Source organism: Perca flavescens, chromosome 16 (genome assembly GCF_004354835.1).
Source record: "Perca flavescens isolate YP-PL-M2 chromosome 16, PFLA_1.0, whole genome shotgun sequence".
In the NCBI taxonomy this organism is placed as follows: domain Eukaryota; kingdom Metazoa; phylum Chordata; class Actinopteri; order Perciformes; family Percidae; genus Perca; species Perca flavescens.
In genome coordinates, this window is record NC_041346.1 from 3,440,674 (window position 1) to 3,584,852 (window position 144,179).

At 41.2% G+C, this 144,179-nt stretch overlaps 4 protein-coding genes across 6 annotated transcripts in view; 1 reads left to right on the forward strand and 3 right to left on the reverse strand.

The window, feature by feature from the left end:
- LOC114571590 (leukemia inhibitory factor receptor) overlaps nt 1-10,846 on the reverse strand; it is a 23,572-nt gene extending 12,726 nt beyond the window's left edge. Inside the window, exons 1-6 of the mRNA XM_028602635.1 lie at nt 10,693-10,846; nt 10,371-10,574; nt 4,387-4,538; nt 4,126-4,276; nt 3,727-3,999; nt 3,495-3,618 (exon numbers count right to left, since the gene is read on the reverse strand). Coding sequence (XP_028458436.1) covers nt 3,495-3,618; nt 3,727-3,999; nt 4,126-4,276; nt 4,387-4,538; nt 10,371-10,464 — 794 coding nt within the window. The 5' untranslated portion in view covers nt 10,465-10,574; nt 10,693-10,846. The remainder of the gene's footprint in view (nt 1-3,494; nt 3,619-3,726; nt 4,000-4,125; nt 4,277-4,386; nt 4,539-10,370; nt 10,575-10,692) is intronic.
- Nucleotides 10,847-21,664: 10,818 nt separating this feature from the next.
- Nucleotides 21,665-41,814, reverse strand: crata (carnitine O-acetyltransferase a). 2 transcript variants are annotated; one of them, XM_028601120.1, is made up of 14 exons: nt 41,536-41,814; nt 37,958-38,248; nt 37,633-37,751; nt 35,523-35,576; nt 34,034-34,190; nt 32,027-32,201; nt 29,597-29,775; nt 29,298-29,398; nt 27,479-27,598; nt 27,243-27,365; nt 26,757-26,892; nt 26,084-26,146; nt 24,454-24,591; nt 21,665-22,583 (listed from the first exon to the last, which is right to left on the reverse strand). In XM_028601120.1, the coding sequence occupies exons 1-14, from the start codon at nt 41,560-41,562 to the stop codon at nt 22,368-22,370; spliced, it is 1,899 nt and encodes a 632-aa protein (XP_028456921.1). In that variant the 5' UTR covers nt 41,563-41,814; the 3' UTR covers nt 21,665-22,367. The 2 variants fall into 2 exon arrangements, with proteins under 2 accessions (XP_028456921.1, XP_028456922.1); XM_028601121.1 differs by lacking the exon at nt 41,536-41,814 and adding an exon at nt 41,482-41,533.
- Nucleotides 41,815-41,855: 41 nt separating this feature from the next.
- On the forward strand, nt 41,856-77,527 carry ptpa (protein phosphatase 2 phosphatase activator). 2 transcript variants are annotated; one of them, XM_028601122.1, is made up of 10 exons: nt 41,856-42,181; nt 43,058-43,167; nt 45,913-45,999; nt 50,794-50,919; nt 51,926-52,043; nt 55,952-56,051; nt 56,603-56,727; nt 57,546-57,646; nt 68,389-68,496; nt 76,379-77,527. In XM_028601122.1, exons 1-10 carry the CDS (start codon nt 42,157-42,159, stop codon nt 76,451-76,453), a joined length of 975 nt encoding a protein of 324 aa, XP_028456923.1. In that variant the 5' UTR covers nt 41,856-42,156; the 3' UTR covers nt 76,454-77,527. The 2 variants fall into 2 exon arrangements, with proteins under 2 accessions (XP_028456923.1, XP_028456924.1); XM_028601123.1 differs by lacking the exon at nt 41,856-42,181 and adding an exon at nt 42,197-42,275.
- Nucleotides 77,528-91,390: 13,863 nt separating this feature from the next.
- On the reverse strand, nt 91,391-93,568 carry ier5l (immediate early response 5-like). Its single transcript, XM_028601852.1, has one exon. The coding sequence runs from the start codon at nt 93,399-93,401 to the stop codon at nt 92,505-92,507; it is 897 nt and encodes a 298-aa protein (XP_028457653.1). The 5' UTR covers nt 93,402-93,568; the 3' UTR covers nt 91,391-92,504.
- Between the last annotated feature and the right edge of the window lie 50,611 nt (nt 93,569-144,179).

Genomic DNA, 144,179 nt, shown 5'->3' on the forward strand with positions numbered 1-144,179 from the left:
GTGTGTACTCCAAGTTAGATAGTAAATGCTGGAAACATATTCTTTGTACATTTTTACCATCATCCACCAAAGCAAACGAAAGAAAGTCTCCTTGCATTTACATTTTCGTCAAAACTCGCCATTTTCAGCGTGTAACAGTAGCTTGCTAGCTTTGAAGTTGTTGTTTTTGTGAAGGGGCAAAGTGGGACATCCCGGGCTTTGCCATTGTCAGGCTTATCCTAGCAATGTTCTTCCCTTGATCCAGACTTACATGACAGTGATGTGTTGGAGGCAAGGAAGAATTATATGCTATTTCGGCTTGGATTTCGCCTCTGAGCTGCTGAGAGCAAACACCAACTGGTGGCAACTTTGCTTACATTGCTAACCGTAACACTCCAATGCCAACAGAAACGGAATCATTCTGCAGCAATGAATGTCAATGTGGGCAATTTCTGTTGGATGCTGTCTCCAATGCCAAGCGAGCTTGTGTGTGCATTGCATGAAAGTTTTACTCCTCACTTAGACAGAGGTGGGCTGGAGACCTTCAGGATCATGGGTTAGGATTATCCCGAAGATAAAAAGGAAAAGACCACCAAGACCAGCAGGTCCGAGAGTGCAGATGAGTGAGTATTTTTGTCACCTGATGCATTTTGTAAGCTATTTTGTTAAGTTGCGTCTTAGCGAAATGCTGAGTGAATTTAAGTTGGGCTTTTATTGTGAAAGGTATAAACAGTAGTACTGAAGCTGTAATGCGCTGAAATATGGAGGTGCCATTGTCAGTGTAGAAAATAATATAAAGTTGCCGCCTTGGTTTAAAACTTGTTTGGATTTCTGAGCCTCTGTGTTTTTATTTGATTACCTGCATTAATTATAGGCGCAATTTATAACCCTTGACTACACAGTGTTTTATCTGGGCATAAGTAGCTAGCGCGCAATGCATCAGGCACATGTAGCCACTGCTGGCACAGCTCTGCGAGCAGGAGAACTCAGCTTTCTCATTCAATATAGCATGCACTGAGGAATTATTGCTTACATTGACTACTCTTACCATCAACACTGATTGGACATCTATATAAAAGGTGGCACTTTTGTTTCCAACAACATAAACAGGCAACCAGGACTACACTTCCAATATGGAAGTAAAGAAAGGCTATACATTTTAAATGTGTAAGCAAATAAGATCTTATTCCATCCATTAGATTGGATTTAGTCTCACTTTGCCAGACCTTCCTCCATCCACAAAGCATTCTGGGATTGGAGAAAAACGTTCTCTCGTTTATTGGCATTTCTTTGCACCAATCACAATCGTCATGGACGTTGCTAAGTGCTGCACGGAGCCCCGGTGCTGCTGGAAAATAGCCTCGGGAAGGAACTTGTTTTGGTGGAACATGCCTATGTTCAAAAGTTGTTTTAGTCGAGCAACAGAAAACTCAGATTGGACAGATAGTCTACCTAGCTGTCCGGATTTACCCTGCAGAGATTGGACGAACAGTTAACCATAGTCAGTAAATCCACCGGAATTTTGAAGTCCAACACAAAAAGAAGCGTTAGATAATGGAAATCCGGTCAAAAAAGGACATATGGCGGAATTCCCAGCGGCACCGGGGAATTCCCGGAAGTGGAAAGTCGTGGATATAGACTAGATTAGACCCTGATGACATTGGGCAACATTACAGAGGGTAAATTCAAGCTGTACAATTTGAAATTATTCCTTGTAGCTTACTAACTAAATTTTGAGTTTCCAAGGTTTTTCTCATCAGAACTTCTCTTTCTTGGATCACGTGACTGACAAACTGAAAATTGTGATTGGACAGTATAACATTAGTAGCAACAGCAATAACACCTGAATCTCCAATTAAACCGTGCACTATGAGTCTGACAATGTTTTCAGAGTGCAACAATAAATCGGAGTAGTACTCTTTGAAGTATTTAAGTAAGGGTTAATGCCCGACGAGGTGTCCATTGTCAGCTATTAATGAATGCCTCGCCATCGTCCAGTAATACCTTACAATGGACACCTCGAAGGGCATAAACCCGCTTATACCATGGTCACTTGCCAAATATATATTTTTCTTAAACATTAATTCATATTTTAATTTTAAAGTTTTTCCAAACGATTCTCCGTTTCCCTGGTTACGCCTGGTAGGGTCTGAATATACTTGGAAAAATCATTCCCATCCCATAAGGTTCTTATGCAATGCAAACATTATTCCCTGTTCCAGGAAATAGAACGGACCTTAGATACGACTTGCAACGGGAGATATTTATATAGTACGTTCAGCTTGTAGAACCCTTTGTCGGTACACGATCCGTTCTGCCTGCACGATTCATTCTGCCTGCACGATCCGTTCTGCACATGCGTGATCCGTTCTGCACATGCGCAAAATGTTCGCAGATGCGCTGTTGTACGAAGATTTACGACACTGCACGATCTGTTCCACGATTCCGGTCGAGAGCCAAGCTAACGCTAGTTTAGCTAACAGCTAATTCGGCTAACCGCTAGCTGAGACAGTATGTAATAACTTTAAAAGACCCTCAAAATAAAACTCGAAAATAAACGTTAACATATATAACAGCTGTTACGTCAGTTCTACTTTACTTGTGCTCATTTAAAATACAATCACTCAATATTTGTCTTTATTGTTATTACTGTAAAGTCTTAATTTAGCTGTAGCCTGCTTTTCCCATTAAGTTTGACTTAACGTTATTTTAGACTGAATCTAGCTGTCAGCTAGCGGTTAGCCAAATTAGCTGTTAGCTAAACTAACGTTAGCTTCCCGGTGGAGACTAGCCATAGGCTAGCGTGGAACAGATCGTACAGGTCATATCCTCGGTAAAACAGGATTATCTTGCGCATGCACAGAATGGATCGTGCAGGCAGAACGGATCGTCTACCGACACCCTTCAGCTCAGCTACGAGCCAGAAAGCTAACGCTATGCTAGCAAGATTCAAAGTCAATAACATTGTGTATACAGTTGGCAATCAGTAACAAAATTTGACAGTATGTTTAACATCAAGACAAGCTGTCATTGTCCCCAAAACAATATAACAACTTTTATGAACAATTTCATCCGCGATGTGTAACGTTAGCCTACTGTCTGCTGCAGCCTGAAGCAGCGACCTGAACAGTGAACGGGATGTGAAATAATGTTATTCGCTGTGAAACAATGTCAGTTCAGAGGGGCACTGTAACTTACTTCTCACAGCGTGCGTTAGCGCCATCTTGTGGTGTTAAGAGGACGAGGCACTGAAGGAGCACAGTGTTGGAAATAACAGATTCACATTTCCTATTTGTTTTAATGTAGCGCATTCATTTATGACACTAAACAGTCAGTTTCACTGGAACTCCTTTAGTAGGTGTCCTATAACACTTTTTCATGGACACCCTGCAGCCAATCAGAATTGAGTATTCACCCAGACGATGGTATAATAGTTAATAAGATTCAAATCCCTTACAGCCTTGTTTGCTTCCGTCCTCCAACCTGTGACTACATCCTGTTTAGTTTTATTATACCTTCCAAGTAGATGATACTCTGTTATATTCTTAGAGGGTAGGCTTGAGTCTTTATCCGTCCAGTAGCAATCGACTGATTGCAGATCTCGGGTTTCACATTGAAGGTCCATGACATTAGGTGGGTCTGAGTGACGGCAGGTATTAAAAAAAAAAAAGAACAGCCAGCAATTATTAACAAGACGTAGGCCAATTTAAGACTCCAAAATTGAGCACAATACTAAGTCATACTTACAGCCAATATAAGCACAAGCCCCATATACAACATCAGGAATCAGTTCACATTTTACATCAGTGCAACTGTATTTTGATGCCTGGTTCAGGTGGACGGTCAAGGCATAAGTCTGATTGCTGATCCTGGTAGTGTTCATATCAGCACTACTATACTCAGGCAGAGACATTTTGCCAAAAACTTCCCCCGCAGGCAGAACGCAGCAGAAGGTGGCTGTACTGCCAACCTGGAAGAGCTTGTCCTTTGGATAAACCTGTGCTTTTGATGTTTCATGCCCTGCAAAAGCATAATAACAGGACATTATAAGCATCTGATGCAGCGCCATGACTTTCAAACGTGTAATAATGACAGCTTGAATGTTTTGATTATCAAAACATGGAGGTAAGTTAAATGAATATTAACCAGGACGAGTCTCTTGTTTCCATTGGCTTGTGTGGTTTTTGTATCGGGACCTGAGCCTCACTGAATGGGAAGCACACTCCAATGCCAAATATGACGTCCAGTTCCAGGAGTGAGTAGATCCTATCTGGTCAGGTGCCACAGCAACTTCATCCTAAAACATTTCCATAACCAAATCAGAGGTGTGTTTGTTTGGCTCCTCCAGAAGCTGAGGTTATTGTCATGGAAATCAGCAATGTTGATGTAATGCAAATGAACACTTACATAATGTTCTTTCTTGTCCGCTATGAGAACTTCCAGCTCATAGATCAGCACATCCTGTACTGCAGAGCATGAAGGCGTGTCTTCCCATGTTAACAGGATCATCTGATCGGAGCCGGTTAGTTTCAGATTCTGAGCTCCACAATGCAGGACACCTGAGGAAAATAATCATAGTGCATTTTACAGCACCGTCCTTATCACATCGCTACAAAAAGTAATGCACTGTAATTTGTATGTATTCCATGTATTTGATGCTGTATACACCACATTGACTGCTTATTTATAAGAGTCAATTCATGTCCACGAGTCCATGTCCTCACGAAAACACATGACTTTCACCCACCAAACGGGGGAACAAGGGTGTTTGTGTCCAGGGAGTACAACTGGAGACAGTTGTTTTAACCCAAACCACAATCGTTTTTCTAATCTTAGCTAGTCGTTTTGGTGCCTAAACTTAACTGTCATCGCCGCATGAAGGTAACTTTTTGTCAAGTAAACTTAAAGGTGTGGGCACACGGCCCGTGGATCGTTGCCATGCCAGGCATATGTCTTGTGTTTGGCAACACAAGCCCATGGCTCAGCAGCCTGCCTGTAACGAGACACGGCTGGCAGCCACTGATTACCGCCTCCAGCTGCCTCTCGTTTGCCCTCGTCAGGCCAGCACAAAAGGAGCCACACAAACAACAGCAGGTCAGTCTGTGTTTGCCACTGAAGCTAACCACTGCTTTGCGTCTCTACACCCAGGAATCCCATAACCCAAGCAAAGGACGACTGGAGCTGGATGAATCTCCGCTGGAGTCCAAGGTCTCCTGTCCTCTCCTTGCTGAACTTCACCAGTGAGCTCCCTGCTGCACCTTACCTACCCAGCAGAATTCCCCCAAGGCCTACCCTAACCCTGCTCACTAGCCACGCCACAAGGGAGCTACACTGCTGCACTCATTCTTTTGTCGTATTAAGAACAAATAAAGCGCCCCCAGTGGGCTTTTCACTGCAATCGATTCTGGTCCATTCTTGTCCCGCCACCAAGGGTACTATTAGTCAGCATTTTTTTGTGTATATGTGAACACTAAAAAGGGACTTAGACCCCTCTGAAGCGAACCATACTCAGAACACCTACTCGGGAAGCCTTTGAGGTATAGTTCCCAGGGGCACCACATTGTCTTAATACGGGCCTGGGGTGATCCCTATGTTTTATGACCAATTACCTGCAAAACTAATTATATTTCCATTATACCCTTTTCAGACAACAGATGTCCAACTGCCTCTAACTGTTAGCATTGACAACAGTCTGCAGTTTACTTCCATACACTTCACTGATAAACCTGAACATTAATTTGCAAATGTTAGCATGCTAACATTGAGATGAGGACAAATCTACTATTATCTAGCTTATATTCTGGAGGAAAAACACATGCATCTTGCGGTGTTTTCTGGGTTTGTGGTGTTCAGGCACTGGCGACTGGGGACGCAGAAAGGGAACAAGCAACCACAGTTATGGGGATTTACGTGATCCGAAGAGATGGGGATCAGGAGCCTGAGGACATTGGTGTTGTGATTGAAGGCATCAAAGTCCTGAGCAACTTGGGCAGTGTCATCATGGGCTTTGTCATGCTTTTCGGGCTCATTTATGCCCATGATCTGAGTTTTCCAGACAACCTCAAAAATATCTTCGTTTTTTCAGAAGATCATAATGAATTTGGATGGGCACAAGCTGAATGCAAAGATACAACAGCTGAAAAATCAAGTTGTTTGCGTAAGAGAACAAAACCATATGACAATCTACCTTGATGGAGGGTTTAAGAGTTTAAAGTTTGCCCATTTCACCTCTCCATCATCATATATTGACTCTATCTCCTTGGTGCAATTCATCTTTACTTATTTGATTTCATGACTCTCTAGATGGATTGAAATTGATCTAACAGCAGCTCAACATGCTGAATTTTACTTTGATTGTGAGTGGCCAGAACTCGTTTTTTGTTTTGTTTGCTGTTGCAAGTGACATTTACGTGAAGTTATATTTAAATGACTTCCTTGCTGGTTATAATCACTCAGAATATTTTGTGATTCTTTTTTTCTTTTGTTAGTCTTAACAGTGGTCCACAACACTTGTTTCTGTTACCACCTATGATAACACACCAACCACCAAGGTAGGGAATTTTGTATTTGCCATAGCCTATTGATGCCAATTGCAGAAAATGTTGCCTTTATGTAATGGTAGTTCACGGCAAGCAACTACAATACTCTTATCCAAATACAGAGTTTTTGCAGTGCATTCTATCCAGCTATAGTGTCTTTGTTGTTGAGATTTGGGATAGCTGGGCATTCATTATGTACCAGTATACTGTTAATTCAAGTTACTTAAAAAAGGTAATATCTTGATATTTTTATTTAAAGATGCCCTCCAGACATTATTGGTGTTAAGACGCATACAAATCTGCTTGGAACAATAATTTCTGTCTTGTTATTTTTTTGTACGCAGAAAAAGTATACTTTTCACATGTAAATCCTTAAAAGGGGAATTTACTCCTACCTCATTAGAATTTCCAGAATCTATGAATATGCACATTTCTAAAGTTTTACTGCTGGACGCAAAATGTCCAGTGGTGCAGTAACATGCACGTGCCTATGGTCCCCCAGTGGTTAGAAATGGCGATAGGTATAAACTGAGCCCTGGGTATCCTGCTCAGCCTTTGAGAAAATGTAAGCTCAGATGGGCAGATCTGGAATCTGCCCCTTATGACTTCATAAGGGGCAAGGTTACCTCCCCTTTTCTCTGTGTGACAGGGTGGGGTTTTCCCCTCCCCCTTACCGGTACACGGGAGTGCGCATCAGCATACCTGGGGTTCAATCCACTTGATTGAGAGAGGTGGGGACATTACTTAAGCCTGCGCATAGACTTGTTCTGTTTCTCTGTCTTCTCCCGTGGGTCTGTGGAGTCGTGTCTTGACTGGCGTGCAACACGTTGTTGTTAGGGCGCTCTTTCATCTATATAAAGGGAGTGTGAGATATTGCCTGAGAAAAGGTCTTCTCTGATCGGAGGGGACAGAGACAACAATGCAGTGTTTTGCAAGCGCGACATATGTGGCACAAAGTATGGAAATGGCCTTGGCTCTCACAACTCCTTAAGTCGGCAGAAGATTGGGAACAACATATTCAAATCCAACAATAGCAGCTTGTCTCTTTTGACCTGAGAATGGGAGAAGCCGAGGTAACATTTTCATACAGTGTGTTACATATCGTTAGGAGCCGGCTGGAGCCAGAAGATCTGGACTGGATCCAAACTGATGACAGCATCGCCAGAAGATGGGACAGAAATGGATAAATAGAGAGTATCTTAACTTAGTCGGCATCAGATGCTGGGGGAATCTTTGTCTGTTTGCTAGGTGAAAGATAGACCTGTATTGAAGTATCTGATCCGTGTACACGTAATTGTAGATTGCAATATCATTCTTCACTAAACGAATCCTGAGTCTTATTCCTCTGATCTACCAGTAAACAAACACTATTCAGGGTGTAGTGACCATAGAATTGGAGTCAGATCAAGTCTGGCCTTTTTAGGGCCAGACCGGTCATCGGTATAAAATCCTTCAACGGCCTGTCCAGGACCGATAAGGTCTCTTCTGGATTAAATACTGCTTCCTCGCTACGGTTGGTTATGAACTATACACATCAGGCTACCCTGGGTGGCTGTTTTAGGTAACTAACCTAAGCTTTTGAAAATCCAGATAACTAGTAGGCTACTGACCTTTGGGTACAGCCTAAGGTTGACATTACAAATATTGTTTTATGTAAATACTGTATATTAATTGTTGTACATATTGCTGGTGTTAAGTTTGGTTGATTTTGCTTGCTTTAACTATGCATGGTGGTTTATTGATTTGAATTGTGTTTTGTTTTCCAATATCCATGACATACTTTTTAATAGAAAAGAGGTTGCTATTTTAAAAATATATAAAAATAATATTTCTATAATTAGGGCCCGAGCGCTGACGGCGGCGAAGGCCCTATTGAAACTGAAGGAATTATTATTTTCTGCAAATGAATTGCCTTTTTGAGAGGCTTAACATATTCAAAAACTCTCCAAAATTGGCGGTCGCATCAAGTCTGGTGAACATTTACGTATTTTAAGGGTTTCGGGAAGAGGCGCACAAAAATGGCTCGCTAGTGCCCACTACAAAGTTAAAGAAATTGAGCCCCTGCAGTGCGTTTAACGTAGACTCACGAAACCTAGTACACATATGTAACATGTCCAGATGTACAAAAACCGTCATTGGAGCCATACCCTAAACCCAACAGGAAGTCCTCCATTTTGATTTCAAAGTTCGAAATTAGTGCGATTTTGGCCATTTCCACGTGTCGTACTTAACAAACTCCTCCTAGAGATTTCATCCGATCAACTTCAAACTCGGTCTGTACCATCTTAAGAAGTTAAAGATGAAAAGTTGTTAAAAGACAAACTTTTCGTCATAGGGCGTGGCCTTGGCGGGACGTCCATTTTGTGCGTTTCGCCATCAAAACAGGAAGTGGGTGTAACTCGAGAGTACATTGTCCAACTGGCTCAAAACTTTTCAGGATTCATAAGAGTCCAACTCTGAGGACAAATAAAGGCCGATATTTACTTAAAGTCATAGCGCCCCCTAGTGGCAACAAGAAGTGGGCCTAAAAGTCAAGGTGCTATACTTTAACGAACTCCTCCTAGAGATTTCATCCGATGGACTTCAAACTTGGTCTATACCATCCCAACACCTTAAGGATGAAAAGTTATAAAAAGAAAAACTTTTCGTCAGACGGTGTGGGCGTGGCGTGGTGGCCATTTTGCGCATTTAGCGATGTGCGAATGAAATTGTTGTAACTTGAGTGTACGTTGTCGTATCTGCCCGAAATTTCTCATAATTGACAAGGGTCCATGCCTGAGGACACCTACAGGCCAAAATTGACTTTTGGTCATAGCATAGCTGGCAACAGGAAATCTGCCTTATATGACAAACATCATCCGATTTACATGAAACTTCAGATACAGTATTAGGGGACCACTAAGGTCTATATAAAAGAGACTTCAGATACAGTATTAGGGGACCACTAAGGTCTATATAAAAGAGACTTCAGATACAGTATTAGGGGACCACTAAGGTCTATATAAAAGAGACTTCAGATACAGTATTAGGGGACCACTAAGGTCTATATAAACGAGACTTCAGATACAGTATTAGGGGACCACTAAGGTCTATATAAAAGAGACTTCACATACAGTATTAGGGGACCACTAAGGTCTATATAAAAGAGACTTCAGATACAATATTAGGGGACCACTAAGGTCTATATAAAAGAGACTTCAGATACAGTATTAGGGGACCACTAAGGTCTATATAAAAGACTTCAGATACAGTATTAGGGGACCACTAAGGTCTATATAAAAGAGACTTCAGATACAGTATTAGGGGACCACTAAGGTCTATATAAAAGCATCAAAAGAGCACCATGTCATAGGACCTTTAAATATACCGCAGGCTATCTATTCATATTGCCAATAGCATGCCAGTACATGTTATGAAAACATTTTGAAAAATTACTATTAGAACCAAAATTTGGGTTTAAACAATTCTAATATAATCACAGTAAATAGGCTGCATAATACATCCATGATCTACAGTAAATGTAAAGTATAGAGACCATTGTCTTCTTTAAAATACAATGTAATTTGCATTTTAAATTTGCATGGAAATATGGCATATTCTTATACTATTCATACAGTATAGTCTCAGCTGTAAAGCATATCTAATGCCGTTATTCCTAGCAGTGGATATGACAAATGCCTTTGGTGTGGGAGACCGGGGTTCGATTCCCACTGCAATACATCAACCAATGTGTCCCTGAGCAAGACACTTAACCCCTAGTTGCTCCAGAGGTGTGTTACCTCTGACATATATAGCAATTGTAAGTCGCTTTGGATAAGTGTCAGCTAAATGACATGTAAAAGACGCACTCACCACTTTCTTGGCCATTTCCATCTTGTGTGCTCTTGCCGAACAGTGAGACCAGTAATAACCATGGGATCATCATAATCCCCTTTACAAGGACCATTTGGGATCAGCTGTTATTCCTTTAATGTAAACTTGTCAGCAAGCCCTCATTGATTTAGTGCTGTCATCATAGACAAGACATCAGAAACATCCACTTACTACACTTGATACCTGTTAAAAAAAGGATTAGCAAAAAGAATTATCAGTTCATTCAGTGCCAAAATAATAAAGAAAGGGACTATTCTTGACTCCTGAGGCATTTTTATAAGGATTCATTTAAAATACTTACATGAGGATGTCTGACTGGTTGTCATGGATCTTGCATACGGAATGAATTTAATGTGAAGGCAATAAGGGGTAAGAGTAAAACTGAAAGAGTTACAGTGTCAAGTTACACCCTGCAAGAAACACTCCCTTTAAAAGTAGCCAATGGTACAGCCTTGGAAATCCATTTGCTGTTTGAGCTCATAGTTATTGTGAAATCCATGTGGGCTTCAATGCAGGAAGTGGAGAGGCTGCCTTTTGGTAATCGTGACTCACGGTGGCCAGATCAGACATGCCTTACATGCACTCAGAATATTTGGATTCTTAAGAAATTACTTTACTAAACAATTGTTTCAGTATCTGAGTGTGGCAGGCCTTTATCAAGACAAGTAAGAAAAGTCCTCTTTATTTGTTAGGATTTTTTCTCATAGGTCACAGTTTCAGCTGTACTCTGGAGAGAAAATCAGGAACTGTACAACTTTGTTTTGCTTGGACGGTGATCCAGACTAAGCAAAACACATGTCCACGCTGAGAACTGAAGCTCTTTTTTGAAAATACCAAAGTCAGAACCTTTTCTTTCAAGTGCACTTAAACATGTTCCTTAATATATATAGTCACTCTGGTAAGCTGTACAAGAGGAAAGAAAGTAAGAATAGAAGAGGAAGCTGAGGTCACTGAATTACAAAAGAGCAACAAGATGTTTACATTTCAAGGAAAAGTTATCAGAATTAGTATAACCACATTTCACAATAGACAGTATATTCATTATTCATCTTTTGTAACGGGCTCTACCAAACTTCATTAAAATCCACAGTTTTGTAATTTAAAATCAAACAGGCACTTGAACTATTATCCTAGTTACTGTATATCACCATCTGAACTAACATTAGAAATAGACAGATTAGGTTTCTGTCTAGAGCTATGAAAGAGATAACGAGGAACTAGTTAAAACCAAACAACCTTCATTTAACAACTGGAAAACAGCTTTATTTAAATAGAAATAATGACCTATAGAATCAGAGATCAGGAAGAATTTACATTAAACTCCTGCACTCCTGCAGAGAAGTATCATTTTTTGCATTCATCACGTCTTTGCTTTAAATTGATGCAAAAGTAAGCAAAAATATAACACACATTGCACCAAAAATGGAATCGAGCATATTGCATAGTCATAACAACAATCCTCTATATCCTCTAATTAATAATCATGTAAATAAAACTTGGACAAAATGTGTAGGAAAACATTAGGGCTGTAAAGAAATGCGTTACTAAACCGAAATCGCGACACTCAGATCCACAAACCTGTATCACGATGTGAGAAGGCAGAATCGCGACATACTGTTAGGTTTAAAAAAGTTAAAACATTGGTGATGTCTGATAAAAATGTACTTTTAGTTGAACGAACACTGTAGCTGGAGGAAGCACTGAATCAACCGATTGCATCACACCAAGGAAAGCATGAGATCAGTCCGCTGTCAGCTGCAGTGTAACAATTGTGTTTTGACTGTCGTTTTCATGTTGTTTTATTAAACCTTTTGGTTAACTTTCAATTCGACCCCAGCCTCTCCTCCTTCCTCCAGAAATCAGAACAAACACGTCTTTTAGAGATTTCTTAACAATACCCCTTCCAACTCCCAGAGTTATCCTTCCAGATCCAGATCCAATGCTACCACATCTTTAAATTACTATTAGTATGAGTCGTTTTGGTGCCTTATCCCCCTTTTGTTGGGTAAATTTAGCAAACTGTAAAGGGGGGAATTCGGCAGGGAGGAGATTTTCAGCACGAACACTGTAACGGAGGTGTAACGTTACGAATAGCCGCTGTTAGCATCCTTAGCACCGGAGTTAAGTGCTGACCGGGTTTGGTTATCATTTGCCGTAATGATAGTGGCTGGCTGCTAGCTGGCTGGGGGCTAGTCAGTGGATGTTGTCAGCTCTCATCCTCACTGAAGCCTTGCAGCGCCGGGAGAGTGATGCAGACAGAGAGGGGTGTGCTAGCTGGCTAAATTACCATTACGTAGATTAGTCGTCTATCTATACAGTTAACGTTACTGATGAATTTGTGGGTTAGCCCAGAATTGTTTACCATGGTCAAAACAATCATACTAAAAATAACTGAGTGCGCTGAACGATGTCGTAATCTTATGTTACCCACCAAGAATTGGCTAACGTTATAGACCAAGCATGAGCATTAGCTACTTGTCAAACAGCACCTTTTTATAGTAGGCACCAAAGCACTTTTCCTCTTCTGTCCCCCTACAGGTTGGAAGCGGAATTGTCTGATTGCCAGCTCTATCTCCACAGCTCTGTGGAGTAAGGTCTGTTTGCATTTCTTTAAACCAATCAAAATCGTCTTGGGCGGCGCTAAGCTCCGGACACAGCGACAGTGGCTCTGCAAAATAGTCTCTGGAAGGAACTTGTTTTGGAGGAACATTTGCACCCTGCAAAAGAAAACGCCACATACAATAAATGAAGTTAACGGTTGACAAAATACAGTAACATGAGCTATTTTAATTAGCTGGATACATGGTTAAACGTTATTAGCTCTTACAGGTGTATGTACTGTGTCCACAGCACTCCCGCCAATCAGTCCCAAAACGTCCCAGTTCGATAGTAAATGCCGTAAACATATTCTTTGTAGATCTTTACAATCATTCCCCAAAAAAAAACAAGCAGGCCTGCCTTGTTGCACAATCCAAATTTTCTTCAAATCTTGCCATTTTGTGTATTGGATTATTGCACAATTTACTTATATTTCCTATTTTGTCTTTATTCATATTGATTTATGTCATTTTGAACATGTTGGGTGTCTATACATTTCTATGGCTGATGCTTTTAAAAAGGAATACAAACTCAAACAGGAGTCCCTCCAGTTAAAGGCCAAACTATGCATTTATGCGTTTCATAAAGTATAACAACAAGGTTTACTTTGGAGTTGATTACCATCCATTTGAATTCATCCATTTCCTCTGGAGTTTAAGAGAAGTAGGCGTATTGTTTTAGTCTAAAAATGGTTTCTGCACTAAGCCAAGAACCTGTTGTTGTGGACGCCTTGGTTAGGTGCCAGACAGTCATCAGTCACATGGATTCCTGTGTAATACCTTGGAAGAGGAGAGCAAGATGTTGGGGGGAGGGGACTGTAACACAAGGTTGAGTTCAGGGTGAGTCATAGTGGCATTTGAATGTGCCAGAGGCCCCCAAATGTGGGCTATTACAGCAAATAACATCTTGGGGGGGGAGGCATGCCCCCAGACTCCCCTACACTACCACCAAATTCCACCAAAAAAGGTGTTTCCATCAATCAAAAGTGAAATGTAGGCTACTTGGAATCCATGATTTGGTGAGATAAGTGGTAGAGGATCTTTTCAATAAAAATCAATCTGTCACCCTTATGGCTACGCCCCTGGGACACAGAAAGAACAGACAGCAAGAAAACAACTGGACAGCATTAAAGCAGTAATAAACAATACAATCTCAGCAACATAAGACAATAAGGTAAAAGGTTTAGTTTGTGAAGGACACAGAGAGGATAGTGTGGACACGATGGTCTCTGCCTCTTCATACACCTGAAAACACACAGGATATTGGTCTACATTTACAGTAGTGTACTTCTTTCAAAATACACTGGATTAGTTCCAGTAAAAGCAACAGTGACTAGTTTGTTTAACTAAAAATGTTGCGTCAACTGCTGAGGAAACTCAAAGCATTATTCGCCTTGCTTTTCCAATACTTTCTGATAAATAATGTAATATTTGCATCTTTAATACAGAGATATGCTTTATTTCATTTTAACACGTTTTCAAGATAATATTAACTGGAAGTAAAACTATTACCTGTAAAAGATAAATATAAATAAGAAGGTGTTGACCCCAGGAAGCATATTTGCGTTTCCCAGGATGGCGAAAGCAAAGTCTATATCGGAGACGTTCCACGAATTTCCGGGGGCACGCCCCGGAAATTCCGCTGGATGACCGTCACCTTCTGATTTCCTTGTATTGATTGGCACTTTAAACTCTGGTGGATTCATGAGGACTAAGGTTAACTGCTCCTCAGATCTCTGCAGGGTAAATCCAGACAGCTAGCTAGACTATCTGTCCAATCTGAGGACATGTTTAGACAGAAACGATCTGAAGAGAAAACGCAAAAGTGGCGTTGCGTTCTCACTTTTTATTCCACGTTTAGACAGTTTTTTGGGCGGGGGGGATCTGCATGCATATGGTGACGCAAAAGTGTGTGAAATTCGATGTAGTATGCACGCCAGGTGGCTAGGTGGCACTGCCACACAACACCACCAAGTCCGCGCGCCTACGTAGAACCTTTCTTCTACTTCTCTCCTTAGTAGCGCGAAACCACTCCGTGCAGCTCTTAGCGCCGCCCAAGACGATTGTGATTGGATTAAAGAAATACCAATAAAACCAGAGCACGTTTTTCTCCCATTCCCGGAAGACTGTGTGGACTAGCCAGACCCTCCTTTGCAGTGCTGTGGAGGAAGGTCTGGCAATGCGAGGCTAGCAGAGGCATGACCAGCACTACTCTGCTTCTGATTGGCTAGAACTCGTTGCTTTTGTTGGATCAGTTAGGTGTATGGATGAGGAGTGAAATTGGCTAGGGTTAGGGTAAGAATAACAGTGTAAGCCAATCAAACGCAGAGTAGGGCGGGACATTCTTTCGACATCCTAGGAAACGCTAATTCATCTCCCGCATGACTAATTGCTTTCCTGGTAGTGGCTAATGGGGATCCAAATAAATAAATAAAAATGTAGCGCAGCTTGAATGCAGCCTAAGAGTCTAAAAGAAAAATCCAAAGGAAACACTCACTGCTGCTCATTAGGCTAATTGTTTTGAGTGCATAGCGATAACTGAAGGCTACTGATGCAATCATCGAGGTTATCTTGGCTTGGGCTTGGGCTTGAAGACTACAAATGTGTAACAGATAGCCTTTATGGCCATCCTTTTCTAAATTTGTTTCTTTCTTCCAACTTCCAACTGCCCAAAGTTGGATGACAGGTTCTATCCAGCTAAGTGGAGGATTAAAATGTTAACAATTATCACCAGTGTTTTAAAGGTTTCCCTTCACAAGGCAGTACAGTACTGCTACAGTAGCAGATGGCATGCATGTCCTAGTTGTTGTACTAAGGGACCTTGATTCAGAGTGGTCTGGTTGAACTACTAACCTTAAGTTTTATTTGACGGTTTCAGCTGTGAGAGGAATAGGTACTGTAGAAATTATTAAAACCCTAGTCTATATCGACCACGGTTAATTTACGGGGTAGTTCTGGTGCCGCCGGAAGTTCCACTGGATGTTCCTCATTTTCAGTCGGATGTCCCTCACCTTCTACTTCCTTTGTGTTGGGATTCTAAACTCAGGTGGATGTATGAGGACTATGGTTAACTGCTTCAATCCAAACAGCTAGCTAGAATATTCTCTTGCACGACTAAAACAACTTTGAAACGTACACGTTCCACCAAAACAAGTTCCTTACCGAGGCTATTTTGCAGAGGCACCGTTGCGTCTGGATTGGTTTAAAGAAAGGCCAATAAACCAGAGCACGTTTTTGTTGTATCTTGGAATGTTGTGTGGACTAGCCAGACCTCACTCGGCAGCGCTGTGGAGGAAGGTCTGGCAATGCAAGACTATGAAAACCCACATCTACAAAATCCACCAAATATATGAACTTGTCATGAAATGTTGATATACCTGACAAAAGGAAGAATCTCACTTTCTGGAGCATTGGCCTGGTGATGGGAAATGATGTAGCTGGTAAAAGGGTTGTTGCAGATGAGGCAGAACTGAGACCAGTAGTGGAGTGAAGTCCAAGACCTAGATAGAACATGAACTCATGCACAGGCTAAGAAAGCAGTCCAAGAACAGGAGAGGTAGTATATTTTCTGAGTTGGTAGAGCCAGAGCTTACAGCAGAGAGCCAGGAGACTATTTCACAGCTGGCACTAAAGACCACAGTAAGAGACTAGTGAGGCTAGTGTTGCAGAGTATAACAACTCCAGTGTTCAAAGTGCTGACTCTGAGGAATACACAACCACCATTAAAAGGACTAGGAACATGTCAGTGCTTGCCTTGCAGGGAGGGTCTGACAGTGCGTTCATGGACATCGGAAAAACATTTTTCCCAGTGAAAAGGTCACCATTCAGGTCACTTCCTGTGGGAATCAGAGGTGGGAAACTCGGGCTGGATTTTGCTAACAGAGTTTCCCAGTTGGTGACGCGTTGTTGATAACTGACGTTTGATGGAGGAGACTTTGGTTCGCTGAAAATATTTCAATGACAATAAACTGTTTATTGTGGACAAACGGTCAGTCATACTAGGGACTGAGGCCCCATTTACACCTGGTACTAATGTGATATGTATGTGAATCTGTTGGAACGAATTCCGAGAGTCAAATTTATTTTGAATAGTAAAAACAAATTATACTTATCGAACGCTGAAATTACTATTCACATCTTTATTTTTTAGAAATGTGTTGGCCAACGTTAGCGATCCTCACCCCTCTCTCTTTGGCCTTCCCACATGTGAAAACAAAATGCTTTTGTAATGTCGGGTGAGCAACCCTCAGGGCATGGAGGTACTGTAGAGACGGAGTAGTAAACGGGACTGTCAGGGAATCAAAAGGATGGGATATACTGTTTTAACATGAAATCAAAATTGACATCCAACGTATCAAATGCTTAGGTTATCATTAATCAGCTTATTTTTGTTTCCTTACTGCCAGAGACAGCTAACGTTAACGGTAACGCCAGCTGCCTTTTAGCTGTCAGAGTCCGCTTCGAGTTTATATATTATTTTCTAATAGATGAATTCTTATTAACGTGACAATCTGCAAGAAACAGGTTGCTAATCACCTGCCAAAAAAACAGCAAAATTTGGAATAGTTACTCCGTTCATGACGTTGCTGCTGTGCTTTCTAACATGCTGTCAGTGTGCTAACTGAGCACCATTAGCCTTTACAACAGATTCAATGTAAACAAAGTGGCGTGCCAAAAATGCAATGGGTGTGCCCCTTCGAGTTCTGTTTGAAGTCCCTCTAGTGGACAGAACGTATAAAAACAACCACATGCTGTTGGTGGCATTAGCAAAGCAAAAGCCTGAGTAGTGTAGTAAATATTAATAATTAGTTTAAATATAGCATTCAAATATAAATCTAGCATTCAAATATAATTTGCATATATAAAATAAAATAAAAATCTGAATGGTATTATAGACCTCTCCGGGAACCATCACCTTATTGTGGTGGAGAGGTTTGTGTGTCTCTGTGAACCTGAAGGCTGTGTTGTCTGGAGCTTTGTGCTCCTGGTAGGGTCTCCCAAGGCAAAGTGGTCTCAGGTGAGGGGCCAGACAAAGACTGGTTCAAAAACCCCAATGAATAAACGAGGTAGATATGGAGTGACCCTGCCCGGAGGAAGCCTGGGGCCCCCGTCTGGAGCCAGGCCCAGATGGCGGGCTCGTCGGTGAGCGCCTGGTGGCCGGGTTTGCCAGGGAGCCCGGCCGGGCACAGCCCGAAAAAGCTACGTGGCTCCCATATCTCCAGCCCATGGGCCCACCACCTGTGGGAGGAACCGCTGGGGTCGGGTGCGTTGTCACACGGGTGGCAGTGAAGGTCAGGGGCCTCGACGGACCAGACCCGGGCAGCAGACGCTGGCTCTGGGGACGTGGAACGTCACCTCTCTGTGGTGGAAGGAGCCGGAACTGGTGCGGGAGGTGGAGCGCTACCAGTTAGATCTTGTGGGGCTTACCTCTACGCACAGTCTCGGTTCTGGAACCATACTCCTGGATAGGGGTTGGACTCTTTTCTTCTCTGGAGTTAACCAGGGTGTGAGGCGCCGGGCGGGTGTGGGGATACTCACAAGCCCCCGGCTGAGCGCTGCTACGTTGGAGTTTATCCCGGTGGACGAGAGGGTCGCCTCCATACGCCTGCGGGTTGTGGGGGGGAAAACTCTGACTGTTGTTTGTGCATATGCACCAAACAAGGGTTCAGAGTATTCGGCCTTCTTGGAGACCTTGAGTGGAGTCCTGCATGGGGCGCCAGTGGGGGACTCCATAGTTCTGCTGGGGGACTTGAATGATGGAGACACATGGAGAGGCGTGATTGGGAGGAACGGCCTCCCTGATCTAAACCAGAGTGGTTGTTTGTGCTAGTCATGGATTGTCTATAACAAACACCATGTTCGAACATAGGGATGCTCATAAGTGTACCTGGTACCAGAGCACCCTAGGCCGAAGGTCAATGATCGATTTTATAATCGTTTCATCTGATCTGAGGCCGTATGTTTTGGACACTCGGGTGAAGAGAGGGGCGGAGCTGTCAACCGATCACCATCTGGTGGTGAGTTGGGTCAGAGGGTGGGGGAAGACTCTGGACAGACCTGGTAAGCCCAAACGGGTAGTGCGGGTAAATTGGGAACGTCTGGAGGAGGCCCCTGTCCGACAGACTTTCAACTCACACCTCCGGCGGAGCTTTTCGTGCATCCCTGTGGAGGCTGGGGGCATTGAACCCGAGTGGACAATGTTCAAAGTTTCCATTGCTGAAGCTGCGGCGAGGAGCTGTAGTCTTAGGGTCTTAGGTGCCTCAAGGGGCGGTAACCCACGAACACCGTGGTGGACAACGGTGGTCAGGGAAGCCACCGTTGTCCACCACGGTGTTCACACACACATACACACACGATGTGTAACAATAAGTCACCGGTTTAATAAAGACCAACTAGTTTCTGCTGGCATCAAACATGTCAATAGTGCATTGAGAAGCAAATGGTGCTACACTAAAACTTAGGACAAATACGACTTTAAGGACAAAACCAGCAATACGACACAGCAAGTGTTTTGAAAAACATGCATTTAATTTAGGAAGAAATTAATTTGAACAAAACATCACTGACCTCCCCTCCATCTGTGTAATTATGCAATTTTCCTGCTTGACTACACTCCCAAAATCATTAGCTTAATTTCTGCTTTCACAATAATTACACTTCTTCCTGACTGGACAAAAGCCAATCGAGTGGAGGCTCTTCCAGAGATAGAGATATCAAATCTGACGTCTATCTGAGGAGGACTCACTGATTTTGCAGTTTACAAATGTTTTTTAAAACACATTTTAAATTCAGAAAGAAATATGTGACTTGGCACGTCACAAGGCAAGGCAATATTACCCAATTTCAACCATGGCAATAAAATAAAAAAAAAAAATACTTGGGTCTCTCGGTCGTTCGAAGAAAGAAGAAAAAAAAAAAAAAAAAAAACACGCCGTGAAAGACAGCAGTGCAGAATGCAATGCTGCCACCCACTGGCTGTCATATGGTAGAACATTTTAATACAGTGGCGCTCATAAGTTTATGAACCCATGCTAAAGTTGAATAAAAAGAGGAATAAAAAAAAAAATCTTTTGGAAATTGATTGATTGAAATTGCCTTAATTTAAAAAAAAAAAAAGGAAAAATTCAACCTTTAAGGACACCAATTTTCTTTGTGAATGTTACCTGTATTATTCAACCATGTGACCTCTGGCGGGCGCTGTACAATACAGAAATGAAACAATTAACAAATGCCATTGCAAAGGAATAACCCACGGTGCAGTGGAGCAAAATGCCACCTGATGCAGCAGTGTGGCTCTTGGGTTTGGTCTAAGGCACAGGGGCATGAACCAGTTTGTGGCTACACAATTCTCATTATTGGATTCAATTTGTTAGGTGTGGTCTCATCTGGTGACTTGTTGATAATAAAAATCATGAAATATCCACCCATATCCATCAACAAGATCTTTTCTGTTAATGATTTCTTCATGTTTCACTTTGAAACAGAAACCTCTGTAAAACTGTGTGTCATTATATGAGACATTCAGAACCAAATCACTGTGATGTTGCACCAACACAAAAATCACTTCCGGGTAGAGAACTGGCGGTTGATTTGAATTGCGGAGAAATGGAAAGTTGGCAAACTTGTTTATTTCCAATGTCATTTTAAAAGTGTGACTGCGACGTTTAAAAAGATATCTAGTTAGACACGGCGGTGTACGGGTTTGCTTTGCTAGCGTCTTTGATAAACCAAATCTAGGGTTAGGAACAGCAACATCTCACCGCCGATCGGACTGCTAGTTTGGGTGGTGTCATTTTCTTTTGTCTGTGGTCCAACAGCTAAATCAGGTCTCCAACCTAATGTTGGGGAAAGTGATGACATATGAAAGCATCAAAAATGCATTTTAGATGAATAAGATGAGTATTTCCAGTTGTTCCTTGCCCCTATTTGCTCAGCGCCGTTAAATTGTATGTAAGAGAGGCCGAAGTTTTCTACCTGGAAGTCATTGTAACATGTAACGAACATTGTGATTGGGTCTATAGCAGCAAACAACATTTTAAGTAAAGATAAAGTGGAGTAATGGCGTCCTGAGTGGGGCTGTGCACCGAACGTCGATACTTTTATGGCAAATACTCAGATCCTACGAGTATCAAAAAATTCTCTCTCGTGCCAAATTTTTGTTCCAAAAGTGTCTGACCTCGTAAGCACAAGCTTATCTGTCCTCTCTGCATATTGACAGAGAGCGGAGCGCCGACACACACAAGCACGCACCAACTCGAGCAAACTACGTGGGCTCTGTAGTTTTGTTGAAGTCCCAGTGAGTCACGGCGATGCCGATAAAGTGGTTTCAAGTGTGGTTACAGTTTTTCATAACTTCATGCAGACACCGTTCGCTGCGATATGATATTAATTGCGAGCAGACAGCGGTCGCGTGCTGTTGACGTTACATTTCCTCTTAGACAAGCAGGCACAACAGTGTTCTCTATGCTCTGGTGACTGACTGACAGGCTGAGGTTGTAAGGCAAGGCAACTTTATTTCTACAGCACCTTTCAGCAACAAGGCAATTCAATTACATTCCTTTGCACTTAAGTTAGTTCTCCATTAGTTCAATGTTTTTTTTTTAACTTTATTTATTATTTATTATCCAGGTAAGTCGATTGAGAACAACCTCTCATTTGCAACAACGACCTGTCACATTCACACAGGTTCCACATTCATACCTGGAAGCTGCCCAGTACAACCACAGTCTGATCTGCTGGCCACTGAGCAGCCATTACACAGCAGCTATCACGGCAACATTTAAAGTGCATGATTAATGATGATCAATAACATGGTGAGAACGCTGGTTCAGACTACCAACTATAGCTTGCACCAGGTGTGGGGTTCAGTGTGGAGGTTAAAACAATGCTGATATTTTGATGTATTCAGAAAGTTCTTTGTCACACGGCAGGAAGAAACCTTTTGTCTATCCGTCTTGGAGCCAACCCCTGTGACCGGAAGTAAACTCAAAACACATGGATTTGGAAATAACGCCTTCTTTTGGGTGACGACGGACCGATGGAAAAACTTTTCATCCAAGGAACCGCCCACAACTTCAAGAGAATATATTTGTGAAAGTGAGAAATGTTTGGGACTGAATAGATGTGGACCCGTTAGGAGAGACAGCTTTATCAGCCCGCTGCAGCGTAAAATCCTGTTCGTTCATGTAATTTCATTATTAAATCTCTTTTTGTTAAATCTTCATTGGATTGAGCCTTTCCTTTCTCAAAAACTCAAACACGCAACATCAGTCACCCAAATGTTACTCAATCACAGTAAGAGCGGTCTTCCTATCAAGCCTATCCTAGCCCTGTCGCGTCTACTTCTGTTACGAAGAGGTCAGTGAAGTCTGGAGGCCCTTCACAGTTTGGCTTTTGGAGTTTGTTCCAGCAGTGTCCTCATGTCCAACAGGGCGCCCTCCACGGCCTGGGCCAGATGTGCTGCGTTGGTTTCTTTACAGGTGTTGAAAGACGACACTGCAAAGTTGATGTGATCGTTCATAGGATTGTAGCACACGCCGTATCCGTCGGATGCCACCGGGCCGAAACACATGACGCAGTCAGTCTTGGACGGCACCTTGTGAAGAAATGAGAATGTGGTGGTTAGTTAGCCAGGGTCAAATACTTGAGGAATAGTTTCCATCTTAGTTCAGTTTAGTCACTTTATTATCCCAGATGGGAAACTTGATCTTTAGTCAGGAGTCAGTGCAAGATAAAAAAACTAAACAAATACAAATTAAAGTATAACACCTAGTAGACAAGGAGCAGGTTCGCATGAAAATGCAAGAAAAAAAAAAAATAGTATTCAAAATATTCTGAGAATTTGTGAACTTGGTTAAAGCAACACTAGATAACTTTTCCTGCTTCGGTCCCCCTACAGGTTGGAAGCGGAATTGTGGGAAAGTTCTCTGGTGTTGCTTTAAGACAACAGAGAACAAAAAAATTTAAATTCACTTTTTGATTATAAATAAACTTCTGAGATTTTGCACACCAAACGTGATCTTTGAATGTTGTGACTTTATCCCATGAACTTCAAAGATTTTGTTTGGAGGACATGGCAGTATTTGTTTACACTACTGTATGCAGTAAAACGTAATGCACTGTGGGCTTAGTTTTTGATAAATTTAAAATTTGAATGGTAAATTTGTGGAGGACAGTCACAGAGATTTTGTGTCAATTGGAACAAAAATGTTATGAAGGCCTCATCACACCATAGTAAGAATTCATCTACCACTGGCCAATGCTCAGATTCATCTTTAAGGAGCAGGCTGCAGGATGTGCCTGTCCCAATGCTGGCTTCTACAGTCATTGGTAGAGGTGCGACGTGACCTTCTCCCGTGAGATCTCGCAAAATTAGAATGTGATGAGATTTCTCGTCGAGGTAAAAAGTGTCTTGTGATATCAGTACACAAGCGCAGAGCAGCAGCCTCAGTATTGGCATAGAAGATCCCCCGCCCGTTGTCCAAAGTTGACTCAGAGTTAACTTTTGCAGAGCAATAGCGAAAGAAAAAAAGCTCCCTGTAAAACCCATTGTTAGAATGTTGAGAGTAAGTCCACTCTCACTCTCTATCCCTCTCTCTCTCTCTCGGCCGAGACACACACTCGTCTGCAGCGTGTAGTTGACTGTGGCGCTGTCTCGAGCAGACAACTCTCTCTTTCTCTGTTAAAATGAGTCGAGAAGTGGAGAGCAAAAGCTATCTTTACTTTTAATGATATTAAACAAAGAGAACTGTTCTCCCTACATCCTATAATGGTCATAAATCGATACTAGAGTAGCCTACTTGTTTACTGCTGCAATTAATAAAATGCAGGAGGAAAAATCATCTGTTGAGTGGTTGGTCATTTATTTGTGCTTTAGAACGTAATCAATGTGGTTCTTTGAGTGAAGAGACTCTCTCTCTCCACCGTTCATATGGAATCATTAACTGTGTAGCTACTACTTATGAAGGAGAGAAGCCAGTCATTTGAATTTGTGGCAAAACCTTTCAGTGCTCCATTTTGTGACTTTCGACTGAATAAAGGACTATTTTTGTTTGGTTTGTTTTTGTGTAAGTTCTCTGTAAAATAGTCCGTGGGTTTCATGAAATGCACTAAATGAATCTAACCCTAACCCTATTTTACGTTGGTTGCTACAACAATCTCTTACTGTTCTGACTCGGGACATCGAAAGTAGACTAAGTTACCGTATGCTACACTGGAAATGGAACAATGCATCTGTAACTCCTAGATCTTTACAACAGCAGGTGTGGTAAAAACACTACCGCTTTTGTCCAAAGGGGCCGCTAGAATCAACACAAACTGAAATTTACATATAGAAATAAACATAAATAAATAAACATAAAACTGACAACTACCATCAACAGTCATACCCCTTAGGACCTAAGCTAATGTTAATGAATTGCTGCAAAACAAGACAAGACAAGACATGTTTGCCGTTATGCTCATACCTGGCTTGTAGATAGCTTGTAGTGTAAGGCTTTGGCGTAGGCAGTGTCTGTGTAGATATCAGGTATGGAGAGTTTTTCTTCAACAGCCACCATCTTAAGGCCTAGGAGGTGTCTGTCTATGGCCTGGCCAGTGATTGCCTGTGGGGATGGAGAGAATTCATTTATTCGTAATGTTCGTCGCCAGATGTTCACTTCTAAAAGATAAGGCTCGCATTATTCAGCATTTTTCTTATTGCAAACAATTAGCAGCAAACACTAAGTACAGTTTTTCTTAAAATGGTTGGCTATTGTACTATAGTTTTATTAAACGTAAACTCAAACAGTAGAAAATAGTGCATTAGTTCTGCATCTGTTGGGGACTGCTTTATGTTCTGGTGAGCAGGAAGCAAATTTACGAATCCCACTATGGCCACGCCAAGACCCGCCCTACGAAGCAGCTCGATGGGTTGGGGAAAGAGGTTTGTTGTAACGTTACGCAACCCTGCTGAGAGACTTAGCTACTTCGCTGCTGGGGCTGGCGAGTATCTCCGGTGCCCCAGAGATACCGGCAGAGGCTACGCCTCCATCAATAGGATGGCTGCAGGGTGTTGCTTTCGGACTCTTCCCACCTTCACCTTTTGTCCACAGGACAGTCACCATTTGTGGGTCAAACGTAACTGTAAAGAACACCGCTAAACGCTAAAGGGGGTAGAATTTCAGCACCACACCGTGGCCAGCCAGACTCAGACGCCTGGGGTGATATGGTCCATTTCCCCGATTGAACATGAAACTTGTTTACTGCCGTTAGCATCGTTATCGCCCGCCGCTGGAGTTTGTACCGGCTGGGTTCGGATTGCTGTAAGTTAACGATAGCGGCTAGCTGCTGGCTAACGGAGGATGTGTCGTGTCCCCGGGGCTGTTGTCCGCTTTCATCCCGACTGAAGTCCCTTAGCGGCGGGTACTGAGACAGAAAAAACAGGGTGGGATAGCTGGCTAAATTAGCATTCGATTTGTCTTCTATCTATACAGCTAACTAACGTTAGCTGGCAAACGTTATTGTGGGTTAGCCCAGTGCTGTTTAATGTTAACTTTACCTTGATCAAAACAATTATACTTATATCTATGTTGTAACCTTATAACGTTAACGTTCCCTACTGAGCATTAGCATGAGCTAACGCCAACGTTACTAGTCAACGTAGCACGTTAACCTGGATCAATCAATATTTAAATAAGTATCAATAGATAAGATCTCTGCTGTATTACTGTGTAAGTGGCATGTAATCAATGACAAAATGATGCTGTGTGGCAGAAAGCACGCTGTATTACGGTTACTGAGTATCGTTTCTGTGACATTGTATGATTTACGATAACTCTTGAACATATTATCTGGGTGCCGTGTTTTGACGGAAGTTAAGGGTAACTTGAGGGGTCAAAGATTTCATGACGCCACTGACAGGTGACTAAATGGAACGTTCCGTGTCATTAAAATAAAATAACAGATTTCTCTGGGTTTGAACTTTGTTGGAAACATTTAGGATAGTGTAAGTACACAACTCAACACATATATAACATAGGTATAGTTGTTTTTTGGCATTTAAATGCAGATATGTTACATATTGTACCTTTAACTCCCATTGCTATGAATACTCACCATATTAGTATATGACCTGTGTGCATTTACAGCTTTCTCCATTAGATCAACCTTCTCTGTGTTCTGTGATAAAACAGGAAGAAGATAGGAACGTTACAGCACATCTTATAGTAGGTTATTGTTTTGCAGTGTTCAAATATATTTGAAAACCTTTGTGTAACACTGGAATCCCTCAACATTAGAAGAATAAATACTGAAGAACACCATCACTTAGTCTCCTAATCTAGCATCATCTTTTTCTAGTGATGTTTCTAGTAGGGATGTGCATCTCCGGTCTGAGGCCGATGCATCTCCATCACCGTGCATTGCCAACAATCCGATACACAGATTTAGATGCAGCAAGTACAGGTGTGATCAGATTCATCCCTATTACAATGCATTGCCAGTCAACGCAATGTAGTTCTTCCTCCCATGCACACTTTTTTGGTCTGTGCACCGCTGCATAACTAGTTTCCAGTGATGTTTCCATTGTATGGATAAAGGCTCAGTGAGTCATGTGCTGCTCCATGATACATCTATGAGTGCACACACACACACACACACACACTTAATGTTTAGGCTGATTGATAAGCCCAACATTACCATGTCAGATAGTTTTGGCAGTAAACTAACTCATAACACAACCCAAACGGTTGCTGTAAATACGAATACATCCCATTCATTCTCATCCGACCTGTTTGCTGGGGTCATCAAAGGCTCTGACAAAGGCAGCGGAGGCACTCGAGGCGGATCGGATTGTATCTGTGCGGCCCAGTCTGAACATACGCAGGGAGGCACTTTCATATGTGGCACAGCAGCGCTGGTACATCCTGTCGAGACAATGAGGACAGACAGTGTGATGTCTGGGCTGTCCTATCAAATAAAAAGGCCCAAAATGGCAACAACATAATACACAGAATGACATCACACACACACACACACACACACACACACACACACACACACACAATGTATAAGATGATGATTGCAGATACATCACACATCCCTAAATTATAAGTACCTGAAAACTCCATTTCATCTCAGTGAATGGATCCAAGAATCTCTGTAGCAGCCTACTGTAACTCTGTGATAAAGGTTTGTTACATGCAGCGCTCTAGTTAGCCTTGGTTTAGAATGTAAAGAGTAAAAGCACTGCATACAAAGCTTTTCAATATCTCACCTGTAGTAAGCCAGTTGTAGTGCCATCTGTATGAAAGCATCCGGGCTCATCTTGTGGGCCTTTGGCACATTTTTCCCAAAGTGGCCAAATACCGTGACCATCATATCCAAGTCTTGGGCCAGTCTGTGGTGGGAGAAATGTAAGAACAATCTCTATGCCTAATGACATGATGTAAAAATGTATACATAGCCTACACACTACTGGTAACTGAGTGTCGTTATAAAATCCTTCCTCACATGTTCATGGCGTGCTCGGCCTCCTCAATGTCCTTCTTGATCTCGGGCGTGATGTTAAAGTGCAGTTTCTGGGGCATAGGCAAAGGCACCATGGGAGTCTGCGCCATCTCTGGCTTCCTCCTGTTCCCACAAACAACAACGAAAAGAAACAACACATGAGATGGAAGGAAAACACATAGTTAACTTTTTCAACCTGGACCCTATTTTCCTATGTTTTGGTATGTGAGGGACTGACTGATAGGAACTTTGACATTGGTCCAGTATGAAGCGTGAACTCTGTAACTGGCAGCCACTGACCGGGCTGCAATGTAACCCTATGGGGAAAAGGTTCAGCGTCAATTTGCTTTATTTTGCCACCATAGAAATAAAATGGATAGAAAGGCCATTTCCATTCAAATCAACGTAGCAGAATGGTCAGAGCAGCAGCCGAGCAGCGGAGCTGGGGCTTTACAATAACTGACGGGCAAACGAGCAGCGGTGTAATAACGTTACGAGGCAGAGAGCCAGCTGCTAAATGAGTCAACTTAACTTCATGCTTCATCCACACAAACAACATTGCTATAGCCACAAGTGACAGCTTTATTCGGCTCGTTTTCTGTGAACGATGTGGCGACATTCAGGCAGAGTTAGCAAGCTAACGTTAGCCAACTAACATCGGCTGGCTGGCTTGCTGGTTCCGCCGTGCTTTCATGATGCGTCGGTTACAGAGAATGAGCTGAACAGCGGGCCATTGACCCACTGCCGCTGGATCCAACTGTCCCTCCTCCTCACTCCCTGCCACTCCGAGTTGGAGAGAGAGACTCCCGAGCTGCGTCGGGTGGCTCTCCTCCCAGCGAGCTGCGACAGTTTACGGCCCCACGGACGCGTATTGTCACTATGACAACTACTGCAATCAATATTTTGTTGTGTACCAATCAAATGACCACGGGAAACAGTTAAATGGCCTTTCTATCCATTTTATTTCTACGTTTGCCACTGACAGGCTCAGATTAAAATTCTAAGTGTCTGACAACATTATGGAAAGGATCCCTTCAGAAATAGACCTTTAAAACCTCTTTGAGACCTTTCTGTTTAACCAGAAACAACTCTGAAGTTGCTAGCGCTAAACCCACCAGACTCCATTTAAAAAAGCAATACTTTTAGCATGTATAGAGCAAATATATTTTCACATGTAAATCAGTAATCTTTGTGTGTATTTCAACACAAACTAGAGTTGTGATGGTTGGAAAAGTGGAAAGATGACCAAAACAGCTTTTTATAGTTTTATTTTGTTTCTGTCAACTTTGAATGAAGTGTATTTTACGATGCTAAAATTACTGTTTATTTACATGGAGTCTGGTGGGTTAAGTGATGTTTTTAGGTTTAATAAAAAAAAAAGGATCTTTCTCTTTAAGAGAAAGGTCAACCTCCTTAAAAATCCTTAGAATAATAATCTGAGCCTGTCAGCCGCAAAACGAGCACTTTAGTGAAGGTAAATACAAGCTGGACAATTGCCCAATTAATTTACATTGTAGCTTGTTTGGCTGCTGCCGACTGCAGCGATCTTGCTTAATTCTGACCAATGTCACGGATTGTTGTTTCCATCAGTCACTTAGACACAAAACATAGGGAAATAGGGTTGAAAAAAAAACGATAGTTACCCTTTAATGAAACCGTGGATTTCTAAATGTGATTTTCTGTCTGTGATTAAACCTGTCCATGCCAGTGGCAGAAAGTCTCTATGTACTCTCTGTCTTGTTGCTGAACTTTCAAAGATGTTATAACAACTAGACAGCCAAATAGACACCTACAGAGTCCAAATGATCTTTCACCTACTTACGTGTATTCTACAGCATGGTCGATCAAGGCCACTATGGGGGGGCCCTCAGCTGGGGCATGCTCGTAGTTCGCACCACATACCCCGTCTTCTCCAATAATAAACTGAAAGAGAGATCAGAAACTTTCTTAAAGCATAAAACAAGAATTTGCAGGATATCCAGCCTGAGAAATTTGTAGACAAGGTCAAATTATTACATAAATAATTTTACATTGGTATTTGCATTTAAATACCAGAGCCATTTTAAAGCTATAGTGCGTAGTTTTTTAGGATCACTTAGAAATCCCACTTCGGTGGGTCACCTGCAGTGTTTTGTCAAACCAGCGGTTGCCACTGTTCCACTGGCTGCCTCCTCCATGCAGCATCTGGACGGCAGCACAGCTGCGGAGCATCTCATCTGACACCTGAGGCATCGCTCCATCCAAACACAAAGTGAAGATGCTCCTTTGGATAGCCGACACGGACTCTCTGTTGGTCTTATCTGACACATCAAGTACACACACAAAGCAAACATGATGTTCTTATGTAATCAGAATGTAACAGTTGAACTAATCTAGTTATCCATATTGCTACATGCTGTATTTATTTATAACTTTCATATTGAGGTTGCATTCCTGTTATTACTTAGCCTGGGTAAACCCTGACAAACTTCCGGCAAATTTGAGATTTGCTCTTACAGCTGAGAAGGGTCTGGTGTCAACCAGGCTAGTTACTACTTCATTTACTGTACCTGACAGAGAAAAGTTACTGGTTACGTTGCAGATTCTACTCACAAAATATCAATATTAAAATACAATGCATTATTATTCATGAAACTATCCAGCATTATATCAGAGCTGAAAGCTCCACCTTGAACAGAGGTTAAGTATGTATAAGTACATTGTGCTGACAATGCCTCTCTAACTATTTGGTGTCTGAAAAGGTCATTAGCGTAGTGAGAGTTTTCTCTTGGCAAAATGCTCTGAGCAAATTTAAGTTGGGCTTTTATTGTGAAGGGTAGACACGGAAGAAGTGAAGCTAGCGTTGGGTGCAGCTTTTGTCAATCATAGATACATAAACTGTACGTATATTTATCTAAGGTTGTCAATAAAGGCGTTAATAGATGTGTGTTGGCCATCTTGGTTGGAGAGATCCCAAGATCAAGATATTTTTTACCAAATACCTCAATATCGATATTGCGGCAATATTGTTGGGTTGACTATTGGTGCTTTTACAAAATATTCACACATAACAACTATAATCAGTTGACTTGTGGCGCAGGTTGAAAGAGACTGTTTGTGCTGAGATAGGCCTACACATTAATAGTAATGATAAATGATCACGTTTGCGCATGACTGACTGGTTTCATTTTTACCCCCAAAACGGAAGAAAGTGTTAAGTGGGGTCGTGCCAGTTTGTTGTACATCAGTTAGTTTTCGGTATGTGAGGCAAAGATGAACCTACTTTACCGTTTCGAGGATTGCATTTGCCCATGTTAAATTGTGATATCACCAGTTATCAAGGGCGTATATTTCTCTCATATGTTAACCTGTGTTAATTTAGACTAAAAGTCCAATATATGGATAGAAATCACAAAACCATTTCAGCGGTGTGTAGTGTAGTCGTATAGATGATGTGGAAGTTAGTCGGTTAATTGTTTTGTCCATGACATCCAAGGTTCGAATCCCAGCTAGATCCCAGCGTTTTTTTGTTGCATTTTTTTCCGTTCATACAGTATGTGTCGTATTTGTGTGGATAATGCTTAAACGGACATGTATTGTATTACACATCAACTGGTGATGTTTTCAGTGATATCCATTATTTTATCTCACTTGCAAACACTTTGTGAAAAGGTGAACCTCTGGCACTCGAGGGGCAGAGGCAGAGCAGAACGCAGGGCAGGGGCTTGTTGAATATTCACCGATTTCATGCAAATATGCACCAGCTAAACTGGCACACCGGGACTAATGATGCATGGTACTAATAGTTACATAAGAAATTAATTGCTCCAAATATAGGCAGTTTAAAACATAGCAACCGTATTGTCAATTTTGGCAACCAAAAGCTGATGCCTAGTTGCCAAGCCGGCAACCACTTTAAAAAGTTAGTGTTGAGCCCGGTCATATATCAATATCAATATATTGCCCCGCCCTAGCTCATGCTGCTTCAGAATATGGAGCCTCCTATTTCTAGTTTTATTACCCTCCTCGGCAACAGTAGTTAGCATGCATTAGCGCAGAGAGCTAACTTGGCTTGTTTTACTTTTGTGAACATCTGTTTTCTCCCTGAAAGCCACAACGACTAATAGTACACAGTGGCCTACATGTTTACTTCTGTACACCAGCATGATGTGTTTTGTTCTTTGCAGCTCTCTTTCTCTTGTCCAGAGGGGTGGGGGGGGGGGGGGTGGCGAACACCAACCTCATTAATCTGAGGGGTCGCCACTCTAAAAGGTTGAGTAGCACTGAATTAAAGGACAAACTGTTACATCTCCGAGGGTTGGGACGAGGAAGCTCAGAGATCCATTTGCAAATAATTGACTGAGTACTGCATTACACTCTTGGAAGATATCTCTCTTTGTGAAATCCATCTCTGTTACAGAGCATGTTAACGACACTCCATAATGAAGTGCTTTGAATCCCTCGGTCTACACTGAAGATCACTCTCAGCGGTGCCCCATTACACACTGCTTTTCAGCTATCTGACAAGACGCCAGCGTCCTTTAGACCAACGTCAGTGGTCTTCTGGCTCACCCTTGCTGAGGTTGACGTAGGCCTTGCCCCAGGAATCGCGATGCTGGGTGGTGAGGATGCCGACAGGCTCCACGTTGGTCTGCAGCGAGGCGCTGCAGATCCTTTCCAGCTGAATACAGAGCTGATCGGCTGTCAGTGGAGTCCCATCACTGTTGTACACCTCCAACGCAAAGAACTGATTCCAAGTGGAGGAAAGAAGAAAAGAAGGCTCAGTCAGGCATCTCGCTTTTTTAAAAAGGCAAATAATAGATCAGTTACAACAGTCTGGTGAGTTCAGAAAATGACATCACTTTACTGTAATGCAGCCTTTAAAACCAGGAAAAGACAACACTTATTACGATATCACCATATTACGATATCCAAAATCTCAGACAATATCTAGTCTCATAACACGATATCAATATAATATCGATATATTGCCCAGCTGTAATGTTGATCATAATGTAGGCTATGTAGGTTTTGCTCTTGGCTTTACTGCGATTATATTTACTACACTTATTCCAAATTAGTTTGTTCTTCATGAGACTAAGCACCCAATTCAATTCAGTTTATTTAAAAAGGGGACAGTGCAAATTTATAAAACGATGATTTTACATGGGTTAAAAATGACAAAATTAGTCAAAACTAGGGTTACACGATATTGACAAAATGTGATATTGCAATGTCGATTATGAATATTGCAATATCAATATTAATTTCGATATTCTTAAACATATGTTAAATTACAAAAGTTACGGGAAAACGCATCAAAATACATTAATAACAAATTAAACAAGTTTTCTTACAACAAAAGGTTTATTTCAACTGAGTCATATTGGACTGGTCCAACATGAATGAATGAATGAATGAATGAATAAATAAATAAATAAATAACAACCATGTCTACAGAACAGGACATGTTTTACTTGGTTGGACAGTATAAAATATATAAAGAGAACAGGACACAACTCTTCTTTTGCTTCTCTGATTCGTTCCGTTTCAACAACACAAGCAAAGCAGAACTTAGCACAAAACACAGCACAGAAGCAAAATAATAAGTCATGATTATACTACTCAATATAGAATCTAGACTACTGAACTACTGAAATCTGAGTCAACGGTGCTTGTTGATACCAGTTGTCACGTAGCACTACTGCCAGGCCCAGTGAAGCCAAGTAAGCCAAAGTTGAACTTGTTTTGTGATACAGGCCACTGGTCCCAGAAGAGCTCAGACTAGGGATGGGCATGATTACTCGACGATCGATAATTGATTATTAAGAATTTTGTCGATCACGTTAATTTGTTATCGATTAAACTAATGCTGGTTGCGTTGCGTAGTGCGAGTCTGGAAGCAATGAAATGAATTTCACAGTGTGGCAGCAATTAAACATTTTACCACTTGGGGGCAATATTTGCGGAGGTAGGCGACCTGTGCATCCCGGCAACGCAGGGGTTTTGGGCGGCTGGACTGACGGTCACCAGGTAGCGGTCGCGTCTGACCCCAGATCACGTCAACATGCTTATCCTTCTCAACAAAAACCTGTAGACTGGTGCAGAAGTTGTATGTGAGTTAGCCTACTGGTTATTTTGTTATTAGGCTTTGTCCGTGCCTTGGATAGTTTTGAGTTACATTTTGACAAAACCTGTCAGATCTAAGTGTTATTGTGTTTTTGGTTAAGTTATTATTTAACAGGATTCTTTTTTTATTTATTATTTTGGAACAAACGAGGTTCTCCGTTTAAGAATGCCGGCTCGCGGCTGCAGGTTCTGCTGCTTCAGAGCACCGCACCGCATATATCTATAATCTATATCTATATTCTATAACCTCCAGTTTAACTTCCACAAGTTGTATTTTCATTGCATTTTTAATTTATAAAAAGTTAATTAAATAATGAATTTTAATATAAAAATATTAATGATTAATCGATAGTCAATCGTTAATTCTCCCGACGATCGACTAAGAAACTTTAATTGAATGCCCATCCCTAGCTCAGACACACATATGGGACTTTTCCCAGCGCTCCTCACCTGAAAGTTGTGTACCACAGTAATGTGTTTGGAGGTCTTGGCGTGGTTCACCACCGAGTCTCTCTTCAGACCAGGGATACGGCAGGAGGACAGCACTTCGTAGTACTGGTTCATACACAGGGGCTTCCCTCCCAGATATTCAACTGGTAGTGTCTCACTGCAAGACAGTGCAGTTTTTTTTTTATCATTACTTTATTAGCCTAATTGGGTGGAAGAAAGCTATGCCTCTCCAGCTTTTCCTGTAGCTCTGGGTAGATATCCTGCACTGACTTGAGTGTGAGGTAAACTGTGATAAATCGTGTCTCCCCCATCTGTAGCTAATAATAATTAATTTGATAATTGCGCAACCAGGCCAGATGTTTCAGATATCTCACGAGTCCTTTAGCGGCAGATATGGTCTCTCCTATACCCGGCGTGTTGTCAGCATGCAGACTGTGGCGAAGGACAGTATTAATTAGGTGATCGAGACAAGAAAGTCTCCTATGTGGTTCCAGGGCTTTGATTATGTTGCTGCCTTGATCGGTTACCCACACTATTCGGCTGAGGGAGCTAGGGTCAAGTTTTTTTTTTTTAACGTTTCTTCATTCCGATCCATTCCAGTCTGAATAAACAAACAGCGCAGTTTACATGCTTCGTCCTTGTTGCATTATTCATTAAGATAATTCTAAACAGATTTCTGTAGTTCAAACAACTCAGAATTGTAGTTGAGAATGTCAGTTATAGCGGCCCACGTATTAAAAAATTGTTGGTTTAAATTGGGCTCGGGCTCATAATTCCAGTTAATGTGTCGGGCCGGGCCGGGCTCGGACACAACGTGCACGGGCTCGGGTAAGGTCGGGCTTGATTCTTTGGGCCCGATCAAAGCTTTACCCTGAAGTGGCTATCTGCACTGTGTATTGCATGATTTCATTGAGTGATGTAGTGCTGCTTCCATCGTTGGCACACAGGGAAGACTCAGCTGGTTAGTTACACTATTAAACACAGTCCAATATTTAAAAGACATGGGTTTATTACAGCTTATTATTCCAAATGATATTATCAATAAAATATATAGTATATTACACAGTTGAGTAAAACGACCCGTTTTAATTCAGGTTGATACATTTTGATTTTAGAACCTCAAAGTGAAAATCAGCTGATTTAGTGATTGAATGCAAAAAAATGTTAAAACCCTTTATGACCTGCATCATCCTACGGATACGTTCGTGATATTGTAGCAGTCCCACCCATCCCATTGTCACACGTTCACATTCTCGTACGGCTTAGGGAAGGTAGAAGGTCTAAACAAATACATATGTACACACACGCACGCATCTTTACGAAATGTAAAAGGAGGTTGTCTGAACCAATCAGGACTGCAACATTTTGCTTGTATTTACTATAGACATTAATAGCCACCAGTAGCTGAAAGAGAAAACTATAAATAGGAGAAAGAAAAGAATTAATGATCTGCATAAGTCAATAAGGAGAATATTAGCGCAGTACTCACTTGTCAATCATAGTCTTAAAGTCCAAGACACCTGCGGTCAGTTTGGCAGCAAACCTAAACAGAGAAAGCAGGATCTGTTAACTTCTATTCTGATGTTGGTAAAATGATGGAAATACAGTTAATGTCTAAAACTTTTACCAGTGAACTTTCTGAATACATCACAGTTAAAAACAGAATGAATCAAAGCACAGTGGAGCAGCATGACTTGGAAAATACAGTATGTGGTGGTAATATGTAGCAAAACGATAGTGAGATGTGCTGTATTAGAGTAGAGTTGTTTTATGTAGAGAAGTGATAATTGAATTGGAGGGGCCAAACCATTAATGTATATGCATCTACTTCAAAATTAGCCTGGTCCTACCAGACTCTGGTCCATTTCATTTGTCCAGAGAGTCTGGCCACTCTCCATTGACAAGTGTTAACTTCCTTGAAGGCGGGTACTCTGTTGAAGTTTTTATACTATTGGATCTGCCCAGAGCCGCTCTGGATCTGCCATAACCAATCGCTAACGTTTGGTCGTGACGCCAGCTTAGCATCGCTAGCGTTCGCCTTAGGCAACTCTTTCACCATTAACGGAGCGAGCTGGAAAATCAAACTGTTCCCGAACCCCGTGGGGAGGGGGGCCACAACATCATGGCCACCAACACAACTCAGCAAAGATTGTTCTTGCTCGGGCTTTAACTTCTGGATATTCGGCAGCGTTGCCACAACGGACCGAATGGCCGGCGAAAACCCGTGAATATACCGCAAACCCAGATGGAGTGCTGAAGGAAAATGAAAATTGAGCGTGTCAATGTGACATGACTGTGTCATGGGTTCATGACAGTGTCATGTCACTCTTATGTAGATACCTTCAAGTAAAGTGTTACCCGAAAATCTTTTAAACTCACCGATGTCGATTTAAAATGAAGACATATATAAACATAGACATAAAATATTTTCAGAAACACATTTCGGTTAACTATTTTCGTAAAAAATGAGAAAGTTTCCAATCGAGCCGCTTTGTTGGTCTGTTTTGAAATGCGGGAGCAGACAGCCCATGAGTCAAGCGTTCGTCCAGTCAGGTGCAGCCATCGCGGTTGTAGGAGTGCGTGGCCTGTTTTCCTTGCTCGTCGGTGGTCATTGAAGAGAAAATAGGCTCCTTTGAGATGAGCCAGGTCTGCGCAGAAACGGTCAGTGGCGAACGCCGCCCAATGCACGCTGGTTAGATTTGTATCCGACTTGGCGCTCTAACGTCATGCACACGTGGGCAACAATAACCTCGTGAGACAAGGTGGCCACAGTTTTTAAGAGGCAGGCGCCGCAGTTGCTTTTCTCGGACTGCAAGACCCAGGCGGACCCAGGGCATGCTGGGAAAACGCCTGCCTCTCATCTGATCTAACAGCGGATTGGTTCAGAATCGACTATACATGATGACGTTTTGTATAAACTCTTTATTGTTTTTGAATTGGAGGGATTTTAAGTGCTATTTGTCTGATTTAAAGGCTTATTCTGTACAGAACACGTGTTGTGTGGCTGATAGTTAGGTTTAGAAGTCAGAGAGACTAAATCTGTTCAGATTACAGATCATCTACAGTCTGTTTAATAACATCAGCAACAGATCGCATGTGGAACATTTTGACAGCTACTCTGTCATAATAAAAACAACTGGAGGCTGTGTACAAGCTGATATATGGGTCCAATAACATTTTATTAAATTGTAACCGGACCTAATAGGATGGGACTGTTTCTGTGACTTCCTGTTGAGCCTGAAGGCTGCTGGAAACAGCTGGAAACTGTCCAAGCTGACTTTTTATCACCGGCCACTGCTGCCGCCGCCTGCTCTTGTCCAATTTACAGGCGAGGCCTAGTTCATCTCGAGTGAGCCTTTTGATTACTGCTAGTGGCAAGCCCACAAAGTGTCCAATGCTGGGAAGTAAAGTGGAGTCAAGTTTGACACCTAGTTGTAAAATCCGGGATCCAAAGTCCGCCGTTATATGTTAATATCAAAGCGGTTTTTACACCATCCAGAGCTTAGTAAAAACCTAGCTGACTGGACTGTGGCTGATATTCCTGACATCTTAAAAGTTGTCATAACATGCTCTGTTTGTTTGTGTGTATGTGTGATCACCTTATTTGTCCCTGCTTATCACTGAAGTTCATGCGGGGCAAGACCAACCCAGGACTTGAATGAACCACCACAGGCAACCGGTAATCGAGGTAAGCAACCAGCACCCACCACTCTGACAACTACAGAGTCACCGAGACAAACAGATACAGACACAAGTCAATAACAGATCAGAATAGGAGCAGAATAATACCGTTTATCCAAAAGGGAACAAGTCAAATGTTAGTGGGTTTGCAATGAAATTGTGTAGAGAACAAAAGCAAACAAGTTGTGTCAGGGAAGTAAGTTATAAGTTTCCCTAATCACAATACTTGTGTCAGAGTCTCACCCAGTTCTCCGTGTTCTGTGCTCTCTTTTCCAGGCTCCTCTGAAGTCTCTCTCCAACGCCTCCTGTTTTCTGAAACTCGTCCACCAGCTCTCGAGTTTGCCTCAGCTCATCCACCTCCAAAATGGGCTCCAGGGAACGGACGTAGCGCTCGCAGGTCTGCTGCAGAGGGGGGACAGGCAGACTGGGCAGTCCCTTCTGGTGGGTCAGGTATCTGCCAGAGACCCGAGCCGCTGATACGGGCTTCACCAAGTGACAGGGCTTCATTAAGCCACAGGGTTTCGCCATCCCCACCTTTACATGACAGACAAGAGAAGTGTACGTTAAATACATGTTTGTGGGGTCACTTGAAGTTGTTAAGTTGACTTGCTCCAGTGACTGAATAAGTGTATTGAAAAAAAAAACGATGATGAAAAAAGGGACAAAACTGAGACAATTATATTTGGTGCCAAAAATTAATCACATGTTAGTGCTCATCTTGAAGCCCTAATGGTTAGGAGCTCAAACCATGTCTGGAATCTTAGTGTAGTTCTGGACTTAAATTTCAAAACCCACATCAACAGAATTACAAAATTTGCCTACTACCGTGTAAAAAACATAGCAAGACTTAAAGGACTCATTTCTAGACAGGATTTAGAGAAATGTGTTCATGCATTTGTTTTAAGAAGACTTGATTACTGTTAACAGTGTCTTTACAGGTCTCTGTAAAAAAAAAAAAAAAAAAAAAAAATCAGGCAACTGCAGCGCCGTAAAGGCCTGGCAGAAATAGAACAGACGCCTATTTTTCCAGACAAAGTGTGTTTCCAGGCAAAATAGTATAGGAAAAGATGTTTCTATGTCATTTAGACACAAATACATATTCATAAATGACATGTTGTTTGAAAGTCTGTAATTTTTTATATAAATGCAGATATAAATGTAATTTGAAGAAAAAAAAATCAATTTTCTGTCAATACAGAACGGAATATTCTGTTGCCTATTTTGCCGTCAATACTGCCGACGTTGCGTTTGCCGTAATCAAATCAGTATATATTTATGTTTAACATGGTATTTCATTGTATCAATGGGAGACATACATGTGTCCAGACAAGGCTAGCAGCAGCGCTGCGTCAGACACGTTTCTGGTGTGTAAAGACGTAGAAAAATCCACTCAGCTGACACGCAACAGAAACGCCACGCTCACGCCACACAGGCAGCGTGTAACTGGCCTGAGATCATCTGGGAAATCTCAGCGTCCCCAGGCTCAGGACGAAACACGCAGAAGCAGCTTTTAGTTTTTTACGCGCCGCGAGTTATGGAATAAACTTCCTGAACACTTACGATCTGCCCCAAATCTGTGTCCTTTTAAATCCAGATTTTTCTGTTTTAAGTCACGTTGCTTTTCCTGAGGTCATTTAGAGACGGTTATTCCTACATTTTTATGTAGGCCTGTGACAATTATTACATCATTGTTCAACTGTTAAGTTATTTTTACATAATCGCTGTTTCTTTGTTTAACGGCAATTAATTGCTAACATTAGCTAAGGTCTTATGGGCGTACGGCTGGTAATTGTTGATTTTGTATAGATATGCCAAATTGTAATTATAAAAAGTGATTATTGGTTGGACTAAATATTATTATTATTTCAAGTTAGTTGTTGGCACTAGACCCTGTACACCTTTTTTTTAATAAAAAGGCATGGTTTACGTCATAGGCTGTTTCCTTGTGATATTACATTAGCTAGGTCACATGACAGGGGTATAACCAAAAGATGTATCCTGGGATTCATTTAAAACTTCGATTTTTTTTTTAAGTAATAAATAAATAAATAACTAGTTCTGACTATTTTGACCGAAAGAGACAATTATTGTTAATTGTTAACTGCAATTATTTCTGAGAACAATGAATTGTACAGCAACATTTGGAATTGTTACAGCTCTACTTCTATGCTTTTTAAGTCTTTAAAATGTACGGTTTGTTTTTATGATTGTTGAATTTGATGTATTTCCTCTGTTTGTGTCTGCTTATGTAAAGCACTTTAAATTGCCTTTGTGTATGAACTGTGCTATATAAATAAATTGGCTTGCCATTTCCCCAGTCAACTGTGAAAAATAACACTAACTGACTTTCTGGGAGAGGCTGCTCTTTGATACCACTATTTTTCCATATTATCAAAAGTTATTTTGTTGTCAAAGAGGGAAGCTGTTGTCAAATATTTTATAACCTGCACCTAAAATGACTCCTTCTGTTAGTCAAAAGTAAAAACATAATTATTAAGTAGTCTAGGCTTGGGCCAGTGTACATTTCCAAACCGATATGATATTAAGCCAAACACCGGACCAGACTGCTACAGCATACCACATTTTCCCACTAGTTTACCACTCACACACTTGACTCAGCAACTCCGAGTTACACAGAGTGTAGGGAATCCAGTCCACTTGGTGGCTGTAATGCACCTGTCGGCCATGACTTATGAGATCTAATCTTATCTAAGCAAACTAATCAATGAGTCAAAAGGTCTTTAGTTGCACATTTGAGAACAGGAATCCATCCTCTGGCCCTACAGGTTGGCAGATTTAAAAACGTGTGAATTAGGACAGGTGTAGAATGAATCACATTTCCTTCTGTATTGTCCTCATTATGATGAGTTAAGAATATATATATTAAAATGAAATGTCTGTTCAAAATCCAGAAACTTTTTGGTTAATTTTATTGCAGTTTCTTAAACTTGGAGAAAAAAAAAAGCCAGGATGGGTTATTTGGAAGTTGTGATGCTACTCTGGTTTCTTGTCTATTCTTTCTAAATAATGGTGTTGTGAGCCTGTTTTGGGCTGGACATATTATGTATGCATGACACAATAATGACAAAACTAATCAAATCATATAGGAACCGAACTGCTTCTGGAATGTGTTGGTTTTACACCAAACTCGGTGGCAGACCTTTGTCCACTGCGCAATCACTTCTCAGAATATGTGACGAAATGTCGCCGGTAGAGCGCACTCATTTTCATTTACGGAAAAATATGTCAACAAAAGTACCAAGAAGTGAATGGCATAGATAAAACTAACAAAACATGTTCAAAGGCTAAGCTGAAAGGTTCCCATATGTTCCCATGTAAATGTTAAGTGTTCAATTTTAAAGAATCTGACGATCAGGTGTAACAAAAAAGCAAAATTTTAAGCAAGTCTCCTGCAGCATATGTTTCCGTTATCTTATAAAGTAGCGAAGCTGAAGAATACATATTAACTTTAGTAAAACTGAGTCTCAGTCAAGCTTGCCCTTTAGGGTCTTATCTATATTGAATCTTAGCTAACGCCAAAATAAACCTTTGACCCAGTTAGCTTAGCTAACTGTTCACTAACGTTACCGCTACTTCAGCTCATTACGAGCTAAGCTAGCAAACTTTGCTAACAGCTAGCAAACACTCCTTTACCACCGAGCGTTAGTTAGTTTTGCTAAGCGTTAACTGCTAAGTCACCACAATCATATATTACGTTGATAAAATAGTTATCAAGTCAATTGTATAAATACGTGTCAATAACTTACGCTCTAGTTGACTTTTGGCCAGTGTAAACAAGCATAGTCAGGTGCGTTACTTACCATAGTTCTGCTGCAAATGCCCCACATTCTGCATTCAAAGAAACGCCCACAGACCACAGACTCAGGTCAGATCAGTGCTCAAAGTCCAGCCTAAAAGCAGTAGCTTTTGGCTAACGCTAGGTTTTTTATTGGCGTTACACGGCAGACCCGTCGTCGGACCCACTGGAGACAAGCTGTAAGCACACTGACCTCACAACCGCACAGGTCGTCAGCTGCTAAACACAATAAGGTCAGGGTGAGATTCTCTCCCTGACGGGGTAGAGTTGTAAATATACGGAAGAGGATTAGGGCCACTTGGGAAAAATGCATTTGAGTTCCGACTTCATTTAAACTACTACTACTAAACAAGACTAAATGGGGTTCATTCTGCATTTGACTACTTATATATCTGATAATTCCAGTACATTTTTGCTGATAATACTTTTGTGCTTAAGTAAGTAAGTAAAATATAGAATGCACGGCATTCATTCATGTATTTATTTTTATTAGGCTACACAACCGTAACACAACCAACAGAGCCTGGGTTGCCATTTATTTTTCGAACAGTTGAGGGCAGTAATGAGCCATGGCTGTTTTTATTCTGCTTGAAACCCGCGAAGGAGACTGAATGTTGGCCTCACCATGGCGGAAACCCAACAACAGTCAGGTAACGTTAAAGCACAGCTCAATGCTGTTGCACAGCATTAGCAAGTTCTGTGTCGCTTTTGCTATCTTTTGGTAAACGCTAACCATGTTAGCAGGTACACCACTAGCTACATTGCCACATGTGGCATTTAACTAATTCACTTTACGTGCGCTAGATAAGCCCAGGAGGCATAACAGTTATCACTGCTGTCCTCAGGCAAAGCCACCCCTATAACGTTAACGTCACATTTTGAAGTTTCTATTTGGGCTTGCGGGTTGCCTCTGTTGTTATGTACTTGTACAACTTGAAGTCGTGCTCTGTAATGCTTTGTGACAATCGTTGTCAAACTCTCAAAATACCTCAGTGGCTTGCTTCACTGTGGAAGGTGTTAGCTAGCACGTAGAGTGAATCGCAGGAGACAATTTGCAATGTGACGTAGGCACCACAGCCGTTTACTCCTTTATTAATAAGTACAACATCAGGACAAACATGTTTTTAAAAGTTGTAGAACTGAATTATTCTACGCTTTACAAACGCAAACGTACCGTGCATAAAGACTGATACGACGAGAGGAGCCAAGTCTACTCCAGCAGTCACATGAAACAATTAAAATATGAATTGTCAAGAAATGACGCAGCATAGCCAAATATGTCGTGTCAACTTCAGAAAACACTGGATTCTAAATTTCTTATAGTGCAACTCAATAGCATCCATTTATAATACTTGTTCTGCCTGGTAAACATTCAAGTTTACTCCAGTTTTGTAACTCTTGTGAAAAATGAGAAATCCCAGAATACTGAATTTACTTATCAAGAGAAAAGTTGCTAAAAACAAAATATCTGCTGCATAACTGAACTGGAATTATCTCTGAAGTCCGTCTCTTCCTAAACTATTTAGGATCCACCCCTGAGGATGAAGCACCTCAAGTCCCAGAAGGCGTCACCTACATGGTACCCAAGAAAGAGATCAGCATGGTGCCTGATATGGGCAAGTGGAAGAGATCTCAAGTAGGTTGCTGCCTGTGGCTGTGTGAAGATGTTTCAAAACTCTTTGTTTTTGTCTGACTTTCCAAGTACCAAACCAGACGGAGAACAGGGTTTAGACATACCATGTAGGCCTGAATCTAATTCCGATTCTTCCTTTCGATTAGGGTTCTTATCCATTCTCGATTCCGATTCTTTGAGTTGAAACGGGTCACATGCTTATTTCACAGATAAGAGGAACATTGTTTTTTCAACATAAAAAAACCACCACACTTTAGAGCGCCGCTTCATGTGCTCCGTGGCTGCAACACAACAAGCGCCTGAAAGTACTGTGTTCGCTACGGAAACCAAATCTTGGGCATGTTAAATTCGGAGCCGATGATGGGATTCAAAACCAAATTTTCCCAAACAATTCCAATAATTTTGTAAACGAGTTCAAGTTGGAACCGGTTCTCGATGCCCAATCCTACTTAGTATAACACTGAGACATGTTTCCCAAATCAGCCTCCATACCCACTGCTTTCTTACAGATTAAAAGTAAATTTGGCATTAAATTATTGTCTTTACAACAAAAATGGTTATCATCCGTGGTTATTGGCTTTGTTCACACTTGTAGTTTAGTTTCTGTTGTTGTATGAAGGGGTTGTTATGATTTATGATTTTCTTTTTTAAATACCAAGAGTGGTGGAAGAAGTATTCATATCCTTTACTTAAAAGGACAGCATGTAAGTTTTTAATGTTTCTGAAGCTCTGTCATTTTTCATACAATGATCTTAAATAACCTGTAAAAGCATACGAGACTAACAGTGAAAAGTATGGCGTTTTTATGTAGTTTTTAGTAAGGCCTCACAGAATGATTTGCGGCAGGTAGATGGCGCCACAGTAACACATTCTGATGGGTCACAGATTTCTTTCTAACATGAAAGAAATCTGAACAACTAAAAAGGGAAAGCGAAAGACAAAAGGCGCTAACGTGAGTCGATCGGGCTGTCAACAGATGAAGACAATTATGGGATTGTAAATATTTCAAAACCGACCCTGAATGGGCCCTCAGGTATGTAATATGTCTATTTCATGCATAAAATAACTTAAAAATGCGCGATGTGGGAGGATGCCAGTAGCCTACATTAAATTATGTCCTCCTTCTATTTAGCGTGGACCCTTTTAGTACATGTTTGTGTTAGCCTACTATTTTCGGGAACACTTTACTTGAAGGTATCAACATAATCGTGACATGACACTGTCATAACTATGACATGACACTGTCATGAACGTGTCATAAACGTTATAAACAAGTCATAAACGTTTATGACTTCTGTCATTAAGTGTCATTCGTTCTTTGTCATGACAAGTGGACATTGTTTGGGTGGTCTTGATTATGACAAGTTGACATTAATCAAAGTGACATTACCAGAAGTTGTCTTTGTCATGACAAGTTGACATTACATTTCTTTGGAGTGTCCTTATTAAGACAACTTGACATTAAACAGGATGACATTATGTCAAGTTGTCATGACAAAGACATCCTTTGGTAATGTCATCCTGGTTAATGTCAACTTGTCATGACCAAGACAATTTCTGTGTCATCTTCATTCTGTTGTCATAATCGAGACAACCCAAACAATGTCAACTTGTCATGACAAAAACCGAATGTCATGTCACGATTATGTCGATACCTTCAAGTAAAGTGTTACCCTATTTTCTTTCCCCTTGTCCCCCTGTACTTGTGTAAAGCATCCGTGGGTTTCATGAAATGCGCTATATTAATCTAAGTTATTACAGTGGTTGCTACAACAATCTCTTTATGCTTTGGCTCGTGTGACAGTGATATCCAGTTTAGCTCACGTGACAACAAAGTAGACTAAGTTACCGTATGCTACACTGGAAATGCAACGATGCCTCTGTAACTTATTCGTTTATTGTTAATGAATGATTTTCTGTCCAAGCAAAACATTCATCACAACTACATGACCTCCCGGTAACGCTAAAAAACGCTACCTCTTTAGTCCAAAGCGGCCGCTAGAATCAACACAAACTGAAAGTTACATATAGACACTTTATGTAAAGTACTAATACCACATTGTAAAAAATACTGAAAATGATGCTTAAGTAAAAGTATATAAGTATCATCAGGAAAATTAACTTATAGTATTAAAAGTAAAAGTACTCAATGCAGAAAAATCCTCACACATTTTAGAAACTGGAATTGATCCAAATAGTTCTGTCAGTCAACTAAGTGTTTAATCAGCTAATCATTTCAGCTGGACTTGTAGGCCGTTATATTGTTGAGTAGTTTATTTTCAATAAAGCGTGTTTTGTGTGCAAAAATCTTAACTTATAAAGTTACTAGTAACTTAAGCTGCCAGATGGCGTAAAAAGTACAATATTTCTCTCTGAAATGTAGCGGAGTAGAAGTAGAAAGTGGCATGAAAAGAAAAGACTCAAGTAAAGTACAAGTACCTCAAATTTGTACCTAAGTACAGTACTTGAGTAAATGTACTTAGTTCCACCACTGAATGCCAAGTAGATTAGTATTAAAACCTTGGAAAGTGATTGAAGTTATAAAGTTTCCGAAGTGCACGTGTGAAGAGTTTTTGTCCGATGTTGCCCATCACTTTTGAACAATTGCCTCAACGTGATCAATATAAATTATGTCAAAATATTCCTATAAATTAATGTATCACCATATTGATTTTAGTTTTTGTAGCAGTTCATCCGACTACACAACTTAATACATTCCAGTTTTCAACACCTCTCTCCCTCTTCCAGGCGTATGCTGACTACATGGGATTCGTTCTGACTCTGAATGAAGGTGTGAAGGGAAAGAAGTTCACATCTGAGTATAAGGTGTCAGAGGTATGTTGTCTTTTATAACTGTGGCTTCTAAAGTGTTAGTTATGGTTCTGCGGAGGCTCCACGCAGAGCTTTCGCCGTAGCCTGTGTAAGTGGCCTGAAGTTTATACTTGTGCGCTGGTGTGTTTGTCAATCCCTTAAAGGGATACGCCACCGTTTGTTGAAATAGGGTTTATCATGGTCTCCACTAGCTGTAGATAGGTGGGCCAACGCATTTTTTGTGCACGCATTGTTTTAGTCCGGTGCAACACTGGCAGTGCCGCCGCTAGCTAGCTTAGCGTAGTGAATGGAATCCTATGTTGCCGGTTAGCATGTTGTGAGTAAAAGTGAGCCAACAAAAGACAAAAAAAAACAACCGAATTACTTGCACGGAGACAAAAAATGCATTGGCCCACCTATCTACAGCCAGAGTAGACCGTGATAAGCCCTATTTCAACAAACGGTGGCGTATTCCTTTAAGAGAATAGCAGGGCCGGCGTGTGTGTGTGTGGTAGCCCGAGTGACAGAGTGGCGGCGATTATCTTCGGAGCGCGTGCCAGGAAATGAGTAGGGAGAAATGCAACGCTGCTAAGGCCGGTTACACGCGTCGCTCGAGCGTGTCAGCCGCGTGGCGTGTCCGTTTATATTTCGGCTCCCATGTTAACAGGTTCGAGCTTACACACTGCCGGCGTGAGACGCGCGGCTCGAGACGCGCCTGAGACGCGTGACTGCTAGAAATAGAACCGACGCCTATTTTTCACGCGAGATGCGAGCGCGTTGGAAGCGTTTCCAGGCAAAATAGAATAGGAAAATATGTTTATATGTCATTTAGACACGAATGCATATTAATAAATGACATCTTGATGTTTGAAAGTCTAGGTTTTGACATTAATGTAGATATAAATGTAATACAAAATTTCAGAGAAAATATTTTCAAATGTTGCACTGGTCATACAACAAAATATTCTGTAACATATTTTGCAGTCAATACTGCCGATGTTGTCTTGCTTTAATCAAATCAGTAGGCTATACATAAAGGGTAGTAGGATAGGCTACGATAACAACGTGAGTGATGGTCCAACATCAGATAGGCTGTACAGCTACACAGACAGCCCACTTACCCATTTTTCAGAGTTTGAATCTGTCAGCACTATGCCCCGAGATCAGCCCTCCCTGTATCTAGCAGCAGGAGCAGCGCCACGTCAGACACGCTTCTGGTGTGTAGGACACAGAAAAATCCACGCAGCTGAGACGCAACAGAAACGCCACGCTCGCGAGACGCGTGCAGTGTGTAACCGGCCTAAGCCATGGCCAAGCAACGTGCGTCGCCGCGACGTGTAGTTACATTTTTCGAGAGATGCAGGTCAGGCTACGTCGTAGGGTCAGTGTGTCCACGTAACTACATACGTAGCCACAGCATAGATTTAACGCAGAAGCGTAAATCACGCTTAAGGGTGCTTTCACCTCACCCACCTCCTTTCGTCTGGACTTTCTGACTTTTCAGTTTGATTTGTTTCTAGCCTGGCTCCACCCTCCTACGTACTTCCGCTCAATTTTCATTTTCCTTAAGTCGGCCATCCGGGTTTGCGGTATATTCTGGGGTTTTCTCCTAACACATTTCTTCTAACACATCAGTAGTTAGTGCGTACGTTAGGGCTGCACAATATATCGTTTTCTTATGGTCTTCGCAACATCAACTGCCGCAATATGTTTAGATGTTTAGACTTTTTTATTTGTCCCCGTAGGGCAATTTGTTCTGCAGCAAGACATAAACACAAGACAGTCACAAATGCAAAACCAAACTACATAAAAATACTTAATGTTACAATATACAGTACATATCACGAAAGGCTGCGACATATCATGATAGACACTTTGAGATTTCTTTTGTTAGTTGAAAGAAAACAAAAGTAAAAACTGCACTTTAAAACGCAACTGTCATTCTTTTCTTTTTTTTTTAAAGGTTCCTTTATATTTAATTCAATGTTCAATCTGTTCAATAAAAATGTAAGAGATGATTTCTTTTTGTGTGTGTTTAAATTCAACAAGCAATTTGTTGAGTACACAGCTGAGTACATATAAATATCTGTTTATTTATCGCAAGTAATCGCTTATATTATTCAACAACATTGTCCCATATCGCACATTTTCCTCATATCGTGCAGCCCTAGTGTACGTAACCTGTGATTGAAAAAGAGAGAGAGAGTGACACTGGAAATGCGCTTGTAGCAGACAGCAGTCGGCTGTGGAAGCAGAGAAGAAATTAGCAGTTAAAGGGATAATGTTGTATGAGGTACACTACCGGTCAAAGAGTTTGGGGTCACTTAGAACTTTCCATTCCACTCCATTCCAGACAGAATACCAGCTGAGATCAGTTGCATTGTTTTTTTTAACCAGGGCAGCAGTTTTCAGATTACATTATGTGCTTACATAACTGCAAAAGGGTTCTCCATTGTTTTCTCAGTTAGCCTTTAAAATGATATCAGATTAGTAAACAGAATGTGCCTTTAGAACATTGGATGAATGGTTGCTGATAATGGGCAATGTAGATATTGCATTAAAGATCAGCCACCCACTCAGATCAGCTGGCATTCTGTCTATAATGGAGCGGAATGGAAATTTCTAGGTGACCCCAAACTTTTGACCGGTAGTCAGCATATTAGTTACAGTAGATGGGGGTCGGCACACCCCCAGTTTGGAAAAGCAGGCACGAGTACCAACACAAAAGCTAAGCATTGTCCTGCTTACTGCTGTTACTGTATATCCATCTCTGCTCTCTTCAGAGTCACCAGACTCCTTTTGAAGAGTAGTAATTTTACCTCGCAAAACACAGGTGTTATTTTTATTTTATTTTTAAAGGTCCGAAGGGCGCCTGGTTAGCTCACTTGGTAGAGCGCGCGCCCATATACTGAGGTTTACTCCTCAGCGCAGTGGTCGCGGGTTTGACTCCAACCTCTTACCCTTTGTTGCATGTCATTCCCCCTCTCCCCCCCCTTTTATGTCTTCAGCTGTCTTATGAATAAAGGCCTAAAATGCCCCAAAAAATCATCTTTAAAAAAAGGCCTGCATCGGGACGGTCACAGACTGATAGCAGCATTAAAGTGATGGTTCGTAGTAATTTCACCCTAGGGTCCTTTGCACCATGACCTCGAGCCAAACACCCCCCCCAGAAGCTTTTTTTAGCTAGGTCTAACATTGGGAGAGTTAGCGTAGAGTAGCGTTATCAGCTGAATAGCTTAGCGCAGGGGCTAATGGACGCACGTTTGTATCTCGTAAATGACCCCATTAATAATGCCCAAAATGATACCAAACTTCTACAGTAGTACAAATAGTTTATGCACTCATAAAACGATGGATTGGAAAGTTTGTAAGTACACCAGAAGTTTATGAAAACTTGTCTGCTCTCTTCTGCTCTCTGTTGCTTCTGCTGCTGCTGCTGCTACCTGCAGTTAGACGAGTGCTTAGGGCTGTCTACAAATTACTACACCGAAAAGAGACAAAAATATTTATTAATTTAATGATTAAATAAGGTAATGTGTCCAAACTTACCTCAATTATTACTTGTCTCCTGCAAGTTATACTACAGCACTTACTTAAAAAAAAAAAAAAAAAAAAAATTAAAAAAAATATTTTTGTTGCATCTCTTTTCGGTGTTGTAATTTGTAGATGTCCCTAAGCACTCGTCTTACAGCAGCAACAACAAACAACAGAGAGCAGAAGCCAAAAGGCAAGTGTTATTTACATAAACCTCTGGTGTACTTACAAACTTTACAATCCATAATTTTATGAGTGCATAACCTATATGTACTACTGTAGAAGTTTGGTATCATTTCGGGCATTATTAGTGGGGTCATTTACCAGATACAAACGTGTGTTTGGGGAGTGGGTGATGGAGCGAGGGAGAAAGTGAGAGAGTGACGGCGATTAGCTTCAGACTGAGTAGTGACTCTAGAGTCCTAGTGAGAGAACCAAAGTGTCTCCCCTTTCTTTCGGACCACGGTGGGAAATCTGGAGCAGGAAAAGTTAACCCTCTCCTTGATTTCATGTTGTTCATGGAGAAGGAGAACCAGGAAATCCAACGCTACCAAGCCACGGCCGAGCGACATGAAGTTACACTTTTCGAGAGGTGCACATCACCGCCCCACTGCAACTGTAGTTCAAAAAACATTATTAAAAACAATTATTCCCAGAGACTTAGGCCCGGTGGGAGGCAACTTAGGCCCGTTGGGCCACCAGGCTTGCAATACACTGGGGGAATCCCTGTTGGTGAATTCAAATGAACCCTTTAACAATAAAGTCACATAATAACACAAACAAACTAACCGAAAGAGGCAGCTGTAGACCAGCAACTCCTGTGTTCTGTGAGGTAAAATTGTGTGATCACGGAAGGCTTGTGTCATGTGGACGTGCCGACAGTTTTGTTGTCATTACTTAGAATTCCTAATGGGGGCGACAGAAACTACGCACTATAACTTTAATACTTTTATCTGGAATTTCCATTTATCTTCGAGCTGCAATCATGAGCCTCAAATTAATCACATTTTCATACTTTTCATTTGTCTAAGAACAGAAACCTATGTCGATGATAACCACTCAGTTGAAATTCTGCTACATTGAAACACAAGTGATCACAGAAGGTTAGCCAACTAAGGCTCAGCAGAGTGAACCAGGCTGCGTCTGTCTGATTGCACCAACCACCCCTGACCTAAATATTCTTGTTTACCGTTTGCTCTTTATTCCTTTTTATACTCTTTAAACCCTTTGTGTGATAATGATAAGTATTAGTGTTGCCTCAGTTACTGTTGTCTTGTGCGACAGACAGTGGAGAAGTTACTAGATCTTTTGGGGACTCTGGATCGGTGGATAGACGAGACCCCTCCTGTTGACCAGCCATCACGCTTTGGGAATAAGGCTTTCAGAACCTGGTATGCCAAATTAGACCAGGTTAGTACACGCACGCGCACACAAACACACACTCTCCTCTGTCGTGTTTAATAACTTCAGTTCCTAAAACTGGAACTAGGGGGTTGTATTTGTTTGGTAGTTGTAGTTCAAATATCCACAATCTTTGCACAGCATCGCTTACTGCACCTTTTAAGTGAACAGAGCAGAACCTGATTATTAATTAGGTCGTTATCTGCACCAATGCATCCCTAAATGAGACTGTAACTATTCTCATTTTGAGAAAAGTCAAGTTGTGAATTTTTTTTATGGGAATTAAAAGGAATTTATAGGCATTAACAGTAAAAAACAGAAATTAAATAGAAATATACGTGTTATTCGCTCAGGCTGCAGTTACTATGTCATATGCAGATAGAAACAAACATTTTACTAAATCATAAGCAGACAATCCATTTATTTGCCAAATACATACAATGTCAAATGTGTTTTGTGGTGAGTTAGCTAGCTGGTAAGTTAACAAACATGGAAAGGTTCTTTGAAAATTTGAGCCATCAATGTGGGCTGTATGTAAACTCAGGGTTCAAAGTGAACAACTCATTTTAGAAAAGAATGAATTGAAATAGATTAATTTAACCTCTTCAATATGGTCAACAGCTAGATAGCAAAGAGTAGCAGAAGGTGTTTACAAGTTATATATTGTGTACTTTGCTTAAGGCTACTATCTGTTGGTTAACTGAAATATCATTAAAAATATATTTACTTTAATGTCGTCCTTTGGCTCAGACAGTGAAGTAGTGTGCTGCACGTGAGATTGGAGAATGCACTGTGTATTCAGTGCAGGTTACAATTCATTTAACCAGAACATGCCACATGACCTAGTATTGCTTTTGTGTATGTATCTTCCACCCAAATTAGTGCACTGTTAACAAAGTACAATTCTTATATTCAAATTGTTCAACATTTCCAAAATGCCAAAGCTAAACTCTCCTTGGAAAATTTCCTGGAAGTTCACGAACCCTTTGTAACCCAAATATTTCTCTGTGTGTAGGAAGCAGAGGCCTTGGTTTCAACAGTGCTCCCTGCTGACAAAATTGCTGCAGCTCCAGAGATAGCTGTCTATCTGAAAGAGTCTGTGGGGAATGCCACCAGGATAGACTATGGAACAGGTAATAGTGCTGTGCTAAATGTGGCCCATGACGCGTATATGTACACACTGCTATAAGAATGTGGTCATGTGTTGGCCAGACCACCTCCGAATGTGGTCTGAGTGATCGGATCTCAGTGCGTCCTGGGTGCATTCACACCTGTACTAAGAGCTAGGGTTGGATATTGTTTGGGTTCTTTCCTGATACCGATGCTAAAACAATACTTTTAAAACAGTGCTGGTGCCTAAACGGTGCCAGAATCGATACTTTTTAAAAGATAAAAAAAAAGTACAAAAAACAGTCGGCAACATTAAACACTTGTTTATTGCAAAGGCCATATGGTCAAAATGATTTATTAAAAATGTAATAACTATAACTTATTCCACCAGTAAATTGCTGCTAAACAATAAAAAAAAGATGAGAAAAGTTTTGTAAAATTTTATAATAACCTAGAATGCACTCCGAGGTTTACCAGTAAACGCACCATTTGTGTTGTTTATCTGACAACAGCAGTGACCATAGTGCAGCTAGTTTGTGTCTTTAGCTGCAGACTGTTATACATCCTGCTGTTGGAATCCTTTCCAGAGAAATACCAACGTGACATCATGACTTCGCGAAAACATACACACCCACTTTCTTAAGCCAAGTGGCATGTTGTATGTACGCATTTTGAGCTATCCCATGTATGACTACACTGTATACAGCGGACATAAACATACATGCCTCTTGGCTTGTTATCGCCACTTGCCGTTTTATCGCGAGAAGAAAGTGACGGTTGAGTTAAGGAAACGTCACGCGGGTTTAGGAAAAGAAGTACCAGTTGGGTTTAGGAAAAGAACAACGGGGTTGGATTTAGGAAAAGAAGAAAGCAACAGTTGAGTTTAGGAAACGTGACACGCGGGTTGGGTTTAGGAAAGAAGAAAGCGACTGTTGAGTTTGGGAAACGGGACACGCGGGACACGAAGGAAACGTGACACAGGGGACACAATCCCCGGTCTCCTGGGTGAAAGTCCCGTATTTTACCCGTCCACCACCCGACCTTTTATACTACTCGCTACGTCGTAAATTCACACGCCATCGCAAGGTAACGTAAGTCAATGGAGGCCAATCGGCGTTGATAAACACGCTAAAAAGTGGGTATGCCTCTTAATAACACGCCCATAATGGCATACGAATTGGCGTGTCATACATACGCCATTTCATGAGATCAGTCTGGAAATACAGACACACGTTTAGCCACCGTTGCCATATTAGCACCAGGTTTTGGTACCCAACCCTACTGAGAGCCGTCCACTCGTGATCGGATCGCTCATATCGGATTTTAATACCATGTGGAAATGGGGTATTAAACCCACACCAAACCTTTGAATATACAGACGTGCTCAAATTTGTTGGTACCCCGCCACAAAAAATGAAGAATGCACAATTTTCTCTGAAATAACTTGAAACTGACAAAAGTAATTGGCATCCACCATTGTTTATTACATGTTTAATAGAAATCAGACTTTGCTTTTGATTTTTTATTCAACATAATATTGTAAATAAGAAAACAAATGAAAATGGCATGGACAAAAATCATGGGACCGCTAATCTAATATTTAGTTGCACAACCTTTAGAGGCAATCACTGCAATCAAACGTGTACTGTAGCTCTCAATGAGACTTCTGCACCTGCTAACAGGTAGTTTGGCCCGCTCTTCCTGAGCAAACTGCTCCAGCGGTCTCAGGTTTGATGGGTGCCTTCTCCAGACTGCAAGTTTCAGCTCTTTCCATAGATGTTCGATAGGATTCAGATCAGGACTCAGAGAAGGCCACTTCAGAATAGTCCAGTGTTTTGTTCTTATCCATTCTTGGGTGCTTTTAGCTGTGTGTTTTGGGTCATTATCCTGTTGGAGGACCCATGACCTGCGACTGAGACCGAGCTTTCTGACACTGGGCAGGACCTTTCGCTCCAGAATGCCTTGATAGTCTTGAGATTTCATTGTGCCCTGCACGGATTCAAGGCACCCTGTGCCAGGCGCAGCAAAGCAGCCCCAAATCATAACCGAGACTCCTCCATGTTTCACTGTAGGTATGGTGTTCTTTTCTTTGAAAACTTTGAAAACAAAAATTTTTTTTGTCTGTGAACATAGAGCTGATGTGACTTGCCAAAAAGCTTTGACTCATCTGTCCAAAGGACATTCTCCCAGAAAGATTGTGGCTTGTCAATATGCATTTTAGCAAATTCCAGTCTGGTTTTTTAATGTTTTAAAACCTTCACCTTGGAGTTCAGCTTGCATCTCTTTGGCAGTTATCCTTGGTTCTTTTTCTACCATTCCCACTATCCTTCTGTTCAATCTGGGGTTGATTTTCCTGTTGCGGCCGCGCCCAGGGAGGTTGGCTACAGTTCCATGGACCTTAAACTTCTTAATAATATTTGCAACTGTTGTCACAGGAACATCAAGCTGCTTAGAGATGGTCTTGTAGCCTTTACCTTTACCATGCTTGTCTATTATTTTCTTTCTGATCTCCTCAGACAACTCTCTCCTTTGATTTCTCTGGTCCATGTTCAGTGTGGTGCACACAATGATACCAAACAGCACAGTGACTACTTTTCTCCATTTAAATAGGCTGAATGACTGATTACAAGATTGGAGACATGTGTGATACTAATTAAAGAAACTAATTAGTTTGAAATATCACTATAATCCAGTTATTTATTATCTTTTCTAAGGGGTACCAACAAATGTGTCCAGGCCATTTTAGAATATCTTTGTAGAATAAGCAATAATTCATCTCTTTTCACAGCTTCTTTGCTTTATTCTATGACATACCAAAGGCATGCAAGTATACATGATAAAATAGCTTTCAATTTCATCACTTTTCAGGAGGAATGAAGCATTATTTCAATGAGCTGTAAGGGTACCAACAAATTTGAGCACGTCTGTATATTTGTTCAGGTTTTGAAATAACTTTCTCTGAGATTTCTGGTTCCTCCCCAATAAGAAGAGGTGAATGGAATTGACTTTGTGATGCTGTGTTCTGTGGATTATCTGCAGTATCAGGGACACGTTCTGGAGAGACATTGCTGTTGGATCTTTTAAAATATATTTTAACCCTGTGAACTCAAGAAAGTCAAATCTGCAAGGCCAGATTATCTCTCAGATAATGGAGAAAATGTTTTGTAATTTTGGCAAACTCAAACCTTAAAACCCACTCGATCATTTATGTGTACATGTAACCATTTTTGATCGATTGCCCAATCCCAACCAGCCGGTTGCCAGCTGTCATGTCATGTTGAGAGGTTATTACGTAGCTGCTGTGTTGTTTGTTACATTTCAAAAGTGTGGCGGTTTCTGCAGATGATACCAAGTGTATCAGACTATTTACAGTACACAACACAGATACTGTAATATGTGTTTGGCCACCAGGCGGTGCAATGATGCACTCCAAGATTTATAAAGGCAGCAGACATTAGGCTGTAAGAAACACAGGGAAACAGATTTTGAGTTAAGCTTAAAAGACTACGTGTCTTTTAAATGTTAAAAGTTCTTCTTTTGCGATATGTGTAAATTTCCTTTACTGTAAATGTCCTTTCCTGTAAATCCATTGCAAACTAGGTTGTAACCATGTTTAAAGCAGGAGTGCCATTTAAAGAGTCATGGAAAAATGGATTCCTTGGAGCTTTAGCAAAGAGAACGCTTGGACAAAAAAGTGGTGGTGGTATCATTAGAAGTATAATACAAACTTAAAGCAAACCAAAACATATTTCATAGTATCAGTAGTAATATGTAAAGTAATGGCTAAAAGCAAGATGTGGTAGCATTTGTTCGTCGCTGTCAAATCAAAAAAGTTGAACTTGGTGGTGAATTCAAAGGAAGCAAAAATGGACTGCACACAGATCCTGTTCATGTTTGAAGAGCTTGAATGTGTGTGTATTTATCTTCTCAGGTCATGAAGCTGCGTTTGCTGCGTTCCTCTGCTGCCTCTGCAAGGTCGGAGCTCTCAGGGTAGATGATCAGCTGGCTATCGTTTTTCAGGTTTTTAACAAGTGAGCTGGTACCGCTGTGGTCTGCTTCAAACCTCTTGGTTTTTAAGTGTGCTGTTGATGAACGCTGTTCACACACAAAAAAAAGACTACTTCCTGTCTCTGGGTCTATCTGAAAGTAAACATAGAATGTTTGGTAATATTGTATTATTAATTTGGGGTGGCAGTAGCTCAGTCTGTAGGGAGGGTCACTGGTTCAGGTCCCCATACCGACCAACTTATGGTGGTGGACTGGTAGCTAGAGAGGTGCCAGTTCACCTCCTTTGAGCAAGGCACCGAACCCCCAACTGCAAGGGCCACCTGTTCATCGACAGCTGCAACCCCCCTCACTCTGACATTAGTGCATTAGCTTGTCTGCTTATTTTATCTATAAACACTCAATAGAATTTCTAGATAATATACATTTAGTATATCATCATTGCAAAACAAGATAGTGTAGATTACTTCCACATCATCACTTACCTCTGTGTAGCTAGCGCAATGTTAGCTCAACTGTTAATATTGATCACTTTTTATTCTGACATGCTGTGTGTGTTTACTGTGTGTTTTTGCAGGTATCTGGCAGTGATGCGTAAGCTGCAGAAGACCTACAGAATGGAGCCAGCTGGGAGCCAAGGTGTGTGGGGACTGGATGACTTTCAGTTTCTGCCCTTCATTTGGGGAAGCTCCCAGTTTGTAGGTAAGAGCCTCACTACAGCATTAAGTCAAAATGATTTGAAAACAAGCGAGTCTGTATCAGCTCAGTCTCACATTGCCAGACCTTCCTCCACAGCGCTGCGGAGGAAGGTCTGGCTAGTCCACACAGCATTCCAGGATTGGGAAAAAAAATGTGCTCTGGTTCATTGGCATTTCTTTAAACCACTTACGCTCCCAGTGTGTTTTCACTGTAATGCTTAGTGAAATTTTTTTTTATTCTAAATATCATTCGCAATATTATTATTATCATTATTATTATTATTATTACGCCGTGTCGCTTTTTAAAAATTTGAATACAGTCATTTACTTTGCAAGTATTTTGTGACTCTGCATTTTGCTGTACTTTTATGTTGTGACACAGGTCTTAAATTTCATTTATAAATGTCTTTTAAAAAGGTCTTAAAAAGTCTTAAATTTGACATGTTGAAACCTGCAGAAACAAAAAAGAGGGGAATAAGTTTTAAAAAATCCCAAGTCAAAAGCAAAAAGGCTGGCGAACAAAAATCAACATTTAGGAGCTGCATGAAAGGGAATTAATTAGGATATTAATCAAAAACAATAATCTCCTAGATATGTCACTACACATTTTTCTGGTTTATCTGATGTTTTCAGTGAGGGGAAAAAAAACAATTTAAAATAATTTATAAACCAAACAAAGGTAGGCTTACAACATCTCCACTTACTGCAATGAATGTAATCATGTACACATCTGTGCATCTCCACAGTGACCGCAGTTAATGGGAAGGTAAATGGGGACACCTGGTGGTGAACATGTGCACTTACAGCTCCTTCTCCCTTCAGATCACCCGACGCTGGAGCCTCGGCACTTCCTCGATGAGAGGGTGGTGAACGAGCATCAGCACGAGTACATGTTTCTGGACTGCATCAAGTTCATAAATGAGGTGGGAAATGAAACTTATTTACGCAAACTTTCACGTTTTAAACAAATGGAAATCACACCTGATGTGTGTATGTGTGTTACAAAATGATCTTTACCATAGTAGATTACTTACCTGTGGGATATATGTCTGATCACATGAAATAATATGTATTCAATATGTATAATACAGTAGTACTACAGATACGTTTTTTGTGATTTACATTTTTTATTCATTATTTTAGAAACATACAATTCGCAACCCCCCCCAACCCACTCGTCATCACCACCCACCCAGCCAGACAAAAAAGAAGAAAAGGATGACAAAATAGCCACAATATACAAGACAATACAACAAAATAATAACTAAATAGACAATTAAACCTATGTGTAATGACATCAGCATAAGCCCCATCATACACGTCTCGCCCCAGCACAAAGCTTCTCCAGAAAGCTCAGGTACTTTCCCTATTTCCTACTGTAGACCTCCAATCTAGAAAAAAAACGCCACCACACTAAGTCAAGAAAAACACAGCATGCGGAAGCGCCGCAAATAGCCGTAAAGCGTAGATTCGTGCCTGATCGCGCGCCTGGCTGTTCAAACCAGACACGCAGTTCTCCACACCGGTCACAGAGCAATCCTTCTCCTCTCCACTCTACAAAACGTGTGTGTGTGTGTGTGTGTGTGTGTGTGTGTGTGTGTGTGTGTGTGTGTGTGTGTGTGTGTGTGTGTGTGTGTGTGTGTGTGTGTGTGTGTGTGTGTGTGTGTGTGTGTGTGTGTGTGTGTGTGTGTGTGTGTGTCTCTGTCTGTCCGTCGGTCTCTCTCTGTGTGCCTGATCACGTGGCTTGCTGAGAAGTCAAGACAGCTAAAATCACCGTAGACCTGGGTGTTTTATTTTGAAATTGGTTTATTTTGTAAAGTATCCAGCTGCACTGTGGCCTTCCTGTATGTGATTACTTTCCTGGCTTGACACATACGCTCGCAGAAGAAATAGAGGACAGATTAAATAAAATGGGCGACAAAATGAAAATTTGACGGCACCCCTTCATTCCTCCATCCTCTTAAAATAATCTTTCTGGCTATCAACAAACTAGTCTGGACCCAGCTTCTTATGTGCTTATCTATCCCGTTTAGGATTGACCCATCTCCCAGAAGAAATAACCTTGGGCAGAATGGAACCTGGGTCCCTACAATCCAACATAGGTTATCATGTATCCTAGGTTATCATGTATCCTGGCCCAAAATTTCATTTTCTGACATTTTAGAGACCAAACACTTATTGATTAATCGAGAAAAAAAATCAACAGATTAATTGACTATGAAAATAATAAAATAATCGTAAGTTGCAGTCCTAGTTATGAAATATATTTTCCTAATATCATGCAGCCCTACTACTATGCGTACTTTAAGTAGACATTGGACTTATTTAGTTCTGATTTAGCTATTGGAAATGAATGAGCCCACCTGAGCTTTGTCCAGGGAAAGGGCTTCGGGGGAAAGGCAGACGGATGGCGTAGTTCGAGTGCCAGAGCAGGAACCATGCGCTTTGTTTTTGGATTCGAAAGGAAAAGGAGTGGAGGAAAGTAGAAGAGGGCGTTGTTGGAGCAGCTACATCCTTTTCCTCCTTCCCACTCTGGGGCACTCCCTCCTTCCCACTTTTTCCTCCTCCTCTTCCTGCTGTTTGACCTCTCCCTCCTTCTCGCGGTCACTAAAAAATACGGCTGTCGTGTCGAGAAGGGAAGAAGTGCCTCCTTGGTTCTCCTCCTCAGTTACTCACAGTTTTTCAAAATGAGATCATGCATGAGGTCTCTTGGTCATGATATGCCTGATCAACTTTGGGCCAGCATTGAAGAAGTGAAAAGTCTCCAGTCTTGTGTCAAATTGTAAACAATCAAGTCAAGCTAACTCACTTATCCACTTATAAAGAACAGGGCCTAGGTGGAAATGGGTTCCGATGGATAGAACCTTGTCAAACAATAACAGGCAGTGCTGTGTTGCTGTGTCAAAGGTTCAGCTGGTCACCTGAGTATGCTTTGGTCTTTGAGCCAAATGGCTCATTTTGTTATAAGAGAAGAGTTGAAAAGCAGAAAATGGTCAAAATGAATGTTTGGTTCTAAACACCCCCATGTTAAAATGCCCAACTTTACAGTAAAACTGAAGATGTTTACAGCCTGGTACAAAAAACACAGTTTTGGTCTCTGTAGCTAGGTTCCCCTTCATGACAACTGGGAGGGGGGCCATGATTTTAGTTTTATAACTCATCAGATTAAGTTATATTCAGGCTTAAAGTCCTGCATAATTAAGGGTGTGCCACTTTAAGTGACAGGTTGGTGCCGTCACTGGAGGCGAGCAGAGACTGTAGGCTTCATTTGGCCCGCCTCAGCTCCACCACGCTCCACCTATTTGCCCATCTTTTGATTAGCCAACATTGGGCACTGCAAAGATGCGACAGCTGAAGCCACTGGGAGCCGCCCACTTTAAGTTTAATTTTCGCTCTTCAGAAACCCATGGGTGACGTCACGGAGTCTACGTCTATATTTGATACAGTCTGTGGTTGTGCCTATACTCGCGGGGCAAATTCATGAACTGCTGTGGCCGGCCGCTTTCTAGTGCTAGTCAATCACAATAGGTTCTCTGAGATTACCTCAATTTTCTCTCTAGTCTTCCGTTTACTCCCCCCCTTCGTATTTTGTTCACCATTGCTAATGCTGGGTTTGTAAACTCATTAGCTTAATAGCTTGGGTCGCTAACGGTACAATAAGTTCACAGAGTTTATTCAAAAGACGTATTTGTACCTCTGTCTTATAACCATTTCTATTTTGTGGAGCAGTTAATACTCCAACGGAGAGTAAAAAAAAAAGTGGATGGTGCTTCAGTTAATTTGGAGTCTCTGGCTCCAATTAATTCCAATGGAATCGCCACGCTGTTCATAAATGCGCCGTGACCAGGCCATAACACCTGTGCACTGACTCTAATACCACATTGGGCATTGTTTTAGGCCTTTTATTGACAGGACAGCTGAAGACAGGAAAGGGGTGAGAGAGAGAGGGGGAGTGACATTCAGCAAAGGTCCGTGGGTTGGAATCAAACCCATGGTCGCTGCAGCAAGGACTGAGCTTTTGTACAATTCTTTTAAATGGATGTTTTGCAATCCTTTTTTTGTCTGCAATGTAACTATAATGCATGTTTTTATATATAGGAGTGGTACGGTTCACAAAACCCACGGTTCGGTTCGTATCATGGTTTTAGGGTCACAGTTTTCGGTTCTGTACGGTTCTTGTTGTTATTTTTTCTTTAAGCTTTAACACTCCAGAAATATACTTCAGCATATGATATATCGCTTAATTATCCACAATGTAGGACACAGTATTAAAACATAGTTCTATCTTGTAATCATGCACAAACGGAATTTGACTTTAAGCACATTATTGGGACCATCTCTGAGGAAAGCGAGGTGAGATTTTGATACAGCAAGAGGGAAGACAATGATGATTTCAACAAGCTTTTCATTTATTTGGCAAAAAAAATGTATTGCCATTTACACGAACATATGTGCCTTTTTTAGCACATGAAGATTGAAATATTACAGAATAACAATTGAAATAACTAAACTAACAACTTCAGTGTAGCTCATCAAAAATACAGGTGACGTGACCTGCAGCACTCCACACACCACAGCTGAGGAGCGGTCGGCTCGCCGCCTCTCAAAATCTGATGAAAATCTTTTAAACTGACCTTTGTCGATCTGAAATGAAAACTGTATGGCCTATTTCTCGCTTAAAATGTTTTCAGAAACACGTTTCGGTGAACTATTTTCGTAAAATATCAGATCGTATTCACAACGAGACGCCATTAGAGTCTGTTTTGAAATTCGAGAGCAGCCAGCCCCACGTGACGCGTTCGTCCAATCATCTGACGTGTTGCGTTTGTCACGCTCATCCCGCTCGTCATTTCTGGTAAGTGTTTTAACATAGGTGGTGAAAGAGGGCACAACGGCAGTAAGTGGTTTGTGCACATTAGAAGTGTATTGACGAACCGCGCTACGCACACACGTTCCGAACCGAGACAAGCGAACCGTACGGTTCGGATGTTTTTTCATGAACCGTACCACCCCTATTTTTATAGCATGCACAAGGGACAATACCATCTTCTGATTGGCTAGTAGGTGTTAAACATGGAGACACCTTAAATGTGCTTCCAGTCAAACGCTACCCATAACCTTTATTCCAACTCAAAGTGCAAGGTTTATTAAACCGTGGGAAACCATAGCAACAATACTGAGGCTTAATAGTTAAGTTAAGGGTGATTTATTATATAGCATTTTCAGGTTCCAAAAACACTTTATTTTTCTCATACTGCCCATGGCTGCTGCACCTGTATTCACCCTCTGTCTCTTTAAGCCCCCCTCCCGAAAATGGCCAGTCTGCTCTAATTGATCAGATTCCGTATCAGAACAGCACTTTCTACCGTGAAAAACACCAATTAAGGGTTATAAACCAAATATGACACAACCGGACACGTTTCATCAGCAGTGTGACCCAGCAGTGTGAACTGGGGAGAAATTAACAACATTGGCAGCCAAGATTACAGGTTTACCTGCCGTTAGCATGCAGCTACTATAGTTAGCAGTGCACAGTAATAGAATATAGCAGCACTTTCTATCGTTAAAAAAAAAAATCCCAGATAAAGGCTTCTGAACCAAATACTACCCAACCGGACATGTTTCAACAGTAATGTGACCCGAAACTGGGGAGAAAGGCGTTAGCATGCAGCTACTATAACTTGGTTAGCAGTGCACAAGAATAGAATATAGCAGCACTTTGTACTGTCAAAAATTGCAGATAAAGGCTTCTGAACCAAATACTACATAGACGGACATATTTTAACAGTAATGTGACCCGAAATTAGGGAAGATTTAACAAAATTGCATGCCAAGATTACATCTTTTACTGCCGTTAGCATGTAGCTAATGTAGAAACAAATCCAAAAACAATAAACAATCCAATAATAAAATAATAAATAATAAATAATAAACAAACAAATAATAAATGATAAACAATCCAGTCCTGCCTACCTGGAGCAGATGACCAATCATAGAAGGCAGAGTCGGTGTTACGTGAAACCAGAGCGTTCAGAACAGTGGGAAATCTGAACGTTTTAGTTCACAGGGATTTTTCTGAAATACGTTTACCTCATTATTTGAAGCTCTGGCCACATTTAACATGTAAATCTGACATAACATTATAGATATACAGAAAATACGGAAAAGATAGTTCACCTTTAATTCGACATGAGGTTTAAACAGATTACAAAAACATGTTAAATGTGTTTTTTTTAGTTTGGTAAGTGAAACCGAATAAACATGATTACACACTCTGGGCGTTCTTTCCTCTTGGATCTATTACTGGCCTTCTACAGTCTTGACTGCAGTTGTTTACTGCTGCTCAGCCAGGCCTTTAAGCATGCAACACTCCATATGTACACCCAAGTATTGTCCTCCTATTCACACACACACACGTGGATACTTCAACCTTGTGTTCTTTTTTTGATTCACACACAAGGCTCGTGTGTGTGTGTGTGTGTGTGTGTGTGTGTGTGTGTGTGTGTGTGTGTGTGTGTGTGTGTGTGTGTGTGTGTGTGTGTGTGTGTGTGTGTGTGTGTGTGTGTGTGTGTGTGTGCTGTCCTGAACATGAGTCACTTCCTTCCCCACATGCTGCTGTGAATCAGTCCTTCCTCCAGGGAATATGGGCTGTCTCCACCCCCCCCCCTTTCCTCCCTCTTCCATGCCCTTCCCCCATGTGTTCTCATGCGAGGCCCTGGAAAGTGTCTAGAGCAGTTTGAGAGGGTGGGGGCTGAGGGGGGGTGGATGGGGGATGGAAAAAAGAGGGGGATGTTAGATTGATGCCCCAGGGTCTAGGTTTGGGTTCCCCTGCCTCTTGGGAAAAATGGTGGGAAAACAGTTTCATACATTTATGAATTAATACATTTGTTTTTTTTTCAGTGTCACTGTGACTGTCTGGCTATTGTTCTTTTGTATATTCTTACTATTTGTTGTCTGTCTGTAAGTTAACACACTCTGATTCCAGAATCTTTTTATTGTTATTTAGGTGATTGCTGGAGCAACAATCAGCCTTTTGTTCTGCATGTTCAGAAAGCAGAGTAATCAATGCAGTAAGAAATCAGTGTAATCAGTAGCTTTATTTTAGCATTTTTTCAAGTTGTAAGGATGATTGAGGAAAACGGTCAGCCTGTTGTTTTTCATGTAGTTCTCAGTCACACAATACAATTTTGGTGGGAAAAGGATGTATGTGCATTACTCTTTTACAGCCATATTTAAAGCTGCTCCAGTCAATTAACAATGGGTCAAATGACCTTGTGTCTGCTACTCTACAGAGTGCTTTACCATCTTTCAGCTCATTGTTTTGGTTTTAAGGTCTGCAACCTCACCCACAATGTTACAGCTTTTTTCTGCTGCCTCCTTGTGACCAAATTATAATTTATATTTAAGTTGCTGTTGCAAACATCTAAGGAAACTGATTAATCAATCAATCAAACTTTATTATAGCTCCTCATACAGGCTAGCATAGTTCAAAGTGCTGCACAGACTTCTAACAAGTTGGGATGCACCAAAAATTTGGCCAAATATAATGGGTTAGGGTTTTTTGTTTGGCCATCTTTGAGCCTATTAGACCTTAACATACTCTGTATGCCTACTGTCAACAAACAACAAAAAATGCATTGAAAAGAGGGCAAAAAAGTGTATGCACACACAACAAAAGAATAATTGTCTTAGACATACGCCTACTTTTTCTATAGGAAAAGTAGCAGGTTCTTCATGAAAAGTAGCTTCTCTGCTTTCTCACACGAAAGTCGTGTAAGTAAAGTGTAAAGTAACTAGTAACTAAAGCTGTAACAGATGAATGTAGTGGAGTAACTAAAGTAAGTAGTAACTAAAGCTGTAACTGATGAATGTAGTGGAGTAACTAACGTAACTAGTAACTAAAGCTGTACCAGATCAATGTAGTGGAGTAAAAAGTACAATATTTCTCTCTGAAATGTAGCGGAGTAGAAGTAGAAAGTGGCATGAAAAGAAAAGACTCAAGTACCTCAACATTTGGACTCAAGTACAGTACTAGAGTACATGTACTTGGTTACATTCCACCACTGATCATTACTGAGACACAAACCATTGTGCAATACACTAAACTCATGCAGGATCTGAGCTATAGGTAGCAGCAGGGACGGACAGGGACCAAAAATTGGCCCTGGCATTTTGGCCCAGACCGGCACACCACAGAAGATCACAAATACCCCCCGTCCTTGCTCTCCCCTGAATGTGTATAGCAACTCCTACTCCTTAAAACTATTAACGCCATGTAAGGGGTAAGCAAGAATCATTGAGAGTTGACACATTAAATACAAAAAAGTGCCATTTATTAATATAATAAAACGGTATACTCCTCATGAATCATAAAACTATATATATATATATATATATATATATATATATATATATATATATATATATATATGTATATATATGTGTGTGTATGTATGTGTGTGTGTGTGTGTGTGTGTGTATGTATATATTATCATTTCATGACTGAAGAGGCCCTGTGCTTTAATTTCAAGAGGTCTAGCATGAGTTTTTGTCTGCCAATGCAGATAGAAAAGCTACAATTCTCATTAAGAAAGCTTGCATGATGTGCAACGTTTATCTAGGCTACTTTAAGTAGATTAAGTAGTAGACACAAATGCACAAGCACAAGCTTAAGGTTTGATGAACCTTAAGGTGGTGTTTTGCTTATTATTAAGATGTGGGCTACTTTGTTGAATGAAAGCCAGTCTAATATATCCTATTAATAATAAAACGGTGAGAAAATGATCAGTCAAGACTCAGATATAGCAAACTAATGCAATGATACTATTTATTTCTTTTATTGTTGTAGTGTTATCATCAACAGTTTGTCCACCACTCAGTTTTATCAAGGGGTTAAGTGTTTTAAGGGGAGTTGTGTTTACCGCAGCCGGTTGTAGCTCACTCCCTCATCTCTGTCCCTCTCCTCCTGAGTCTCCTCCTCACTGTGCATGTCACTGTAGCCGACACCAGCACCACTATCATCAGCCACGGGCGCTGATGGAGGTCCTGCTACTGGCCAAAACATCTCTTTCTATTTGACACATTTGGCAGCTTTTTTTTTCTCACGCAGCTTCTCAGCACCTCCTTTGCATTTCTTCTCCATGATATCTATTACTGTTCTAGCCTGGCAGATGCACACCCGAAACTGCATGCAGGCAGAAATCCCAAAGAGGGTGCCGTTTAAAGATATGTTGTCTTCTTCATTGTCTTGGTTAACGTTATCCTCACCTAGCGCCACTTCACAGCTAGCTGCTGCTGTAGCGGCATATTCATTGCTTTGGACTGTTGTTCTTCATGTCTGTATCCCCAACAGTAGTCGTAAAAAAGGTTTGTCATCTTTGGCAGCGTTGCCAAATACTTATCGGCGTCTTTTTTTCTTTTTTTAGACTCATCTTGCTTGGTCTCTGTTTGTGTACTCCCAGTTCTCCTGTCACTGTGTTTATCTTTCGCACCACGCACCGTTATGGACTAGTCCATTTCAATTTGAAAGTAGGGGGTGTATGGAAAAAAATAGTCTATGTGATATTTTTGACTAAAGTGTTTTTTGGCCAGCCCAGAGTCAATTGAAAAAACAATGGGCCAATTAAAAAATAAATGTTTCTTATGGGCCAATTAGGGTCTTTTTTTCAGTAAATTCAAAATAATAACTAATTGTCTGGCTAATCCGGGGCCCCTGCACACGTGGGGCCCCTAGGCTGCAGCCTCAAAAGCCTGTGCATTAATCCGCGCCTGTGCGTAGCGTAAAGCGTGATTTATGGTTCTGCGGAGGCTCCTCGCAGAGGTTTCGCCATAGCCTACATAAGTTTATACTTGTGCATTGGTGGGTGCGTCAATCTCTTTAAGACAATAGCATTGCCGGCGTGTGTGTGTGTGTGTGCTTGGGGAGTGTGTGGTAGAGCGAGTGAGAGAGTAATGGCGATTATCTTCGGCGCGAGTGCTGACTTTTTTGACCACGATGGGAAATCTGGAGCAGGAGAAGTTAACCCTCTCCTTGATTTCATGTCGTTTATGGAGAAGGAGAACCAGGAAATGAGTCGGGGGGGTGGGAATGCAACGCTACCAAGCCACAGCCGACATATGTGTAGTTACATTTTTCGAAAGGTGCACGTCAGGCTACGGCGTAGGGTCCGTGTTTCTATGTACCTATGTACGTAGCCACGGTGTAGATTTAATGCTTAAGCATAAATCACGCTCAAGTTAAAAGTCTAAACAAAGTTGCGGGCCAGAAAACCAAAAACAATGAGCTGAACGATGCTGTAAAGCTCTGTAGAGCTGCAGAGTTGGTGACAATTCTCTGTGGGTTTGTCACGAGTGACCACAGATGTCATCTATTAATATAAAAATATTGATTATAGCCTCAAGTCTTAGACCACAAATCAAAATGAATCTTTAATCATTTGCATAGAACTTTGAAACTTGTTCTAGTCACACACGCTGGAATGTTGGATTAATCCCACAGCAGGAGTTATCTTTGGATTGCTTACTGCTTTAGGCTCAAGATCTTCCTTTATAGACGGTACGATCTGTTCCTTTACAGGACATATTAACTTTAGTCCTTTATTATCAGTAGCGCTGCGTTGCTCACATTCCCTAGCTGAACCAGTCGTTCCTTTTGAAAAACTACAAAATCTACTGCAGAAATCGGACTTGGATATACAAAGTTTGCCATTTGTTTGTTGATTGAGAAAAGCAGCATCAGTCAGCTTGAATTGAGTTATTTACAATGGCTTCACTGGTGACTTATTTTCTTTTGTGTAAAAACAAAAAAAGTGAATTGGTCCATAGAAATGTCTCAAACCACGCCTGCAACATAAGCTACTTTTCTTCTGTCCATCAATAAGCTCACTACGTCCCAAAATATGTCTTTTTCTGCCATATAAATGGGTCATCATTGGGAACCATTATAAATGAGTCAACTCGAAAGTGATACACAAAACCTTTGAAAGCCACTTTTCCAGCCTACAGAGGGAGTGTTTGATACTCTGAAAACTGAATTTGGACGTATCCCTCTAATGATGGTTTTAAGAGCACTAAAAGGAAGCTTTAAAAGCTATCCTTCAAATTACCTAAAGAGATGAACTATGATTTATATACTATTATTGATTTTAATCAAAGGTTGGAAGTTAGATAGTTATTAAGCATCATTTTGTGACCAAGCCTGCACACAAACCGTACACTATGCCCGCTTTTATGCATTAATAAGCATGCGTCCTTTCCTTGTCAGTCTCCACCACCTCTCTATAAATCGGGATATCTCGTACAGCAGCGGGTGCGGGGAGTTACTGTGCAGGGCTCATTGATTGCAGTTCACCGGCTACAGGTGTCTTGCCAAAACGCACATTTCCCCGGACCGTTCTGTGCGCCCGCTCAGCCGCGTTCCACATCGCCTAAAACTACCACAATGTGTGACTGCTACATGACAAAGCTGCAAGCAGCAGTGCAGGAGGCTAAGCAATCGGCACATTCCAAATAGGCATGTTTTGAACGGCCACTGCACTAGTAATCAACAATGTGTGAAATACCATTATCAGTTTGAGTTTTCCTTTGCACTGTACTTTCTGTAGCTGAGTTACCCCAGACATGTCTCACTTCACCCCATTTATGTCACTCTTCTTCTGTTCTTTAGATGAAGACGGGTCCGTTTGCGGAACACTCCAACCAGCTGTGGAACATCAGCGCTGTTCCTTCCTGGTCCAAAGTCAACCAGGGCCTGGTCAGAATGTACAAGGCGGAGGTACGCTTGTTTTGTTCTCTCTCTCATTGTCAACTGATGAGTCCAGTTCTTCAGTGATTTATCAGTCGGATAAACAATTTGGTGGAGAAAGAGTCCACGCAGGTTTTAAAGCATTAATTATCCCTAACCCTAGTATCACTACGTGTCATCTAGGCCAGTTTCTCAAATGGGGGTACGTGTACCCCTAGGGGTACTTTGGAGGACTGCAGGGGGTACGTACGATTTTTTGCAAAATGTTTTTCAGTTACAAGGCTGTAGTTACTTCTACTGTCTTTTTTTTTTTCTTTCAAGTTTGTCGGTTTTCTTCTGCCAAAACTTATTCGCTGTGGTCAGGGGGTACATGGCTTAAAAAACTGTTCAAAGGGGGTACATTATTGAAAAAAGTTTGAGAACCACTGATCTAGGCTGACCCCAAACTAAAACACTAAGTGAAAAAAACATAAATTACAACTTTTGATTGCATAAATACAAATGATATGGAAGATATCTTTCTCAGTTTGTGCTCTCCTTTGCTAGTGAGACAGTACCTTACCACAGTCAATGGAGGAGATTAGAGCTCTCAGTCTTCCTCTATAATACCATTTTAGTTTTTTTTTTTTTATATATTTGAATATTAGAACTCTGTAATGAAACATTATCTAACAAGTGTATTGAATTGTATTGACACTGTTGTAAAGGCTAACTGTGCTCGGTTAGCACAATGGCATAATGTTAGAAAGGATGTGTCATAAACTAAGTAACAATATTGTTAGCCACGATGCTAACGACATTGATAACTAAGCCAAACAGTGCTGCCACTACTATATATGATTTATAATCGGTGGATTATAATCGGTGGATGTCGATTTTAAAGTCATGTTAAAACTATTTCCCGTCCTTCTTCCGATTTCCAGCTGCAGCCTGTCACCCCCTCGTACTAACGTTACTCTACGTCATGCGGTTCATTAGCTGTGAAAGGGGGCGTGGCCAAAGCATAGGGGGCGGGTCAAACCATCACCAATAAAAAAGGAAGTCTCTGCTGAGTTCAATGATACCTCACACAAGACTCTACCTTAGATGGGTCAGCATTTATGAACGGGGCGTGGCTTAAGCACAGGGGGCGGGCCAAACCATCACCAATGAAGAAGGAAGTCTCTGCTGAGTTCAGTGATACCTCACACAAGGGTTTACATCAATCGGGTCATTAGTTATAAAAGGGGGCGTGGCTTAAGCACAGGGGGCGGGCCAAACCATCACCAATTAAAAAGGAACTCTCTGCTGAGTTCAATGATACCTCGCACAAGGGTATACCTTAAAGGGTTCAAATTTTATGAAAGGGGTCGGGGCTTAAGCACAGGGGGCGGGCCAAACCATCACCAATTAAAAAGGAACTCTGCTGAGTTCAATGATACCTCACACAAGGGTATACCTTAAACGGTTCAAATGTTATGAAAGGGTGTGTGGCTTGAGTACGTGGACGTTGTCATATTATAGGGGGCGGCTCAGTATCACACGTAGACCACACATTCTGAGTTTCATGTAAATCGGATGATGTTTGTCATATAAGGCGCATTTCATGTTGCCAGCAGGGGGCGCTATGACCAAAATTGAATTTTAGCCTGTAGGTGTCCTCAGGCATGGACCCTTGTTAATCGTGAGAAATTTCGGTGAGATACGACAAAGTACACTCAAGTTACAACAACTTCTTTGTTCATCGCTAAACACTCAAAATGGCCGCCACGCCCACACCGTCTGACGAAAAGTTTTTCTTTTAATAACTTTTCATCGTTAAGGTGTTGGGATGGTACAGACCAAGTTTGAGGTCCATCGGTTGAAATCTCTAGGAGGAGTTCGTTAAAGTATAGCACCTTGACTTTTAGGCCTACTTCCTGTTGCCACCAGGGGGCGCTATGACTTTAAGTAAATATCGGCCTTTATTTGTCCTCAGGGTTGGACTCTTATGAATCCTGAAAAATTTCGAGCCAGTTGGACAACGTACATTCGAGTTACACCCACTTCCTGTTTCGGCGGCGAAACGCACAAAATGGCCGCCCCGCCACGGCCACGCCCTATGACGAAAAGTTTTTCTTTTAACAACTTTTCATCTTTAACTTCTTAAGATGCCACAGACCGAGTTTGAAGTTGATCGGATGAAATCTCTAGGAGGAGTTCGTTAAAGTACGACATGTGGAAATGTCCAAAATCGCACTAATTTCGAACATTTAATTCAAAATGGCGGACTTCCTGTTGGGTTTAGGGTATGCTCTAATGAAGTTCTTTGTACATCTTGATATGTTACATATGTGTACCAAGTTTCGTGAGTCTACGTTAAACGCACTGCAGGGGCTCAATTTTCGTAACTTTCTAGGGGGCGCTAGCGAGCCATTTTTGTGCGCCTATTCCCGAAACCCTTAGAATACGTACATTTTCACCAGACTTGATGCAGGGCTCGACATTAAGGCTTGTCCGCTCGCCGGGACAAGTGGATTTTTTGTAGGACAAGTGGAAGAGAAATTTACTTGCCCCACTGGACAAGTTAAAACTTAAACAAAACGCTACTCATTTTGTCAATGTTACAGAATTGAAACAAATACATATTTTACCCCACAATCCCGGGCAGCGGGTCGGCGGACCGCTAACGTTAGACCCAGCCCGCTGTTCAGCGCATTCTCCGAAAGCGAAGCAGCATGAAAGCACGGCGAGCTAGCCGGTGTTAGCTTGCTAACTCCACCTTAACATTACCTCCTCGCCACATCGTTCACAGAAAACAAGCTGAAAACAGAAGTCACTCGTGGCGATAGCAATGTGCTTTGTGTGGATGAAGCATTATATACGTTATTATATGCCACTCATTCCGTTTATGTTACAGATTTTACTTTACCGATTTGAAACAAATACATTAACTAACGTTAGACCCAGCAGCAGCGGGAGAGCGGACCGCTGACGTTAGACCCAGCCCCACTGTTCAGCTCCTTCTCTGTAAGCGATACAGCATGAAAGCACCGCGGAACCAGCAAGCCAGGCAGCCGGTGTTAGTTAGCTAACGTTAGCATGCTAACGTTAGCATGCTAACGTTAGCATGCTAACTACGCTTTAACGTTACCCCGTCCCCACATCGTTCACAGAAAACGAGCCGAATAAAGCTGTCACTCGTGGCGATAGAAGTGTGCTTTGTGCGGATGAAGCATGAAGTTAATTTGACTCTTGACGGCTGGCTCTCTGCTTCGTAATGTTACTAGCTGCTCCGCTACTCGTTTGTAGCGGATTAAATATCAGGTAATAAACTGTAAAGTAGCTACACCTTTTTAAAGGATCCCTTGGTAAGTGAAATTGTAGAAAGAAAAAAAAAAACACGCTGACACCAACATTTAGTGGCAAAATCCATTGTTATGTCTACAAAATTATTTTAGATATAGTATAAGTTCAAGTCACCACTACCTCTGGTCAAAATATTGAATTAGTATCTCAATATATTGACTCAGTATCTCAGAATATAAACAAAGAATATCAAAGTAATGAGAAACTATAAAAATATTGACTTAATCTCAATATATTGGCTTAGTATCGTAATATATTGACTTAGTAACTCAACATATTGGTTCAGTATCTCAATATATTGACTTAGTAACTCAGAATATCTCAATATATTGACATAGTAACTTATTGACTAGGAATCTGAAAGTAATGAGAAACTTTAAAATATTCACTTAGAATCTCAATATATTAACTTCTGCACACCGGCATGCAAAGTATAACTTTGTATTATGAGTCTGGAGATCCTTTTTTCTCGTTGAAGGGGAAATCTATTCTTGGGGCACGTTTGTTTCTACTGTTTAAACTGAATTGTATTAATGTTGATAGTGTTTGGATGCTTTCAATGGTTTCTTCAAATTCTGCATTAGCAAAACACAAAAACAATTATAAAATGATGAATCTTTACCCGGACAAGTGACTTTTGTTCATGGACAAGTGAAACGTAAATGTACTTGTCCGAAGGACAAGTGACTCAAAAAGTTAATGTCAAGCCCTGCTTGATGCGACCGCCAAATTTGGTGAGTTTTTGAATATGTTAAGCCCCTCAAAAAGCCAATTCATTTGACGGGAAAATAATAATAATTCCTTCAGTTTCAATAGGGCCTTCGCCGCTGTCGGCGCTCTTTGCTGGGCTTTGAGCTACATGCTTATGTCAGCATACTAACATGTTAATAATGAAAATGCTAGCATGCTGATGGTTGGAGGATGTTTGCATGTTAACAGTAAACCAAAGGATTGACCGAAGTCCTTAGGATTCATCCTCTTGGAACCATAAATTATTGTACAAAAAATTGTATTCAAGCTATGCTAGCAGTGTTGCTCTTTATTTTTCAGGTAAGATATCATTCCCACATTTGGATGGATTGCCATCAAATTATGTACAGACATTCATTGTCCTCAGAAGATGAATATGAATATTGGCTGATTATAGGTTGTAAGTGTTTTTACATTTCTTTTAGCCCCATTACAAGGTGAAACATTTCCAATACTTGGTTTATGAGGTAATTAAGCGCTCCCGTTGTCTCCAAACGATGGAGACAACAGGAGCGCCCCAACTCTAGCAAGACTCTCGGGGTTTCATTACGATTTTGGAAAATAGTCTGCGACTGTGGAATCACCTGAAACGTCGTTAAGGTCGGCATTAGTTGTAGCTTTTGGACCAATTGGACTTGAGACTTTCAGTTCCAGTTTTATTGTCATTATTTAGGATACAAAAAGGCATGAGTACAGTACATGTAATAGTCTTTTCTTTCCTTTCCATGCACTGCCGTTACAGGGAAAAGCTTTGAGGCGTTGCACATATTCAAACAAAAACCAACCCGGTTAATCAATACATGGTCCAGAAACTAGAAACAGAAATATAGCAATGTACACTGGATATGTCTCTTAATCCTTCACCCTGATTACAGAAACTGTTTTCTTATTTACATGATATTTAAGAAATCAAATCACTGCTGAAAGTCCCCCTGTCACCAGGATCCTTATGAGCAAAACACCCGAACAGACCTGCTTGGTAGTAGAGGAGAGAGGCAGGAAAGGGTTAAGAGAGGAATGGAGAGAATGGGTGTGTGTGTGTGTGTGTGTGTGTGTGTGTGTGTGTGTGGGCGGGGGTGGGGGGGATGTCTAAGCCCGTTCTCCCCGCCTGCATGCCCACATCCTGTGTTTTCCAGAGCAGCCTGTGAGTCTTCCCAAAGAGCTGAGGGGCCAAGCTGTCTGCCTCTCCCTCCCCCTCCTCCTCCTTCCCTTCATTAAATCCTCCCCTCCCTCTGTCCCGACCTTCCTCCAAGCCTGGAGCAACCATCAGCAGACTTGCATTCCTCTCTCCCTTTCCCTGGCCCCACACAGGGTTTTCGGCAGAGAGTTGTACTAGTAGACCCAGAAAGAGCAGAATCCACCATTTTCGGTCAGAGAGAGGAGGCAATTCTGGGGGCCTTGTCACTGTTTTGGAACATAAACTCGATTGTGTGAAATGACACATGCTCAGGGAAACAATAGCGGTCAGACTGTTATAAAATGTTCTGTCCATGCATGAAAAGAACATCGGCCACCCAGCTCTACATTTTAAAAAACATTTAGCTCATTTACTACCAATCATGTATAAGTGTTTTTTTTTATTCTCCTTCTCCAGGCAGCTACTGGGTTTAGTAAATACAAAATACTATACAAAATCTACTAGCACAGACTTGCTAGAGATAGATGAGAACATCATGTCTGATTTATTGTTGTAAGTCACAACAAGTTAATTTAGATACTGGAGAGAAATGAAGGAAATCCAGACACTTACCTTCCTTCAAAAACATTCTTATTATTCTATATTTTTCTCATTTTTGAACATCTTGAAAAGACCAAAAGAAGGATGTCACCCAGTGTCACAGTGGGACTCCTTGATGTTTTTGGACCACAATGGAGCTCTATGGCACAGAGGAATTATATTAGTCGATACATTCAGTTTTGGTTTGGGTCTGTTCATGGGATTTGTAAACGATAACAAAAATCTCATCAGATTTAGCCTTTCAACACTGGTGTACTGTCAGCAGTATGTGGGATTTGTTGGTAACAAGGACTAGAGTGTATAATACACTGGTGAAGCCATTTTGCATCCAGAGCAACAACGTGGATACATAATGTGGATCAAGTTAGGAGGCCTGGCATCAATAGGATTGCCATAACTTTTTGATGTTGACTTTTTGATGTTGATTCGAATGTTGATTTCATCTTTATTACATCTGAATAGGCTTGTCTTATCTGTTAACTGGCAGTATAGTATGGCATTTGAATGTCGAGTTTATCTGTGATCAATGATCTTTTGATGATTTTTCAAATTTCCATTGATTAAATATGCGTTTGGACCAAAGTTCTCCGAGGCATGCATTTCCACCCCAGTTCTGCCCAGATGATTGTGACTGATAGTGTCACTGCACAGGCAGACCGAGCACAAGAGTTCAATTCCACTGCGCTCCCCCAGCACAGCCTCCCAACCCCCAATGCAGACACCCACCACCCCCACCGCCGCTGCTCCCCGAAACTGGGTCCATGTCAGCACGCACTAAGGGCTTTCCTCTGGGCTGATCCACAGCCATTTTGAACATGTTCAAAGTGAAAGGCCAGTGGGGAGAGTTATCAGCAACACTGTAGGTCAAGGTTAACTTTTTGGGTTTGGGCTGAATGTTTGCTTTATAGAAAAGGACGTGTCCTGTCACTAAACCTCAAGCAGTGGACAGTCCAGTACATAATCCGATGCTGACCTATTGTTTTTGTAAAGATTATTTTTCTGCTGCGCAATTGCATTTTCGAGGGGCTTGGGATGCTCGAAAACTCACGATAATTGGCACACGTGTCGGGCGTGGCCAGCAAGCTCCAAAGCACCCCCCCCCCAAACACAGACCAGGGTTAGGATAAAGTTCCTTGGATGTTCCTAGATATTTTGGTGGAAGTACTGGTCAACTTTTGCACCCATGTTCAAACTAGTAATTATTTAAATTTGATATTCCATTTAGGCTTGGGCAATGCACATCGGCTCTATAGCGCCCCCTAATTACTTTTATCCTTCGTACGCATTTTTGATGCCCTTGATATACTTGAAAACAAACTGAAGTTGGCGCACGAACTTGTGAACATTTCTGCACCACATATCTGGTACCAACCTCCTGGAAAACTGCAGGTCCGCTGCAACGCTGTTCTTTTAAATCACGGCTCAAGACTTTTCTTTTTGATGCTGCCTTTTAAAAAAAATAATTGTTCATTCCTTATACTGCACCATAACTTTTTATTCTCGTATTTCATATGTCTTATGCTATTATAGCTGTTTTTACATTTGTAACTGTTTTTAACTGCTCTTTTAATGTTTTATGTAAAACACTTTGTATTGCATTCTTGCTGAAATGTGCTATAGAAATAAAGCTGCCTTGCCTTGTCTACAGTGATTTAGTTTTAAATTAAGAAATCTCACTAAATTGGGTTACTGGAAAGACAAATTCTGACTGACTGAATTTCAATGAAGGGCAACTCAAAATCAAGCATTGCTACTGTATTAATTTGGAAAGTATAGCCCCACATAACTCCCACATTTGTACCTTGAAATAGCTAAAATTTTAAATAACACAAGATGCTGTAAACATTGGTAAGTTCAGCTATATTCCAAGCTAACGCCAACAAACTTCAGACACAGTTTTTTTTCTTCTTTTTTTTTTTTCAAGCTACATAAAGACTTGTGATCCTTGTGTGTCATATACATCACACATTTATTTCCTATACAGTTAAAGTTTCTGTGACGCTGTTGGCAAAAGTTAGTCTGGAGCCCTGGAGTACTGTACTTAGTTTAAAACATATTTCTTTCTAATGTTGGTAACAGCCCTTCTCTTTCCCCCAGTGTTTGGAGAAGTTCCCTGTGATCCAGCACTTCAAATTTGGTAGCCTGCTGTCCATCCAGTCCGGGAAGCCTTAACGCTCAGGCCACGCACACAATGGAAAGACCAAAATCCCAACAGTTGGAACCAACAGTTTTCCCTTTCCTTCACGTGCAAACACAACAGTAGCAAAAATCAACCACATGTAGTTTGACACACACGCATTCCCACATGTGAACTCGTGTGGTCATGAAAGCTTGCAGCGATTCCATAACTTTAATGCACAGCATGTTGTGGATGACTTAAGTGATTTTGGAGCATCTTTATATTTTGGTCATTTTATTTATATTATGGATAGAGTTTAAATCAGGAATTTCTTTCCTTTTTCTTTTCTTTTTAGAAGTGTGCTCATTGATGCTTGAATTTACCTCAAAGTGTGGCTCCTCGTGAGCAGTAGGCTCATTCACAGAGTGAGGTGATGCAATTAAGAGTTTGTGTGACTTCTTCTAAATCTTCAAGTTTATTTTTCTTTTTCTTGGTTTTGCTTTTAAGATCGGATGTTTCCATTTTGTTACAAATGTACCAATATTTTAATTGCCCAGTTCATCCCAACATGTAAGTCACATTATAATTTGCTAAGAAATAACTTTGTGTGAGTGTTTTTTTCTTGTTAAACAAGATGTCTATCGCGCAAAGGGAAAAAGTAAAGAACTCGATTATTAAAGCTTCCATAACAGCTCATCCAAAATGGAATGTACATCACTGTTTTTCATTTTTTCATTTTCATTTTCATTCACCATAATTTCATGAAAAGTCAATTTAGGTCTTATATCTTGCATATTTCCCCCTCGCAGTCTGTCCCTTACCAGTCCCTGTACATAATCTAGGGTCCATCTCACCCCAGTGGTTCAGTTATGGTAAACATTGTAAATTGACAAACCATACTTGAACACATTCTTGTGGTTGTGCTGTGCAGCTTTTTCCTCAAAGTTCTCAAACCACGTACAATAAGTTTTTTACACCAGGTTGTGATTTTTAAATCCTGCATGTGTTTCAATTGGCACGTTTTAAAGACCATGGCATGCATTTTTAATTTAATAAAAGAAAAGCTATTTTTGTGTGTTTCCATTGACTTGTTGAACCTGATTTAATAAATTCTGTCACCCCCACCACGAATGTTGTTCTCAGTATCCATGTTAAAGTCACTACAACAGTGTTATAACGGCAACGCTCGCTGCTAATTTGAAAAGCGCTATAATCGATTCTGCACATAGTGGCTTTAATTCGGAAATGGGTTTTGTCTTTTCATCCTAATTCAGCTGCATCACCTGTAACAGGCCTAATTTTAGGGTGAACAACCTTTTTATTTGAATCCTGAAAATCTTTAAAAACTCAATTGCCAACATGCAAGAACATTTTTGTATCATAATACTAAAATACTTTTTTCCACCGTCTGTGCTGCGTTCTGGAGGCGCTGTGTCCACGGCGTCATTTCCCTGCCCTGACAAAAATCTTTTAAAGTGGACCTTTGTCGATCTGAAACGAAGACAGATTCAGCAACTGCACGGCCTATTTCTCGCTTAAAAGATAAAGCAGATAAAAAAGATACGCGCCAGGTCACATGAGACGCGGGACTTTTGGACAGCGTTTGGCAAGAAGTGAAACAGCGAGACCATCCGATCAATTTACTAAAAAGACACCCTCCCCCAATATCCCCAACACAACACCACAACCATTCAAGTCGGGGCTTGATATGCCACCAGCCGCGTCACGGCGAGTACCAGAAGCGTGCGTGAAGCGGCTCTGCACTCTGCTAAAGATATGCGCCACGTCTATTTTCATTGACGTTTGTTCATAGGTTCAAGTGTTCCGAGCCAAATTCACTAAACTCTCAACCAGGGCTCAACCAGGCTTGACTTTGTGTTTGAAAGGGTTAACCCGCGTTGTCCAACTTGGCATCGCGAGCCTGGTCAAAAGATGAGTCGGAAGCAGGTCATTTTCGATGTGAATTGCACATGATCAGGGTTGCTAACAATCGGGGGCGGGACAAACTATGTCATTGGTTGGAAAGACGGCTGCACGGGTCTCTTTAGAACTTACCTTGCACGGCAGCCGGATTCTAACGAGATCACACGAGAATCCGCCTTGTCAGGCTCCTATATAGCGCTACACAGCATCCAGCAGGTGTCCGAAGGCTTTACATCAAGGACAAAGAAAGAAAACATAACATATAATAAAAAGAATAAAACATCAAGTACAGTAAAATCAGAAAAGGTTAGATAAAAACAAGATGAGGAGAGGGGAAATATCACACCACTACAATGTATTCAAAGCCATTATTAATAAATAAGTTTTGAGTTTGGATCTAAAAAGAGCTACATCTGTAATAGTGTGAATATCGGGGTAACTTGGTTCACCACCACGGTTTGGGCCGTGGCTTTGGGACTTCTAAAACCAGCTGATTTGATGACCAGGTGTGCTCGCGAAGGCTTTAAATCTCTGACAAAACTCCTAATTGGTTGGTGTCTGAACTAACAGCTTACCGAACCAATCGGCAACCGGTGAGGAGCTACTGGCAGCTAAAGGCGTGGTTTAGGTGTGTTTGGTGGCTGCAACTGTTTGTTCACAACAACAATGGCAGACAAATGGTTCATCCAATCACCTGCAAGGTATTATTTGAAAGTGCCTTGCCCTCTCCCAAAAGCTTTCCAACGTTGGCTTCCCAAATGGTTCTGTGGAACAAACCATCTAGCTCGTCAGGTTACTTTAGACCAGGGGTGTCAAACTCAAATTCTACTAAGGGCCGCACGTGAAAATAAGAATCACATCAAGGGCCAGACATGTTTAGTTTATCCACATGCTTTCATTTAATCGAAAAGTCAAGGATTTTTTACTGGATTATTGCGTGTCTCATATAGCCTTCTGACTTATAGTTTGCCCTAAAGCCCCAAAAAAGTAACTAAAGCCATCAAAGAAAAAAGCAACAAAAAAGGTCAAAAAAAGTGACAAAAACATTGAGAAAGAAAAAAAAAAAAAACCAGAAAAGGCCCCAAAAACTTCAGACAAAACGACAAAACACTGAAAAAGCTACAAAAACCAGACGGGCCAAAATGGTCATAAATCAATCCTAGAGTAGCCTCATGTCTTATTACTTATTAAGATTTTAAATCCATGCCTACAGTAGATGATGTTACACTGTCTGATGTTATAACGGAGAGTGATACTGGACCTGGTTTAGACTGAGGCTGCTGTCAGAGTGAGAGAATCTTCCGAGAAACTCCTGAAATGTACCCGTTCCTGAAATATGTCAATAAAAATCCTAACATCTAAAAGATGTAAATTGGCAGGTGTGATGGTGATAAAAACGATGAACATAATTGATTTTGTTTAGTTTGTCTCATATATTTTACTTTAGTTAAATGTGGTATCATTTTTAAACTGTCCATTAATTCAGATGAAGGCATTATGATTTCAGCTCAAATTAGGGTTTTTTTTGCTCATGAATTCTATTCGTACACTGGAGAGAATTCAGAGTACAAGAACATTGGTATATGCCATCAATTCTTTTAAAATGTTAAAACTTGTACGTGCCTTAAGAACCAATCTGTTTGTATGAGTAGGACTGGGCATCGAAAACCGGTTCCAATTTGGAATCGTTTCAAAAATTGGAATCATGGAAATTTGGTTTCAAATTCAGTCATCTGTTCCAAATTTATCACTCGCAAGTTTTTGGTTTCTGTAGAGACCACCGTACTTCCAGGCGCTTGTTGTGTTGCAGCCACGGAGCACAGTCAGCAGCGCTCTAAACTGTGGCTTTATTTTTTCTTTTACCCTAAAAAAGCGCGGTAAAATAAGCACGTGACCCGTTTCAACTCCACTCCTCAAGGAATCGGAATCGAGAATCAATAAGAACCGTAATCAAAAGGAAAAATCGAATTGGAATCCGAATTCCAACCCTATGTTTGAGTGGTTCTTGCATGAGGCCCATTGTTTTATTGGGAACAGACTTTGACTTGCTTGTGACCCAGAGATGAACCCAGCAGTGAGGCAGATAGATTGTGAGATGAGCGGAGAAAGTGTTGAATATTTCATGAGTCAGGATACTGTACACTACTCACTACTTCATGTGAGGGATGATGATTTATTTATTTTTTTTAACATGTAGTTACCAGGAGTAGGGGAACTCCGATTCATGTCAAATTTACAATTCCAAAACAACACCACAGTCCTTTTTCCCACTACTTACTACAAGTCCTCATAAGGAATGTGGTGGAATTCCCCCATTACGTACAGGATGTTGGACTGCCGTGGAGAGAGTGGTGGAATAAAGCACAGCATTCCAAAGGAGGCGACTGAGGGACTTTGAATAAATGTTGTTCAACTAGACTAACTGCTGTGTCGCATTTCAGATCAAGCCTGTGTTGTACGTGAACGCGTGTCCTTCAGAGGAGTGAAATGTCATCAGCTGAGATACAGATCAATCAACTTAGTATCACGAGCTCCTGCTCCTTGACTCACCGAGAAAAACTGGCATTTCACTTCTTCACCTCACAGTCTGACAATCATCAGGTCGTATTTATCAGGTTTTTTTGTTCACTACGTAGTAAATGTCTTACAAGAAGTCGTGCACTGATAAAAGCCATCATCTAAAAACTGGAATCCAGGCGAATTTTGTTCCTGTCACCAGCCTGAACATGTTGTTCAGCACTACACAACATTTATAGAAGTTATATTGACAGTTTTTAAAGGAGAAGTGTATTTAGGGGAATCTCTTGGGAATTTTATTTGATCAAGGCAATCGTTATGCTTTTGTAGCTTAGAATCATAGACTGTATAATCAGTCCCTCCAGAAAAACGCGATTATGCCAAAGGCCGCATATTTATGCGGGGGCCGCATTTTTTTTCAAATACGCCGCACTTTCGCCGCATAAATTCCCTATTTCCGCGCAAAGTATGCGGGGCTTGCATGATTTCATAATCCCCGCATTTTCGTTGCAAAAAAAGTCACATATATCTTAGCAGAAAGTTGAAAAATGTTGCGTTTAAGAGCAGCCATTTTCCCCTGTTGCCATGGGAACATTATGAAGTGACATAATTACGCAACGTGAACATCATCGAAAAAAGCAGGGTGTTGGGGGGATCACTTTTTTTCTCTTTTTCATCAAACCGCAAGTTCCCGCAATTTCATCGCATAAAATTACATAAATATCTCACATATTCCATCGCATTTTTTAAGAAAACGTGCCGCATAATCAAGGATTTTTGCACGCAGCAATCGCAAAAAAACTCCGCATTTTTCTGGAAGGACTGGATAATAATAGCTTCAGGGTCTAAGAAACACCTGCATTCTATCTCATTTCCAGCAGGGGGCGACTCCACTGGTTGCAAAGATAAGTCTGTTTCTATAGAAGTCTATGAGAAAATGAGCCTACTTCTCACTTGATTTATCTCAATAAACATTTTCATAAAGCGTCAATGGCCTAAAGCGCTACTTTCAAGACTTCTTCAACACAGCATGATGTTCATTTAGTAAATTATGGTCCCATTTGTTGATGAAATTGATGAAAATTGATGATAAAGCAGGGGATGGTTTAGGGGCGTGGCTACACGCCGACCTGTCAATCAAAACATAAGCTTAGCAATGCTAACCCTGGCCCTGTGAACATTAAAAAGTCGTGAAATTGATTTTGGTTGTGTCCATGTCTTCATCTCAAACTCTTACCTTCTCACTGTGTTTTCACTTAATCAAAGTTGACTGGAGCATTCGGTCGCCTTGTTCAGCGTTCTGCCAACCAAGCTAGCTAGCTAGCGCTAGCGTTAGCTTGTAACTTAAGGGAAACTTTGCCGATTTTCTGTACTTCCGTGCATGTGGTTTTACTACTATTAAATTGTTAACTTATTTTTTTACTAAGGGATTAGTGTTTTAGGAACCTTGCTGAGTTGTTTGTTCAATAACATCTATGTGTGTATGTTGTATGTCTGTATGTATGTTTGAAATGGTAATGGCAGCAGCTTGGGAGTTGGCCCACGCAACATTTACCACATTGTGGAACAATAACGTTTACCTTATCTCGTCTTATGCAGATGAATGGCGGCAGTAGGCAGAGATCCGCATTCACCCGCCGGTAAATCTCCACTGGATGACTCGCTTCAGAAGGATTAAAAATATCAGCCACTTTCTCTCATTAGCGTTTAGCTTAGCGCAGCTCCATTGCAACCATAAACACCCCTGGCTTGGCCTCATCCTCCCCAACTTACCCTTTCGCTAAAAATCGTCACACACTGTTGGCGACGCCCGTATCGTCAAACCTCGAAGCCTCAAAAAGACCACAAACCAATGGGTGACGTCACAGATGCTGTGTCCACCATTGGATATGTCTATGCTTAGAATGAGCTGTTTATAGCTACTCACGTAGCGGGTCCGCTTCCACAGAGCCAGCTATGTTGCACCCCCACGTTTCTACTAATAGCCCAGAACGGACAAACCAAACATCAGGTTCCAGCCTTTTGCGTTTTCATGTTACCTGAAGACCACCATAGGTTCTCCTTCACGTTTGGAAAAGGAGGGGTGAGGGGAGGGGTATTCAGTTGGTTGCAATCTGCAACTTCGCTGCTAGATGCTGGTAAATCCTACACACTGCTCCTTTAATTATTGTTTGCCATTGACTTGATGATGTTAAGGGATATACGTAATAAAACTATTATTTTTATTACCGCTCACGTTTTAGCAAAGAACAAGGACATGATCACCTTTACGAGTTGATGATGACTGCCTGAATTGATTCACAAGTGATGGTGCACGATGGATCGAGGGTACAACTCTGAGGGGAAAAACGGCTGAATTTGTTGTTCTCATTTGGAGGAATGTTTGGAATGGGACAGCTGCGCCGACACGTTCTGACATGTCTGGGCTTGAAACGTGGACTTCCATGGAGGCAGATTCTGAAATGGGAGGCAGCTGCAGACTTAAGATGGTGGAAAGCAGTTGTTGAAAGTAACTGTTTACTTACTTTACTTCTGTATTCCCATGTAATGCTACTTTATAAATATTGTACTTTTTACTCCACTAAGTTTACCTGACTGTCTAAATAGCTGTAGTTACTTTAACATAAAATCTTACAAAATACAATGCATTATTATATACCAAAACCAGTTGTTCCCAACCTTTTGGGCTTTTGACCCCTTACTTGGTGCCCTACGTCAAATGTTCCAGACGTCATTGTGTAGTTGCAGTTCCACCAAAGAGTGATTTTCCCCTTTTAATTACTTGGTTTTATTTAAAGGAATATTCAAGGCTGAAAGACAAATTTACTCAAATCACACAAACCTTCACAAAAGCAAAGATTAGTGAAAATATTACTATACAACTCCCCAGATTTATTTTGTGACCCTTTGGAGAGGGCCCAATCCCAATGTTGATTAACCTACCTGTAAAGTAGGTAGACTAGTCCAACTAGTCCAGGAAGGTCTGGCTAGTCCACACAGAATTCCTGGATTGAAGGAACTCGGAGTAGAGCCGCTGCTCCTTCGCGTCAAAAGGAGCCAGTTGAGGTGGTTTGGTCATCTGGTAAGGATGCCCCCTGGGCGCCTCCCTAGGGAGGTGTTCCAGGCACGTCCAGCTGGGAGGAGGCCTCGGGGAAGACCCAGGACTAGGTGGAGGGATTATATCTCCAACCTGGCCTGGGAACGCCTCGGGATCCCTCAGTCGGAGCTGGTTAATGTTGCTCGGGAAAGGGAAGTTTGGGGTCCCCTGCTGGAGCTGCTGCCCCCCCACCGACCCCGACCCCGGATAAGCGGACGAAGATGGACGGATGGAGATCTAAGGAGCAGTTAACCACAGTCCTCATAAATCCACCAGAGTTTAGAACGCCAACACAAAGAAAGCGGAAAGTAACGGACATCCGGTTGAAAATGAGGAACATTGACAATCCCGGAAGTGGAACGTCGTCGATATAGACTGGTCCAGTTTACTGTACACATTATCAGTAAGAATCAAATAATAAGTCGACCCTCTCTACCAACGAGCTATACAGCCACGTATGTCGGTTTAACCTCAGCACGACTGCTTATTACCAAACTACACGTGGTGAAAACACACAAAATGTACACCAAAGATGTTTCTCAACAACTCAACGGTAAATTGAGTAATAATCATCCATATTCTATTTTTTTTGTTTGCAAGTAAGAGTGTGACCTAATTAGTTTTTATTATAATATGCAAATAAGATACAGCATAGTTTGTCCCAAATATGCAAATAAGAGTATAACCTAGTTTTCAATATGCAGTGGAATAATTAATATTCAGGGCGTGGCCTGTTTCTTTTATTGTTAAAATCTGTGCTTGGTTTGTCTTTTTCATCAATATCTACCAATTATGCACAAGAGGTGTTGTCTGTTTTTGGCTTTTGACTTGTGAAAATAGGGGAGTGGTCTATTTTTTCCCCAGTATGCAAATAAGAGCGCAACCATGTATTGGAAATAACTTAATCTATGTCATCCTGTATAAATATATGACCATGCAGGGCATGGCCTGTTTTCATTTATTAGGCAGTTGTCGTATTTAAATTCAATATACAGTAATTGGCAGCTCATTTGTGTTTTCTACCAGTTTTTCTCACCAGTTTTGAATCCCTAAAGCAATAGGACCTTCCTTATTGTCATTTGCAGTGAACATCGTCATATTGTAGCTGAAAACAAACATTTTGGATGTGTGGAAACACAAAATGAAAATCATTTTGCATTTGATGCTCTTCAAAAATTTGGTAATGAAAATTGAGAAAAACCCCAAATTGATGAACCAATTCACAGAAACCCATGTTCATGTTAAAGCCCTGAAACACAAAGGAGATCAGCGCTACTCGCCGGCCCTCGTCTGCCTTTTTCTTTCAGCGTCGGAGCTGTCGCTGAGAGGAATCTGATTGGCTATTCCATTATAACATTACATTGTTTAGGCCAAGGACCCCTTAGCTGAAAGAGAGACGCTGTTCTGACCCCCTGCTACATATATTGTATAAAACTGGTTGGATAGCTGGATATTCATAAGATAAGATAAGATAAGATAAGATAAGATAAGATAAACTTTATTGTCCTGAAGGAAATTTGTCTTGGGTGAGTGTGGTCTAGACCTACTCTATGTGTAAAGTGTCTTGAGATAACTCTTGTTATGATTTGATACTATAAATAAAATTGAATTGAATTGGCAACAGCTACATACACACATACACCAGACATCAAGTAAGTACATAACAACATATAACAAGACAACAATGTGCTCTAGGACGAGCAAAGAATAAATAAGATCATATTGCACCTGCCCTGATATAGTGAAGTATTGCACTGCCCCATAATAAAGTTATGTATCAAGTTATGCATAATACAGGATATAAGCTAAGATATAGGAATTGCACATAGTGAGTAATTATTATTGCAGTGATGAGAAGGACTGGTTGTTTGTTCAGTAGTAAAAGCTTAAGGCGGTTGCTCTATAGCGTCTGCCAGATGGGAGGAGTTCGTATTCTTTGAAGAGAATGTGTGAAGGATCTTTCAGGATCCATGTGTGATTACGGTTGACTCAAAGATTATTTGAGGGGGTGGGTGTGATTCTCCCCCATTACTTTAATTGTTGTTTTGATCACGTTTGCTATTTTAGCTTTTGACTGGACTGAGAGGTTGCCGTATCTGATGATGTTAACTGGAATAGGTTTGATTTATAACATTTTAAAGGGTCAATGCAATAAATAATTTGTTTAATTTTCTGCATTCAAAGTTGTTATTGCAAATTATATAGCTTTCTGATTCAGCCACGTTCCACTATAACAGAAGTCACATACTGTCAAAATGCTTTAGCTTAACTTACAGAAATGTAGACTAGCCTAAACATGAAGCTGACTGATACTGTGCCTGCACAGAACAGCCAATAGGAACGCTTCCTCTCTCTGAAATGACCTGTGATTGACGGCTAGTGTTTTTCGAAAGACTACAAACAGAGCCAAGATGAGCTGCAGAAGTTTAGTTTTCTCACAGACCACTTGAATTACAATATGCTGAAAAATTAGTATGGAATTGTTGCCCAACAACGCTAAAAATATAATGCCTACCACAGCCTAACAGAGCTGATAGCATCGCTCAAGACTTTTTTTAGATCCATTTTTTTATTGTTTTTAAAAAAATGTAAATGTCACTGCAAGCACCGCAAACTAAATGCCCAATAGACCTTTTTCACGGCAGACATGTTGACATGTCACAGTAGAAAAAAGCACAGGTCTATTCAAAACCATTACTGATGGCTGCATTCCACTTAGGAGAGACCCTGGTATTAAAACATTACTGATGGCTGCATTCCACTTAGGAGAGGTCCTGGTATTGTGCATGCTGACTTACTGAAATATCTTACTGGGACACTTGATGGAACTGATCCATCGTTAAGGTTATCAATTTCAGCTGTGCTTCTCCTACTATGACAAGTCAACATGTCTGCTGTGAAAAAAGGTCCATAAGCTCCAGTGATATCATCATAGTTTACATTGAATTATTTAATACATTTTTTAAGGTTGCCATTTTGCCAGATGAAAATGAGCCTGCTGAGCTAACTCTGGCTCATTACATTTACTTTGCTGTTGAGTAATAAGCACTGTCCCTGTCAAATAAGCAAATAAATAAATGGAAGACAAAATGGGCTAAGAAATGCAACATAATGTACACAGTTTTATTATTCTCCGGAGTGCTCGGTTTGTTTCGGAGATGTATTAAAAGTATTTTTGTTTCGGTTTGTTTACATGGTACTAACCGACCACCTTCATCATACAAATAAGTGTATATATATATATATATATATATATATATATATATATATATATAAATAGTTCACTATTTATATACACTATATAGAGAATAGTGAGTGAGTGAATGAGGGAACGGTTTCGAACACAGCTCTGGTCTGCATCACCCCCCCCCCCCACACACACACACACACACCCCCCTCCACACACACACACACACACACACACACACACACACACACAGACCTCGGTGCAACCTGGCTGACCTGTTCGATCTCTGCTGCCACAGTCGGCCTCCCCCCTCTCAGAACACCTATTCCCTACAGTCCACCCCCCACCCCTCCCTCTTGCTGTCACATTTGGCCTCCCCCACCCCCCTGCAATCCCCCCCCCCTCCCAACACACCAACCCCCCTCTCTTGACAAAGCAGGCCTCCCTCCCCCCTGCTAACCCCCCCCTCATGACTGCACCCCTCCCCTCTGTTGTCTCTCCCCCCACCCCCTCCTCCCAGCAACCCAACACAACAACACTAGACCCCCCCCCCCCCCCCGCACTTCAACCCCCACCACCTGGTATTGTCCTTCACTGTGGATCAGTAGAAGTGAGTGGTAAAATAAATAAGAACATTCCGGAAATAAGTTGACGTGAGAGTTTTCATCCAAAGCCATGCTTTAAATCTTTTGAAATCTATGTTATTGGAGTCACATAATAATCCAAATCCCCTACAGTAATACATTTGGGGTTTTGGGTATCTGAGTTTTTGTGTATTTTATTTTTATTTTACATTTATTATGTTTATATTTTAACAGAGTCAAACCAAATCAAAATATTGAGTGGAAAACCCTAAATGCATAAGTGAATGACGAATCAACGGAAAATCACTGAGGCCAACAGGAAGTCAAAGATTTTGTGAGTATGTGTGTTTGTGTCTGTGTGTGTGTCTGTGTGTTTGTTTGTGTGTGTGTATGTTTGTGTGTCTGTGTGTGTTTCTGTGTGTGTGTGCGTGTGTGTGTTTATGTGTGTGTGTGTGTGTGTGTGTGTGTGTGTCCATGGGTGTGAATCATTCCCTATCCAGATGGAGGAGCTGTGTATACACCACCAAACTAAACATTTGCTCACACCATTTGTCAGTAGTGGGGAGGGCTGAGCCGTGGCTTCTTTTTTCTGACATCATTTCACGTTTTTGTTTTTTGTTGGAATCTTTATTCTTAAGCAAATCCATTTTGTGTCCAAACGCAGTCGGCAGATGTAAAATGATCACAAGATAGAATCCTCCTGCACTCCATTTCTGCAAAATTACACCATGCATTCTTCTCTCGGCCTCATTCCTTCCATTACAGCCTACCTACTGTTAGAGAGCTGTTATGGGGAGCAGGAGCTGGAAAAAAAAGCGCACAGAGCTGGAGGAGGAAAGGAGCAGCAGCGATGGATGTGATGTGTTGAGGTAGAGTGATGCCTCCCCGAGCCAGCCAGGAAGAGGAGGAGGATGAAAGGGAGGAGGAGGAGGAGGGGGAGGGGGAGGAGGGTCAGCCTGAGGTGGCTCTGCTCTGCATACACAGCCCTCGTGATATTTTCATTCATTGATTTTAAAGAACACCACCAAGTGGCACAGAGCAGAGATAACAGGGCTCAGAGTTTTACTAGGGGAGGAGAAAGTCCAGGCTGAGAAGGGGAAGTGTAGGCCAAGTCACATATGGGCAGAGGTAATAATAATAAATAATAAATAATACATTTTATCTATGGGCGCCTTTCTTGATACTCAAGGACACCTTACATGAACAAATGGTACAAAAGATAAAAACGGATGCACAATGCAATAAACAACAGACAAACACTATCATATTATGCGGAGTATGCCGGTTTGAAGAGGTAGGTCTTTAGACGGGATATGAAGGCAGTGCATTATGGGAGCAGGTAGCGAAAATTGGGCCTTTTTTCATGATGTTTAGCATAGATATATCAGAATCACAAAGGAGTTTATTGCCACAGTACGTGGAATTTGCCTGGGTGGTTGGTGCATACATACATACACAGACAAACATATTAAACATTAATAAGAATAAACAATAAATACAGAGACAGAGACAAATAAATACAAAATAGCTGTTTAAGTAGTATGACCATCTTATCATTTTTAGATGAATTAGTATTTGATGATTCATTATTCTCAACATTTGTGGCTAAGGATAATTAACTCAAGGATCACTTACTAGCTTTTTTTCTGGAGCTTTTGACTGCATCTCAGAGATGGATTTTGCTCATGGAACTAGCTCAGTCGTCATGTGACCCAAGTATGAGTAGTATAATAATGAGTGGAATATATATAATTTGCATATTCCATCTATCGAGGAAGATCATGACATGCAGCTGAAAGCCCGGAAAAAAAGATAAGTGGACCTTGAGTTAAGGTCTTTAAGTGTATTTTCTTTAGATCATACTACCGTTTCCAAGTGTGGCATCAATACTTTTTCCACTTCCTAAGGGTTGACCCGTAATTATTAATAGATTCATTAATGTGAAATAACGTAGTCAGTATTAATAAATCAGTTACATGGCATTAATAACAATGATTTTTAGGTCCCTAGGTTGTAAAGAAAATTTAAAAAAATAACATCTGGAAAAGTTTGTGGAGAATCTGGACCACAATCCATTTACAATACGACATTGTTAAAGGAATAGTTCAACATTTTTTGGAAATATGCTTTTTCATTTGTTTTCTGGCGGAGAGTCAGATTAGAAGATCAACACCACTCTCACATCTCTCTGCAGAGCTAAGAAATCCAGGCTAGCTGTTTCCAGCCTCAATGCTAAGCTAAGCTAACATCTGCTAGCTGTAGCCTCTTATTTAATGATATCAGAGTGATACGGATCTTCCCCTTTAACCTTTAATGCAGACTTGGATTGTTGTTAAAATGTCCTATATTAATCATACGCTGAATTCACTTGATAGCTGTGACTTATAGTTGTATTATCTATTTAATTCATGATGTTGTTATTATAAAGCATTGTGCATGTATTGCCTGAAAATGTATTAAATGTGTGTTTTTCATAAAGGCATTGTGTGTGTGACACTGGCCAGCCACTGTAGGCCCGTAACCATGTCAGTATTTCGTTATAACAAATGGCTGTCAAACACAAAAGTTACCATTAAGGTTTGCATTTTTTATTAAGATTATAAATTTTCAGCAAATATTTTCTGGAACAGTTTTTACCCGGTGATATACATTTTAGTAAGCACAAAAAAATACAAGAATAACAACAAAATATGTAGAGAATGGCTGAATATTCTCTTTATTTTGGTACACATAGTGCTCATAAAGCTAATGCGTGGATCCTCAGGTTATGGCTAAATCAGGAGTTTTTGCCTTTCTAAAACAAAAGGACTACGATCATTCTTTTACAAAACAAAGTAAAAAAAAAAGAAACACACACACACACACACACAAAACCAAGACGTGTTGGAATTATGGAATTGCTGTGAAGGCTTTGAGCAACAACCATGATTAATAAGGGGGATGTCAAACTGCTAAAGTAACCCCGGACTGTTCACTATCACACACTGGGAGTGGATGGTGGAGTGATATAGTGATAGCCCAAAAAAGTGTTGCAGTACATGTACGTGTTGGCACTCCGTTAAGTGATATGAGTTGGTTTCTGAGTCCGTCAGTGTACCTCAGGAGAGAGTCTTGGACCGTGGTCTTTCACATGACTACAAACTGCCCAGAATGTGCAAGGTCCAACTTTAAACTGGAGAAGACGGGTTTCCACAAAAGCTCCTTTAGACCCGGAACAGGAGAGACTTTCGCTCACTATCCATCTCTGACAATAGCTACACCGTAAACCTCTGATGTAAACTTACAGCTCAAATCTCACAGTAATCACACTGTTTTATTGTTATACAGGATCATACTGTCAACGGCAATGCATTCTGGGAGAATAATAGCACAGCACTATCTGTGAATGTTACAGATTACAGGTATTTAGGGCTAATACCAAAGCATCTTGGGAAAATAGACACTGCAGCCAGCGAATTACTGTAAATTCAAATAATAACAGTAAGAAACTATGTCTATTTACAGTAAAATACCGTAATACCTGTTGCTGTAAACAGTAGTTTAGTGGCGAAGCTGCTGCCGGTATATTACTGTAAATTTACGGTGAAAAGTTTGACAGTGTAGCAGTTGTGCGCATTTGATTTAAGGCAATGGAAGTCAATCCATTTCATCATGTCATTACCATTTTGACAACAGGATATATATATATATATATATATATATATATATATATATATATATATATATACAAACTCTGTCCTCTCCCTGCCAAAACTATTGTCATTAAAATGCTCTTTTTTTCTTTTCTTTTTTAAATAGCTTTTCTTTTTTTCCTGCAAAAATAAAAGTTGATTTTAGACCTTGTAGGGGAGACCGGGTATCCGTTGTGACGCCTCCAGATCCTCCAATCAGAAACGAGTGGGAGTGACGTCACACCGCCGCACGCCAAACGAGCCACATTCACATCTGTTATCTGTTCTTTCTTTAGGACAAAAGGTGGGCTTTGGGGTCTAATTCTTGATACTTGTGTTTAAAAAAAAAAAATCACTTTTCAGCACATGGCATTTACTATGACACCGGGAGGTCAGCTGTAACGTATGGTAAAACCGACTTAGCTGAATGGTCAAAAATCCCTTGTCAGTGTTTAACATTTTGAATAATAACCAAATCGTGTTCAGAGATGAAGTTATTGAGGATACAGTTTGGCCAATTGTGACGTTTTCACACCTTCTTACCAAACCAGTGACCATCACCATCACTGGCCGGTTAAATGACGTCTACTGCTGACCACACTGATATCGGTGACAAGAAAAGTGGATTTTTTTTTTGTAGCGTTAACAACTGACCTCACACACAGTCGCTCTATTTGTAACGATGCGCAGCTTCTGTAGAAAACACTGGTCTCACCGACTCATCATTCTGCAGCACACCGTTCACTATTTGCACATAGAAAGGCTGTACAGTCAACTGGCAACGTTCCCCTGAGGTTCCCAAGGAAAACTTGTTCTAAGTGCATTCCATCATGGACACGTAAATAGCAGAAGGGGGTAAACTATGCAATACGTTCCGCAAATCACACGTGAAATGTTGGAATATTACTTGGAGAACTATTATGGGAACGTTACTTTGTTAGGCTATAACAGGAACATTGTCCTGAGCTTGGAAACATGTTCCCCAACAAACAAACAGAAACTGGCAGGAGAAAACGCTTCTCCGCTGGCTTTAGTTTCTAGACATTTGTGGGGGAAAAAACGTGTTACAACTGGCCCCGGTCTCTCCTAAAAAAAATAAAAAATAATAATAATAAAGGGTTTGATTCAAAATGCCACAATCGCTCGGGTCCATGCCCCCAGGCTGGCCAGGACCTGTTTACTACAGATCTGTTCCAAGTCCGCCTGTCTGCTCAGCAGCCCTGTAAACCCCGAGCCGAAGATGGAGATCAGGTTGGAGATGTTGGAGGTGTCTGTATAGTCTAGGTGGAAGTAGGTACAGTCCTCGCGTTTCGCCCGCTTGCAAGCCGACGTAAAATCCGACACCTCCTCGCCGTCGGACGTACAAAAGCCGAACTCGACCTTCCGTTTCTTGGCCGGGGACTGCGCGCCCTGGCCGCACTGGAGCGCATCGCAGCAGCAGCAGTCCTGGTGGAGGTAGCCGTTCTCCACCGTGGTTACCACATGCGTGTCCAAATCCAGCACTGTGGTTATGTTGCAGTGCGTGCTGCCGTTTGCGGGGAACTGGTCGCAGTGGGGCACGGGGGAAGCCTCCATGCAGCAGCTTCGATAGTAGGAGGGATCCGGTTCTTTGCCGCCGTCCTCGAGGGGAGAGCAGCCGTAAAGAGCGCTCGCTGTCCGGGCGTGCGCCGCTGGCTGCGCGGCGCCTCGGTGGCACGCGGAGCCGCAGAGACTCGCCTCTTCGCCGCAGCAAGCAGCCCGCGCCTGCTCCTCGTCGCCGGCGTCCTCTGCGTCCAGATCCAGCGGGTTGAGCTCCTGGATCTCGTTGCAGACGGTCATCACCTCCTCGTACTGCTGCATCCTATAGATCTCCGCGTATTTCTCCTTGACGTAGACCTGCCTGGCGTTCCGCAGCACGTAGGAGACCAGCAGGTTTTTGTGCAGCTTGATCCCCCCTCTCTGCGTCCTGGAGTTGTGGATCTTCATTAAGGAAATGGAGATGAGGCTTTGCGCGTCCGCTGCGCATTCCATGGTGTGGATCATTGTGATGTTTCCCACCCCCCTATAGTCCACCTCCAGCTCCTCTTCGGGAGATGGGAAAGCCGTCTCTCAGCTATCTCAGTGGGAATGGTTTTGTTGGAGGAGAAAGGTTCAGGTCCGCTCTGTGGAGAAACATTGGACTCACAACGATCCGCCTCTCCCCCCGAAAGCCAGCAATCATTCGCAGATGGCTCGAAACCAGAATACATATTTATAGTCAAGACAGAGGGCCCGCCTTCTTCGGGGAGAGCCATTCAGCTGCCTGGGATCTGTTGAGTGGCAGACTGGCGCGCTGGAAATATGTCGTTCTCGACCAATCAGCGTCAGGCGGTTCCCCCGGACTATTCAAATTCCACCCAGGTTGTCTAACAGGAATGTCCTGATTTCAGCTGCCCCATAGCTGGGACTTTCAGAAAACCAGTTCCATTCCGAGGAAACCAATTGAGATTTACATATTAACAACCAACGAAGTAGGCTAGTCACCGTTTATTTTAAAGTTTGGTGTTCCAAGTGAAAAAAAATATTTGTTTTTACCTTTTTGGACCAAGAAGGCATTTAACCCTCCTGTTGTCCTCGGGTCAAATTTGACCCAATTTAAAAAAAGTTTCTGTATCAGAAATTTGGCTTTCTTTCAATCAAATTGATCAACCAAAAAATAACGTGGATGGTTCAGTACAACGCTCTTCACAAGTAAAAATAAATGATCAGTGCACTACTTTCATTGAATTTAGGTGTTTTATTCAATTTGATAGCATTTGAAAAATGCATGAAAAATAACTGATAAAAGAATGGTGAAAAAAGTGACCAAATCGCAGGAAAAAAAAACAACAAAAATATCGAAAAAAGTGACAAAAAACTAGTAACAAGAAAGTGACCAAAATGTCAAAAGAAATTGCCCAAAACGTTGAAAAATAAAAGGTTTGAATTTCAAATTTCAACCCAGAAAAACCAAACGTTGCAGACAACACAAGGGTTAAAGGGGAACTATGCAGGTTTTTTTTAGCTTAATTTACCTTAACTGAACAGCTTCAGAGTCATTGGAATGGTTATATAACTTTTTTTTCGGGTTGAATGGTGGTCGTCTCGCTCCCCCCCTAGTGCCTGTCAGCGGAAAAACCCCCCTTGCAACTTTGGGCCTCGGCCTCAGCGTCAGGAAGTATGGCGTGACATCAGGTCTCGCCATGTAACAAACTGCTTCACGGCACTGCACACATACGCACCATTCAGGAACCGGCTAACAAGGCAGCGATGGAGTTTTTCACACTATTGTCATGGCTGAGCCACCAAAAAAGAAGCAGAAAGCTAGGAAAGCATTGTAGAGGAACAGAGGAAGAGGAAACGGCAGACTGACCGAGAGGAGCTGTAGGGGGGGGGCTCTATAGAGAAACCTGCCAGCAAAAAGAGAGAAAATAGCTAAGAAATGGCCAAAACTGCATAGCGCCCCCTTTAAAGCAACAAAAACATATGAACATCGCAAATTATGACATCTCATGAGGCATTGCATACAAATACTAGTTCTTATAAACCCAATAAACACTTTTATTTTTATATAAAGCATTCAAATGTCTGTCAAAATGAGCAATGTGGGGGGCTTTGATGAAGCCACCCTCTGGTTTCACTGATGAGAAAAATGCTCAGTCATCTGGCCCAGCAGCAGCACACCACTGCCAGACCAACTGTGTGTATTCACAGAGAAAGAAGTCCAAAGACCTGGAGGAAAATAAGGTCAGTTCACCCAAAGTACACCCCCCCCCCCCACACCCCTCCACACACACACACACACACACACACACACATAAAAAAAACATTTTCTAGTGCAGAGATCTTCAACAGGGGATCCGTGACCCCTAGGGGGGAGTAGGCGGAGGGTGTCCTCTGAGTTAGTGCAGGTAGGGGCGCCAAATTATGTTAAAAAGAGAACTTTTTGAAATATTCATAAAATATATATATATATATATATATATATATATATTTTCAAAAATTCAAATACGTCTGAAAATATACATTAATATGAATCCAACATATTAATAGCAAAGATAAATTGGCCTATTTGTGAGAAAACAAACCATTGAAGATATGGGTGGCCACTATGGTAGCCTTACGTTTCAGCTTAAGGAGTCACTGTTCCACATGTATGTTTAACATTCAAACATGATGTATAAATAATATATTGATATCATTCATTTATATCCATCCGACCCAGTTTAATATGCAACTCAGTTGTTTACAATGTGTGCAGTAGGGGGGCCCTACTTCGGTTCTCTTTCAGCTAAGGGGTCCTTGGCCTAAAAAAAAATGTTGAAGACCCCTGCTGTAGTGGGATCCATTCATGCAGATCATTTTATTTTGTATTTGTCCTGGTTTTGAGAGCTCTGTCTCTGAGATTCCTGACTGCACCTAGTCTGGATCGATGACATATCAAATCAAACGTTTGGGACCGATTGGCGGGGATTTGTTGCGGACAAAATACACACGGCGATACACTGGTAACAGCAAATTAGGTTTAGTATTCAGCTAATTTAAACAGCTCATGTTACTATATTGTGTGTTAGTTAACTTCATTTAATATTGGTGGGTTTTTTGCACGGTGGAAATGTTCCACCAAAACAAGTTCCTTCCCGAGACTATTTAGCAGAGCCGCCGTCGCTGCGTCCGGAGCTTAGCGCCGCCCGAGACGATTGTGATTGGTTTAAAGAAACGCAAACAACCCAGAGTGTTTTTTTTCTCCTATCCTGAGGGAGTGTTGTAGCCAGACATCACATTACATTACATGTCATTTAGCTGACACTTTTATCCAACTTACAATTGCTATATATATCAGAGGTCGCACGCCTCTTGAGCAACTAGGGGTTAAGTGCCTTGCTCAGGGACACATTGGTTGATGTATTGCAGTGGGAATTGAACCTGGGTCTCCCACACCAAAGGCATCTGTCATATCCACTGCTCCATCACCACCACCAGCAACTCTGCAGCGCAGTGGCATAAGAGCTGGCAATGCGAGATTACCCAAATACATGAATGAATGGTGAATGGAATATCAATTTTGGTGTTTACAGTATTGGAAAACTACAATTAAAAAAATCAAGCATGCACACACACACACACATTGTCCTACTCTGATTAATCCACAGACCTCACTGTCAACCAAAGAAATAGTCATAATTATTAAATTGTTTTTAAACCAAATTCCACTCCATCTCCCTTGTATTCGGGTGGCGGCATAAATCACAGAGCAAATATCTCAAAGTCCGGGCAAAAATAACAAAAACAAAGTCACCAAAGCCTGTCCGCGCTATGGGACTGTACACACAAGCAGACCACCACCACCACCGTGGCTGAAACCTGTGGCCATTAGTGCCATCACTGGTTTCAAAATGTCTCCGATTTCACTCAAAATTAGGGCTGGGGAGGCGCCTGGGTAGCTCACCTGGCAGGGAGCACGACCATATACAGTATAGAGGTTTACTCCTCGACGCAGCGGCCGCGGGTTCAACTCCAACCTGCGGCCCTTTGCTGCATGTCATTCCCCCTCTCTCTCCCATTTCATGTCTTCATCTGTCCTATAAAAAAACAATTAGAGCTGGGTACCAAATTCCTTACTTTTTAGGCACCGACGGAACTGCCTCTAAAGTATCGAGTCTCGAAAAACGCCTCATCATTCAATACCAAATTTCAATACCTAAAGGAGTACATCTCATCAGCGTCAGTGAGCCAATAAGCACGCAGCATGCTTCTACCGAGATCTCATAATGTCTGTGATTGGCTGTCTAACGTCACACGTCGTAGAGACACGCAGGAAAAACTCTACGTTACACAGAGACGGGGCTCATGTAGTAGGAGCTGAAAAATCAATAACAAGATTTGTGCCGTAATGTGTCATTTTGTAATTTCTTTTTGCATTATAAAATTGGTATCGAAGTCACGGTATTGGTATCGGTACATGTATGGAAAAAATTTTCAAACGATACCCAGCCCTACTCAAAATCTTGAAATAGGTTAGTATGTCTTTACCACAATAGGCCAGAGTTTCTACTCAGGCTCTAAGTTCTTCTTCTGGTTGTGTTATGATGGCAATTTGAGGATAAAGTTTAAAGCCAAAATCAATATATAATATATAATAACTGTAGTTATACAGCGCTTTCCTAGTCTAAACGACTACTCAATGCGCTTTAACATAGTACAGGAACCATTCACCATTCACACACTGGTGGCTGAGGCTGCCGTACAAGATAAGATAAACATTCACCCTCAATTTACACTCCGATGGCGCAGCATCGGGAGCAGTTCAGGGTTCAGTGTCTTGCCCAAGAACATTTCGACATGGGACTGCAGGGCCAGGGATTGAGCCACCAACCTTCCGATTGGTAGGCGACCGCTTACCTGAGCCACAGCCACCCCAATGACTGTTTATCGCCCAACTGCAGTTATTTAGGGCTCACAATTGGACTGTTTCGGTGTACTCTCAGTGCTCTCATAGTGTCATTTCTAGCAGCAGCAGCAACAGCAACTGTTTTCAGAGAAAAGCTCTCAAAGGCCACTGTACATTACCTGCTCTGCAGCAGACAGCAGACAGACACAGTTAGAGACTAGCTGGTTGGAACATTTAGCGGCTATAAAGGAGAGTGAATATTAGACTTAGCCTACATCAGGTGACCTGATAACATAACTCCGAAATGAATGGTGATGCTGCTCTGTGTCAGCTGGAAGCGTGAATGGTACAGTCCCGTACAAAAACGATCCAGACAAATTTGTAACGATATGATACACATACATACATATAATACAATTAAGATGCAAATAAAAGTGGAAATAAATCAGATTCGGATTCAGAAATGCCCCCATAAAATCCCACACAAACAGAACTGATACAGGTAGGGATGTGGCTCATGTTTATCTGCTGAGTAGGTGGCACCTTGTATGGCAGCCTCGGCCACAGTGTATGAATGTGTGCGAATGGTGAATGGGGGCTGTACTGTGTAAAGCACTTTGATTAGTCATTAAGACTAGGACTGGGTACTGAATTCAGTACTTTTTAGGTAGGAATTGCCTCTAAAGTATTGAGTATCGAAAAATGCCTCGTCATTCCCTACCCAATTTAAATACCAATAGAGCCAATATGCATGCAGCATTTATTCTACCAAGATCTCATAATGTTTTTGATTGCCTTTCTAACGTTGCACGTTATAGAGGCACGCAGGAAAAACTCTTTGTTATGCAGAGAGACAAGTATAATGTAGTAGGAGCTGAAAAATAAACGTATTTTTTTATGTTACGTAGCCCTAGTTAAGACTAGAAAAACACTGTCTAAAAACGGTCTATTACATTACACTGGAGTATACATTTCTCATTTAAATACAGTTTCCTGCAGTTCCTGGGTCAGTCTTGTCCCACTAAATGTGGTATTTTAGTAACATTGAATGGCTGTCAGTCCCCTGTAGTTAGGGGGCAGTTCGAAGTAGCATTTGCTGCTAACGTGTAAGAATGTCCTCCTGAAGCAGCGATGTGATTGGGAAATGTAGCAAGCCAGCAGGAGAGAGGCGCGTCACACACACCAACACGGGCCACAGAGAGGCAGGGAGAGAGCGAGGTACTTTGAAATATCGGCTTTGCTTGATATATAGATTTTTTCAGAATGTCATGCAGAGTCTGGGTCGGATATGTGGCTGGGTATCGATCTAGTCAAATCTCTGCCGCTTGCATTCGTTTTCTGATACATGTTAATATTCGCACCCATGTGAAACCGTATCCTCTACAAACATGACACTGACATATTTGATCTTATATAGCTTTGTTGTGCTGCCCCAAGTGGCCAAAACATGTAATTAATGTAGCCTTTAATAGAAGTATGTTTTGAAGGTTTTTGGTACATTGACAGTTATTTCAGCCTATAACTGTCAGCTGTGGTGGTTTCCCCAGGCTTGTTTGCACAGTTGCAGTAAACCCAAACCCTCGGCTTCAAAACAACAGACTATGTCAATGTTTTTTTATAGAACATATGGCAGCAGCTCCACAACCACAGTGGGGTATCCTGCATAAACAAAGCTGACAAGTTTCATATGACATCTCAGTGGACTGACGTGTTTACAGTTCTTCAGTTCTTCAGGACATCTTATAGTTCTGCTCCCTCAAACAGAGTGACCCGCCACTCTGCATATTCATAACCCGTATTGTCAGTAAACATGTTGGAATAATAACTGATAAATAATACAGTTTTGGGTTGTCAGTGACATAATCTAATACTAAAGGTATAGCTGAATACCTGGAATGAATAAAGGATGGTAGGATGTGCGTGAAAGAAAACCATTTTTTGTGTGTGAGTCTGAGTATACAAACTAACATATTGCAGGAAGCCAGCATTGCAGTGGCCTCTACAGGTTTTAATCACAGGTTCAAATGTTTGCCATGTGAGTGCAGTAACCCGTGTTGAACCTGTAGAGGCCAGTGCAGCACTAGTTTTCTGCCCTGTGTGATTAGTGTTTTGTTACTCTTGCCAAATTCTCATTGTGAGCTGGGACAGAGCCTTTACAGCCTGGAACAAGATATTTATTTATATATATATTTGAGATGAACCAGAAATCACGAGAACGTGAAACTCCCTCTGGATAAGACCAAGACCACACTGATGGCTGAAGCACGCCTGATTGCAATGTTCTCTATGAATGATGAATGTAAGATGCAGAGACACTCGTCTTTTTTTTTCCAGAGGAGGTAGCTGTTTGCAAAGACGAGCACACCCCAGAGGTTTCTTTCAGTTTAATATATAAAGATCACTGCTCACAAGATAAAGGCCTGTTGGAGGTACTGGAGCTTATATTCAACATATATAAGGAAGAGCATCCCCCCACTGCAATCTGTGCCATATTGATTTATTAAGGAAAGCTTCTTCACGCTTCTTCTTGGGAAAAAAAAGTGTGGATGTCACATTTAGGGTACAAAAACACGCTTTTTCAAGTGCAGTAAATCTAAAAACACACACACAAACCAAATACACAAGATCCATCAATACAAAGACTTATGTTGAGAGATTGTCAAAGTTCAAATTAAAGGGTTGGGTCACCCAAATGACAAATACAATTTCTGACTTACCTCTAGTGGTATCTAGCCATGTACTTTAGCTAGTTTTGGTTTTATTAGTCCAGGTTTGGAGACATCTGTCTCTGACATTTCAGTCTCCACACCAATACAACGAAGGTGCACTGAGTAGGACAAACCTGAGCAAGTTCTTTTTTATTGGAAGCACTTTTACTAAAGGAACTGTTCTTAAAAAACAGTCTGTGCGTTTAATAAAGAGCTGGAGTCAGAATATGGTTAGCTTAGCTCTTCATAAAGACTAGAAACATGAGAAACACAGCCTGGCTCTGTCCAAAGTAAAAAAGAAAATACACCTAGCAACACCTGTAAAGCTCACCAATTAACACGTTGTATTCAAGAATCAACTTCCGGGCCTGAAAAGTGAAGCCAATGCAGATTTGCCCTTAACCTGCATAAATATTTCATTTCATGCAGGGGGCAACAAAAAGAAGTCTTATTGTATGGAAGTCTCGCATTGCCAAACCTTAGTCCACAGTGCTGCGGAGTAAGGTCTGGCTCTACCACACATACATAGATCATGTTTGCATTTCTTTAAACCAATCACAATCGTCTTGGGTGGTGCTAAGTAGTGATGTTACGTTGTGTGCCGAGAAATCCCGCAAGTTTTCCGTGAAGCGTGTTATCGAGGCTTGTATCATTTTAGACAAATGACATCGTTGATGACATCCGAAGCCTCGCTGCACGTCTATACCACGTGACTGGTTTACTACGTGACTACTACTATCATGACCAAAAGGATCGATTTACACACGTTTGATAGCCGCATTCCTCTCAAGTAAATTTGTTATTTACAGTTTTGTTAATAATATTATACAACCATAAAAAAATATACATTATATTGTTATAAATGGATTTTGTGGAAATAATGATGCAGTTTATCACAGATCACATAGATCATATGTAATATATCTGCCTGTTTTACACTCTGGTGAACAGGTGAAATTGTGTGCAAATGAAGCCTCGAGAAATGAACACTTATGCGAATAACTTTGCTGGAAAGCTTCAATGCTCCATGACGCTTCATCTCACCATCACTAGTGCTAAGCTCCGGATGCAAAGACGGTGGCTCTGCAAAAAAAAAATTGGAAGAAACTTGTTTTGGTGGAACATTTGCACCCCGGTAAAAGAAAACGCCACATACAATATTAAATGAAGTTAACTGTTCACACAATACAGTAACGTGAGCGAAATTCTGAAGCTGTTACCCAAGTATTTTTCCCATGACCATAATTGTGATGATTTATTCCTGTTGACAGGCCTACTTTCTAAAAAAACCATTCTACCGCGTGTGTAGTCACGTGACCTCGCCCGGACCAGTCAGCTGCATGGAAAGCACTGAGTCAGAGTCAACTGAGCAACTTGTGCCCCCCAAAAAACAAAGTGTCTGTCGTCTGGAAACATTTTGGCTTTAAAAAAGATGATTTAGAACAACGTGATTAATTATTGTTATTTATCATTATCGAGGTAAGATGTGCAATTAATCGTGATTTTAGGTCATATCATCCAGCCCTAACGTAAGCTATTTAAATTAGCTGGGTACATGGTTAAACGTAATTTGCTCATACCAGTGTATTGCCGTGTGTACTTCGTCCATAGCAATCTTGCCATAATCGGTTCCAAAATGTCCCATTTAGATAGTAAATGCCATATACATATTCTTTGTAAATCTTTACAATCATTCACCTAAAGAACCAAGCAAGCCTGCCTTGTTGTACGATCCAAATTTTCTTGCCAAAACTTGCCATTTTCAGCGTGGCTACACACCGACCTGTCAATCAGGATAGAGCCTTAGCAATGCAAATCCACGGCACTGTGTACTAGGGCTGCGATTAGTTGACTAATCGGTCGTTTTGGTCTTAGTCAACTTAGGTTTCTTTAGTCGATTAGTCATATTTTATGCTTTTTTCATGCTGAATGACTTATTTCCAAGAAACGTACGAGCACATCTCTGGTAAACACAAGAATTAAGGTGGTGCTTTTGCATGACTCTTTGCAGAGAAACTCAGATTTACAGATCTGTCGATTAAATCAACTAATCGATTAGTTGATACAATTGAATGAGTGTTAGTTGACTAAGAATGTCTTTAATTGAACACAGCCCTACTGTGTACATTAAAATAATGTGAACTTGTGTGGTCCTTGTTTTTTCTTTTTTAAATGTTGACCCTCTCACAGTGTGTTGTGTGTTTTCAGTTCATAAAAGTTAGTTTTGGTTGCGTAGAAATGTCTGCGTTCAGTAGCACCTTGCCAACCAAAGCTAGCTAGCGTTAGCTGCTATCTTAAGGAAAAGATTTTCAACCAGCTTTGTGTACTGCATTACATGCAGATGAATGGCGCCAGTGACCGGAGGTCCCCACTTACCTGCCGGCAAAAGTCCGCCAGGTGTCTCGTCAGCTAGTTGAAAATCATCAAGTTTCCCTCTTTAGCGTTTAGCTTTGCACAGCACAATTGAAACCATAGCCAACACTAGCTTATGGTTGGCCCACACTGAAAGATTTTTAAAATCTTAACAGATATTGAAAAGTGGAGAGACACCACATATATATATTTCTTTATTATCCTGCTTTCCTTTTCTCCCCACACTCTTCCACTATTTTGCGGTCTTTTTCTATTTTCAGTCTTGCCTCATTGTATCTGCACTCCCATGTTCACAGCCGTCCTCCCATCCTCGCCCATCTCCTCCATTTATGTTCTCCCCTCATCTTTTCAGCCTCACTGCTTGATTGTTTTGGCTCCTTGTACCACCCTTCTGCTTACTGCACTGACATCCTCTTATTTTTCACCCCTCAGTTTCCTCCTAGGCATGTTTATTTCTCTCTCTGTAGCTTGGAGAGAGAGTTGTAGGTGTCAGCAAAGCAGGTCCTGTTTTCTCTCAGCTTCCTTTGCATGCATGGTCAGCACTGGAGACCATATAGGTAGCTCTGTGTTGCTGCCACAGACCTGGATCCATACCCCCAGATATTACTCTAATGGGTCTCTGCGTCCTTGTTCAAATTTCTGATAATCTTTCCCTGTGGTATCTCTTTCTGTATCTTCTACAGCTAGTGCCTAATAACTGCACTTCTCACCAACCTCTCTTCCAGCTGTGCTCAGTCTTGTAGAAGAACAATTTTTTTAGCAGATCTTTCAGAAATGAGATTTTAGCGTTGTGTCCTGTAAAAAAAGACAAAAAAGTAGACTGAAAATTATGCGTTAAATGATTTATTAATGAAGACGTCAGTTTCCTCCATCCAGTGAAGCTTGCGAGGACTATCATGCCTGATTTCGCCCTCCAAACCTGTATGTCTGTCACACAAAATATATCAGATGCTAATGGATTTTAATGAGGCTTTGGGGAATAATGTGTTTCAGTGATTGGCCTAAGGAAAGGCAATAATGTTTGATTTGGTTGCATATCTGTAATATTTTGTACTTATGGCTTCACTATAACTCTGTATTGTCTAATAAGAGATGATGAAGGCTATTTATTGTGCACTTATTTTAAATAAAGGTAAAAATCTGAGTTTATTTATTACACAAAAATGTATTTCACTTACCACTAGTAGTATCTAGCCATGCAGATAGCTTTGCATTTATTTATTTATAGGTTTTAAGGTTTTTGCTTCTACTGCAATACACTGGAAGGAAATGGAATTTTGTGAAAAAAAAAAAAATCCCCTACGATATACAGTGTCTCATGCCATTCTAATATGAACTCCGGACATTTTCCGGAGAATCAGGTCCGGTCATTGTCCAGAGTTGCCCTCTCACGCATGTAGCACACAACAGGAGATTGTCCGTGTAAGATGATTCTTAAAGGAGAATTCCGGTCGATTTCAACACATAGCTATGTTGTTTTTTGTCACGTAGTGCTGTCAGTAGCGAAAAAAACAATAATCGGTAAACATGTTCGAAATGTCATTACAAGTAACTTGCCGTTTTTCTCGCTATTGACAGCGCCACGTGACAACAAACAACATAGCTACGTGTTGAAATCAACCAGAATTCTCCTTTAACAACAGCAAATACTACTAATTTGCTTTAGTCAAGGGTGGTGACTGATAAGAGCATGCAGGACGCAGAACATGACATGGATTACACTGCAGTCACATAGCCAGATCATAATTCGGTCAAGTCTTTTGCACTTCCTTAAAGGTCCAATGTGTAGGAATTTCTCCCATCTAGCGTTGAGATCATATATCGCAATCAACTCTCTCACACCACGCAGTTCGAATTACGTATTACAGCTACGGTAGCCTTCACGCTTCAAAAAGCCGGTCTTTTGCTTTTTTAAATATCCTTTTGCTTTTTCTGGGCGAAGATCCTGAAACTTGGATTTTGAATACGTGCATGAGGCGGAGTGGCAATCGGGAGAGTTTGGAATTTTCCTGGTAGGCCGGTAGTGTTTCGAGGCTGGAACCAGTTGATGCGAATGCAAACGTAAAATTTCAAGCCAAAAGGAATACTTGGAATTGATGGTGGTGGTAAATATTCATGAAAAAGGACAAGTTTGTGAGCGGGCAACACAGATTTTGATAATGAACAACTAAACACGTTACACACTGGACCTTTAAATATGCCTGACAAATTTGTCGTCGGCCCCTACCGACAGAAGTTCCCAAATCTTGTTGTCTCTCAAGATAAACATTAACGTTGGACTCTTCATGGAAATGACTCCCCCTTCTTCACCCTCAGATGTTTGTATTCTTCCATTTTTACATCAGCTGCATGATAGAAACCTGCCAACTGCCCGCTGTGAATTCTCCGGACAATGACCAGCTCTATTCACACATGGGCTCAATTGGACATTACATTGGACTTTGTACTAGTGAGCTGGCAGGATAAGTCTATTCAATGTCCTGATTCAGACGTTTGTGTTCTCACATACAGCTCCTGCGTTTAATGTCTAGATACGTTCAGGGTTGCAGTGCTTGTGTGAAAGGGACTACTGTTATTCTGGATAAGCCAGATACGACGCTTTGAACAATTTTCGTAGGGATTATTTCATTAATAGTTCCAACGAAAACGGTGACATCACTTTCTGTGTTTTTTCTTTCTTTTATTTTTTGTGATTTAGGTAAAATGACTCTTTAAAGGTTCAGTGTGTATGATTTACTGGCATCAAGCGGTGAGGTTGCATATTGCAACCAACTGAAACTTCTCACCTGTGCCAAGCGTGTAAGAGAACAAGGTGGCCAACACAAAAACACAAATGGAACTATCTAGAGCCAGTGTTTGGTTTGTCTGTTCTGGGCTACTGTAGAAATATGGCAGCCTCTGCAGAAGAGGACGAGCTCAGTATGTAGATATAAACTGCTCATTCTAAAGATTGTTTTTGGGGCATTTTCGGCCTTTTTTGCCAATATATTGCCCTAAATCCTACACACTAAAGGCAGATATATACAAAGTCCATTGACTAATTTGTAATATAAATATATATAAATGTGTATGTATAATTGGTGCAGCTTTAATAATTGCTATATGGTTAATATTCAATGTATCTATATATTTAGGAATTTGCCATTTCAATAATATTTCTTGAAACTAGGCACCAACACAATTGCCATCACAAACCCAGGGCACCAGTGGGTGTTAACTAATATTAACAAGGGCACAACCAATGTCCTGGTGCAGCATGGCAGTGGCTGGAAGAGAGGCGGGAGCAGGATGAATACATTATTACTGGGAGAACTGCAGTGTCAGCAGGTGGAGTTTTAATGATGGCGAGCTTCAATAATGGCCAATCACATCCACTCCTCTAATCCCCATTGACGGAGTAACTGCACCCAGTTTGATCATGCTGCCATTTAGCAGTTTCTGCATGTTCTGCGACACAATAACTGCAAGACTTTAGAGGGTGCAATGTCACAGCCGGGTGTGGTCCCAACTCCCAAGTGCAACTATTCACACCTGACCACACCCAGCTGTGATGTTCGGTGGTCAGATTGCAACACATTGAACCTTTTTATCCAAAGAGGTCAGTGCTTTCACCGTATACAAGACAGCAGGCTTTACACTCTGACTTTGGGCGTGGCTGTTTGGCTCACCTATAGACACTATTGATTTCTGATGTGGTCAGACAACACGTCGTACAAACTAGTTTAGAATGAGAATAACCCAACCCTGAGACATCCTATTAAGTTGTGAAATATATTAATGTTGAGAACCACCCATTAATCATGAACAGGCCAAAACCAACAACGCTTATTTTTTGTGTTCCCTCCCCTATCGTAGCCTCAGACCCATTGGTTCCTACTGAAACTGTGAGGGTGGGCTCACTTTTAGTTTGACCCAATGTCTAAAAAGTCGGGGCACTGTCTAAAAAGTCGGGGCATTTTTAAAATTTGAGCGGCACTCAAAAAAATCATTATAAATTTTAGTGCATAAAATTGCAGTTTTTTTATGTGAAATGACACCAGATTAAAATGCATACCGTATATCCTCACCTTGTGCCAACATGAGTAAATAAAAAGCATTATATTGCTATCAGCAGTGCAATTATATGTAACAGTGCTGTTTGTGTGAGTGTATATGAGAGACGGAAATGGAAATTAAATGAATTGAATGAAAGAAAAATGAATGGCTTGATGTAGTATTAGGATATTGGCCTACATTGGTAAAAATATATGTATTTTTCGAAATTTTAGGAATTGTTATTCGCCATTTAAAAAAAAGCAAAAAAAACAAACACTGACACTGGTTTGACCTCTGGTCCATCTGCAGATATGCTGGTGCTAGTGATGCCAGGCTAGCTAGTTGTTTTTATAGTGCGTTCCATTTACCTCGGAACTCAGAAGCCGAAGCTGGGAATGACGATGCACCCGAGTTGAATGACACAAATAAGAAGTGCTAATAACTAGGGCTGTCAATCGCGATTAATCGCTGAATTTCTATAGTTAATCGCGATTAATCGCGATTAGTCGCGATTTTAATCATGTGGTAGTTAATCGCGATTAATCGCGATTAACTACCACATGATTAAAATTCTATTATTTTGCATTTCAGAACTGATTTTAAGAACATATTAACAATGGAAAGCAGTGTATCTTGATTGGGAATCAAATGAATGCAAAGAAAGTGACTTTATGAACTGGATTTTAAGATTTGTATTTGTTTATTATTTATTTATTTACTGTAAACAAAAGAAAAATGTGTGAATCTAGTCCCACATTTGAATCTAGAGTCAATATTAGGGTTGGGTATCGTTTGGTTTGGATACCGGTGCTAAAGCGGTACTTTTAAAACGGTACGGGTGCCTTAATGGTGCCTGAACCGATACTTTTTAATAAAGTTAAAAAAAAGAAGGGTACTAAACAACAGTTGGCAACATTAAAGAACGGCTTGTTTATTGCTAAGGCCATATGGTCAGAATTAAATGATTTAATGATAATGTAATAACTATAACAATAACTTATTTCACTAGTAAATAGCTGTTGAACGACAAAAACAACCACCAGATGGGAAAAGGGCATTTAACAATAACTTTGAATGCACCACGAGGCTGTAGGTTACCAGTTTCATTGAACGTCTGTGATTTTACGACAATGGCAGATGCGGACTGTTACATCCCGGTGTCGGAATCCTCTCCAGTAAAATACAAAACAACTTTACACTGTTTAGCTTTAGCTGTCAGCATTGTAACCGTGTTCAATCCAGCTACTAGCTAGCGGTAGGCTAACGTTAGCTGCTGTCGAGTGTAGTGTTAACTAGCATCACATGCAGCGATGTTTCTGTTGCCTGTAACGTCTGTTTCAGAGCATCAGAGAGAAGTGGAGGCATATCAGTGGAACCGGAATAAGGCACCGAAATCCGCGTTGCTATTCGGTCTGGTAAATACCGGTTGTTTTTTCGGTAGCCAACCCTGTCGACCCGTCCGGGAGTTTTGGAAAATAAAAAGCGCCACTCAGAGTTGTGTTGCTGCTGTCTTCTTCCATCATGCCTGCAGCAGCAGGATGTGTTACGAGGAAGTATGGCAAAGTGTGGCAAAGAGTCAAAATAGTAGCATGTTAGGCGGCATGCGATTAAAAAAAATTAACGCGTTATGCTCGGCCCTTAATTGCATCGCGATTAACGCGTTAATGCTGACAGCCCTAATAATAACAACTGTATGTTACTACAGCTTTCACAACTGTTGATACACGGGGCAGCCATGGTGAATTTTGACTTGTCACTTTTCCTGACGATTTTGTCACTTTTGCCGAAGTTTTTTTTGTGATGTTTTTAAAGCTTTTTTAGACATTTTTTTCAATATTTTCAACGTTCTTTTAACATGTTTTCTTTTTCAAATGCAATAAAATTGAATAAAACACCCAAATCCAATGAAAATAGTGAACTGATCATTTATTTTACTTGTGAAGACAGTTGTATGGAACTTGTGTTCCATGTGTACGTTCAAAAGGAGTTTTAGTTGTGCAACAGGAAACTCAGATTTGACAGATAATCTAGCTAGCTGTCTGGATTTACCCTGCAGAGATCTGAGGAGCAGTTAACCATAGTCCTCTCAAATCCAACGGAGGTTAGAACGCCAACACAAAGAAAGAGGAAAGTGAGGGACATCCGGCCGAAAATTAGGGACATCCGGCGGAATTTCCAGCACCACCAGAGCAAACCCAGGAATTAAACTTTGTTGATATAGACTAATCGCTACTTGTTAATCAAAAGTATTTAAAAATATTCCAAAATTAAATCAATAAAGTAGTGAGCTATAGACTTAAATGAGTAGTCAGCTGTTTGACGCTTATAGAAAGCTCTGCTTATATCAATCATGAAACCTTATACACCCCTAATAAAAAGTGCATGTGCACATGAGGGGACAGGCTTATCATTTCTGACAATCACTATGAAAGCATATATTTTTTTATGTTGTAAGGAAATATGTAAGACAGAAAGTCAATTCTTTATTTAAAAAAACAAAGTTTGGTGTACCCCTACTTCCAAGGTCTACGCTACAGAGGATGATTCCTACACTCTAAGAAATGTCATCGTATAACAGTATTTTAACATAAATTGTCCATAGAATGTGATTCTCAGTTGTATTTTAGTTTTTTTACGTTTTTGAATTGCATAATTTGTGCTCCGACAACATCCTTAGTTGGTTTTGGGAAATTAAAGAAGTCCATGTTGTCTTTTTTTGGACGTTTTTTTCTTTTTTCACAACTTTTGAATTTTTTTTTGTCGTTTTTGTCGCTTTTCTCCACCTTTTAGACCCTTTTTTCGAAGTTTTTGTCACTTTTTTGTATGTTTTTTTAGACGTTTAGGCTACTAACTGAGCAGATTTGTATGACAGAATTGTATATAGGCCTAACAGAAAATGTTCTGTATTTTAACTGTAGCTACACACACAACTTTAGTTTTTAATTACGTGAAAAAACTGTCTGGGATAATGAGCTGCCAGAACATTTTCTGTTATTTTACAGATTTATTTCTTAGAGTGACTATCACCATCAATCCAAAATTTCCTCCTGCCCCCAACAACTATCTGTATCTAAGACAGTTACTTATTTAAGTGGATTCCTGCTCCCCAGATGAACCGTTTTCATCTCAGTGACTCTATGATCTTTCCTCCAGCACCAGCTCCAGTAACTCTTCCATATTATGGAGTGTAATAAACACTGCAAATTAGCTCTCTTACTGTCTGAAAAGCCTTTGTCTTTCCCTTGTCCTTCATCTATCTCCCTCTGTTGTCCACCACATGCACAATTCATTTTCTAGTCCAGCATTTATCCTCCCACTATTATCATTTGCTGAATCCCAGTTTTTCTTCTCCCTCTCCCTTCTTTTAGAGAGTGTTCTGTTCGTTATATAAAAAACAAAAGGTTCTTTCCCTGCTGCCAGTAGAAAGAAAATCTGTTTTCTTTTTCGTTTTTTTTTCTGTCTGGGTCCTGCTGCTTTGCTCTGCCGCTCCCCACCCCCCACCCTCCCTCCCTCCCTCTCTCTTCCCCCTCCTCCCTTCTTCTTCCCCTACTCCCTCCCTTCCTCTGCTTTTGCTGGCTCTGCTTTCATTCTAGCCTCCCCCCCTCAGCTCCTCCATCTCTCCGTCTTCCCTCTAGAGAATAGGGGTCATTGCACAAATGATTACTCAGACCCCTGTCGCCATGGCAATGCTGCCGTGTAACAGGCGACAAGCACGCATCGAGCAACAGCAAAGACGCCGATTAGTAAGCTGGCGATGGAGAAAGCAAGCACTGCCTTTGTGTAACTCTGTTTTGCCTCCATTTTTTTTTTTTTTTTTCAAACAGCCTGTCTCCAGCTAACTGGGGTGGAGGGAATGAGGGGAGGGGGGAACGGTGGAGCCGAAAGAAGCCTGCAAACATTCTGCTCACAGCCCTCCAGCTTTGTCTCCTTTCCCTGCTCGCCTTCTGTGTCTGAATGAGGACTGCTGTTGGTTTATTTCCACAGCCGTTTAGAAACGGTTTTAACGATTCTTTTAGCATCAAATCCTTTTTGAACAGTTAGCCAGAGTCTAGAGTTTGCAGGTATGGTGGAAAACTTGTACATTTGAGCGATATTTTAACCCTCATGGTGTCCTCGGGTCAAATTTGACCCGTTTTCAAAGGGGTCCCTTTATGTGGCTTTCTTTTCAACCAAATTTCCCAAAAATAAAATTGATTGGTTCCATCCGCTTATTGATGATCACTACTTTTATGATCTACCTGGGAGAAAATCTGTGATCATCCATAAACATGTTTTTCTGACCTCAACTATTAGTCAAGATCATATTTTTTCACTTACCCCCAGTGATATCTTTGAGATTTCTAGCAAATGTTAGCATTATAACTGTTGTGAATAATGTTACATCCCATATTCCATTCTGTGAGAACTCTTAAGAAAGTTGTTTTATTTGTATCCTAAATTGCAACACTGTTTTCCTATCTGTGAAGTCTGGCATTGCCAGACCTTCCTCCACAGCGCTGCCTCTGCAAAATTAGCCCTGTGAGACCGTCCTGATCTGGTGAGCTCCAGTTTTCCACTCGCAGATCAGTCTGGCATCTTGAGATAGAGAAAATTTGGAGCCGTTAGCCAAACGACTGACCAATCAGCGTTGGTTTTGAGGCGGGTTTAGGTGTGACGCAACGAGAAGCGACTGTCAGTCTGAACAACGTGGCGGCTTACGCAGATGAGATGAGCGTAGCTATCGCGCAAGTTTAATCTGAATTAGAAAGTATTCCTTCATTGAAAGAAGAGCAAAAAACGGCACTTGAGGCTTGAGGAAAAGATGTTTTTGCTCTTCTCCCGACTGGTTTCGGCTTCAGTTTTCGGCAACTATTGGTGGTGATAGACAGATGGTTTATCCAATCGGCTAACCAGTATTTCCACCCCTTCACAAAAGTTCTCCAACGGAAAGTTCCCAGATGGATATGCCGAGCAAATGCAAAGCAATCCATCTGGCGGAGTCAGGTTACTGCAAAATAGCCTCAGGAATGAAATTCTACTAACCTGATTTATTAGGCTACCTCAGTAAACAATGAGTTTATGTCATCAATCGCTACTTTCATATAGGGAGGGACCCTGAATAGTCAAATTTTCAATGCTTCGATCGAAGAACCTGATTCGACTGCCAATGCACAGTCAAATCCTCGCACAGGCATAAGGCCCAGTTCAGACCAAAGAGTCTCAACGAGAAGAGTGGAAACTTGCAACGAGCCGGTCTGCAGCGTTCTGAAAGCTGCCAGTTCACACCAATGCGACGAGACAAGACGGTATAACATCTCATAACCACGCCTCATTGTACTTCCATTCTAACTTCCGACTGTTAGGCTTTTTGTAGCTGGATATATCATTTGTTGTAGCGTCTGAATATGAATGTGGATAACATTGGTGATAGTGAGATGCTTGCTACAGTTGCATTTCTAGTGATGAATCAGCGAAAACACGTTTTATTTCTCTGATTCTCTGGTTCTAACGCCGCTGGGTGCGCCGCTCCCTCTCTTCAGTCACCGTCTGAATTTAACTTTATTAAAAACCACATACCGTACTCGCTGAGCCTCCGTCCAAAACTCCGCCATTTACACCAGTTGACAGTTTGTAACAAATAAATAAATAATAAAGTATCATGGATAATTTTATATTTTTATAGTTATGAAACAAGGATTATGCCATTTTGGCTATATGGGGGTGCTCAATATCTGATTTTACATAGAACAACCTGTTATCTCCCAATAAGTTAATATCCAGCCTATTATGATATAAATATCAACATATTTCTGTACATAAAAAGGTGCAAAAAGAGATTTTTAATAAATCTTTTCAACTTGCGTGAATTCATCCAACCGCCTCATGACAGATATAAGTTCACTTTCCATGATCCGTGACCGACGCCCCCCCCCCCCATGATTCAACGATAAGTCTACAATGGGCAAAGACTTGACAATTCTGATTCGACTATGTAAATTCTTAGTTGGGGACACTACTACTTTCAAGTATTCTTCAATACAGCTTAATGGTCATTTTGTAAATTAGGGTCCCATTTATTTTAATTTATTTTATAATAGATGATAAATCAGGGGATGCTTTAGGGCATGGCTACACACCGACCTGTCAATCAATGATAGAGGCTTAGCAATGTGTATCCATACTCATTCTCCCAGTGCTCCCGTTCATTCTCTCTCGTACGCTCACACCGCATCTCCCGTCACTTTCTGTCCCGCTTCAGCAGCGTCCCCAGAAGGACCTAAAACTGTCGAGCTGCTGCGAATATTCAAACCCTTTAATAAGAACAACTGTTGCAAATTTGCATCGCTGCCGGTATAAAAAGTTTTTAGTGTTGTTTATTCGTCACGGCCCCAGTGTGTAAAGGCCTTTAGTAGCAAAAGAACTAAAAAGAGAATGAATATTGGAATTACATCCATCAGGTTAAAAAAAAAAAATCACAACTTAAAGTGATGGTTCAGAGTAATTTCACCCTAGGGTCCTTTGCACCATGACCTCGAGCCAAACACCCCCCCAGAAGCTTTTTTCATTCTATTCAATTCTACAGAGAGCTACTGCTCCTGAAAAAACAAGACTGGAGAATATTATCATCACCTTTTGAGTTAATATGACGAGCAGTCTATTGGATGTGTCTAATTACACATCCAGCAGACACAGAGCTACATTACCATTCATTTTAAAGTGATGGTTCGGAGTAATTTCACCCTAGGGTCCTTTGCACCATGACCTCGAGCCAAACACCCCCCCAGAAGCTTTTTTCACCTGGGTCAAACATTGGGAGAGTTAGCGTAGAGTAGCGTTATCAGCTGAATAGCTTAGTGTAAGGGCTAATGGACCCACATTTGTATCTCTTAAGTTACCCCACTTATAATGCCCGAAATGATACCAAACTTCTACAGTAGTACAAATACAAACCCATACAGAGATTTCAGTGAGTTATGTTGCCTTTGCTTTTATCTTTTATGACTGCTCGTCATATTAACTCAAAAGGTGATGATAATATTCTCCAGTCTTGTTTTTTTAGAGAGAAAGAGAGTCACAAGACCAATGTAAACAATGAGCATTCATTGTCAACGTGGGCTATTTTTTGTGCATTCAACTTTTAATATGATATAAGGAGATAAACAGAGGAGGGGCTTATAACACAACTCTTCTTGGAAAATGAGTAAACCTCTTCACAGCGAAAGGGAAAATGTAAAAAAGCTTATTAATCAACCTGGCATGTCTTTTGTGTTCACCTCTATTTCGTTTTGACAAATTATGATTCCAACAATGGAAAAGTTGTCAAATGTAAATATGACAATTAACAACTAATGACTAATGACTTGTAGCAAGCCCACCCTCTTCAAAATATGACATTATACCCATGAATATTAATGCCACCTAACTAATAAACCACATTCAAGGATAAGTCACTTTCTCATTTGTGTAGTTTACAGTGGTTATTATCAGAGAATCTTCCCTATTGCTGCCACAGGTTGCCATGTGACCATAGCCATTTTCAAGTATGAACTCCAGACTATGTTCGAGGAATTACGTCCTGACAGAGTCCAGGGTTTCCCTTTCACACATGTAGCACACAACAGGAGATGTGTGTGTCAGATGCGTAAGGACGTGTCGTGGAGCTGTTCATAATTTTCTCATAAATGTCTCTTGCCGTTCCTTGAATTTGTTGATGATTCTGGCGTCGGCCCTTAACGACAGGAGTTCCCAAACCTCATCATCCCTCGAGTTAGACAATTTCATTGCCATCTTCATGTAATCACCCTTTTTTTTTACCCTTGGATGTTTGATTTCCTCTGGTTTTGCGCGAGTAGCATGAAACCTCATCCACCCACCCACCTGCTTTCACACATTTGGTGCAGTGTATAACCTGCAGCTTAAAAGCACAAAGGGAGGAAACAAATTCTGAAACATTGAAATCATGGACATTGAGCTGCCTGCCCAGGTCCACATGGAACTGACAGTCATTTTCTGTAGTGGCTGGGCCTGTTGGCACCCTGGACTGTGGTTGGTGCTGTTCACCTGCTTGCATGAACATGAACATCATGATTCCTAGGTGGGCCGAGGTGTATGCTGCTGTTGATGGCTGATGAAATGTGCTCTGCCACTCCATCACCTCCTGGTCACGGTGCCAGTAGTATATATCCAAGATGTTCCACTCCGGGATTGCGCCGCTGCCGCTGGAAATTCCACCGGATGCACTTCTTTTCGGCCAGATGTCTGTTTCTTTCTGCTTTCTTTGTGTTTGAATTGTTAACTCCGGTGGATTTATGAGGACTATGGTTAACCGATGCTCAGATCTCTGCGGGGTAAATCCAGACAGCTAGCTAGACTATCTGTCCAATCTGCGTTCCTTCCCAAGACTATTTAGCAAGCGGCACCGTGGCTCCATGTGGCGTTTAGCGCCGCCCAATGCGATTGTGATTGGTTTAAAGAAATGCCAATAAACCAGAGCACGTTTTTCTCCCATCCCGGAATTCTATGTGGACTAGCCAGACTCTCCTCCGCAGCGCTGTGGAGGAAGGTTTCGCTATGGTCAAGACTATGGTGCCAGCAATAGCAGCTGATCCAGACTAAAATTAACATGATTCTCCAGCTTTAAGGTTTGAACTTTTTGTCCAACATTACAGCAGTTAAGTCCTTTTGGCGGTATTTATTTAATCCAAAAGGACTTGAAACTTCACCTGAGAGCTGGCGCAAAGGGGAAAAAGACAACTGTCAAAAAGGAAGGCAGGAATGTTTTTGGGTTATGGCTGAGGACGTGCTTACCTGTAGATATATTTCAAGGTAATCCATCCAATGTGTGTGAATTTAGAACATTTGTTGGATTTTGAGAAATGAAGCAATTTCATGGCTGCTATGGTCCTAGATGACTTTGATGTGACTAAAGGAACCATTTCTTTTGTTGCTGTTGCATCATCAGAGCAAGCGGGGCAATGAGCCGGGCCAGGCCACAGAAAATTTTCTATTATGATTCAATTACCCCAGAGAGGCCAACGGTGAGTTAGCCACAGTATGTGTGTGTCCTGCCAATCAGGTGTGGAGGTCATCAGACAAGAAGAAGGACGTTATATCCATCAGCTCTCCATCTCAAAGACACTCAGGCACTAACACACTAAGATCTTGAAGGAAAAGAGAAGAGATGGGCAGAACTACTCTGTTGTAGTGAAGCTGTCAGCATTGTAGAGGGGAAAATAATACCTTCTCTTTTAGTTACACTGTGTCTTAGTTGGAAATGTAGTAATTGAGTAAATGTTAATTGCATTTTAATATGTAACATGTTAAAACCCCAACCACCAAGCCTATTTTCATAATGGTACATTTTAGAGTACTCCAACTTTTACCCTAACTGGGTGATAAACATCCATGTCTTGCAATCTCCACACCTGCTTTCTGTTATAAATGCATATTCTCCAAGTTCAGATGATGTTATACTGTATCCATTTGCAAAAACAGTTTTACCAAAAGGTCAACTTAATTGTTCTGGAGCTTGCACTCCCATCAAATGACTGTAATAACCACATAGAGTTTGCCCAGTAAATGTTAAACAAATTTACTTTTGTTCTGAGCACTTCTTTCAACATGAACTTTTCATTTATGTTGGCTTAAAACCTGCTGCTGAAGATCATGTGATACGATCAAAGCTCCAGAACAACCACATTAATTATATAATCTATATACAGTACATGCCAAAAGTTTGGACACACCTTCTCATTCAATGCGTTTCCTTTTTATTTTCATGACTATTTACATTGTAGATTCTCACTGAAGGCATCAAAACTATGAATGAACACATATGGAATTATGTACTTAACAAAAAAGTGTGAAATAACTGAAAACATGTCTTATATTTTAGATTCCTCAAAATAGCCACCCTTTGCTCTGATTACTGCTTTGCACACTCTTGGCATTCTCTTGATGAGCTTCAAGAGGTAGTCACCTCTTGAGTTCCCAGAAATGCTTAGCACTTGTTGGCCCTTTTGCCTTCACTCTGCGGTCCAGCTCACCCCAAACCATCTCGATTGGGTTCAGGTCCGATGACTGTGGAGGCCAGGTCATCTGGCGCAGAACTCCATCACTCTCCTTCTTGGTCAAATAGCCCTTACACAGCCTGGAGGTGTGTTTGGGGTCATTATCCTGTTGAAAAATGGTCCAACCAAACGCAAACCAGATGGGATGGCATGTCGCTGCAGGATGCTGTGGTAGCCATGCTGGTTCAGTATGCCTTCAATTTTGAATAAATCCCCAACAGTGTGACCAGCAAAGCACCCCTACACCATCACACCTCCTCCTCCATGCTTCACGGTGGGAACCAGGCATGTAGAATCCATCCATTCACCTTTTCTGCATTGCACAAAGACACGGCGGTTGGAACCAAAGATCTCAAATTTGGACTCATCAGACCAAAGCACAGATGCTGGTTTAATGTCTATTCCTTGTGTTTCTTGGCACAAACAAATCTCTTCTGCTTGTTGCCTCTCCTTAGCAGTGGTTTACTAGCAGCTCTTTGACCATGAAGGCCTGATTCGCGCAGTCTCCTCTTAACAGTTGTTCTAGAGATGTGTCTGCTGCTAGAACTCTGTGTGGCATTCATCTGGTCTCTAATCTGAGCTGCTGTTAACTTGCGATTTCTGAGGCTGGTGACTCGGATGAACTTATCCTCAGCAGCAGAGGTGACCCTTGGTCTTCCTTTCCTGGGGCGGTCCTCATGTGAACCAGTTTCATTGTAGCGCTTGACGGTTTTTGCAACTGCACTTGGGGACTGACTGACATTAAAGTAATGATGGCCACTCGTTTCTCTTTACTTAGCTGATTGGTTCTTGCCAATATGAATTCTAACAGTTGTCCAATAGGGCTGTCGGCTGTGTATCAACCTGACTTCTGCACAACACAACTGATGGTCCCAACCTAATTAACAAGGGAAAAAATTCCACTAATTAACCCTGACAAGGCACACCTGTGAAGTGAAAACCATTTCAGGTGACTACCTCATGAAGCTCATTGAGAGAACACCAAGGGTTTGCAGTGCTATCAAAAAAGCAAAGGGTGGCTACTTTGAGGAATCCAAAATATAAGACATGTTTTCAGTTATTTCACACTTTTTTGTTAAGTACATAATTCCATATGTGTTCATTCATAGTTTTGATGCCTTCAGTGAGAATCTACAATGTAAATAGTCATGAAAATAAAAAGTAAACGCATTGAATGAGAAGGTGTGTCCAAACTTTTGGCCTGTACTGTAAGTACCTCGACAAAATCATCTGTTGGGTGCACAATGGTTATTTATATGTGCTTCGGAAAAAATTTTTTATTTCGCTCATTCATATTTCCGTTTAAACGCTATCTCTCTTCACTTGCCCGAGCTCGCAGCACAATGCGCCCTATCTTGCACCCGGCGCAAAGCCCGACGCAAGTGTCTTTGCTAGTTTAAGACCAACGCATTTGTCAATTTCCCATCCAGCACCCACGTCGTTTAAATAGCAAATGCACCTGCGCCCATCTGTGTCACCCATGGGCGTGCTGGTCTTACAGGGCAGTGTGTTCAGGTGCATTCTTGGCGTATTGCTATCTTGAAGCAGTGGAAAGTGAACGCACCATTGACCAACAAAAACCTGGTCTACAGTCAATAACGCAGCATTTCATTTATTTTAACAGCGCATTAGTAAAATGCGCCTAGGCCCATGCACTTGTTACACACACAGGGACGCGCAGCAGCACACAAACATGCAAAAGATTAAAAAATAAAAATATTACAATGAAATAGTATTATGATATGATCTGCTTGTGCGCTTTCACTTCACGGGCGAGCAGATCAGTTAATTCTCCTGAAAAGCTCTCCTTCCTGCTCAGCAAATCCTCCATCATAATAGCAATGCGACAAGGTCCAAACGCGCCTGGCTTTTAAAGAGAATGGGAGATGACACTCTGATTGGTTTATTGCATGTTACGCCCAAAACACACCTCTGATTAATGAAGACACTAAGTACAACCCTTTCGAACCATGCACCTGGCACACAGACCCTTTCTTCCGCCGTCAAACTAGCAAAAGTGGATTCTTACACGCCCTGAATGCACCTGCACCAGGCGCTTCATGCCATGGGCGTAGATCGTTAAAATAGGGTCCAATGTCTCTGTAGTCTGTAGTTCAGTGTGGTCCTGGTTCGCACAATCTCTCTCCCTTTTTCCTCTCTGTTGAGTCACCCTGATTCTTCGCATCACGTGACTCTTTTCCCAAAGATAACAAACGGCATCAGCCTTGACTACCGGTGGTTGGAAGCATGGAAGCTGACAAAAATATTCTATCAAATTATATTATGGGATGTGTAAGATACAATCTAGAGCTTGACCAATAGCAGGGACGAAATGTACCTCTTGAAGTGAGTTAAAATGGTCAATTAACATGCTCTCCTTTAGAGATGAGGGAGATACAAAAAGTAAAATAACGAGTATACATAAAACATAGAGTAGAGCGAGGAGAAGAGTGCAGATGATGCTTAGTGTTCCTGCAAGAATCCGAATGCACAGCAGGCTTTTTCACATTTGCTATTTAGTTCAGCTTGGTGTATTCGTCTGTGTGTGGTTCTGTCAGCTTTGTCCCTCAAAGAGCTTTTTTCCCCCCTCGTTTCTCGTTTCTTTTCCTAGAGTGAGATAGAGCAAGGGTAGACAGAGAGAGAGAGAGAGAGGCTGGAGCCAGCAGTCTGGAACGAGCATGACAGAGTTTGAATTATAGAAGCTGCACAGCAAAGAGGAGAGGGAGCGGAGGAGGCAGAGGGGAGGGTGTTTTAGTGTGTGTGTGTGCGCGTGTGTGTGTGTGTGTTTCTCTGTGAGGCAGGGAAAGAATCATTGCAGCAGTGGAGGCTGTTATTTCGAAGGCACTGTTGAAAAGCAAGGTTGGAACAGTGTTTCATAGCTAATTTTTCATTTTGATGAGTCTTCTCACTGTGCAGTAATGAGTAAAAAGTGAAAGACCTAAATGCATTCAGTAAAATATACAATGCAACACTAATTGTGGAAAAAAAAACACATTATGAAAATACTGAGAACGAAATATAGTCCAAATTACAAAAGAAAACCCGAGCTAAATGCTAACCTTACATGCTTACAATTGTAAATACTATGTATTGTGACGGGAACATGAAAGTCTGAGCCAAATTTCATGTCAAGCCATAGTTAAAAAATGTAAATCTCATGGTGTGCTGATGGAAAGTCACAGAATCATCAAAGTCAGTAGGATTCATCCTCTGGGGACCATGAATGTCTTCTTAAAATTACATGGCCAACCATCCAGTAGTTATTTTAGTCTGGACTAAAGTTTTGGACCAACTAATTGACAGTGCCATCCCATGAGACACACACCTACTTTATGTGACTAAACGCTAAAAGTACATCATGAAAATGTACAGTCACAGAATCACCAAAGTCAGTAGGATTCATCCTCTGGGGACCATGAATGTCTTCTTAAAATGACATACTAAACCATCCAGTAGTTAAATTTAGTCTGGACTAAAGTTGTGGACCAACTAATTGACATTGCCATCCCAAAAAGTACATCATGGAAATCAACTTCAACAGACTTTGAACTTGCTTGATCCTTCAAAGTGAAGATCATGTCTGCTTTTTAGGGATGGCACGATAACAAAAATCGAGTTTCCGGTACGATACCACCAAAAGTACACAATACTCAAAGGTGCTCTAAGCGATGTTGGGTGACGGCACTTCTTGTTGAAGTTCTAGGTATTTTCAAACAAAACGAGGCTAGCTCGCCCCTCCCTCCACCTCATCCCGTCCCCTCTCCCTCCCTTCTGTGCTTCCGTGCACTAACCCCCAAACCCCCACCCCCAAATCCTTCTTGTCGGTTATTGGCTGGAACGTTGGAAGACTGTTTATTAAAGTTCGTGGGGCAGGTTGGCACAGTTTATTTTTGTTGGTGTTTGTGGAGCCTGGGCTGTCCTCAGAGGCCGTGTTTTTTTACAGTGTGTTTAGGGGACAGGCAGCTCACGGATAGTGAGGAGATGTTTGCTGTATATGACAAAAAATGTTCAATGACCAAAGTCGATGCCACGGTGTGAAAAAAATCCAACAAAAACAATACTTCAACATTAATTCCTTTATTTAATCATTTGAACACAATAAAAACACAACAATAGTGGCAAAAGTTCAACTTTTTTCTTGACTCTCCTGGTGGAAATCCTGGCTGATACTGGCAAAAAGAGAGTGAGAGAGAGATATTTTAGTTATCAAACATTGTCTGACAATGACTAATAAATAGTGGAGGCTACAGGTGCTAAGGCACTTACACACACACACACACACACACACACACACACACACACACACACACACACACCTTTTATTCTGAGTGCAAGCATTAGTTTCAATTCACTAACATGGTGGCAGGCCAAAAAGATTTATTAAAACCATAAACAGTTCCATAATTATTAAATCCAGTGACATTGGGCTACATTTTGGTGACAGGACACAGGCTGAATGGCGATGCATGGTAGCCCATTAGGAGGTAGTTTATAACGTTGCCATGCATTGGCGTCATTAACAAATGACTGGCTACCTCAAATATTACATGGAGCATAACGTTAACTGGTTTCAAGGCAACGATGCCAGCTGCCTCAAACAAACATAATCTAGGGCATGTGTTTCAGGACAAGGATTAGAAGTGTTACAGTTTATAAATGATGTTAATATGACTTGAAACTCACGCACCTTGAATTCATAGAAGAGAACCCGGCTGTCTTTCAGGGGGGTCAGCCCTATGTTTCCGCAGCCCAATGGTCCCACATCCCTATGTTCCCACATTTCTAAGAATTTTTTTTCCACTGAAAATTAGGCCCTATGTTCCCACAGCTCTATGTTCCCACATTTCTAAAAAATAGGCCCTATATTAGGGTTAGGGTACATCTGTAGTCCATTGCTACTGGATAATAGGTTGGGTGTAACTGGCTGGCAAATTGGGAGAAATGGGGATAAAATCTGAACATAGGGCCTAATTTTGAAAAACAATCTTAGAAATGTGGGCACATAGGGCTGTTGGAACATAGGGCCTAATTTTCAGTAGAAAAAAAATCTTAGAAATGTTGGAACATAGGGCTGTGGTAACACAGGAACGCTAGCCTTTCAGGTGCTTTGCCAAATTTGAGGTGTTTCCTCCCTTTGTTTGAAATGAACAATAGCATCATTTGGACACTGGCTTCAGAGCATTATTTATATTTCTGTTGTCATCAGCTTTGAATGCGAGGTATTTCCATATTCAACTCGTACCAACTTTCTTCTCATCTTCTGTAGTTTTTCCCGTGTGCTTGTAGTCGTTATTTACCACTTGTGGACCGACTAAAACACTTGAGCGTTCATGCTACCCCCATAAGTTCCAGCAGTATTGCAACCTCCGTTTCCAACGATACCTACGCCACTGCAGAAAAAGGAGTACCGTCACGTTTTAAGAATGTTGAAACCAACTTGGTACCGAATTATCCGTTTTTGTGACACACTATTGCTTTGTTGTCAAAGTTATGTTGTTGTGTGATAAATTGACAAAATGATGATTCCTAAAGCTGCATTAACTGTAAAGTTGAACGTTGACATATCAGCAAACCATTTCCACGCACAGCATATTATAGTTAATCTGGAGTTGTGATTATGGCCACCTGACTAATGCAGGCCCTAATCTTATACTGGCCTTTAGCACTGTTTCCCACCAAATCCTGAAGGAAATATATGGCTCTTCAGCTGTTAAATGCTCCATGTTCACCAACTACTTGCTTACTGTGGCTACTTCCACACTAATACGCTTTCGTTTTAAAACGCATAACTTTTGTCACACTACTCTGTCATTTCAGAATACCTAAAACGGAGACACGCAGAATTTGCAGCTTAGTTAGTTAGTTGGAAAATTTGGGGTTTTAGTCTGGATCGGTGGAAACAGAGACTTTTGAAAATGATGATGCAGACAGTTACAATGTCTCCTCTGATTCGTCACGCCCCTCTATTGCGTGTCCCTTTTCCCAGAAGAAAACAAACAACATCAGCCTTGACTACCAGTGGTCAAAATGTCAGCTGTGCTTTCTGATGTTTCGAAACAGACGTTAGAGGCAACAGAAGCATCGCAGCACGTGACTCTAGTCAACATTACACTTGGCAGCAGGTTACGTTAGCCTACCGTTAGCTAGAAGCTGGATTAAACACGGTAAAAAAAGCTGACAGCTAGACGTGTAAAGTGTGACGGTATTTCACTGTAGAGGATTCAAACACCGTGACCTACAACAGTCTGCAGTCATTTTTGGAAAAACAACACTTGAAACTGGTAAGCCTCATGGCGCATTCAAAGTTATTGTAAAATACCCTTTTCCCATCTAGTGGTTGTTTTGTCATTTAACAGCAATTGGTAGTGAAATAAGTTGTAATAATTCATAATTTTAGAAATTTAGAAATAAACATAGTTATTGGTATTATTGCGTGAAGGTGCCTCTTGTTAATTCCGTTTCCCTCTGCCAGCAAACAACAGAAAAAACCTAATAGCTGGGAAAGAACAATTAACAATGTTTGTATAAGTTGCCGAACCGAAAAACTGAGCCTTTAAGAAGACAGAAGTGGATACAGGCAATAAGATGTGAGGCATCGTCAGGGAAGAATGAAAAAAATGTGGAATCCTGATACTATCTACAGGCATTTTGTTAGCGTTTCATCCCTTGGTAGCATATTGTGGCACTGATTGTTTTCCCCTCCAGTGGTGTGACGCATATTAGTGTGAACGTAGTCTGTGTCTGCTGACTGTGGACACTGAACATGTATTTGACCAATCTATGTAATGAACACACAGAGGTGAAACTGGTATTGATCTTCTCATGAACCTGGGTATCTGAACCTGGAGCCAGAAGACAAAATCTGAAAAGGGGGTGATCGCTATCGGACAGAATGGCTTCAGCCTTCCTCCCTACTTGTCTGTTGAACAAATCAGTTAGCATACTCTGCTGTACCTCCAAGATCTTGCTGCTCACTTTCACTATCCTGGATAATGCGTTTTTGGCCTTGATGCTGAGGTTCCGGTACAAACAGATTAAAGAAAAGGTTAAAACGGACTCGATATAACATCTGTAAAATAGGATCAGGAGGGTCTTGTCAACATGAAACTGAGATAACTTCCGGAGGCAGAACAAATGTCGCTTGCCCTTATTACATAGCATATCAGTGTTATGATTAAAATTCAGCTGGTCATCAATAAAAATCCCCAGGTACTTATCTTATCTACAAAGTCTACCACCTGTCCCATGATGATTCTAATGTCAGGGGTTGATAGCTTGTGCCTAAAATCAATACTCATGTCCTTAGTTTTTGTTACATTCAGTTGAAGGAATGCACTGTCACACCACTGTACGAACTCATCAACAACAGGAACATGGCTGTTTTCACCAGCATGAAGAAGACTGCCTATGACAGAGTCGTCTGTGAACTTTAAAATGAATCTGTTAGTAGTATATAGAAGATATGGACGCAGCCCTGAGGGGACCCTAAAGATGAGCTTAATTCTCCTGAAATGCATCCATTCACCCTCCCTCTCTGAGTTTTGTTAGTTAAAAAAATCAAGGATCCAGCACTTAATATTAAAATCTAAAAGTTCTTAATTTGAAATTTTATTGTTAGAAGGAAAACCCCTTGAGATGAAGCATCTCGTTTCCGAGGGGGTCTTTGAGACGAGACAAAGACAATACAGCATTCACACTCGCTAAAGCTCTCCCTCATCCCGCCTCGCCCACCCCAAAGACTTTGTACATTTCATGAACATTTCATATCATGCTTATCTACAATAAATATTTGCATATCTGCAACAAAGTCTCTCCTGATTGAAATGCATATATATACATAATATAGATACGCACATCTACACCCATACTCGCATGTATATTCATAAATAAAAGGAAAGGACAAAAAGTATCCAGAATATTTGGGTATATAAAACAAAAGTCCAGTAACACAGGAAAACATTTACAGCAACAGTTTGCATGCAAATGAGTAAAGAGCGATGTTTTGAAGGAGTGCAAAGAAGTGATCCACGTATAGCAGCCTGGCGTGCATTTTGCTGCCTTCCAGATGTTTAGAGACGAGGTTTAGCAGAGTGGTGGTAGCCTCTTCTACCCCTCGCCCAGTTCTATACGCAAACTGTAAAGGGTCAAGCAGGTGCTCAGTGTTGGTGGCAAGTTCTCTATTCAACAGTTTTTCAAAAGATTTCATGACAAGGGAAGTCAGAGCAACAGGCAATTCATTTATTATACAGTTATTTTATACAATCATTATATACCACCAGAAAATATACACTTTATTAATATAAATAGATTATGTTATCGTTAACCTTTCCGCCTGTTATTCAAGTGATCTAAAAAGAAAACTAGACTTCTGCGTCTCTGCTTGGCTCTGTTGTCAGGCTTTTGGTGCAAATCTTTGCACCTCACCACTGTGCAACCCAGACGACGCCCTACTACGCCCTGCTATGCCCTGCTACGCCCTACTATGCCCTGAACTGTTACAACTGTAATTTCTAGTCATAGTTCCATTATCTTTATTGTTACTATAATTGCCACTGTTCATCACACCCCCCAGCCAGCACCTGCAGATGCCCGCTCACCAAGAGTCAGGGTCTGTCCGAGGTTTCTGCCTATAAGGAAGTTTTTCCTCGCCACTTTTGCACTAAATGCTTGTTTTTAGGGGAATTATTGCAATTGTCGGGTCTTTGTAAATTATAGAAAGTGTCTTATAGATAACTATTGTTATGATTTGATACTATAAATGAAATTTAATTGAAATTGAATCTTTTTTCACCTCTTGGTTATCTCCTCAACCTGCTGTCCATCCATTGCCTTTTTTTCCAGGTTTAAACTGTGTTGGCACGTAGTCCGACCTTTTTCATCGTGGGACTTCGACCATGAAATACTTTGAAAATGGCGGTTAGAGCCAAAATGCACTTTTCTTATTGCGAGTGTTACATCATCTGTCAAGAACCAATTACCAATTATCTTATAAAGCTATTTTTATTTATTAATACATGTCAGTGGCATCGTTAAAGATATGTTTTATTACAATACGGTCTCACGGCAGTTCGTGAAATGGTCACATTATTTAATCTATTGATTCGTGTTCACAGGGACGTTTTTCTCGTATTTTTCGTGGTGGCCAGCACGAAAATGTAAACTAATGGATTTCAGTGGGAAGCATATGTCGTGATTACAGCATGACTACGGTAGTGAGTAGTATGAAATGCCGAAAATCCGCGTAAGGAGGTTGGTTGGGGTGGTGGATGGGTCAAACAATACAGGACTTTATTGTCGCGCGTCCCCGGGGTGTGACGTTTGCTTTCCCTGTTAATCTTTTCCTAAACCCAACCTCCGTATAGATGGTTCCCATTTCGTGCTGGCCACCACGAAAAAAAACGAGATAAACGTGTTGTTGTACACAAATCAATAGATTAAAAATAACAATTACACAAAGTGCCGTGAGACCGTGTTTATTGTAGAGCCTCTCTACTTAGCTTTCTCCATTGAGACAGGTGTGGATTGAGAAGTGAAGTGTAGAGGTAAACTACTGAATCTTCTCCCCTTCAGTCTTTTCAACAACTCAACCTTTTCCTATCGCTAAACAACAGTTTTGATGCCTTCCAGTCAGGTTTTCGACCACACCACAGCACTGAGACGGGTCTTGTTAAAGTCTTTAATGACATCCACTTAAACACAGATAGTGGCAAAATTTCAGTCTTAGTATTACTTGATCTTAGTGCTGCATTTGATACGGTAGACCATGACATATTGCTTGACCGATTGGAAAACTGTGTTGGTCTTTCTGGCTCAGTACTAAAGTGGTTTGAATCCTATTTAAAGAATAGGGACTACTTTGTGTCTATAGGTAATTATACATCTGAGCATACAAATATGACGTGCGGAGTTCCCCAAGGCTCAGTTCTGGGGCCTCTTCTGTTCAACATCTTCCACTGGCTCAGATTATGGAAAACAACAAAATAAGTTATCATAGTTATGCGGATGACACACAAATTTACATAACCTTATTGCCAGGGAACTATAGCCCAATACAACAATTAAATATGTGCATTGAAAATATTAATGATTGGATGTGCCAGAACTTTCTTAAATTAAATGAAGAAAAAACGGAGGTGGTTGTTTTTGGAGCAAAAGAGGAACGATTGAAAGTCAGCGCTCAGCTTCAAACGACAATGTTAAAAACAACAGACAAAGCCAGAAATCTTGGTGTAGTCATGGACTCAGACCTAAATTTTAAAAGCCACATTAACATAATTAAAAAATCTGCCTATTATCACCTTAAAAATATATCAAGGGTTAAAGGGCTTATGTCTCAGCAGGATCTGGAAAAACTTGTCCATGCTTTTATCTTCAGTAGACTTGACTACTGTAACGGTGTCTTTACAGGTCTCCCTAAAAAATCAATCAGACAGCTGCAGCTGATTCAAAACGCTGCTGCTCGAGTCCTCACTAAAACCAAGAAAGTGGATCACATCACTCCAGTACTGAAGTCTCTACACTGGCTTCCAGTGCCTCAAATAATTGATTTCAAAATACTTTTACTGGTTTATAAATCACTAAACGGTTTAGGGCCAAAATACATTTCTGATCTTCTACTACACCCAGACCTCTCAGGTCGTCCGGGACAGGTCTACTTGTTGTCCCCAGAGTCAGAACTAAACGGGGAAGCAGCGTTCAGTTTTTATGCACCACATATTTGGAACAAACTCCCAGAAACCTGTAGGTCCGCTGCAACTCTCAGTTCTTTTAAATCTAAGCTAAAGACCTATCTTTTTGATGTTGCTTTTCTTTAAATAATCTATTTTATTAACTTTAATTTCTTATACTACACTGTAACTTTTATTCTTATACTGCACTATCAATTTTATTCTTGTCTTTTAATGTTTTTAATTTGTTTATTATTGTTTTTTAATTGTTTTCTAACTGCTCTTTAATGTTTTATGTAAAGCACTTTGAATTGCCCTGTTGCTGAAATGTGCTATACAAATAAAGCTGCCTTGCCTTGCTTTGCCTTCTAAGACTCTCCCTCTGTCTCACGCTATTTATCCAAACCCTGACACAACAGCAGGACAGAGCATACAGTTGTTCTGTGTTGGATATTTATTGGTTTATAATCAGCGGCAGTAACAGACCGGAACGCAGATAGAAACCTGTCAAACCAAACTGCTATGATTCGAGGTGTGTGTGTGTGTGTGTGTGTGTGTTGGAGGCGAGGGAACATTCCAGAGAAGGTAGACAAAAAGGGAAACAGAGAGGGACAGACATCATTGTAATGACTGCATGCAACTCGATACTCCTGCATACTAAATATTCTCCCCCCGAGGGCTTTTTTCCATTACCCCAGAACGGTATAGTCGTTTAGCTGATCCAGCCCAGCTTTTCCTCTCTTTCTTTCTTTTTTTCTTTCACTCCCTCCCTACCTCTTCTTTGCTGTTTTTTTTTTTTTACAGACACATTGTGCAAATGTAACCTTTTCCAAGCCCCAACTCCCCCCCGTTCCCCATCCCCATCCCCAGGAAGTTGGCTAGCCTCTTTGCTGCCAAGAAATATGAAATACTGGCAGGCTGCCCATTTCATCTGCAAACACACAGCGGAGAAGGGAGCAAAGATGGAAGCAGCAGGAGATGGAGGGAGGCGGCGAGGGAGGGAGGGAGGGAGGAAGGGAGGGAGGTGACACAGAGGAGAAGGAAATGCTGCTGCTGTGCTTGCCATGAGGAAGAAAAAAGGAATCAAAAGCAAAGCAGAGAGAAAGAGAGCTGCTGAGAGATAAGGATGGATTTTGCTTGCATAAAAATGGGCCACATTACTGACTGAAGATAAATCATGTGGAACATTTTCTTTGCAGCAGCAAACAGCACACAGTCACTGATGAGAAGAGTAAGCTGGGTTATTTATACATGAGCATGCACAGACACCGCACACATGCAACCACATTCTGCTCTACTTCTTCTACCAGGCGTAGATAGGCACGTACATACTGTAGCACACAGATGTGCCGATACATAATAATACAATACAATAATATTTTATTTAGCACCTTTCAAGAAATTCAGTGTTATTAAAGGAATGTTACAGATTTTTTTAATATGTGTCTTAGGGCACATTCCAGTCAACCCGTAACTCGTGTTTTCACAACCTTCTACCAGTGAAAGTGCCCTGGAACGGCAGTCAAACCCGCAACTTACTCCCCGTGAACTGGTACCAGATAGTTGTACTCCCAGTTACAGTTTTTGACGTCACACACACATAAACAACAATGCTGCCCCCTGTTGATGATGTACAGACGCAGGTGATTGACAGAGAGAAATAGAAATAAATAGGCAACGTAAAGTAATTCCGCACTTTGTAATCTAAACAATACACATACGATTCTGTACGACTACAGGTTACGTTTATTAAATGAAGCCCAAAATATGTTGCCGTCTAGAAATCGCTAGTATCAACGGTAGTTAGCAGATACTAGGTAGTTGCTAGCTAACGCTAGGTAACGCTAGGTAACGCTAGGTAACGCTAACAAGAAGGGTTTGTCATTACTTTGCCTGGAACGCTACCAAGTCGAGAGTCGTGACTTGAACTCGTAACTTACGGGCTAAAAATTGTATTTGGAACGCAGCATTATTCTCATTATTGTCGCAATTCTGACGATGGGTCATGCTAACCTTGCAGCCACATTTACACTCCATTGAAAAAAGGCCAGAAAAACAACTTCCATATATACTACAAAAACCCTCCTAAAGCTTTAAAAGCAAACATAATTTTACAAAAAAAATTATTGAATTTAAAGTAAACTTCCTGGATTAGCTGTTTTAGCTAACTGCATATGGAACTACTTACAGGCTAACCAAACTGAGCAGTATTTCCCTACTTGGTCTGGATCAACGACGGTTCATTTCCAGGATAATCATCCAGCGGCGCCATAACCTTCCGCTCTCCGTGTTGTTGTTCTTAAACTCTGTCCGCTACGGGAAACAACGTCCAGAACTTAAAAATTTGGATTTTGCAATAAGGCAGGCCTGCTTGATTCTTTTGGGGAATGATTGTAAAGATACATTACCAATAAAAATGTTAACTAACTGTTTGTACTATCTAAAATGGACGTTTTGGGACAGATTGGCGGGGATTGTTTATGGACAAAATACACACGGCGATGCACTGAGCAAATTACAATTAACCATGTATCCAGTTAATTTAAATAGCTCACAGTACTGTATTGTGTGAACAGTTAACTTCATTTAATGACTATGTGGCATTTTCTGTTGCGGGGTGCAAATGTTCCAACAAAACAAGTTCCTTCCTGAGACCATTTTGCAGACGATTGTGAGTAGTTTATTAGTTTAACGCTCCTGTCGTCCTCGGGTCAAATTCTTTTTGAAAAAAAGTTTCTATATCAGAAATTTGGGTTTCTTTCAACCAAATTGTCAAAAGAAATAACGTAGATGGTTCCATAAACACTCTTCACAAGTAAAATAAATGATCAGCTACTTTCATTGAATGTGGGTGTTTTATTCAATGTTATAGCATTTGTCAGAAAATTTTAGAAAGTTTCAAAACCGTCAAAAAACAACAAAAATGTCCCATAAAAAAGCACAGAAAAGTACACGCAAAAACATCGGAAAAAGTGACATTAAAAATTGGAAAAAAAGCTTCAAAAATGTCAGGAAAACGTGACTAAATAATGTTGAAAAAAGTGACAAAACCATCGGGACCAAAACGTTACATTTTGACCCAGAAAAACTAAAAGTTGCATGGTTGACGGGAAGACAACACAAGGGTTAAAGAAATGCAAAAAACCCAGAGTGTTTTTTTTTCTCCTACAGGGTTTTTCTTGCATAGAGAAATTTCCTGGGGGAGGACCCCCAGCTTCATATGTGTCCACCCCCCCAAAAGGCCCATATGTCCAATGTATGTGTGGGGGAGCCAGACTTTACTCTACAGCTCTGTGGAGTAAGGTCTGGCAATGCGAGACTATTCCCTACCAAACTGGTACTTGAATAAAGGAACTCCACTCCACCAAGAGTCTTAGCTTTGTTTCGTTCGTTGACCCCCAACTGTGCTAACAGTTGCCGTGCCAAGTATAAAAAGCAGAACACTGGTCTCTTCCACAGAGAATTTAATGACATTCATTTAACGGTTGCAAGCTAAGAGACAGATTGGTTCATTCTGACACTAAAACCACCTTACACCGTCTCCTGGCTGCTCAGTCAAGCTACTGGCTTTTTCCACTGTGGCCACTGTGCACAATGTTCAAACTCGTCAGACACCAAAATACTTTACACATCCACGTGCTGGTAAAAAGAGCACCATAAAATCTTACCTTGCATGATCTGCAGCAGCACATATATTGTGTACATGCTGAAATGTCCCTGTTGTCTGGTTTATGTTGGAAAACCTAAAAGAGCTTTAAAGATTTTAATATCTGAACACAAAACTACAGTATGCATTAGAAAAAAAATTCACCCTACCCTAGTGCTCTGCAGAGAGGTATATTGGTTACACACTTTTAACGCAGTTGAGCCTTTTGGCCGTAAAGAACAACTGCATTGGTTTTCTTCGGATTTGTTACACTTGATGGATGCAGTACTTGTATGGGGTGTGGAACTTGGTAATCCCACCCTGGGATCCATTAGCTACGGTGGCCCTTAAGGGCGAAGCACAACAGTCAAACTAGAAAATACAACAGACATTTGCAAAACACAACAGCAAAAGAGAAAACTATCATATCTAATATCATAGACCGTTAATATTAATGGACAGAGCATGTGTGACGTCACCCATTGGTTTGTGGAGATCTGATATGAGTCTTCGAGTTTGGCGTTATGGGCGCAGCCATCCTGGTTACGGATGTGACGATTTTAGACGAGAGGGAGGAGCTACGTTACATTACACACTTTCACTGTCAATCACATCATAGCCACGCCCTAAAACACCCCCTGCTTTATCGACGATTTTAAAATCAAGGAGACCATAATTCAAAACATGAACATCATTCTGTGTTGCAGAAGACTTAAAACTAGCGATTGATACCATAAACTCATTATGAAAAGGTTTACTGAGGTAATAAATCAATCGAGATGTGGGTCACTCTCTCATAGACCTCCTTTATGCAACCGCAGGTGTCGCCCCCTGCTGGAATTCAGATAGAATGCAGGTTTAAGGCACTTCCGCATTTGCAGCACTTTGCCGAACCGGATGCTTCGTCCATTAATATTAACAGTCTATGGTCTATATCCACGACGTTCTACTTCCGGGATTGCTCCGTTTCCGCCAGATTGCACTCTTTTCAGCCGGATGTCCATTACCTAACGTTTTGTTTGTGTTGGAATTTTAAAACAACTTTAGAACGTACACGTTCCACCAAAACAAGTTCCTTCCTGAGGCTATTTTGCAGTGGGACCGTGGCTTTTCCTGGTGCTTAGCACCGACCATACCAATTGTGATTGGTTTAAAGAAATGCCAGTAAACCAGAGCACATTTTTCTCCCATCCCAGAATGCTGTGTGGACTAGCCAAACCTTCCTCTGCAGTGCTGTGGAGGAAGGTCTGGCAAAGCGAGACTAGTGAGACTCAAACCGAAATAGGTAGGTATTTATTGGACAATGATTCCTTGTCGCTAATTCGATAGATAGGGATAGAACAGTTCAAAATAAAAATCCAAACGGTTTTATTCCGCTAGTCACATTTCAGGGCATGTTTTTATTGTATACTTTCTATACTATCAAAAAATATTGTGCAGAAAAAAAAACTTCAAATAAAGGTTATTGTGGGAAAAAAGCCTTGCATCACATTGACACTGCAGTTGGTACCGATGAGGTACCATGTGCAGCTGTTGGTCAATCCCTATCCGCTGTATGGGAGCATTATGGCTTAAAGGAACAAGCCAATTTATCGGGACTTTGTCTTATTCCCCGTATCCCCCAGAGTTAGATAAGTCCATACATACCCTTCTCATCTCCGTGCGTGTCGTAACTCTGTCTGACGCACCCACCGCTAGCCTAGCTTAGCACAGATCCTGGAGTTAACCGGCTCCATCTAGCCTAGGTTAGCACAGATCCTGGAGGTAACCGGTTCCAACTAGCCTACTGCTCTCAATAAGTGACAAAATAACGCCAACATTGAGGCGGCCTCTAGCTCACCCAGTAAGAGTGTTCTTGCCACGGGTTCAAATCCAACCTGCTTCCCTTTGCTGCATGTCATCCCCGATATCTCTCCCCCTTTCATGTCTATCCACTGTCTCTACTACTAAAAAGAGGGGAAAGCCCCAAATTTCCCGAAGGAAATGGCTATGCAGCCATTACAATACAAAGTGGGAACAAGCCCAGTTCTACGAGGGTGCAAAGCATGCATTGCACCAACAGTTTAATATTTTGCACCCTCAGTTGTAATTTGAATAATAAATGCCAAACAAGGCGGTTAGGTGCACGGACTGTATGAGCATCTTCATGTGCACCTTCTTTTTTGGTTCATAATGTAGCCTACAGCAGCGCAATGTGCTAAAGGGCTGGGCAAAAGTGAATATAGATCCGCAGGTGTGGTGATTATTCCAATTAAATACTCTCGGTCACATTACTGGTCTCCGAAACATCACCAGAAATCTGTACCCAAAGACAGATGGAATATGATTTTCTATCAGGTAGTAACTATGATAACGATAGAAATAAAAAAACAATTGGACCGACACTGTTTTAGCAATAATTCCAATGTATCTCACCTTGTTTTTTGTTTGTTTTTTATTGAAAAATTGCAGTATACAGAGAATCAGGTTAACAGTAATAGCACGTGAACATCAAGTGTACAAACTTATGAAGATAAAAATAAAAAACATACGAAGCAATACAAACGAAAATCATTACATAGAAAAAAAAATAAAAAGAGGTACATGAAAACATAAATTTACGATTAGTTAAAGGTTGCAGGGAAAAAAGCTCTCCACAATTGTAATACTTTATTTGTTATCCAACGATCTAAGTGACTTAAGTAGAGATTTAAATTCTATGAGAAAAGGTAAAAAATTAGGAGATTAATTAGAATTTTCTCTTGTGAATATAAAATTTGGCATACGGAATGACGAAGTTAATTAGATACTCAAGAGCACCATTTCCTGAATATTGTATAAACAGATGATATCTTTAAGGTTAAAAGTGTGAACAAAGTTGCATGTATCTCACCTTGTACACGGTCAAATCTAATTAACGTTACACAACAGTGTTTGTATTGAAATGTATAGGATAAAAACATGCGACAATACTTTTGCTAAAAGAAAGTTGGAAAAGAGGCTGATGATGAACGCTGGTAACGGGACGTCCCCTTCATGAAAAGGCAGAGTATCAAGTTATAACCGAGCAGTCACTGTTGTACTGAAGCAGCCTGGGGTCGTTTTAGGCGATTTAAAGAAGGTCAACACAGTGAACGTCCGGGCTTACCGGCACCGGCACTATGGTGCTGCACTTCTCACAGGCTGCACATTTATCACCATATCAGTCCTGCTGCCTTCAGATGGCTGCTGGGATTTTATTTTATTTTTAACTGAAGGAAAAGCTTTTCCTACAGCATAAAGCAGCTGTGGAGACCAGATAGGCCTACTGTAAGAATCACCCGCATTCATTCATAGATCAATGCAGACTGATTTACTGACTTCCCTGCTTTAACAGCATTAAAATGTTATTTTCTTTGCAGATTTTGGTTGGAGAGGATTTAATTTAAATAAATTATGTATGTTTTACGCATTAATCCGTTGATGCAGCAAGTATTTAGTTTGAAACACATGCACACAAACTAACTGTGACGCTCACAAAAATAAAGGCATTTTATGAGTTGTACACTACAAAATGCAATATAACATACAATACTTATACAATATGTACCTACCTTTTATGGTTTGCGTCTCACCAAATGCCGTTGTGTTTTCTGTTGTGCTGTTGTGTTTTGTGAATAAGTAAACAGACATTTCCCCACTATGGGAATAATAAAGAATAACAATTTTTATTTATTTTTTATTATTTTCAGTTTTTATTTTGTTAAATATAATTTTTTGGAGCTTTTCCCTTTATTTGAAAGTGACAGTGGATAGACAGGAAAGGTGGGAGTGAGATGGGGGATGACACACAGCAAAGGGCCACAGGTTGGACTCGAACCTGGGCCGCTGCAGAGGACTCAGCCTGCATGGGGTGCACGCTCTTACTGGGTGAGCTAGAGGTTGCCCCTTATTTTCTGTTTTTAGTCTCAGTTTGCTTAAGGTTATAACTATTTGGGTTCGGAAAAGATCATAGTCTGGGTTAAAATAAGCTTTCACAACGTTAAATATACAGTATGTAATTTTTTGCCACTAGGGGTATCCAAAGGGGTCTCTCAATCAAAACACAGACTTTTAGAAGATGTTGTGAAGTTGCATAGGATCATGGGAGCTGTTGTCTTCATTTTTAAACAAACACCAGTGCCAACGAAAATGTATCTGAATATATGAATTGGAGTGAGCTGGTAGCGAGCTGCATAATTATGAACTAAGGAGAGTGGACGGATGTATTGTCAGCAAACTTTACAATGATGTTGGAGTCTGACTTTGCCATGTACTGTAGACGGACTTGTGACTGGAGGTGCAGTTGTTGGTGTACAGGGAGAAGAGCAGAGGCGAAAGAACACAGCCCTGAGGGGATCCGGTGCTGATGGTCTGTGAGTTGGAGACGTGTTTCCCCAGCTTGACATGCTGCTTCCTGTCAGACAGGAAGTCAGTGATCCACCTGCAGGTGGAGTCAGGCACACCAAGCTGGGAGAGCTTCTCCTGGAGCAGAGCCGGGATGATGGTGTTGAAGGCAGAGCTGAAGTCCAAAAACAGGATCCTGGCGTAGGTTCCTGCAGAGTCCAGGTGCCGGAGGATGTAGTGGAGGGCCAGGTTGACTGCATCGTCTACAGACCTGTTGGCTCTGTAGGCAAACTGCAGGGGGTCCAGGAGAGGGTCGGTGATGGCTTTGAGGTATGAAAGCACAAGGCGCTGAAAGGACTTCATAACCACAGAGGTCAGGGCGACGGGTCTAAAGTCATTAAGTCCTGTGGTCCTTGGCTTCTTGGGGACAGGGATGATGGTTGAGGTCTTGAAACGTGACATGTCTCCAGTGAACTGTTAAAAATGTCTGTGAAGACTGGAGACAGCTGATCAGCGCAGTGCTTCAAGCTTGATGGGGAGACAGCATCCGGTCCAGCAGCTTTCCTGGGATTCTGTCTCCTAAAGAGTCTGTTGACATCCCTCTCATGGATGGAGAGAGCCATCACTGAGGTGGGTAGGGGGTGGAGGTGGACACCTTTAAGGAGGGCATTGGTGGGGGGCCCTACTGAGGTGAGGGAGGTGGAGGTGATGCACAGTGGCTGTAGCTGTAGGGAGGTGTCGTGGGGGATGGTGTCAGGACTGTCCTTTTGTCTTTCAAATCGACAGTAGAACTCGTTCAGGTCATTGGCTAGGTCTTGTCATCGAAGGAGTGGGGGGTTTTAGGCTTATAGTTGGTGATCTGCCTAAGTCCTTTCCAGACAGTCGCAGAGTCGTTAGCTGAGAACTGGTTTGGAGTTTCTTAGAGTACCGTCGTTTGGCCTCCTTCACCGCCTTGCTAAACTTGTACTTTGACTCTTTAAATCTGTCTTTGTCCCCACTCCTGAATGCGTCTTCCTTAGCCAGCCTTAACCTTCTGAGTTTGGCTGTGAACCAGGGTTTGTCATTGTTGTAACTCACCCTGGTGCTTGATGGAACACAGCAGTCCTCACAGAAGCTGATGTATGACGTCACAGCCTCTGTGTACTCATCCAGACTGTTGGTAGCAGTCCTGAACACATCCCAGTCAGTAGAGTCCAAACACGACTGGAGATCCTCCACAGCTTCACTGGTCCACTTCCTTGATGTCCTCACTACAGGTTTGCAGAGCTTTAGTTTCTGCCTGTAGGTGGGGATCAGGTGAACCATGACGTGGTGTCCAAGTGCAGCACGGGGAACGGCGTGATAAGCATCCCTGACTGTGGTGTAACAGTGATCCAGAATGTTCTCCTCTCTGGTCGGGCATTTAATATGCTGTCTATATTTAGGGAGTTTGTGAGTGAGGTTCCCTTTATTAAAGTCATCAAGGACAATAACTAGGGACTCTGGGTTGGTCCGCTCCACGCACAGTATCTGGTCGGCAAGCATGCGCTGCGCGTCCTGCACGTTGGCCTGCGGTGAGATGTAAACACCGACCAGAATGAATGACGCGAACTCACGGGGTGAAAGGCTTACAGTTTATAATGAAATATTCCAGGTTAGAAGAACAATGCTGCTGGATCACTGTCACGTTGCTGCACCAGCCGCTATTGATGTAGAAACAGATTCCTCCACCTTTAGTTTTGCCGGAGAGGTCCGAGTCTCTGTCCGCTCTGTAGAGTTGGAAGCCTGCCAGCTGCAGCGCAGAGTCTGGTATTAATCCACAGAGCCACGTCTCCGTGAAGCACAAAACAGCAGATGAAGAAAAGTCCCTGTTTCTAACCAACAGCAGTTGTAATTCCTCCAGTTTGTTAGGCAGTGAGCGCACGTTAGAGTGTGCGTAATGCTCGCTGGCGGAGACACACAAGCACACCGGCCCGTTTTCCTCTCCTCCGGCGTTTCGCTGCATGAGCAAAGGTGAGCGCACCTTTGACCAGAATGTCCAAAATTTCCAGTGAAGGGAGAAGAAAAGTGGCAAATAAGTCCGATGGTGTTGTTCCCCTGAAGTTCACAAGCTCTTCACTGGTGAATGAGATACGGGTACCATCGCAAGAAACAAAGTTAAAACACAAAACAAAACAGAGCTCACCAACACACCGTGTCACCATTCTGCGGCGCCATCTTGTATCAATATTTTATACATTATCATGTTTCTTTAGAAATAAACAATGGACAAAAAGAGTCTTTAAACGCTTCAGATGTAAAGTTATTCACTGTCAAAGTGACGTCAAAATGAATGGCAGTCAATGGAATGCTAACGGCGGGTGAGTGCTAGGTAGCATCAAAATGGCGCCATAGGAGGTTCGCTTTGTGGAAGCTGGCTTACCCCCTTGCACGGAACTGCTGCGTGATAATTTTCACAGAAGCCTTGCTGAACACACTTATCAGCAGTTAACAGCTAGCAGCTAGCAGCTTGAATATCGAGACAGGGTAGGTGAATTTAAACAATGTCTGAGTTGAAAACGCATCTTCTTGTCACGTAAGGGCCCTGTTCATGTTGCACAGACATTTTATTTGCATTTTTTGTCTGTTAAGAGGCTCAAAGGCACTCTAAAAGCCGTTGTTTTAGCTCAGTGTAAGGTCATTATGGGATTAGTTTTGTGACTTTAATTCCAAGCAAAACGTCTCAAGTATCAAACAAAAAACACTAACTCAGTAGTGTGTACAGATGGAACATTATCTAATGTATGTGTCGACCTCTAGATATAATACATTATATTCACAGCTTCTACATTGTACAACGTAACCAATACCCTAGCATTGTGTATTATCAGGCCAATAGCAACCACAACAATTAGTAGTTAGCTGGATAATAATTTTTCCTAATAGACCATAATATAGCTACGTTACTAACCTTACCTGGGAGCAATGTTCCCTCTAATTTTTCATGTGTCTGGGCATACACACAAGCTCCCTGAGCACACTGAGGATCACTGTGAGCAACATCAGTTGTGCACGCTGTGGCCACACACCAGTATCATACCTGTTCAACACCTGGGATCATAGCAAGTTGCATGGCTTATTAAAATAATCTAATTACAGCAGCAATTTCCATTAGTTTACTTTTAAAATGTTCAAGGGTTTACCACTCAACCGCTGAGCTACCAGCTCTGGCCCACTTAAAATGAAAAAGACAAAAATCTTGTTGTTCCTGAGATGTGTAGTATGTTATACTACACTACAGAATCCTGCTTTGGCCATGGGAAGAGTCCTGCTTTGGCCTGGGTGAGGGTCCAGTTGTGGTTTGGCTGAGGGTCCAGTTGTGGTTTGGCTGAGGGTCCAGTTGTGGCCTGGGTGAGGGTCCAGTTGTGGCCTGGGTGAGGGTCCAGTTGTGGCCTGGGTGAGGGTCCTTCTCTGGAAGAAATGAAACATACACCTTTCAGACATAACATTTTGTTCACATTAAAACTTTCACATTTTGCAAAATGACATGTGTGCTGTAGCTTGTGATACAGTGTATATTCCTGTGACTCTTTGTCTGTAAAATATCTAATTACACTGTTTGTATTAGCATTTCTACTACCCATAAATTATCTAGTAGTAACAGCATTTAATGATTAACATCCATACATAAAATATCTTAATAAATGTCACTAGAATATGCACAAATCTGACTTAAATTTTACCTTATTTTTCACATCTCACTTCTCCAGTGGTTCTACACTTTGTCCAGGTTGATGGCTCCGTCTGCTTCTTGCTTTGACTTTATGCGCATCAGCTGGTCCAAATGTGCCACTTCAAGACGATTTCTGGATGCTGTTTTGATATGATTCATTAAACTAAATCCTCTTTCACAATCTGCACTGGAAGCTTGAAATGTAGCACAAATATCCACAAGCTGTGAGATCTCCTTTAGCTCCTCACATCTAAGTGCTGCAGCCACCATATCTGAGAATGTGCTGATTGACCCCTGTTTAAGTTTTTGCTTCATTATGTACTTGAATTCAGCATATTGACTGTTAATGCCCTCCATAACTGTGGGTGGTGGAGAATGGCCTCATACTGCTGATCCATAGTCAAAACTGATGTCTGAGCTCAATGCTTCAATGTCAAATGCAGACCACTCCTTTAATCCATCCTCTTGAAAACGAGCATCCATGTGATCACAGAGCTTACTAATAAAAAGAGTAATCTCACCAGTATTTCTGCCATCAGCTGATGAGGTCCCCATTGCCTCTTTGACACGGTCACTCCAATGTACATCCTTCTCCTTCAAGTATTGGGAACGCAACTTCTCAATCTTTGCTCGACCCTTCCATCACAGTCAGGTTGCGTCTTTGTAAAGAGAGGTAGAGTTGTGCTAGCTCACCCAAAACATCTCCCAGAGCAGTGATGGTAACCTTGAACTCTGAATCACTCAGCTTTTTGTAGCAGTACTTTGCCACTGGATCTCTGTTATCAGTGAATTCTCTTTTGCAGAATTCTTCAAGCACAGTGTAGTTCCTCAGAACAGCATTGACAGCTTGGTGCCGCGACAGCCATCGCACTTCGTTCAGAGGCCTGAATGACAGTGTATCTTCATCAAGATTCTTTGCTATGTCCTCCATTTTGCCCCTCTTCACAGTGGACCGAGAAAAAGTGGAATATACAGTTCTAAGAAGAGTTTCCACATCTTGCATCAAAGGCACATCTTTCCAGGCATCATCAATGCCCAAGTCCTCTCTATGGGCCACACAATGTTGTTCAGTTAGGTGTAGTATTTGGCGCTTTAACAAAGCCGCAACTCCGTTGTGTCTTCCTAGCATTACTGCGGCACCATCGGAGGTCAGCATCACCATTCTCTGCATGTCCAGTCCATGTTTGGAGTAAAACTGAGTTATTGCCTGCACAATATCCTTAGCAGTGCATGCTGTGCAGCTGGATGATGCCACCAAACACAGATTTATAGTTGACATCATTTTCTTCCCTGTATTTAATATATATGACTAGCATTTTGTGTACTGTTATGTCTGTGCTCTCATCTACTGTCAGGGTATGCTAAGGTGCATTTTTAACACTGCACATAGTCTCACATCATCTCATTGATTGAGTTCACAAATTCAAAGGCATAGTTTTTGCTTTGCCAGCTTTCTGGTATACTCACATACTTTGCCATGTGATCGTGGATTTGTTGAACTGACAGCATTGATGCATTCATTTTGATGGCCAGTAAAATATTGTCAATGAGAACTTTAACTTGCTCGGGGTCAGATTTTGTTTTGTGCAACAGCTCGTTCCTTTTCTCCCGGTCATTTGCGCTCTCCCGCAATAATGTACCAATCCCCTTTCCTATCTTGAGTCTCCGTACAATTCCAACAGCTTTCAAATGAGTTTTCTGCTGAATGTGACGCTTGAGGTAGTCCAACTTCCATTCAGTCCACATTTTTCCATCCGAAAACTCGCTTGTTACTTTGGCTTCGCTGCATGTTTTGCAGAGCAGACCTGTCTCACTCGAAAAAGAAAAAATCTCACCCAGTTTCACCACTTGTTCTCCCGTTTCCACATACTCCGACAGTATGGAGCTAAATCAGGGCCAAATGTTTTGTTCATTTGAAAAAAATATATATAGTTGAAAAAATAAAGCTTGAAATTGAAAATTTAAGTTTTGGTCAAAACTTGGAAAAAATAAAATGATGTATTCAAACTTAAAATAAGTGTACCAATTTTTCTTTCAGTTTGAATAAAATATAGATTAAATTCTGGAATTATTTTGAATAAATTATAAATTTTCATTTTTCACTTTAATATTTGTTTTCAGTTCCACATTTCATGTTTTCAGATTCAAAACTTATTTTTTTTACGCCTTCAAATCTTTTTTTTTCGGTTTCAAATCTTTTTTTTTCGTTTTCAGATCTGTTTTTCACTTTCAGATAATTTTTTTTCGGTTTCAGACTTTTGGCCCTGATTTTGCAATTTTAGTGTCCAGCTCAAGTTTTTTGACTTTAACGTGTAGTGGTCTTTGTTAACCTCTGTTTGTCAGAATGACCATAACTCGACAGTGGCTGCCTGCAGCCGTACAGCCTTATAAATGTAAAACATTATAGATAACTAACATTGCTAGTGTTACCTTTTCATGGTTAGTTTAAACAACATAACTTGTCCTGGTCCGCTTTGTTAATCAATCAGTCAAAGCTTTTATTACGGACACACACGGTCCAGAAAACAGACAGTAAGACATACAAATACAAAAAGACAAGTTAGTGTATTCTGATACTTAAGTTAGGCTGTGGTAGAAGCCTTCAAAGTTTGCCCACTTGGCATATTTTGTAAGGCATAACTGTCATGCTGTTACATGTAACGTTATAGTGTAAAACGTAATTTATCAGGCCAGAGCATTAATGTAAAGTCATATTTGTCTACTCTATAAAAGGAGACCTTCTTCACTGCAGTCAGTGTCAAGTTATGGTCATTCTGACAAACCGAGGTTAACAAAGACCACTACACGTTAAAGTAAAAAAAACTTGAGCTGGACACTGAAATTAGTGTAAAAACACCAGCTAGTGTGAAGCTAACGTTAGTTAATGCTAACTTTAGTGCTAGCGATGTGATTGCCAGCTTTGTCCAGCTGTCCACCTATTTTCCTTTTATGTGTTAATCACAAAAAAAATGCCACTGAGGGGATAACGTCGCAAAGTATCTATTCAAAAATGCTAATATCTTTCACATGTCCTACCTGTGGGCTGGTGCCAGTGAATACTGTGGTGCTATAAGTCATACATGGAAGTGGGAGAAGTCATTGTTCCTGCTGAACTGCACAATCTGGCACAGTTTATTGCTCTTATAATGTAATTGGTACCATTTGTTGTCCAAAACATTTTTTAAATGGAACTTTGTCACTGGCATCAGTTTAAGTAAAAATCACATGTATAAAGTGGATAGAAAGCATTCAGTCATAGTTCTCACAGTAACACCATTTCCTGAAGTCAACATGACAGAGGAGTCTTCTGCCTTCTTTGATAGGCTGTCACTCATAATGCCACGCCCCTCTGAGTTGAAGCCACGCCCCCCACGCCAAATCAGGGCCAAAAGTCTCAAACCGAAAAAAAAATATCTGAAAGTGAAAAACAGATCTGAAACCGAAAAAAAAAAAAGATTTGAAGCCGTAAAAAAAAGATTTGAAGCCGTAAAAAAAAGATTTGAAGCCGTAAAAAAAATAACTTTTGAATCTGAAAACATGAAATGTGGAACTGAAAACAAATATAAAAGTGAAAAATGAAAATTTATAATTTATTCAAAATAATTCCAGAATTGAATCTATATTTTATTCAAACTGAAAGAAAAATTGGTACACTTATTTTTAGTTCAAATACATGGTTTTATTTTTTTCCAAGTTTTGACCAAAACTTAAATTTTCAATTTCAAGCTTTATTTTTTCAACTATATATATTTTTTTCGAATGAACAAAACATTTGGCCCCGATTTAGCTCCATACGACAGCCATTCCATCTTAAAAGAACCGCCTTTCTTTTTTACTTTGGCTTGGTGGGTGGATGTGTCACTGCCCGTTCGTTTCGCCATGATAAGGGGTTTGCATTTGCGTCGCCGTCTCTTATCTCTGCCGTACTGTTGTTAGCTAGCTAACCTTCACGGTGTCACGGCGCGTATGTGCTGGGCGCGATATTACGAATCCCACTATGGCCACGCCAAAACCCGCCCTTCAATAGCATTCACACACTACAATTAGCCAGGCGTCCATGCACTCGAGGTGAACTGCCTAACCCCAACCAATCGAGCTGCTTTGCAGGGCGGGTCTTGGCGTGGTCATAGTGTGATTCATAATTTTGCGGGCAGGGCATATACACAAGCACTGTCAATGCTATGATTGGCTGCGTAGCGTAAGTGAACCGTATCGTATCATTGGATGGACACCTGTCACTCATTGAGTCTATGCGCTGCATAGATGTTCTTGTGCGCTGACAATGTGCGAGCGGTGCGGGATTGCGCAAGCGCGCAGCTTAGAGGGAACATTGCCTGGGAGAGCATCGTAGCTCTGCTCGGGTCCTGCAGGTCTCTACAGAGAGAAGACGATAATTAATACAGCTCCATTGAGTAAGGCCTCACGAAGAATACATGATTCCCATGGTAAATTATTAGCTCAGTAAGGTAGCCAGTGGCTACAAGTTTTAGATAACGTTAGCAGTATAGCTAACATTAAATGCTGACTTAAAAAAGCTTTACTAGCTAGCTAGCTAGTAACTTAACACAACGAAACAACAAACGTCTAGTAACCATGCTTGCAACGTAGATCACAGATAATATATATATGATCAATACTTACACTTTATTAACCTTGTAAGAATCTGCTGTGGAGTGGCTTGTGTGTCCTCCAGACCAGACTCTGAGTCTCTAACGTTAGTTTACCTGCACTGAGGCTGAGCTGTCACTCAAACCTTCCCTTAACACTCATTAGCCAATGGGGACGCACCCCTATAAGACCCGCCCACGCAAGATGTTTGTGTCAGAATCGCAAGCAAAAACTCAGGGAGCGCAAAGGAGAAAGCTGGGAGCATGACTGCAAACGTGATGGAGAGAGCAA

Excerpts from the sequence above, each read along its gene's own strand:
- crata (XM_028601120.1), bottom strand. The coding sequence starts at position 41,562 with ATGTGGGGCATTTGCAGCAGAACTATG. Across the intron at positions 35,577-37,632 it reads GATAAGCAGGGACAAATAAG|GTTTGCTGCCAAACTGACCG; the intron begins GTGATCACACAT and ends TTCTCTGTTTAG. Across the intron at positions 29,399-29,596 it reads GGTTTGACAAAACACTGCAG|TTTATTATTGGAGAAGACGG; the intron begins GTGACCCACCGA and ends TCTCTCTTTCAG.
- ptpa (XM_028601122.1), top strand. The coding sequence starts at position 42,157 with ATGGCGGAAACCCAACAACAGTCAG. Across the intron at positions 50,920-51,925 it reads GGTATGCCAAATTAGACCAG|GAAGCAGAGGCCTTGGTTTC; the intron begins GTTAGTACACGC and ends CTCTGTGTGTAG. Across the intron at positions 56,052-56,602 it reads GTTTTTCAGGTTTTTAACAA|GTATCTGGCAGTGATGCGTA; the intron begins GTGAGCTGGTAC and ends GTGTTTTTGCAG.
- ier5l (XM_028601852.1), bottom strand. The coding sequence starts at position 93,401 with ATGATCCACACCATGGAATGCGCAGCGGACGCGCAAAGCCTCATCTCC.